A 139,811-nucleotide genomic window follows, 5' to 3' on the forward strand; every position below is an offset into this window, starting at 1 on the left:
CTATCCTTATGGTTCTGAAAAGAGGCAGACAAGAATATCTCTTGGGTCATATGAAAGGTGGTTACCACTTTGTGTAAAAGTGCTGAATATAATCTTAGTATGACACAGTCTCCTAGGATTTTTAGATATGGATCTCTGATGGACAATGCCTTTATCTCTCCTATCCGTTTTGCAATAGTTATGGAACCAGAAAAGATGTTTTTAAAAGGAGAGAGATTATAAAGGGCGGTACCTCTCCCTCGCATCAGTTGGTTTACAGAGCAAGAGAGGACCTCCAGGTTATCACAACAAATATCATCATTATCATGCTTATAAGGAACACCCTGTGTTTACACATAAATATCAAACAAGTGTGCTCACCCACACGTAAAGGGAAGGAATACAAGGGTGCTGTCATGAGCTCTGAGAAATCCCGTTACCGGTAAGTAACTACGTCTTTCTCCTTCCCCCATGACAGCTCCACATAGAGAATTTCAGAGAATTATATGTTAAGGAGGGACCACGGCCTCCAGTACCATTGTCTCAAAGGTGAGATCAGAGCAAGAGGCTAGATCCAGCCGATAATGTTTGTAAAAGGTAGAGGGAGATGACCATGTCGCTGCCTTACATATGTGTTCTATGGAAACATCAGATTTTCCCGCCCAGGAGGTCGCCGCTGCTCTTGTTGAGTGAGCTCTTAATCGCTCTGGGACGGCCTTCCCACTCGATGAGTATGCCAGAGAGATGGCCTCCCTTATCCATCTTGCCAGTGTGCCTTTTGAGGCTTTTAGCCCCTTTTGAGGTCCCAGAAAACACACAAAAAAGAGACCTAGCATTCCTACACCCTTGAATGGCTGCCAGGTACTGGACCAGACACATCATGTCTAATGTTGAGAGATATTTTCCCCCCTTGTTTTTGGGATTAGAGCAAAAAGATGGAAGGATAACTTCCTGGGGTCTGTGGAACAGTGACGCCACTTGGGCACATTGTCAAGCCAGACCCAGCCTATGACCCTATTCTCTAGAATTTGCTTAAAGGGAGGGCCTGCAGACAGGGCCTGGATATCGCTAACCTTGCGGGCTGATGTTAATGCCACTAAAAGTGCTGTTTTGAGAGATAAAACCTTTAGAGATGTGCAGTCTAAGGGCTCAAATGGAGGGTTAGTTAAGGCTAAAATAACCAAATTTAAGTCCCAGGGTAGCAATTTTTGACTAGCGATGGGCCTACATCTAGCAGAAGCCTTAATAAACCTAGACACCCAGCTATTTCCTGCCAAATCACGATTGTACAGTGCCCCCAATGCCACAACCCGGACCTTCAGGGTGCTAGGAGCCAAGCCTCACTCTAACCCCTTTTGCAGAAGTTCCAAGATGGCTGCAATAGGAACTCTTTCCTTTAAGCTGGACCTTGAAGTGGAAAGAAACGTTTTCCAGGTTTACCCATAAGCTTTGGTAGTGAGAGGTTTCCTGCTCTGGAGTAGTGTAGAAATTTGATTCGGGTGGGGGGACCTCATCCCTCAGGAGTGCCATCTCAAATTCCAGGCTGTCAAGTGTAAATTTGTTACCTGAAGATGACATACCAGTCACAGGGAGAGAAGATCTGGGACCTCCAGGAGCACCCAGGGGTCGGTGATAGACATCATCCTCAGCCAGGGAAACCAAGTCCTCTTTGACCAGAAGGGGGCGATCAGGATTACTTTCGCCCTGTCTTCCCTGATCTTTTTTAGACTGTGATCCCATGGAATCATGAAGGCATCTAGAGCAAAAGGGTTCCCCCCCCCCCCACCGTGGTCTATTGAGAAAAACCTGTCTACCTTCTTGTTCTGACTGTTGGCAAAAAGATCTATGACAGGAAGGCCCCACATTTCTACAATTTGGTTGAATATAGACTGCTTCAGTACCCATTCGCCCTGTTTTAACTGGGTCTGGCTCAGGAAATCTGCCTTGTGATTTTCTACTCCCTTTCTGTGGAATGCTGACAGAGACATAAGATATATTTCTGCTATCCGGAAAAAGTGGCCTGCTACCTCCATCAAAGGACGGGAACGAGTTCCTCCCTGGTGGGTCAAATAGGCCACTACCACCAGGTTGTCTGAAAACACTCTCACATGATGACCCTGAAGAGAATCTAAAAATTCTATCATGGCAAATTTTACTGCTAATAGCTCCTTCATGTTTGAGGACACTAACTTTAGCTCCTCTGTCCAAACCCCCTGAGATATTATGTCTTTCAGATGTGCCCCCACCCACCTGGGGCTTTCATCTGTGGTCAGTACCTGAGCAATCCTGCTCACTAATGGAATACCTCTGGTTAGTTTGTTTACCTTCATCCACCAGCCCAGGGAAAGAAAAGCTTTTGGAGACAGATTTAGCGGACCTTCTAAATGCCCTCCTAGAGAAATTTCTGCTCCTAATATGTCCCACTGCAGATGCCTGGTGTGAATTTGGGACCACTGAACTGCCGGAATGCTGGAGGTCATGGAGCCTAGAAGGGACATAGCCTTCCTCGGAGCCATGGAGGGGTGATCTACCGTTCGTGACATCTGACCCATAATTTTTTGTATTTTCTCCTCTGGCAAGTTTTTTTGAGTCTATCGTGAGCCCCAGAAAGTCCTGCACCTTTTTTGGCTCGGTTTAAATAATCAGAATGTCTTGCTCCCTCAGGTGTGCCATTGCTTCCGCAATCAATTTTGTGAACACCCAAGGAGCAACAGTTAGACCAAATGGGAGGGCTGTGTATTGATAGTTTCTGATTTTCCCCTGTACTGAGACCGCTACTCTGAGGAATTTCTGATAGTATGCGTCTATCAAGTCCAGAACGGTCATAAAAACAATCCGGAAACAGAATTTTTACAGTTGTTTTTATTGTCTCCATCTTGAAGGTCTTTAATAAACCTGTTCAGTTTCTTCAAATTTATGATCGTCCTGAAGGATCTATTCGGTTTCTTTACCAGAATCAAATGGGAAGTAAAATCCTTCTTCTCTTCCCTGGAGGGGAACCTCCTGGAGGACAGCCATGTCTACCAGGCCTAAAACCTCTTGTTCTAGGACTAGTTGCTCCTCGATTGAGGACCACAGGGGAGTCACTATGAAGTTTGGCTTTGGAACTGACAGGAGCTGTAATTTTAGGCCCTATTTTATTAGGCCCAGTATCCAGGCACTGCAGGAGATCTTTTCCCAGGCCAGGAGAAAGAGGGATACTCTTCCCCCCACCTGGGAAAAACCTTCATTGGGAAGGCATTCTATTGTCATGGGAGGGACCACTGAACGTAAACCCTCTGCTTTTCTTTTTCCTATCTTCCCACTTACCCTGGTCTCCGGGGGGTCTTCTATGGATACATTTTTTACTCCAAAACGACATTCTACATGAGGGGATAGAGAGGATGGGGAATCGTTTTTTATTATTACCCGCCTTATCGAGTATCATATCATCTAATGTTGGTCCAAACAAAAATTCACGCTCAATCTAGATTTGTTTGAAGGTCTCCCGGCCAACATTGAAGCCAGAGAGCTCGACGGGCCCCGTTTGAGAAAGTTGCAGATCTGGCTGCTAACCGGAGTCGGTGGATGCATCGGACAAAAAAGCAGCAGCCCCTTGCATTAAGGGGATGGTATCTAACACTTTTTCTCTGGATACACTATTCCGGAGCAGAGTTTCTAACTGGTCTAACTATAGCATTAGTGATCAGGCCACGCAGGTTGCTGCTACAGCAGGTTTCAGACCCCCACCAGAGGCTTCCCAGGACCCTTTCAGGAAGGTGTCAGTTTTTTTTATCTAGGGGATCTTTCAATAACGTCATGTCCTCGAAGGGAAGGGTAAATTTTTTTGAAGCTTTGGCAATAGCCACATCTAGCTTCGGGGCTTTCTCCCAAAATGAACACACTGGATCATCAAAGGGGTATTTCCTCTTTGAGAAAGAAAGATTCTCTCTCTCTGGTCTCTTCCATTCTTTCTTAATTAGAGATGGAACTTTCTCATTAAGAGGGAATGACCTATGTTTTTCTGTTCCAGCCCGCCAAACATATCTTGAACTGTTTTCTCTGGACGATGGTCTATCATCACCATAGCCTAGTTAAGGCCATTAGATCTACTATCTGTTTCTTCTACTGGGAAACAATTTAGTCCTCCCCTATCTGCTCAAGATGATGAAGAAGATGAGGATGAATCAGATGAATCCGTATCCCTTTGCTCTCCCTCTTCCGAACTACTAGACCCGGATTCAGAGGATAAATTCTTGGATTTCTTCTGTTTTTTAACCCTATTCTAAAGGTATTCTCTACCTCCGTCTTAATTATAGACCTTAGTTCAGAGGCGAATTTTGGGGTTTCCTCACAAACGGTTTGCTTTATGCATGAATTGCAGAGTTATTTCACACACAAAGCGAGCAGCTCTTCATTGCAGAGTGTACAACTCCTGTGTTTGGTCTTGCTTACGCATTTTACTCCCTGAACAAATGAGAAGAAAGGGGGGCCCTAATTAAAAAAGTGAACTTTCACAAAGATCACTTACCAATCTGACGCAACCTGGGGTACCGGTTTAGAAGGAGGGACCATATCAGATGATGGTTTCCCTCTGGAAGCCAAAAATTCGTCCACCACACTGGAGCTTTTGCTGTGCTGGGTAGATCTGCCAGAACGCCCACAATGAAGGGAAGAATCCTCATGCAGCCGTGTGCCCCGCTGCCTCCACTACTGCGGAATATGATGCTCCTGTGACAGCTCCTCCATGGTTTCCTCCATAGCTACAGGGGACCGCTAGAAACTGCTCAGTGCGCTTCCCTGTGCTTCTTTTAAAGGAGAAGCAGCCTCCAGCATCCCCCCCAGTGCTTTTCCCGGCTTCTGTAGCGGAAATCACTTCCGGTAATTTGAACCCTTCAGGCCGCGTCATCAGGAAGTGCCTCCGGCGCATGCCCACGCATATACAGAGTGGGATGCCTGAAAGCACCACACAAACAGTGTGGTGCGGCAGCTGCGCTCCTTTGCACACCCATGATGGTCTTCTGGACCCAGCGATGGCACTTGAGAACACTGCGCCAGCCGAGGTAGGGGAACCCCGCTGCCTGAATCGGACCCACCTGGAATTATCTTGGTGTGTTCTTTCTTCAGGTACACCCAAAACTGAAGGTTCCCTAAACTAACTGATGGGAGGGAGAGGTACCGCCCTTTTAATCTGTAGGTTTCCTGTTCTTGAAGGGCGGATCTCCTCTCTCCGTGGTGCTGTCATGGGGGAAGGAAAAAAGGGAATAAAACAGACCCATATACCTCAGATGACAAAACTTCCTCCTGAAAAACATTGAAAAGTTCATTGTCTACAGCCAAACCCTCAGATTTAATCGTATCTATTCCAACCCATCAGACAGGGATGACCACTTAGATCATCTTAAAAATACATTTTTAAACCAAGGCTTCCACCCCACCACCATTGACGATCAGATCATCACAGTCACAAGGATCCCTATAAGTCAAATACTTCAATATGGATAAAAAAAAAAAAGAGGAAAATAATTGTGTACCAAGCCAGGTATGTCACTCGAAGCAAAGATCACCAAGCTACGACTTGCCTACTTTGGACACACGAAGAAAAGGACATTATGGTCAGAAGAATAGAAGGAACAAGGCGAAGAGGAAGACCAGCAACCTGATGGCTTGGTCCCATCGAGATAACGGTAGAGAAGATTCTGGTGGACCAACTAGACTTGCACAGGATCGTCCTTCCATCAAGTCACCATCACTCTATCAGCCAAAGGCTGTTAAATAATAATACATCTTGAACATCTGGTGGTGATCTACAGCCCACCATATCCTATACAAAGATGACCGGCTAATAATAATTTTCAAGACAATCTCCAAAATTAAGAAATACCGTGATCAGAAGCTCAATACCCTCTTATACACCAAGAGGAACTTATCCTTGCAATGTGAAGAGCTGCAAAATCTGCATTCACGTAAAGACCACCGACTGGATACAGATCCCACCGCAATGCAGGACTATAAGATTCCCGGGACATTCACATGTTCCTCTTCCAATGTGGTGTACTTAATTTTGTGCACTATATGTCCTATTGGGGTTTCTATGTTGGAGAAACAGGACAGAAACTGAGAGCAAGGACAGGCATATTAAAAGGCAACTTCAAACCACAAAAACAGCGAAGGGTCTGGGTCTTTGATCCACTCCACACAGGACTATATCAGTCACAAGGATTTATGACTTCCAACAAAATTTGAGAAATCTGCTCCAGAGACAGTGAGGGCATCAGGTCTCCTCTGATCTTACATGAATATTGGAACAATAAAACTTTCCCACCACTTAATATCGCCAATGAAGGATTCATACTCAGAGCTCATTTTATTTTTCTTTTACATGTCCTTTTTATTCTGCAGTTTCTGCTCTTCTTGTGTGGATATTTGGGTTTCTTCAGATACTTTCTTATACCATGAAATCAATATTAGGAATTCACTATAATAGCCATCCCCATGTCAAGAGTTCATTTTGTATTGCATATAAAATCGAAATATCTGAATCCATACGTATGCAAAGTGAACACCACAATGTTCCTCATAAAATCAAAGTTTATTATATATACAAAACAATACATACAAAGCTTTGATAAAACCAAAAGGTGCCTCACACTATGATGGACGCATAGATAGACCTATGCCTGCTGTATGCACATTATACTCGTTTAGTTTATATTATAAACACTATACTGATAACCTTGTGGAGTATTCCCGATCATACAAAGATGACGTACATTTAGCGTGTTAATATCAATGGAATAAATAAGTGAACTCATAAGTTTTGGGTTCAGCTCATTTTTTGTATTTTAGAAAATGTATCCATGTTATGATCATTGGTGTGTGGATATCACCTGATGAATCGGGGGAGAAACGTGTGTCGGGGGTGGAGGGACACTTGACCTGCCACATATGTTTACTCCTAAATAGGACTTATACATATGTGGTAGGTCACGTGTCCCCCCACCCCAACGCACGTTTCACCTCCGCTTCCTTAGGGAACGTGTTGGTGAGGGGGACATCAGTTTGTTAAAAACATAGTGGTGACCAATGGGGGTGAATAGATCAGTCACATGATATAGGTAGAACATGCTTAGCATTGTACCAGGTGTTTGCGGCGCATGGAGCCCTAAAACCGGACTACTATGGAAACGCATGCTGATGGAATTATGCTAAAGTAACGTGACAGTTAGGTGATCAATAAAATACCATATATAAATACACCATTTTTACGATTAGACAAAAGTAAAATATATGATGTGAAGGTACCCAATAAGGGATTGTAAATGTAAAGAGGTGATGAAAAGCCATTTGCAGTATAAAAATACAAAATAATAAAATATAGCATATGAGATAGAAAAAAGGTGAAGAAATAAGGCGTGGGAACGAAGCGTGCAAGGAATAAAGGTAAGGAAGATAAAAGCCTCAATGTGTCATTAAAACACCCATAATAGGGTATTAATTTCAAAAGGGATAAAATATGATAGCAATTAAGTAAACTACTAAGTGAAATGTGTCAGAAAAACAAAATACTGACTGGGACAAAAAAGTAGGAATTAATCCTACCGGTAATTGAGTTTCCAGGAGTCCATCATGACAGCACCATCAGGAGGTAGTCCTTCATATACTTGATAGGGACAGGAACACACAAGAGGTTTAAAGGCCCTCCTCTATGAACCACCACTGATTTTTGAAGTACCGCACCAGGATGGATGCAACTCTATTTTATTTAGAATCTTTCTACATACGTTATCTTCACATAGCAGACAGGAAATTTAGGGGAGGGAATGTAATGGGTGCTGTTATGATGGACTCTTACTCTAATTACTGGTAGGACTGATTCCTACTTCTAGGACGTCCTTCCTGGCAGCACCATCAGGAGAATACTGTAACATCCCTGGCGGCGTGCTTGCATAGTGCATCACCTCTCACTATGCAAGACCGCAATCTTACCTGTCAGTCCAGCCTACTAACCTTGCTCCAGTTCATGCTGTGTGCATGTCTCTTGACTGACTGCTTAGGGCGGCGGCCCGGTTACTTCCTGATTCTTATAGCTGCTGTGGGCGCACCCCTAATGCGTCTCCAGCCTATTGCTGTGAGTCACTGGCTATTTAAACCCCCTCCACCCAGTAGGAGGTGCCTGAGCAACACCTTCACTCAGTTTGTCTTTGCAACTGTATTGCCAGGTCCTGTTATCTCTGACTTCTAGTCTGTTTCCGCCACTCTGAGGGCTGCATTCCCAGACCTGTTATCTCTGACTTCTAGTCTGTTTCCGCTACTCTGGGGGCTGTATTCCAAGGCCTGTTACCTGTGACTTCTAGTCTGTTTCTGCCACTCTGGGGCTGTATTCGCAGGCTCGTTCTTGTATCTCATTGCAGTAGCAGTTCCTGTCTGAACTGTATCCTAGTCTGTTATCTGTTTTTCTCTATGTCTGTACATAGACATAGAGCGTAAAGTGGGGGTACTGTAACATCCCTGGCGGCGTGCTTGCATAGTGCACCAACTCCCACTATGCAAGACCGCAATCTTACCTGTCAGTCCAGCCTACTAACCTTGCTCCAGTTCATGCTGTGTGCATGTCTCTTGACTGTCTGCATACCAGCCGTGCTTGTCAGTGCCCACCTGTCTGCATACCAGCCGTACTTGCCAGTACCCACCTGTCTGCATACCAGCCGTACTTGCCAATACCCACCTGCCTGTATGCCAGTCTAACCTGCCTGTTCCTGCATTCCCTGGTGTGGGTCAACAACTGTGACCGGGGTCTGACCTGGAGTCGCACCTGGTCCCTCTGCTCGGTTCCTCCTTGGTCCACTGAGTCGACTAAGCCGCCGTGCGACCTTGGTCGGATCGGGTTGATACTTAGTTACGCCCCTCCAGGCACTCCTCGGTTCATGGTACAGTGGGATCACTAATCAAGCTCATGCCAGTCAGTCCGGGTGCGAGCGTAACAAATACATTCAGGGTGGGACTATTGCTTGGAGGATTTTCCTTGCAAAGGTCATCTTTTGACCTAACAAAATGGCCAATTTATAATGTCTGCAAAAGGTATTAAGACTTGTCCACGTTGCTGCTCTACAGATTTGGTCCACCGAGGCCCTTGCTCGTTCTGCCCATGATGTAGATACTGCTCTGGTTGAATGGGCCCTGATGTCCGAGGGAGCTCTTCCTTCTGAATAGGTCTGACTGATTACCGACTTAATCCATCTTACTAAGGTCGCTTTTGACGTTTTCTTCCCCGCAAACTGAATGAACAGATTGAAATCTATCCGCCAACTTTTTGTGGCCTCTAGGTATTGGAAGACTGCTGTTCTTACATCTAATGAATGGAATGTGAGTTCCAGACTATCCTTATGGTTCTGAAAAGAGGCAGACAAGAATATCTCTTGGGTCATATGAAAGGTGGTTACCACTTTGTGTAAAAGTGCTGAATATAATCTTAGTATGATACAGTCTCCTAGGATTTTTAGATATGGATCTCTGATGGACAATGCCTTTATCTCTCCTATCCGTTTTGCAATAGTTATGGAACCAGAAAAGATGTTTTTAAAAGGAGAGAGATTATAAAGGGCGGTACCTCTCCCTCGCATCAGTTGGTTTACAGAGCAAGAGAGGACCTCCAGGTTATCACAACAAATATCATCATTATCATGCTTATAAGGAACACCCTGTGTTTACACATAAATATCAAACAAGTGTGCTCACCCACACGTAAAGGGAAGGAATACAAGGGTGCTGTCATGAGCTCTGAGAAATCCCGTTACCGGTAAGTAACTACGTCTTTCTCCTTCCCCCATGACAGCTCCACATAGAGAATTTCAGAGAATTATATGTTAAGGAGGGACCACGGCCTCCAGTACCATTGTCTCAAAGGTGAGATCAGAGCAAGAGGCTAGATCCAGCCGATAATGTTTGTAAAAGGTAGAGGGAGATGACCATGTCGCTGCCTTACATATGTGTTCTATGGAAACATCAGATTTTCCCGCCCAGGAGGTCGCCGCTGCTCTTGTTGAGTGAGCTCTTAATCGCTCTGGGACGGCCTTCCCACTCGATGAGTATGCCAGAGAGATGGCCTCCCTTATCCATCTTGCCAGTGTGCCTTTTGAGGCTTTTAGCCCCTTTTGAGGTCCCAGAAAACACACAAAAAAGAGACCTAGCATTCCTACACCCTTGAATGGCTGCCAGGTACTGGACCAGACACATCACGTCTAATGTTGAGAGATATTTTCCCCCCTTGTTTTTGGGATTAGAGCAAAAAGATGGAAGGATAACTTCCTGGGGTCGGTGGAACAGTGACGCCACTTGGGCACATTGTCAAGCCAGACCCAGCCTATGACCCTATTCTCTAGAATTTGTTTAAAGGGAGGGCCTGCAGACAGGGCCTGGATATCGCTAACCTTGCGGGCTGATGTTAATGCCACTAAAAGTGCTGTTTTGAGAGATAAAACCTTTAGAGATGTGCAGTCTAAGGGCTCAAATGGAGGGTTAGTTAAGGCTAAAATAACCAAATTTAAGTCCCAGGGTGGCAATTTTTGACTAGCGATGGGCCTACATCTAGCAGAAGCCTTAATAAACCTAGACACCCAGCTATTTCCTGCCAAATCACGATTGTACAGTGCCCCCAATGCCACAACCCGGACCTTCAGGGTGCTAGGAGCCAAGCCTCACTCTAACCCCTTTTGCAGAAGTTCCAAGATGGCTGCAATAGGAACTCTTTCCTTTAAGCTGGACCTTGAAGTGGAAAGAAACGTTTTCCAGGTTTACCCATAAGCTTTGGTAGTGAGAGGTTTCCTGCTCTGGAGTAGTGTAGAAATTTGATTCGGGTGGGGGGACCTCATCCCTCAGGAGTGCCATCTCAAATTCCAGGCTGTCAAGTGTAAATTTGTTACCTGAAGATGACATACCAGTCACAGGGAGAGAAGATCTGGGACCTCCAGGAGCACCCAGGGGTCGGTGATAGACATCATCCTCAGCCAGGGAAACCAAGTCCTCTTTGACCAGAAGGGGGCGATCAGGATTACTTTCGCCCTGTCTTCCCTGATCTTTTTTAGACTGTGATCCCATGGAATCATGAAGGCATCTAGAGCAAAAGGGTCCCCCCCCCCCCACCGTGGTCTATTGAGAAAAACCTGTCTACCTTCTTGTTCTGACTGTTGGCAAAAAGATCTATGACAGGAAGGCCCCACATTTCTACAATTTGGTTGAATATAGACTGCTTCAGTACCCATTCGCCCTGTTTTAACTGGGTCTGGCTCAGGAAATCTGCCTTGTGATTTTCTACTCCCTTTCTGTGGAATGCTGACAGAGACATAAGATATATTTCTGCTATCCGGAAAAAGTGGCCTGCTACCTCCATCAAAGGACGGGAACGAGTTCCTCCCTGGTGGGTCAAATAGGCCACTACCACCAGGTTGTCTGAAAACACTCTCACATGATGACCCTGAAGAGAATCTAAAAATTCTATCATGGCAAATTTTACTGCTAATAGCTCCTTCATGTTTGAGGACACTAACTTTAGCTCCTCTGTCCAAACCCCCTGAGATATTATGTCTTTCAGATGTGCCCCCACCCACCTGGGGCTTTCATCTGTGGTCAGTACCTGAGCAATCCTGCTCACTAATGGAATACCTCTGGTTAGTTTGTTTACCTTCATCCACCAGCCCAGGGAAAGAAAAGCTTTTGGAGACAGATTTAGCGGACCTTCTAAATGCCCTCCTAGAGAAATTTCTGCTCCTAATATGTCCCACTGCAGATGCCTGGTGTGAATTTGGGACCACTGAACTGCCGGAATGCTGGAGGTCATGGAGCCTAGAAGGGACATAGCCTTCCTCGGAGCCATGGAGGGGTGATCTACCGTTCGTGACATCTGACCCATAATTTTTTGTATTTTCTCCTCTGGCAAGTTTTTTTGAGTCTATCGTGAGCCCCAGAAAGTCCTGCACCTTTTTTGGCTCGGTTTAAATAATCAGAATGTCTTGCTCCCTCAGGTGTGCCATTGCTTCCGCAATCAATTTTGTGAACACCCAAGGAGCAACAGTTAGACCAAATGGGAGGGCTGTGTATTGATAGTTTCTGATTTTCCCCTGTATTGAGACCGCTACTCTGAGGAATTTCTGATAGTATGCGTCTATCAAGTCCAGAACGGTCATAAAAACAATCCGGAAACAGAATTTTTACAGTTGTTTTTATTGTCTCCATCTTGAAGGTCTTTAATAAACCTGTTCAGTTTCTTCAAATTTATGATCGTCCTGAAGGATCTATTCGGTTTCTTTACCAGAATCAAATGGGAAGTAAAATCCTTCTTCTCTTCCCTGGAGGGGAACCTCCTGGAGGACAGCCATGTCTACCAGGCCTAAAACCTCTTGTTCTAGGACTAGTTGCTCCTCGATTGAGGACCACAGGGGAGTCACTATGAAGTTTGGCTTTGGAACTGACAGGAGCTGTAATTTTAGGCCCTATTTTATTAGGCCCAGTATCCAGGCACTGCAGGAGATCTTTTCCCAGGCCAGGAGAAAGAGGGATACTCTTCCCCCCACCTGGGAAAAACCTTCATTGGGAAGGCATTCTATTGTCATGGGAGGGACCACTGAACGTAAACCCTCTGCTTTTCTTTTTCCTATCTTCCCACTTACCCTGGTCTCCGGGGGGTCTTCTATGGATACATTTTTTACTCCAAAACGACATTCTACATGAGGGGATAGAGAGGATGGGGAATCGTTTTTTATTATTACCCGCCTTATCGAGTATCATATCATCTAATGTTGGTCCAAACAAAAATTCACGCTCAATCTAGATTTGTTTGAAGGTCTCCCGGCCAACATTGAAGCCAGAGAGCTCGACGGGCCCCGTTTGAGAAAGTTGCAGATCTGGCTGCTAACCGGAGTCGGTGGATGCATCGGACAAAAAAGCAGCAGCCCCTTGCATTAAGGGGATGGTATCTAACACTTTTTCTCTGGATACACTATTCCGGAGCAGAGTTTCTAACTGGTCTAACTATAGCATTAGTGATCAGGCCACGCAGGTTGCTGCTACAGCAGGTTTCAGACCCCCACCAGAGGCTTCCCAGGACCCTTTCAGGAAGGTGTCAGTTTTTTTTATCTAGGGGATCTTTCAATAACGTCATGTCCTCGAAGGGAAGGGTAAATTTTTTTGAAGCTTTGGCAATAGCCACATCTAGCTTCGGGGCTTTCTCCCAAAATGAACACACTGGATCATCAAAGGGGTATTTCCTCTTTGAGAAAGAAAGATTCTCTCTCTCTGGTCTCTTCCATTCTTTCTTAATTAGAGATGGAACTTTCTCATTAAGAGGGAATGACCTATGTTTTTCTGTTCCAGCCCGCCAAACATATCTTGAACTGTTTTCTCTGGACGATGGTCTATCATCACCATAGCCTAGTTAAGGCCATTAGATCTACTATCTGTTTCTTCTACTGGGAAACAATTTAGTCCTCCCCTATCTGCTCAAGATGATGAAGAAGATGAGGATGAATCAGATGAATCCGTATCCCTTTGCTCTCCCTCTTCCGAACTACTAGACCCGGATTCAGAGGATAAATTCTTGGATTTCTTCTGTTTTTTAACCCTATTCTAAAGGTATTCTCTACCTCCGTCTTAATTATAGACCTTAGTTCAGAGGCGAATTTTGGGGTTTCCTCACAAACGGTTTGCTTTATGCATGAATTGCAGAGTTATTTCACACACAAAGCGAGCAGCTCTTCATTGCAGAGTGTACAACTCCTGTGTTTGGTCTTGCTTACGCATTTTACTCCCTGAACAAATGAGAAGAAAGGGGGGCCCTAATTAAAAAAGTGAACTTTCACAAAGATCACTTACCAATCTGACGCAACCTGGGGTACCGGTTTAGAAGGAGGGACCATATCAGATGATGGTTTCCCTCTGGAAGCCAAAAATTCGTCCACCACACTGGAGCTTTTGCTGTGCTGGGTAGATCTGCCAGAACGCCCACAATGAAGGGAAGAATCCTCATGCAGCCGTGTGCCCCGCTGCCTCCACTACTGCGGAATATGATGCTCCTGTGACAGCTCCTCCATGGTTTCCTCCATAGCTACAGGGGACCGCTAGAAACTGCTCAGTGCGCTTCCCTGTGCTTCTTTTAAAGGAGAAGCAGCCTCCAGCATCCCCCCCAGTGCTTTTCCCGGCGTCTGTAGCAGAAATCACTTCCGGTAATTTGAACCCTTCAGGCCGCGTCATCAGGAAGTGCCTCCGGCGCATGCCCACGCATATACAGAGTGGGATGCCTGAAAGCACCACACAAACAGTGTGGTGCGGCAGCTGCGCTCCTTTGCACACCCATGATGGTCTTCTGGACCCAGCGATGGCACTTGAGAACACTGCGCCAGCCGAGGTAGGGGAACCCCGCTGCCTGAATCGGACCCACCTGGAATTATCTTGGTGTGTTCTTTCTTCAGGTACACCCAAAACTGAAGGTTCCCTAAACTAACTGATGGGAGGGAGAGGTACCGCCCTTTTAATCTGTAGGTTTCCTGTTCTTGAAGGGCGGATCTCCTCTCTCCGTGGTGCTGTCATGGGGGAAGGAAAAAAGGGAATAAAACAGACCCATATACCTCAGATGACAAAACTTCCTCCTGAAAAACATTGAAAAGTTCATTGTCTACAGCCAAACCCTCAGATTTAATCGTATCTATTCGAACCCATCAGACAGGGATGACCACTTAGATCATCTTAAAAATACATTTTTAAACCAAGGCTTCCACCCCACCACCATTGACGATCAGATCATCACAGTCACAAGGATCCCTATAAGTCAAATACTTCAATATGGATAAAAAAAAAAAGAGGAAAATAATTGTGTACCAAGCCAGGTATGTCACTCGAAGCAAAGATCACCAAGCTACGACTTGCCTACTTTGGACACACGAAGAAAAGGACATTATGGTCAGAAGAATAGAAGGAACAAGGCGAAGAGGAAGACCAGCAACCTGATGGCTTGGTCCCATCGAGATAACGGTAGAGAAGATTCTGGTGGACCAACTAGACTTGCACAGGATCGTCCTTCCATCAAGTCACCATCACTCTATCAGCCAAAGGCTGTTAAATAATAATACATCTTGAACATCTGGTGGTGATCTACAGCCCACCATATCCTATACAAAGATGACCGGCTAATAATAATTTTCAAGACAATCTCCAAAATTAAGAAATACCGTGATCAGAAGCTCAATACCCTCTTATACACCAAGAGGAACTTATCCTTGCAATGTGAAGAGCTGCAAAATCTGCATTCACGTAAAGACCACCGACTGGATACAGATCCCACCGCAATGCAGGACTATAAGATTCCCGGGACATTCACATGTTCCTCTTCCAATGTGGTGTACTTAATTTTGTGCACTATATGTCCTATTGGGGTTTCTATGTTGGAGAAACAGGACAGAAACTGAGAGCAAGGACAGGCATATTAAAAGGCAACTTCAAACCACAAAAACAGCGAAGGGTCTGGGTCTTTGATCCACTCCACACAGGACTATATCAGTCACAAGGATTTATGACTTCCAACAAAATTTGAGAAATCTGCTCCAGAGACAGTGAGGGCATCAGATCTCCTCTGATCTTACATGAATATTGGAACAATAAAACTTTCCCACCACTTAATATCGCCAATGAAGGATTCATACTCAGAGCTCATTTTATTTTTCTTTTACATGTCCTTTTTATTCTGCAGTTTCTGCTCTTCTTGTGTGGATATTTGGGTTTCTTCAGATACTTTCTTATACCATGAAATCAATATTAGGAATTCACTATAATAGCCATCCCCATGTCAAGAGTTCATTTTGTATTGCATATAAAATCGAAATATCTGAATCCATACGTATGCAAAGTGAACACCACAATGTTCCTCATAAAATCAAAGTTTATTATATATACAAAACAATACATACAAAGCTTTGATAAAACCAAAAGGTGCCTCACACTATGATGGACGCATAGATAGACCTATGCCTGCTGTATGCACATTATACTCGTTTAGTTTATATTATAAACACTATACTGATAACCTTGTGGAGTATTCCCGATCATACAAAGATGACGTACATTTAGCGTGTTAATATCAATGGAATAAATAAGTGAACTCATAAGTTTTGGGTTCAGCTCATTTTTTGTATTTTAGAAAATGTATCCATGTTATGATCATTGGTGTGTGGATATCACCTGATGAATCGGGGGAGAAACGTGTGTCGGGGGTGGAGGGACACTTGACCTGCCACATATGTTTACTCCTAAATAGGACTTATACATATGTGGTAGGTCACGTGTCCCCCCACCCCAACGCACGTTTCACCTCCGCTTCCTTAGGGAACGTGTTGGTGAGGGGGACATCAGTTTGTTAAAAACATAGTGGTGACCAATGGGGGTGAATAGATCAGTCACATGATATAGGTAGAACATGCTTAGCATTGTACCAGGTGTTTGCGGCGCATGGAGCCCTAAAACCGGACTACTATGGAAACGCATGCTGATGGAATTATGCTAAAGTAACGTGACAGTTAGGTGATCAATAAAATACCATATATAAATACACCATTTTTACGATTAGACAAAAGTAAAATATATGATGTGAAGGTACCCAATAAGGGATTGTAAATGTAAAGAGGTGATGAAAAGCCATTTGCAGTATAAAAATACAAAATAATAAAATATAGCATATGAGATAGAAAAAAGATGAAGAAATAAGGCGTGGGAACGAAGCGTGCAAGGAATAAAGGTAAGGAAGATAAAAGCCTCAATGTGTCATTAAAACACCCATAATAGGGTATTAATTTCAAAAGGGATAAAATATGATAGCAATTAAGTAAACTACTAAGTGAAATGTGTCAGAAAAACAAAATACTGACTGGGACAAAAAAGTAGGAATTAATCCTACCGGTAATTGAGTTTCCAGGAGTCCATCATGACAGCACCATCAGGAGGTAGTCCTTCATATACTTGATAGGGACAGGAACACACAAGAGGTTTAAAGGCCCTCCTCTATGAACCACCACTGATTTTTGAAGTACCGCACCAGGATGGATGCAACTCTATTTTATTTAGAATCTTTCTACATACGTTATCTTCACATAGCAGACAGGAAATTTAGGGGAGGGAATGTAATGGGTGCTGTTATGATGGACTCTTACTCTAATTACTGGTAGGACTGATTCCTACTTCTAGGACGTCCTTCCTGGCAGCACCATCAGGAGAATACTGTAACATCCCTGGCGGCGTGCTTGCATAGTGCATCACCTCTCACTATGCAAGACCGCAATCTTACCTGTCAGTCCAGCCTACTAACCTTGCTCCAGTTCATGCTGTGTGCATGTCTCTTGACTGACTGCTTAGGGCGGCGGCCCGGTTACTTCCTGATTCTTATAGCTGCTGTGGGCGCACCCCTAATGCGTCTCCAGCCTATTGCTGTGAGTCACTGGCTATTTAAACCCCCTCCACCCAGTAGGAGGTGCCTGAGCAACACCTTCACTCAGTTTGTCTTTGCAACTGTATTGCCAGGTCCTGTTATCTCTGACTTCTAGTCTGTTTCCGCCACTCTGAGGGCTGCATTCCCAGACCTGTTATCTCTGACTTCTAGTCTGTTTCCGCTACTCTGGGGGCTGTATTCCAAGGCCTGTTACCTGTGACTTCTAGTCTGTTTCTGCCACTCTGGGGCTGTATTCGCAGGCTCGTTCTTGTATCTCATTGCAGTAGCAGTTCCTGTCTGAACTGTATCCTAGTCTGTTATCTGTTTTTCTCTATGTCTGTACATAGACATAGAGCGTAAAGTGGGGGTACTGTAACATCCCTGGCGGCGTGCTTGCATAGTGCACCAACTCCCACTATGCAAGACCGCAATCTTACCTGTCAGTCCAGCCTACTAACCTTGCTCCAGTTCATGCTGTGTGAATGTCTCTTGACTGTCTGCATACCAGCCGTGCTTGTCAGTGCCCACCTGTCTGCATACCAGCCGTACTTGCCAGTACCCACCTGTCTGCATACCAGCCGTACTTGCCAATACCCACCTGCCTGTATGCCAGTCTAACCTGCCTGTTCCTGCATTCCCTGGTGTGGGTCAACAACTGTGACCGGGGACTGACCTGGAGTCGCACCTGGTCCCTCTGCTCGGTTTCTCCTTGGTCCACTGAGTCGACTAAGCCGCCGTGCGACCTTGGTCGGATCGGGTTGATACTTAGTTACGCCCCTCCAGGCACTCCTCGGTTCATGGTACAGTGGGATCACTAATCAAGCTCATGCCAGTCAGTCCGGGTGCGAGCGTAACAAATACATTCAGGGTGGGAATATTGCTTGGAGGATTTTCCTTGCAAAGGTCATCTTTTGACCTAACAAAATGGCCAATTTATAATGTCTGCAAAAGGTATTAAGACTTGTCCACGTTGCTGCTCTACAGATTTGGTCCACCGAGGCCCTTGCTCGTTCTGCCCATGATGTAGATACTGCTCTGGTTGAATGGGCCCTGATGTCCGAGGGAGCTCTTCCTTCTGAATAGGTCTGACTGATTACCGACTTAATCCATCTTACTAAGGTCGCTTTTGACGTTTTCTTCCCCGCAAACTGAATGAACAGATTGAAATCTATCCGCCAACTTTTTGTGGCCTCTAGGTATTGGAAGACTGCTGTTCTTACATCTAATGAATGGAATGTGAGTTCCAGACTATCCTTATGGTTCTGAAAAGAGGCAGACAAGAATATCTCTTGGGTCATATGAAAGGTGGTTACCACTTTGTGTAAAAGTGCTGAATATAATCTTAGTATGATACAGTCTCCTAGGATTTTTAGATATGGATCTCTGATGGACAATGCCTTTATCTCTCCTATCCGTTTTGCAATAGTTATGGAACCAGAAAAGATGTTTTTAAAAGGAGAGAGATTATAAAGGGCGGTACCTCTCCCTCGCATCAGTTGGTTTACAGAGCAAGAGAGGACCTCCAGGTTATCACAACAAATATCATCATTATCATGCTTATAAGGAACACCCTGTGTTTACACATAAATATCAAACAAGTGTGCTCACCCACACGTAAAGGGAAGGAATACAAGGGTGCTGTCATGAGCTCTGAGAAATCCCGTTACCGGTAAGTAACTACGTCTTTCTCCTTCCCCCATGACAGCTCCACATAGAGAATTTCAGAGAATTATATGTTAAGGAGGGACCACGGCCTCCAGTACCATTGTCTCAAAGGTGAGATCAGAGCAAGAGGCTAGATCCAGCCGATAATGTTTGTAAAAGGTAGAGGGAGATGACCATGTCGCTGCCTTACATATGTGTTCTATGGAAACATCAGATTTTCCCGCCCAGGAGGTCGCCGCTGCTCTTGTTGAGTGAGCTCTTAATCGCTCTGGGACGGCCTTCCCACTCGATGAGTATGCCAGAGAGATGGCCTCCCTTATCCATCTTGCCAGTGTGCCTTTTGAGGCTTTTAGCCCCTTTTGAGGTCCCAGAAAACACACAAAAAAGAGACCTAGCATTCCTACACCCTTGAATGGCTGCCAGGTACTGGACCAGACACATCACGTCTAATGTTGAGAGATATTTTCCCCCCTTGTTTTTGGGATTAGAGCAAAAAGATGGAAGGATAACTTCCTGGGGTCTGTGGAACAGTGACGCCACTTGGGCACATTGTCAAGCCAGACCCAGCCTATGACCCTATTCTCTAGAATTTGCTTAAAGGGAGGGCCTGCAGACAGGGCCTGGATATCGCTAACCTTGCGGGCTGATGTTAATGCCACTAAAAGTGCTGTTTTGAGAGATAAAACCTTTAGAGATGTGCAGTCTAAGGGCTCAAATGGAGGGTTAGTTAAGGCTAAAATAACCAAATTTAAGTCCCAGGGTGGCAATTTTTGACTAGCGATGGGCCTACATCTAGCAGAAGCCTTAATAAACCTAGACACCCAGCTATTTCCTGCCAAATCACGATTGTACAGTGCCCCCAATGCCACAACCCGGACCTTCAGGGTGCTAGGAGCCAAGCCTCACTCTAACCCCTTTTGCAGAAGTTCCAAGATGGCTGCAATAGGAACTCTTTCCTTTAAGCTGGACCTTGAAGTGGAAAGAAACGTTTTCCAGGTTTACCCATAAGCTTTGGTAGTGAGAGGTTTCCTGCTCTGGAGTAGTGTAGAAATTTGATTCGGGTGGGGGGACCTCATCCCTCAGGAGTGCCATCTCAAATTCCAGGCTGTCAAGTGTAAATTTGTTACCTGAAGATGACATACCAGTCACAGGGAGAGAAGATCTGGGACCTCCAGGAGCACCTAGGGGTCGGTGATAGACATCATCCTCAGCCAGGGAAACCAAGTCCTCTTTGACCAGAAGGGGGCGATCAGGATTACTTTCGCCCTGTCTTCCCTGATCTTTTTTAGACTGTGATCCCATGGAATCATGAAGGCATCTAGAGCAAAAGGGTTCCCCCCCCCCCCACCGTGGTCTATTGAGAAAAACCTGTCTACCTTCTTGTTCTGACTGTTGGCAAAAAGATCTATGACAGGAAGGCCCCACATTTCTACAATTTGGTTGAATATAGACTGCTTCAGTACCCATTCGCCCTGTTTTAACTGGGTCTGGCTCAGGAAATCTGCCTTGTGATTTTCTACTCCCTTTCTGTGGAATGCTGACAGAGACATAAGATATATTTCTGCTATCCGGAAAAAGTGGCCTGCTACCTCCATCAAAGGACGGGAACGAGTTCCTCCCTGGTGGGTCAAATAGGCCACTACCACCAGGTTGTCTGAAAACACTCTCACATGATGACCCTGAAGAGAATCTAAAAATTCTATCATGGCAAATTTTACTGCTAATAGCTCCTTCATGTTTGAGGACACTAACTTTAGCTCCTCTGTCCAAACCCCCTGAGATATTATGTCTTTCAGATGTGCCCCCACCCACCTGGGGCTTTCATCTGTGGTCAGTACCTGAGCAATCCTGCTCACTAATGGAATACCTCTGGTTAGTTTGTTTACCTTCATCCACCAGCCCAGGGAAAGAAAAGCTTTTGGAGACAGATTTAGCGGACCTTCTAAATGCCCTCCTAGAGAAATTTCTGCTCCTAATATGTCCCACTGCAGATGCCTGGTGTGAATTTGGGACCACTGAACTGCCGGAATGCTGGAGGTCATGGAGCCTAGAAGGGACATAGCCTTCCTCGGAGCCATGGAGGGGTGATCTACCGTTCGTGACATCTGACCCATAATTTTTTGTATTTTCTCCTCTGGCAAGTTTTTTTGAGTCTATCGTGAGCCCCAGAAAGTCCTGCACCTTTTTTGGCTCGGTTTAAATAATCAGAATGTCTTGCTCCCTCAGGTGTGCCATTGCTTCCGCAATCAATTTTGTGAACACCCAAGGAGCAACAGTTAGACCAAATGGGAGGGCTGTGTATTGATAGTTTCTGATTTTCCCCTGTATTGAGACCGCTACTCTGAGGAATTTCTGATAGTATGCGTCTATCAAGTCCAGAACGGTCATAAAAACAATCCGGAAACAGAATTTTTACAGTTGTTTTTATTGTCTCCATCTTGAAGGTCTTTAATAAACCTGTTCAGTTTCTTCAAATTTATGATCGTCCTGAAGGATCTATTCGGTTTCTTTACCAGAATCAAATGGGAAGTAAAATCCTTCTTCTCTTCCCTGGAGGGGAACCTCCTGGAGGACAGCCATGTCTACCAGGCCTAAAACCTCTTGTTCTAGGACTAGTTGCTCCTCGATTGAGGACCACAGGGGAGTCACTATGAAGTTTGGCTTTGGAACTGACAGGAGCTGTAATTTTAGGCCCTATTTTATTAGGCCCAGTATCCAGGCACTGCAGGAGATCTTTTCCCAGGCCAGGAGAAAGAGGGATACTCTTCCCCCCACCTGGGAAAAACCTTCATTGGGAAGGCATTCTATTGTCATGGGAGGGACCACTGAACGTAAACCCTCTGCTTTTCTTTTTCCTATCTTCCCACTTACCCTGGTCTCCGGGGGGTCTTCTATGGATACATTTTTTACTCCAAAACGACATTCTACATGAGGGGATAGAGAGGATGGGGAATCGTTTTTTATTATTACCCGCCTTATCGAGTATCATATCATCTAATGTTGGTCCAAACAAAAATTCACGCTCAATCTAGATTTGTTTGAAGGTCTCCCGGCCAACATTGAAGCCAGAGAGCTCGACGGGCCCCGTTTGAGAAAGTTGCAGATCTGGCTGCTAACCGGAGTCGGTGGATGCATCGGACAAAAAAGCAGCAGCCCCTTGCATTAAGGGGATGGTATCTAACACTTTTTCTCTGGATACACTATTCCGGAGCAGAGTTTCTAACTGGTCTAACTATAGCATTAGTGATCAGGCCACGCAGGTTGCTGCTACAGCAGGTTTCAGACCCCCACCAGAGGCTTCCCAGGACCCTTTCAGGAAGGTGTCAGTTTTTTTTATCTAGGGGATCTTTCAATAACGTCATGTCCTCGAAGGGAAGGGTAAATTTTTTTGAAGCTTTGGCAATAGCCACATCTAGCTTCGGGGCTTTCTCCCAAAATGAACACACTGGATCATCAAAGGGGTATTTCCTCTTTGAGAAAGAAAGATTCTCTCTCTCTGGTCTCTTCCATTCTTTCTTAATTAGAGATGGAACTTTCTCATTAAGAGGGAATGACCTATGTTTTTCTGTTCCAGCCCGCCAAACATATCTTGAACTGTTTTCTCTGGACGATGGTCTATCATCACCATAGCCTAGTTAAGGCCATTAGATCTACTATCTGTTTCTTCTACTGGGAAACAATTTAGTCCTCCCCTATCTGCTCAAGATGATGAAGAAGATGAGGATGAATCAGATGAATCCGTATCCCTTTGCTCTCCCTCTTCCGAACTACTAGACCCGGATTCAGAGGATAAATTCTTGGATTTCTTCTGTTTTTTAACCCTATTCTAAAGGTATTCTCTACCTCCGTCTTAATTATAGACCTTAGTTCAGAGGCGAATTTTGGGGTTTCCTCACAAACGGTTTGCTTTATGCATGAATTGCAGAGTTATTTCACACACAAAGCGAGCAGCTCTTCATTGCAGAGTGTACAACTCCTGTGTTTGGTCTTGCTTACGCATTTTACTCCCTGAACAAATGAGAAGAAAGGGGGGCCCTAATTAAAAAAGTGAACTTTCACAAAGATCACTTACCAATCTGACGCAACCTGGGGTACCGGTTTAGAAGGAGGGACCATATCAGATGATGGTTTCCCTCTGGAAGCCAAAAATTCGTCCACCACACTGGAGCTTTTGCTGTGCTGGGTAGATCTGCCAGAACGCCCACAATGAAGGGAAGAATCCTCATGCAGCCGTGTGCCCCGCTGCCTCCACTACTGCGGAATATGATGCTCCTGTGACAGCTCCTCCATGGTTTCCTCCATAGCTACAGGGGACCGCTAGAAACTGCTCAGTGCGCTTCCCTGTGCTTCTTTTAAAGGAGAAGCAGCCTCCAGCATCCCCCCCAGTGCTTTTCCCGGCTTCTGTAGCGGAAATCACTTCCGGTAATTTGAACCCTTCAGGCCGCGTCATCAGGAAGTGCCTCCGGCGCATGCCCACGCATATACAGAGTGGGATGCCTGAAAGCACCACACAAACAGTGTGGTGCGGCAGCTGCGCTCCTTTGCACACCCATGATGGTCTTCTGGACCCAGCGATGGCACTTGAGAACACTGCGCCAGCCGAGGTAGGGGAACCCCGCTGCCTGAATCGGACCCACCTGGAATTATCTTGGTGTGTTCTTTCTTCAGGTACACCCAAAACTGAAGGTTCCCTAAACTAACTGATGGGAGGGAGAGGTACCGCCCTTTTAATCTGTAGGTTTCCTGTTCTTGAAGGGCGGATCTCCTCTCTCCGTGGTGCTGTCATGGGGGAAGGAAAAAAGGGAATAAAACAGACCCATATACCTCAGATGACAAAACTTCCTCCTGAAAAACATTGAAAAGTTCATTGTCTACAGCCAAACCCTCAGATTTAATCGTATCTATTCCAACCCATCAGACAGGGATGACCACTTAGATCATCTTAAAAATACATTTTTAAACCAAGGCTTCCACCCCACCACCATTGACGATCAGATCATCACAGTCACAAGGATCCCTATAAGTCAAATACTTCAATATGGATAAAAAAAAAAAAGAGGAAAATAATTGTGTACCAAGCCAGGTATGTCACTCGAAGCAAAGATCACCAAGCTACGACTTGCCTACTTTGGACACACGAAGAAAAGGACATTATGGTCAGAAGAATAGAAGGAACAAGGCGAAGAGGAAGACCAGCAACCTGATGGCTTGGTCCCATCGAGATAACGGTAGAGAAGATTCTGGTGGACCAACTAGACTTGCACAGGATCGTCCTTCCATCAAGTCACCATCACTCTATCAGCCAAAGGCTGTTAAATAATAATACATCTTGAACATCTGGTGGTGATCTACAGCCCACCATATCCTATACAAAGATGACCGGCTAATAATAATTTTCAAGACAATCTCCAAAATTAAGAAATACCGTGATCAGAAGCTCAATACCCTCTTATACACCAAGAGGAACTTATCCTTGCAATGTGAAGAGCTGCAAAATCTGCATTCACGTAAAGACCACCGACTGGATACAGATCCCACCGCAATGCAGGACTATAAGATTCCCGGGACATTCACATGTTCCTCTTCCAATGTGGTGTACTTAATTTTGTGCACTATATGTCCTATTGGGGTTTCTATGTTGGAGAAACAGGACAGAAACTGAGAGCAAGGACAGGCATATTAAAAGGCAACTTCAAACCACAAAAACAGCGAAGGGTCTGGGTCTTTGATCCACTCCACACAGGACTATATCAGTCACAAGGATTTATGACTTCCAACAAAATTTGAGAAATCTGCTCCAGAGACAGTGAGGGCATCAGATCTCCTCTGATCTTACATGAATATTGGAACAATAAAACTTTCCCACCACTTAATATCGCCAATGAAGGATTCATACTCAGAGCTCATTTTATTTTTCTTTTACATGTCCTTTTTATTCTGCAGTTTCTGCTCTTCTTGTGTGGATATTTGGGTTTCTTCAGATACTTTCTTATACCATGAAATCAATATTAGGAATTCACTATAATAGCCATCCCCATGTCAAGAGTTCATTTTGTATTGCATATAAAATCGAAATATCTGAATCCATACGTATGCAAAGTGAACACCACAATGTTCCTCATAAAATCAAAGTTTATTATATATACAAAACAATACATACAAAGCTTTGATAAAACCAAAAGGTGCCTCACACTATGATGGACGCATAGATAGACCTATGCCTGCTGTATGCACATTATACTCGTTTAGTTTATATTATAAACACTATACTGATAACCTTGTGGAGTATTCCCGATCATACAAAGATGACGTACATTTAGCGTGTTAATATCAATGGAATAAATAAGTGAACTCATAAGTTTTGGGTTCAGCTCATTTTTTGTATTTTAGAAAATGTATCCATGTTATGATCATTGGTGTGTGGATATCACCTGATGAATCGGGGGAGAAACGTGTGTCGGGGGTGGAGGGACACTTGACCTGCCACATATGTTTACTCCTAAATAGGACTTATACATATGTGGTAGGTCACGTGTCCCCCCACCCCAACGCACGTTTCACCTCCGCTTCCTTAGGGAACGTGTTGGTGAGGGGGACATCAGTTTGTTAAAAACATAGTGGTGACCAATGGGGGTGAATAGATCAGTCACATGATATAGGTAGAACATGCTTAGCATTGTACCAGGTGTTTGCGGCGCATGGAGCCCTAAAACCGGACTACTATGGAAACGCATGCTGATGGAATTATGCTAAAGTAACGTGACAGTTAGGTGATCAATAAAATACCATATATAAATACACCATTTTTACGATTAGACAAAAGTAAAATATATGATGTGAAGGTACCCAATAAGGGATTGTAAATGTAAAGAGGTGATGAAAAGCCATTTGCAGTATAAAAATACAAAATAATAAAATATAGCATATGAGATAGAAAAAAGATGAAGAAATAAGGCGTGGGAACGAAGCGTGCAAGGAATAAAGGTAAGGAAGATAAAAGCCTCAATGTGTCATTAAAACACCCATAATAGGGTATTAATTTCAAAAGGGATAAAATATGATAGCAATTAAGTAAACTACTAAGTGAAATGTGTCAGAAAAACAAAATACTGACTGGGACAAAAAAGTAGGAATTAATCCTACCGGTAATTGAGTTTCCAGGAGTCCATCATGACAGCACCATCAGGAGGTAGTCCTTCATATACTTGATAGGGACAGGAACACACAAGAGGTTTAAAGGCCCTCCTCTATGAACCACCACTGATTTTTGAAGTACCGCACCAGGATGGATGCAACTCTATTTTATTTAGAATCTTTCTACATACGTTATCTTCACATAGCAGACAGGAAATTTAGGGGAGGGAATGTAATGGGTGCTGTTATGATGGACTCTTACTCTAATTACTGGTAGGACTGATTCCTACTTCTAGGACGTCCTTCCTGGCAGCACCATCAGGAGAATACTGTAACATCCCTGGCGGCGTGCTTGCATAGTGCATCACCTCTCACTATGCAAGACCGCAATCTTACCTGTCAGTCCAGCCTACTAACCTTGCTCCAGTTCATGCTGTGTGCATGTCTCTTGACTGACTGCTTAGGGCGGCGGCCCGGTTACTTCCTGATTCTTATAGCTGCTGTGGGCGCACCCCTAATGCGTCTCCAGCCTATTGCTGTGAGTCACTGGCTATTTAAACCCCCTCCACCCAGTAGGAGGTGCCTGAGCAACACCTTCACTCAGTTTGTCTTTGCAACTGTATTGCCAGGTCCTGTTATCTCTGACTTCTAGTCTGTTTCCGCCACTCTGAGGGCTGCATTCCCAGACCTGTTATCTCTGACTTCTAGTCTGTTTCCGCTACTCTGGGGGCTGTATTCCAAGGCCTGTTACCTGTGACTTCTAGTCTGTTTCTGCCACTCTGGGGCTGTATTCGCAGGCTCGTTCTTGTATCTCATTGCAGTAGCAGTTCCTGTCTGAACTGTATCCTAGTCTGTTATCTGTTTTTCTCTATGTCTGTACATAGACATAGAGCGTAAAGTGGGGGTACTGTAACATCCCTGGCGGCGTGCTTGCATAGTGCACCAACTCCCACTATGCAAGACCGCAATCTTACCTGTCAGTCCAGCCTACTAACCTTGCTCCAGTTCATGCTGTGTGCATGTCTCTTGACTGTCTGCATACCAGCCGTGCTTGTCAGTGCCCACCTGTCTGCATACCAGCCGTACTTGCCAGTACCCACCTGTCTGCATACCAGCCGTACTTGCCAATACCCACCTGCCTGTATGCCAGTCTAACCTGCCTGTTCCTGCATTCCCTGGTGTGGGTCAACAACTGTGACCGGGGACTGACCTGGAGTCGCACCTGGTCCCTCTGCTCGGTTTCTCCTTGGTCCACTGAGTCGACTAAGCCGCCGTGCGACCTTGGTCGGATCGGGTTGATACTTAGTTACGCCCCTCCAGGCACTCCTCGGTTCATGGTACAGTGGGATCACTAATCAAGCTCATGCCAGTCAGTCCGGGTGCGAGCGTAACAAATACATTCAGGGTGGGAATATTGCTTGGAGGATTTTCCTTGCAAAGGTCATCTTTTGACCTAACAAAATGGCCAATTTATAATGTCTGCAAAAGGTATTAAGACTTGTCCACGTTGCTGCTCTACAGATTTGGTCCACCGAGGCCCTTGCTCGTTCTGCCCATGATGTAGATACTGCTCTGGTTGAATGGGCCCTGATGTCCGAGGGAGCTCTTCCTTCTGAATAGGTCTGACTGATTACCGACTTAATCCATCTTACTAAGGTCGCTTTTGACGTTTTCTTCCCCGCAAACTGAATGAACAGATTGAAATCTATCCGCCAACTTTTTGTGGCCTCTAGGTATTGGAAGACTGCTGTTCTTACATCTAATGAATGGAATGTGAGTTCCAGACTATCCTTATGGTTCTGAAAAGAGGCAGACAAGAATATCTCTTGGGTCATATGAAAGGTGGTTACCACTTTGTGTAAAAGTGCTGAATATAATCTTAGTATGATACAGTCTCCTAGGATTTTTAGATATGGATCTCTGATGGACAATGCCTTTATCTCTCCTATCCGTTTTGCAATAGTTATGGAACCAGAAAAGATGTTTTTAAAAGGAGAGAGATTATAAAGGGCGGTACCTCTCCCTCGCATCAGTTGGTTTACAGAGCAAGAGAGGACCTCCAGGTTATCACAACAAATATCATCATTATCATGCTTATAAGGAACACCCTGTGTTTACACATAAATATCAAACAAGTGTGCTCACCCACACGTAAAGGGAAGGAATACAAGGGTGCTGTCATGAGCTCTGAGAAATCCCGTTACCGGTAAGTAACTACGTCTTTCTCCTTCCCCCATGACAGCTCCACATAGAGAATTTCAGAGAATTATATGTTAAGGAGGGACCACGGCCTCCAGTACCATTGTCTCAAAGGTGAGATCAGAGCAAGAGGCTAGATCCAGCCGATAATGTTTGTAAAAGGTAGAGGGAGATGACCATGTCGCTGCCTTACATATGTGTTCTATGGAAACATCAGATTTTCCCGCCCAGGAGGTCGCCGCTGCTCTTGTTGAGTGAGCTCTTAATCGCTCTGGGACGGCCTTCCCACTCGATGAGTATGCCAGAGAGATGGCCTCCCTTATCCATCTTGCCAGTGTGCCTTTTGAGGCTTTTAGCCCCTTTTGAGGTCCCAGAAAACACACAAAAAAGAGACCTAGCATTCCTACACCCTTGAATGGCTGCCAGGTACTGGACCAGACACATCACGTCTAATGTTGAGAGATATTTTCCCCCCTTGTTTTTGGGATTAGAGCAAAAAGATGGAAGGATAACTTCCTGGGGTCTGTGGAACAGTGACGCCACTTGGGCACATTGTCAAGCCAGACCCAGCCTATGACCCTATTCTCTAGAATTTGCTTAAAGGGAGGGCCTGCAGACAGGGCCTGGATATCGCTAACCTTGCGGGCTGATGTTAATGCCACTAAAAGTGCTGTTTTGAGAGATAAAACCTTTAGAGATGTGCAGTCTAAGGGCTCAAATGGAGGGTTAGTTAAGGCTAAAATAACCAAATTTAAGTCCCAGGGTGGCAATTTTTGACTAGCGATGGGCCTACATCTAGCAGAAGCCTTAATAAACCTAGACACCCAGCTATTTCCTGCCAAATCACGATTGTACAGTGCCCCCAATGCCACAACCCGGACCTTCAGGGTGCTAGGAGCCAAGCCTCACTCTAACCCCTTTTGCAGAAGTTCCAAGATGGCTGCAATAGGAACTCTTTCCTTTAAGCTGGACCTTGAAGTGGAAAGAAACGTTTTCCAGGTTTACCCATAAGCTTTGGTAGTGAGAGGTTTCCTGCTCTGGAGTAGTGTAGAAATTTGATTCGGGTGGGGGGACCTCATCCCTCAGGAGTGCCATCTCAAATTCCAGGCTGTCAAGTGTAAATTTGTTACCTGAAGATGACATACCAGTCACAGGGAGAGAAGATCTGGGACCTCCAGGAGCACCCAGGGGTCGGTGATAGACATCATCCTCAGCCAGGGAAACCAAGTCCTCTTTGACCAGAAGGGGGCGATCAGGATTACTTTCGCCCTGTCTTCCCTGATCTTTTTTAGACTGTGATCCCATGGAATCATGAAGGCATCTAGAGCAAAAGGGTTCCCCCCCCCCCCACCGTGGTCTATTGAGAAAAACCTGTCTACCTTCTTGTTCTGACTGTTGGCAAAAAGATCTATGACAGGAAGGCCCCACATTTCTACAATTTGGTTGAATATAGACTGCTTCAGTACCCATTCGCCCTGTTTTAACTGGGTCTGGCTCAGGAAATCTGCCTTGTGATTTTCTACTCCCTTTCTGTGGAATGCTGACAGAGACATAAGATATATTTCTGCTATCCGGAAAAAGTGGCCTGCTACCTCCATCAAAGGACGGGAACGAGTTCCTCCCTGGTGGGTCAAATAGGCCACTACCACCAGGTTGTCTGAAAACACTCTCACATGATGACCCTGAAGAGAATCTAAAAATTCTATCATGGCAAATTTTACTGCTAATAGCTCCTTCATGTTTGAGGACACTAACTTTAGCTCCTCTGTCCAAACCCCCTGAGATATTATGTCTTTCAGATGTGCCCCCACCCACCTGGGGCTTTCATCTGTGGTCAGTACCTGAGCAATCCTGCTCACTAATGGAATACCTCTGGTTAGTTTGTTTACCTTCATCCACCAGCCCAGGGAAAGAAAAGCTTTTGGAGACAGATTTAGCGGACCTTCTAAATGCCCTCCTAGAGAAATTTCTGCTCCTAATATGTCCCACTGCAGATGCCTGGTGTGAATTTGGGACCACTGAACTGCCGGAATGCTGGAGGTCATGGAGCCTAGAAGGGACATAGCCTTCCTCGGAGCCATGGAGGGTGATCTACCGTTCGTGACATCTGACCCATAATTTTTTGTATTTTCTCCTCTGGCAAGTTTTTTTGAGTCTATCGTGAGCCCCAGAAAGTCCTGCACCTTTTTTGGCTCGGTTTAAATAATCAGAATGTCTTGCTCCCTCAGGTGTGCCATTGCTTCCGCAATCAATTTTGTGAACACCCAAGGAGCAACAGTTAGACCAAATGGGAGGGCTGTGTATTGATAGTTTCTGATTTTCCCCTGTATTGAGACCGCTACTCTGAGGAATTTCTGATAGTATGCGTCTATCAAGTCCAGAACGGTCATAAAAACAATCCGGAAACAGAATTTTTACAGTTGTTTTTATTGTCTCCATCTTGAAGGTCTTTAATAAACCTGTTCAGTTTCTTCAAATTTATGATCGTCCTGAAGGATCTATTCGGTTTCTTTACCAGAATCAAATGGGAAGTAAAATCCTTCTTCTCTTCCCTGGAGGGGAACCTCCTGGAGGACAGCCATGTCTACCAGGCCTAAAACCTCTTGTTCTAGGACTAGTTGCTCCTCGATTGAGGACCACAGGGGAGTCACTATGAAGTTTGGCTTTGGAACTGACAGGAGCTGTAATTTTAGGCCCTATTTTATTAGGCCCAGTATCCAGGCACTGCAGGAGATCTTTTCCCAGGCCAGGAGAAAGAGGGATACTCTTCCCCCCACCTGGGAAAAACCTTCATTGGGAAGGCATTCTATTGTCATGGGAGGGACCACTGAACGTAAACCCTCTGCTTTTCTTTTTCCTATCTTCCCACTTACCCTGGTCTCCGGGGGGTCTTCTATGGATACATTTTTTACTCCAAAACGACATTCTACATGAGGGGATAGAGAGGATGGGGAATCGTTTTTTATTATTACCCGCCTTATCGAGTATCATATCATCTAATGTTGGTCCAAACAAAAATTCACGCTCAATCTAGATTTGTTTGAAGGTCTCCCGGCCAACATTGAAGCCAGAGAGCTCGACGGGCCCCGTTTGAGAAAGTTGCAGATCTGGCTGCTAACCGGAGTCGGTGGATGCATCGGACAAAAAAGCAGCAGCCCCTTGCATTAAGGGGATGGTATCTAACACTTTTTCTCTGGATACACTATTCCGGAGCAGAGTTTCTAACTGGTCTAACTATAGCATTAGTGATCAGGCCACGCAGGTTGCTGCTACAGCAGGTTTCAGACCCCCACCAGAGGCTTCCCAGGACCCTTTCAGGAAGGTGTCAGTTTTTTTTATCTAGGGGATCTTTCAATAACGTCATGTCCTCGAAGGGAAGGGTAAATTTTTTTGAAGCTTTGGCAATAGCCACATCTAGCTTCGGGGCTTTCTCCCAAAATGAACACACTGGATCATCAAAGGGGTATTTCCTCTTTGAGAAAGAAAGATTCTCTCTCTCTGGTCTCTTCCATTCTTTCTTAATTAGAGATGGAACTTTCTCATTAAGAGGGAATGACCTATGTTTTTCTGTTCCAGCCCGCCAAACATATCTTGAACTGTTTTCTCTGGACGATGGTCTATCATCACCATAGCCTAGTTAAGGCCATTAGATCTACTATCTGTTTCTTCTACTGGGAAACAATTTAGTCCTCCCCTATCTGCTCAAGATGATGAAGAAGATGAGGATGAATCAGATGAATCCGTATCCCTTTGCTCTCCCTCTTCCGAACTACTAGACCTGGATTCAGAGGATAAATTCTTGGATTTCTTCTGTTTTTTAACCCTATTCTAAAGGTATTCTCTACCTCCGTCTTAATTATAGACCTTAGTTCAGAGGCGAATTTTGGGGTTTCCTCACAAACGGTTTGCTTTATGCATGAATTGCAGAGTTATTTCACACACAAAGCGAGCAGCTCTTCATTGCAGAGTGTACAACTCCTGTGTTTGGTCTTGCTTACGCATTTTACTCCCTGAACAAATGAGAAGAAAGGGGGGCCCTAATTAAAAAAGTGAACTTTCACAAAGATCACTTACCAATCTGACGCAACCTGGGGTACCGGTTTAGAAGGAGGGACCATATCAGATGATGGTTTCCCTCTGGAAGCCAAAAATTCGTCCACCACACTGGAGCTTTTGCTGTGCTGGGTAGATCTGCCAGAACGCCCACAATGAAGGGAAGAATCCTCATGCAGCCGTGTGCCCCGCTGCCTCCACTACTGCGGAATATGATGCTCCTGTGACAGCTCCTCCATGGTTTCCTCCATAGCTACAGGGGACCGCTAGAAACTGCTCAGTGCGCTTCCCTGTGCTTCTTTTAAAGGAGAAGCAGCCTCCAGCATCCCCCCCAGTGCTTTTCCCGGCTTCTGTAGCGGAAATCACTTCCGGTAATTTGAACCCTTCAGGCCGCGTCATCAGGAAGTGCCTCCGGCGCATGCCCACGCATATACAGAGTGGGATGCCTGAAAGCACCACACAAACAGTGTGGTGCGGCAGCTGCGCTCCTTTGCACACCCATGATGGTCTTCTGGACCCAGCGATGGCACTTGAGAACACTGCGCCAGCCGAGGTAGGGGAACCCCGCTGCCTGAATCGGACCCACCTGGAATTATCTTGGTGTGTTCTTTCTTCAGGTACACCCAAAACTGAAGGTTCCCTAAACTAACTGATGGGAGGGAGAGGTACCGCCCTTTTAATCTGTAGGTTTCCTGTTCTTGAAGGGCGGATCTCCTCTCTCCGTGGTGCTGTCATGGGGGAAGGAAAAAAGGGAATAAAACAGACCCATATACCTCAGATGACAAAACTTCCTCCTGAAAAACATTGAAAAGTTCATTGTCTACAGCCAAACCCTCAGATTTAATCGTATCTATTCCAACCCATCAGACAGGGATGACCACTTAGATCATCTTAAAAATACATTTTTAAACCAAGGCTTCCACCCCACCACCATTGACGATCAGATCATCACAGTCACAAGGATCCCTATAAGTCAAATACTTCAATATGGATAAAAAAAAAAAAGAGGAAAATAATTGTGTACCAAGCCAGGTATGTCACTCGAAGCAAAGATCACCAAGCTACGACTTGCCTACTTTGGACACACGAAGAAAAGGACATTATGGTCAGAAGAATAGAAGGAACAAGGCGAAGAGGAAGACCAGCAACCTGATGGCTTGGTCCCATCGAGATAACGGTAGAGAAGATTCTGGTGGACCAACTAGACTTGCACAGGATCGTCCTTCCATCAAGTCACCATCACTCTATCAGCCAAAGGCTGTTAAATAATAATACATCTTGAACATCTGGTGGTGATCTACAGCCCACCATATCCTATACAAAGATGACCGGCTAATAATAATTTTCAAGACAATCTCCAAAATTAAGAAATACCGTGATCAGAAGCTCAATACCCTCTTATACACCAAGAGGAACTTATCCTTGCAATGTGAAGAGCTGCAAAATCTGCATTCACGTAAAGACCACCGACTGGATACAGATCCCACCGCAATGCAGGACTATAAGATTCCCGGGACATTCACATGTTCCTCTTCCAATGTGGTGTACTTAATTTTGTGCACTATATGTCCTATTGGGGTTTCTATGTTGGAGAAACAGGACAGAAACTGAGAGCAAGGACAGGCATATTAAAAGGCAACTTCAAACCACAAAAACAGCGAAGGGTCTGGGTCTTTGATCCACTCCACACAGGACTATATCAGTCACAAGGATTTATGACTTCCAACAAAATTTGAGAAATCTGCTCCAGAGACAGTGAGGGCATCAGGTCTCCTCTGATCTTACATGAATATTGGAACAATAAAACTTTCCCACCACTTAATATCGCCAATGAAGGATTCATACTCAGAGCTCATTTTATTTTTCTTTTACATGTCCTTTTTATTCTGCAGTTTCTGCTCTTCTTGTGTGGATATTTGGGTTTCTTCAGATACTTTCTTATACCATGAAATCAATATTAGGAATTCACTATAATAGCCATCCCCATGTCAAGAGTTCATTTTGTATTGCATATAAAATCGAAATATCTGAATCCATACGTATGCAAAGTGAACACCACAATGTTCCTCATAAAATCAAAGTTTATTATATATACAAAACAATACATACAAAGCTTTGATAAAACCAAAAGGTGCCTCACACTATGATGGACGCATAGATAGACCTATGCCTGCTGTATGCACATTATACTCGTTTAGTTTATATTATAAACACTATACTGATAACCTTGTGGAGTATTCCCGATCATACAAAGATGACGTACATTTAGCGTGTTAATATCAATGGAATAAATAAGTGAACTCATAAGTTTTGGGTTCAGCTCATTTTTTGTATTTTAGAAAATGTATCCATGTTATGATCATTGGTGTGTGGATATCACTTGATGAATCGGGGGAGAAACGTGTGCCGGGGGTGGAGGGACACTTGACCTGCCACATATGTTTACTCCTAAATAGGACTTATACATATGTGGTAGGTCACGTGTCCCCCCACCCCAACGCACGTTTCACCTCCGCTTCCTTAGGGAACGTGTTGGTGAGGGGGACATCAGTTTGTTAAAAACATAGTGGTGACCAATGGGGGTGAATAGATCAGTCACATGATATAGGTAGAACATGCTTAGCATTGTACCAGGTGTTTGCGGCGCATGGAGCCCTAAAACCGGACTACTATGGAAACGCATGCTGATGGAATTATGCTAAAGTAACGTGACAGTTAGGTGATCAATAAAATACCATATATAAATACACCATTTTTACGATTAGACAAAAGTAAAATATATGATGTGAAGGTACCCAATAAGGGATTGTAAATGTAAAGAGGTGATGAAAAGCCATTTGCAGTATAAAAATACAAAATAATAAAATATAGCATATGAGATAGAAAAAAGGTGAAGAAATAAGGCGTGGGAACGAAGCGTGCAAGGAATAAAGGTAAGGAAGATAAAAGCCTCAATGTGTCATTAAAACACCCATAATAGGGTATTAATTTCAAAAGGGATAAAATATGATAGCAATTAAGTAAGCTACTAAGTGAAATGTGTCAGAAAAACAAAATACTGACTGGGACAAAAAAGTAGGAATTAATCCTACCGGTAATTGAGTTTCCAGGAGTCCATCATGACAGCACCATCAGGAGGTAGTCCTTCATATACTTGATAGGGACAGGAACACACAAGAGGTTTAAAGGCCCTCCTCTATGAACCACCACTGATTTTTGAAGTACCGCACCAGGATGGATGCAACTCTATTTTATTTAGAATCTTTCTACATACGTTATCTTCACATAGCAGACAGGAAATTTAGGGGAGGGAATGTAATGGGTGCTGTTATGATGGACTCTTACTCTAATTACTGGTAGGACTGATTCCTACTTCTAGGACGTCCTTCCTGGCAGCACCATCAGGAGAATACTGTAACATCCCTGGCGGCGTGCTTGCATAGTGCATCACCTCTCACTATGCAAGACCGCAATCTTACCTGTCAGTCCAGCCTACTAACCTTGCTCCAGTTCATGCTGTGTGCATGTCTCTTGACTGACTGCTTAGGGCGGCGGCCCGGTTACTTCCTGATTCTTATAGCTGCTGTGGGCACACCCCTAATGCGTCTCCAGCCTATTGCTGTGAGTCACTGGCTATTTAAACCCCCTCCACCCAGTAGGAGGTGCCTGAGCAACACCTTCACTCAGTTTGTCTTTGCAACTGTATTGCCAGGTCCTGTTATCTCTGACTTCTAGTCTGTTTCCGCCACTCTGAGGGCTGCATTCCCAGACCTGTTATCTCTGACTTCTAGTCTGTTTCCGCTACTCTGGGGGCTGTATTCCAAGGCCTGTTACCTGTGACTTCTAGTCTGTTTCTGCCACTCTGGGGCTGTATTCGCAGGCTCGTTCTTGTATCTCATTGCAGTAGCAGTTCCTGTCTGAACTGTATCCTAGTCTGTTATCTGTTTTTCTCTATGTCTGTACATAGACATAGAGCGTAAAGTGGGGGTACTGTAACATCCCTGGCGGCGTGCTTGCATAGTGCACCAACTCCCACTATGCAAGACCGCAATCTTACCTGTCAGTCCAGCCTACTAACCTTGCTCCAGTTCATGCTGTGTGCATGTCTCTTGACTGTCTGCATACCAGCCGTGCTTGTCAGTGCCCACCTGTCTGCATACCAGCCGTACTTGCCAGTACCCACCTGTCTGCATACCAGCCGTACTTGCCAATACCCACCTGCCTGTATGCCAGTCTAACCTGCCTGTTCCTGCATTCCCTGGTGTGGGTCAACAACTGTGACCGGGGTCTGACCTGGAGTCGCACCTGGTCCCTCTGCTCGGTTTCTCCTTGGTCCACTGAGTCGACTAAGCCGCCGTGCGACCTTGGTCGGATCGGGTTGATACTTAGTTACGCCCCTCCAGGCACTCCTCGGTTCATGGTACAGTGGGATCACTAATCAAGCTCATGCCAGTCAGTCCGGGCGCGAGCGTAACAAATACATTCAGGGTGGGACTATTGCTTGGAGGATTTTCCTTGCAAAGGTCATCTTTTGACCTAACAAAATGGCCAATTTATAATGTCTGCAAAAGGTATTAAGACTTGTCCACGTTGCTGCTCTACAGATTTGGTCCACCGAGGCCCTTGCTCGTTCTGCCCATGATGTAGATACTGCTCTGGTTGAATGGGCCCTGATGTCCGAGGGAGCTCTTCCTTCTGAATAGGTCTGACTGATTACCGACTTAATCCATCTTACTAAGGTCGCTTTTGACGTTTTCTTCCCCGCAAACTGAATGAACAGATTGAAATCTATCCGCCAACTTTTTGTGGCCTCTAGGTATTGGAAGACTGCTGTTCTTACATCTAATGAATGGAATGTGAGTTCCAGACTATCCTTATGGTTCTGAAAAGAGGCAGACAAGAATATCTCTTGGGTCATATGAAAGGTGGTTACCACTTTGTGTAAAAGTGCTGAATATAATCTTAGTATGATACAGTCTCCTAGGATTTTTAGATATGGATCTCTGATGGACAATGCCTTTATCTCTCCTATCCGTTTTGCAATAGTTATGGAACCAGAAAAGATGTTTTTAAAAGGAGAGAGATTATAAAGGGCGGTACCTCTCCCTCGCATCAGTTGGTTTACAGAGCAAGAGAGGACCTCCAGGTTATCACAACAAATATCATCATTATCATGCTTATAAGGAACACCCTGTGTTTACACATAAATATCAAACAAGTGTGCTCACCCACACGTAAAGGGAAGGAATACAAGGGTGCTGTCATGAGCTCTGAGAAATCCCGTTACCGGTAAGTAACTACGTCTTTCTCCTTCCCCCATGACAGCTCCACATAGAGAATTTCAGAGAATTATATGTTAAGGAGGGACCACGGCCTCCAGTACCATTGTCTCAAAGGTGAGATCAGAGCAAGAGGCTAGATCCAGCCGATAATGTTTGTAAAAGGTAGAGGGAGATGACCATGTCGCTGCCTTACATATGTGTTCTATGGAAACATCAGATTTTCCCGCCCAGGAGGTCGCCGCTGCTCTTGTTGAGTGAGCTCTTAATCGCTCTGGGACGGCCTTCCCACTCGATGAGTATGCCAGAGAGATGGCCTCCCTTATCCATCTTGCCAGTGTGCCTTTTGAGGCTTTTAGCCCCTTTTGAGGTCCCAGAAAACACACAAAAAAGAGACCTAGCATTCCTACACCCTTGAATGGCTGCCAGGTACTGGACCAGACACATCACGTCTAATGTTGAGAGATATTTTCCCCCCTTGTTTTTGGGATTAGAGCAAAAAGATGGAAGGATAACTTCCTGGGGTCTGTGGAACAGTGACGCCACTTGGGCACATTGTCAAGCCAGACCCAGCCTATGACCCTATTCTCTAGAATTTGCTTAAAGGGAGGGCCTGCAGACAGGGCCTGGATATCGCTAACCTTGCGGGCTGATGTTAATGCCACTAAAAGTGCTGTTTTGAGAGATAAAACCTTTAGAGATGTGCAGTCTAAGGGCTCAAATGGAGGGTTAGTTAAGGCTAAAATAACCAAATTTAAGTCCCAGGGTGGCAATTTTTGACTAGCGATGGGCCTACATCTAGCAGAAGCCTTAATAAACCTAGACACCCAGCTATTTCCTGCCAAATCACGATTGTACAGTGCCCCCAATGCCACAACCCGGACCTTCAGGGTGCTAGGAGCCAAGCCTCACTCTAACCCCTTTTGCAGAAGTTCCAAGATGGCTGCAATAGGAACTCTTTCCTTTAAGCTGGACCTTGAAGTGGAAAGAAACGTTTTCCAGGTTTACCCATAAGCTTTGGTAGTGAGAGGTTTCCTGCTCTGGAGTAGTGTAGAAATTTGATTCGGGTGGGGGGACCTCATCCCTCAGGAGTGCCATCTCAAATTCCAGGCTGTCAAGTGTAAATTTGTTACCTGAAGATGACATACCAGTCACAGGGAGAGAAGATCTGGGACCTCCAGGAGCACCCAGGGGTCGGTGATAGACATCATCCTCAGCCAGGGAAACCAAGTCCTCTTTGACCAGAAGGGGGCGATCAGGATTACTTTCGCCCTGTCTTCCCTGATCTTTTTTAGACTGTGATCCCATGGAATCATGAAGGCATCTAGAGCAAAAGGGTTCCCCCCCCCCCCACCGTGGTCTATTGAGAAAAACCTGTCTACCTTCTTGTTCTGACTGTTGGCAAAAAGATCTATGACAGGAAGGCCCCACATTTCTACAATTTGGTTGAATATAGACTGCTTCAGTACCCATTCGCCCTGTTTTAACTGGGTCTGGCTCAGGAAATCTGCCTTGTGATTTTCTACTCCCTTTCTGTGGAATGCTGACAGAGACATAAGATATATTTCTGCTATCCGGAAAAAGTGGCCTGCTACCTCCATCAAAGGACGGGAACGAGTTCCTCCCTGGTGGGTCAAATAGGCCACTACCACCAGGTTGTCTGAAAACACTCTCACATGATGACCCTGAAGAGAATCTAAAAATTCTATCATGGCAAATTTTACTGCTAATAGCTCCTTCATGTTTGAGGACACTAACTTTAGCTCCTCTGTCCAAACCCCCTGAGATATTATGTCTTTCAGATGTGCCCCCACCCACCTGGGGCTTTCATCTGTGGTCAGTACCTGAGCAATCCTGCTCACTAATGGAATACCTCTGGTTAGTTTGTTTACCTTCATCCACCAGCCCAGGGAAAGAAAAGCTTTTGGAGACAGATTTAGCGGACCTTCTAAATGCCCTCCTAGAGAAATTTCTGCTCCTAATATGTCCCACTGCAGATGCCTGGTGTGAATTTGGGACCACTGAACTGCCGGAATGCTGGAGGTCATGGAGCCTAGAAGGGACATAGCCTTCCTCGGAGCCATGGAGGGGTGATCTACCGTTCGTGACATCTGACCCATAATTTTTTGTATTTTCTCCTCTGGCAAGTTTTTTTGAGTCTATCGTGAGCCCCAGAAAGTCCTGCACCTTTTTTGGCTCGGTTTAAATAATCAGAATGTCTTGCTCCCTCAGGTGTGCCATTGCTTCCGCAATCAATTTTGTGAACACCCAAGGAGCAACAGTTAGACCAAATGGGAGGGCTGTGTATTGATAGTTTCTGATTTTCCCCTGTACTGAGACCGCTACTCTGAGGAATTTCTGATAGTATGCGTCTATCAAGTCCAGAACGGTCATAAAAACAATCCGGAAACAGAATTTTTACAGTTGTTTTTATTGTCTCCATCTTGAAGGTCTTTAATAAACCTGTTCAGTTTCTTCAAATTTATGATCGTCCTGAAGGATCTATTCGGTTTCTTTACCAGAATCAAATGGGAAGTAAAATCCTTCTTCTCCTCCCTGGAGGGGAACCTCCTGGAGGACAGCCATGTCTACCAGGCCTAAAACCTCTTGTTCTAGGACTAGTTGCTCCTCGATTGAGGACCACAGGGGAGTCACTATGAAGTTTGGCTTTGGAACTGACAGGAGCTGTAATTTTAGGCCCTATTTTATTAGGCCCAGTATCCAGGCACTGCAGGAGATCTTTTCCCAGGCCAGGAGAAAGAGGGATACTCTTCCCCCCACCTGGGAAAAACCTTCATTGGGAAGGCATTCTATTGTCATGGGAGGGACCACTGAACGTAAACCCTCTGCTTTTCTTTTTCCTATCTTCCCACTTACCCTGGTCTCCGGGGGGTCTTCTATGGATACATTTTTTACTCCAAAACGACATTCTACATGAGGGGATAGAGAGGATGGGGAATCGTTTTTTATTATTACCCGCCTTATCGAGTATCATATCATCTAATGTTGGTCCAAACAAAAATTCACGCTCAATCTAGATTTGTTTGAAGGTCTCCCGGCCAACATTGAAGCCAGAGAGCTCGACGGGCCCCGTTTGAGAAAGTTGCAGATCTGGCTGCTAACCGGAGTCGGTGGATGCATCGGACAAAAAAGCAGCAGCCCCTTGCATTAAGGGGATGGTATCTAACACTTTTTCTCTGGATACACTATTCCGGAGCAGAGTTTCTAACTGGTCTAACTATAGCATTAGTGATCAGGCCACGCAGGTTGCTGCTACAGCAGGTTTCAGACCCCCACCAGAGGCTTCCCAGGACCCTTTCAGGAAGGTGTCAGTTTTTTTTATCTAGGGGATCTTTCAATACCGCCATGTCCTCGAAGGGAAGGGTAAATTTTTTTGAAGCTTTGGCAATAGCCACATCTAGCTTCGGGGCTTTCTCCCAGAATGAACACACTGGATCATCAAAGGGGTATTTCCTCTTTGAGAAAGAAAGATTCTCTCTCTCTGGTCTCTTCCATTCTTTCTTAATTAGAGATGGAACTTTCTCATTAAGAGGGAATGACCTATGTTTTTCTGTTCCAGCCCGCCAAACATATCTTGAACTGTTTTCTCTGGACGATGGTCTATCATCACCATAGCCTAGTTAAGGCCATTAGATCTACTATCTGTTTCTTCTACTGGGAAACAATTTAGTCCTCCCCTATCTGCTCAAGATGATGAAGAAGATGAGGATGAATCAGATGAATCCGTATCCCTTTGCTCTCCCTCTTCCGAACTACTAGACCCGGATTCAGAGGATAAATTCTTGGATTTCTTCTGTTTTTTAACCCTATTCTAAAGGTATTCTCTACCTCCGTCTTAATTATAGACCTTAGTTCAGAGGCGAATTTTGGGGTTTCCTCACAAACGGTTTGCTTTATGCATGAATTGCAGAGTTATTTCACACACAAAGCGAGCAGCTCTTCATTGCAGAGTGTACAACTCCTGTGTTTGGTCTTGCTTACGCATTTTACTCCCTGAACAAATGAGAAGAAAGGGGGGCCCTAATTAAAAAAGTGAACTTTCACAAAGATCACTTACCAATCTGACGCAACCTGGGGTACCGGTTTAGAAGGAGGGACCATATCAGATGATGGTTTCCCTCTGGAAGCCAAAAATTCATCCACCACACTGGAGCTTTTGCTGTGCTGGGTAGATCTGCCAGAACGCCCACAATGAAGGGAAGAATCCTCATGCAGCCGTGTGCCCCGCTGCCTCCACTACTGCGGAATATGATGCTCCTGTGACAGCTCCTCCATGGTTTCCTCCATAGCTACAGGGGACCGCTAGAAACTGCTCAGTGCGCTTCCCTGTGCTTCTTTTAAAGGAGAAGCAGCCTCCAGCATCCCCCCCAGTGCTTTTCCCGGCTTCTGTAGCGGAAATCACTTCCGGTAATTTGAACCCTTCAGGCCGCGTCATCAGGAAGTGCCTCCGGCGCATGCCCACGCATATACAGAGTGGGATGCCTGAAAGCACCACACAAACAGTGTGGTGCGGCAGCTGCGCTCCTTTGCACACCCATGATGGCCTTCTGGACCCAGCGATGGCACTTGAGAACACTGCGCCAGCCGAGGTAGGGGAACCCCGCTGCCTGAATCGGACCCACCTGGAGTTATCTTGGTGTGTTCTTTCTTCAGGTACACCCAAAACTGAAGGTTCCCTAAACTAACTGATGGGAGGGAGAGGTACCGCCCTTTTAATCTGTAGGTTTCCTGTTCTTGAAGGGCGGATCTCCTCTCTCCGTGGTGCTGTCATGGGGGAAGGAAAAAAGGGAATAAAACAGACCCATATACCTCAGATGACAAAACTTCCTCCTGAAAAACATTGAAAAGTTCATTGTCTACAGCCAAACCCTCAGATTTAATCGTATCTATTCCAACCCATCAGACAGGGATGACCACTTAGATCATCTTAAAAATACATTTTTAAACCAAGGCTTCCACCCCACCACCATTGACGATCAGATCATCACAGTCACAAGGATCCCTATAAGTCAAATACTTCAATATGGATAAAAAAAAAAAAGAGGAAAATAATTGTGTACCAAGCCAGGTATGTCACTCGAAGCAAAGATCACCAAGCTACGACTTGCCTACTTTGGACACACGAAGAAAAGGACATTATGGTCAGAAGAATAGAAGGAACAAGGCGAAGAGGAAGACCAGCAACCTGGTGGCTTGGTCCCATCGAGATAACGGTAGAGAAGATTCTGGTGGACCAACTAGACTTGCACAGGATCGTCCTTCCATCAAGTCACCATCACTCTATCAGCCAAAGGCTGTTAAATAATAATACATCTTGAACATCTGGTGGTGATCTACAGCCCACCATATCCTATACAAAGATGACCGGCTAATAATAATTTTCAAGACAATCTCCAAAATTAAGAAATACCGTGATCAGAAGCTCAATACCCTCTTATACACCAAGAGGAACTTATCCTTGCAATGTGAAGAGCTGCAAAATCTGCATTCACGTAAAGACCACCGACTGGATACAGATCCCACCGCAATGCAGGACTATAAGATTCCCGGGACATTCACATGTTCCTCTTCCAATGTGGTGTACTTAATTTTGTGCACTATATGTCCTATTGGGGTTTCTATGTTGGAGGTGCCTGAGCAACACCTTCACTCAGTTTGTCTTTGCAACTGTATTGCCAGGTCCTGTTATCTCTGACTTCTAGTCTGTTTCCGCCACTCTGAGGGCTGCATTCCCAGACCTGTTATCTCTGACTTCTAGTCTGTTTCCGCTACTCTGGGGGCTGTATTCCAAGGCCTGTTACCTGTGACTTCTAGTCTGTTTCTGCCACTCTGGGGCTGTATTCGCAGGCTCGTTCTTGTATCTCATTGCAGTAGCAGTTCCTGTCTGAACTGTATCCTAGTCTGTTATCTGTTTTTCTCTATGTCTGTACATAGACATAGAGCGTAAAGTGGGGGTACTGTAACATCCCTGGCGGCGTGCTTGCATAGTGCACCAACTCCCACTATGCAAGACCGCAATCTTACCTGTCAGTCCAGCCTACTAACCTTGCTCCAGTTCATGCTGTGTGCATGTCTCTTGACTGTCTGCATACCAGCCGTGCTTGTCAGTGCCCACCTGTCTGCATACCAGCCGTACTTGCCAGTACCCACCTGTCTGCATACCAGCCGTACTTGCCAATACCCACCTGCCTGTATGCCAGTCTAACCTGCCTGTTCCTGCATTCCCTGGTGTGGGTCAACAACTGTGACCGGGGTCTGACCTGGAGTCGCACCTGGTCCCTCTGCTCGGTTCCTCCTTGGTCCACTGAGTCGACTAAGCCGCCGTGCGACCTTGGTCGGATCGGGTTGATACTTAGTTACGCCCCTCCAGGCACTCCTCGGTTCATGGTACAGTGGGATCACTAATCAAGCTCATGCCAGTCAGTCCGGGCGCGAGCGTAACAAATACATTCAGGGTGGGACTATTGCTTGGAGGATTTTCCTTGCAAAGGTCATCTTTTGACCTAACAAAATGGCCAATTTATAATGTCTGCAAAAGGTATTAAGACTTGTCCACGTTGCTGCTCTACAGATTTGGTCCACCGAGGCCCTTGCTCGTTCTGCCCATGATGTAGATACTGCTCTGGTTGAATGGGCCCTGATGTCCGAGGGAGCTCTTCCTTCTGAATAGGTCTGACTGATTACCGACTTAATCCATCTTACTAAGGTCGCTTTTGACGTTTTCTTCCCCGCAAACTGAATGAACAGATTGAAATCTATCCGCCAACTTTTTGTGGCCTCTAGGTATTGGAAGACTGCTGTTCTTACATCTAATGAATGGAATGTGAGTTCCAGACTATCCTTATGGTTCTGAAAAGAGGCAGACAAGAATATCTCTTGGGTCATATGAAAGGTGGTTACCACTTTGTGTAAAAGTGCTGAATATAATCTTAGTATGATACAGTCTCCTAGGATTTTTAGATATGGATCTCTGATGGACAATGCCTTTATCTCTCCTATCCGTTTTGCAATAGTTATGGAACCAGAAAAGATGTTTTTAAAAGGAGAGAGATTATAAAGGGCGGTACCTCTCCCTCGCATCAGTTGGTTTACAGAGCAAGAGAGGACCTCCAGGTTATCACAACAAATATCATCATTATCATGCTTATAAGGAACACCCTGTGTTTACACATAAATATCAAACAAGTGTGCTCACCCACACGTAAAGGGAAGGAATACAAGGGTGCTGTCATGAGCTCTGAGAAATCCCGTTACCGGTAAGTAACTACGTCTTTCTCCTTCCCCCATGACAGCTCCACATAGAGAATTTCAGAGAATTATATGTTAAGGAGGGACCACGGCCTCCAGTACCATTGTCTCAAAGGTGAGATCAGAGCAAGAGGCTAGATCCAGCCGATAATGTTTGTAAAAGGTAGAGGGAGATGACCATGTCGCTGCCTTACATATGTGTTCTATGGAAACATCAGATTTTCCCGCCCAGGAGGTCGCCGCTGCTCTTGTTGAGTGAGCTCTTAATCGCTCTGGGACGGCCTTCCCACTCGATGAGTATGCCAGAGAGATGGCCTCCCTTATCCATCTTGCCAGTGTGCCTTTTGAGGCTTTTAGCCCCTTTTGAGGTCCCAGAAAACACACAAAAAAGAGACCTAGCATTCCTACACCCTTGAATGGCTGCCAGGTACTGGACCAGACACATCACGTCTAATGTTGAGAGATATTTTCCCCCCTTGTTTTTGGGATTAGAGCAAAAAGATGGAAGGATAACTTCCTGGGGTCTGTGGAACAGTGACGCCACTTGGGCACATTGTCAAGCCAGACCCAGCCTATGACCCTATTCTCTAGAATTTGCTTAAAGGGAGGGCCTGCAGACAGGGCCTGGATATCGCTAACCTTGCGGGCTGATGTTAATGCCACTAAAAGTGCTGTTTTGAGAGATAAAACCTTTAGAGATGTGCAGTCTAAGGGCTCAAATGGAGGGTTAGTTAAGGCTAAAATAACCAAATTTAAGTCCCAGGGTGGCAATTTTTGACTAGCGATGGGCCTACATCTAGCAGAAGCCTTAATAAACCTAGACACCCAGCTATTTCCTGCCAAATCACGATTGTACAGTGCCCCCAATGCCACAACCCGGACCTTCAGGGTGCTAGGAGCCAAGCCTCACTCTAACCCCTTTTGCAGAAGTTCCAAGATGGCTGCAATAGGAACTCTTTCCTTTAAGCTGGACCTTGAAGTGGAAAGAAACGTTTTCCAGGTTTACCCATAAGCTTTGGTAGTGAGAGGTTTCCTGCTCTGGAGTAGTGTAGAAATTTGATTCGGGTGGGGGGACCTCATCCCTCAGGAGTGCCATCTCAAATTCCAGGCTGTCAAGTGTAAATTTGTTACCTGAAGATGACATACCAGTCACAGGGAGAGAAGATCTGGGACCTCCAGGAGCACCCAGGGGTCGGTGATAGACATCATCCTCAGCCAGGGAAACCAAGTCCTCTTTGACCAGAAGGGGGCGATCAGGATTACTTTCGCCCTGTCTTCCCTGATCTTTTTTAGACTGTGATCCCATGGAATCATGAAGGCATCTAGAGCAAAAGGGTTCCCCCCCCCCCCCACCGTGGTCTATTGAGAAAAACCTGTCTACCTTCTTGTTCTGACTGTTGGCAAAAAGATCTATGACAGGAAGGCCCCACATTTCTACAATTTGGTTGAATATAGACTGCTTCAGTACCCATTCGCCCTGTTTTAACTGGGTCTGGCTCAGGAAATCTGCCTTGTGATTTTCTACTCCCTTTCTGTGGAATGCTGACAGAGACATAAGATATATTTCTGCTATCCGGAAAAAGTGGCCTGCTACCTCCATCAAAGGACGGGAACGAGTTCCTCCCTGGTGGGTCAAATAGGCCACTACCACCAGGTTGTCTGAAAACACTCTCACATGATGACCCTGAAGAGAATCTAAAAATTCTATCATGGCAAATTTTACTGCTAATAGCTCCTTCATGTTTGAGGACACTAACTTTAGCTCCTCTGTCCAAACCCCCTGAGATATTATGTCTTTCAGATGTGCCCCCACCCACCTGGGGCTTTCATCTGTGGTCAGTACCTGAGCAATCCTGCTCACTAATGGAATACCTCTGGTTAGTTTGTTTACCTTCATCCACCAGCCCAGGGAAAGAAAAGCTTTTGGAGACAGATTTAGCGGACCTTCTAAATGCCCTCCTAGAGAAATTTCTGCTCCTAATATGTCCCACTGCAGATGCCTGGTGTGAATTTGGGACCACTGAACTGCCGGAATGCTGGAGGTCATGGAGCCTAGAAGGGACATAGCCTTCCTCGGAGCCATGGAGGGGTGATCTACCGTTCGTGACATCTGACCCATAATTTTTTGTATTTTCTCCTCTGGCAAGTTTTTTTGAGTCTATCGTGAGCCCCAGAAAGTCCTGCACCTTTTTTGGCTCGGTTTAAATAATCAGAATGTCTTGCTCCCTCAGGTGTGCCATTGCTTCCGCAATCAATTTTGTGAACACCCAAGGAGCAACAGTTAGACCAAATGGGAGGGCTGTGTATTGATAGTTTCTGATTTTCCCCTGTACTGAGACCGCTACTCTGAGGAATTTCTGATAGTATGCGTCTATCAAGTCCAGAACGGTCATAAAAACAATCCGGAAACAGAATTTTTACAGTTGTTTTTATTGTCTCCATCTTGAAGGTCTTTAATAAACCTGTTCAGTTTCTTCAAATTTATGATCGTCCTGAAGGATCTATTCGGTTTCTTTACCAGAATCAAATGGGAAGTAAAATCCTTCTTCTCTTCCCTGGAGGGGAACCTCCTGGAGGACAGCCATGTCTACCAGGCCTAAAACCTCTTGTTCTAGGACTAGTTGCTACTCGATTGAGGACCACAGGGGAGTCACTATGAAGTTTGGCTTTGGAACTGACAGGAGCTGTAATTTTAGGCCCTATTTTATTAGGCCCAGTATCCAGGCACTGCAGGAGATCTTTTCCCAGGCCAGGAGAAAGAGGGATACTCTTCCCCCCACCTGGGAAAAACCTTCATTGGGAAGGCATTCTATTGTCATGGGAGGGACCACTGAACGTAAACCCTCTGCTTTTCTTTTTCCTATCTTCCCACTTACCCTGGTCTCCGGGGGGTCTTCTATGGATACATTTTTTACTCCAAAACGACATTCTACATGAGGGGATAGAGAGGATGGGGAATCGTTTTTTATTATTACCCGCCTTATCGAGTATCATATCATCTAATGTTGGTCCAAACAAAAATTCACGCTCAATCTAGATTTGTTTGAAGGTCTCCCGGCCAACATTGAAGCCAGAGAGCTCGACGGGCCCCGTTTGAGAAAGTTGCAGATCTGGCTGCTAACCGGAGTCGGTGGATGCATCGGACAAAAAAGCAGCAGCCCCTTGCATTAAGGGGATGGTATCTAACACTTTTTCTCTGGATACACTATTCCGGAGCAGAGTTTCTAACTGGTCTAACTATAGCATTAGTGATCAGGCCACGCAGGTTGCTGCTACAGCAGGTTTCAGACCCCCACCAGAGGCTTCCCAGGACCCTTTCAGGAAGGTGTCAGTTTTTTTTATCTAGGGGATCTTTCAATAACGTCATGTCCTCGAAGGGAAGGGTAAATTTTTTTGAAGCTTTGGCAATAGCCACATCTAGCTTCGGGGCTTTCTCCCAAAATGAACACACTGGATCATCAAAGGGGTATTTCCTCTTTGAGAAAGAAAGATTCTCTCTCTCTGGTCTCTTCCATTCTTTCTTAATTAGAGATGGAACTTTCTCATTAAGAGGGAATGACCTATGTTTTTCTGTTCCAGCCCGCCAAACATATCTTGAACTGTTTTCTCTGGACGATGGTCTATCATCACCATAGCCTAGTTAAGGCCATTAGATCTACTATCTGTTTCTTCTACTGGGAAACAATTTAGTCCTCCCCTATCTGCTCAAGATGATGAAGAAGATGAGGATGAATCAGATGAATCCGTATCCCTTTGCTCTCCCTCTTCCGAACTACTAGACCCGGATTCAGAGGATAAATTCTTGGATTTCTTCTGTTTTTTAACCCTATTCTAAAGGTATTCTCTACCTCCGTCTTAATTATAGACCTTAGTTCAGAGGCGAATTTTGGGGTTTCCTCACAAACGGTTTGCTTTATGCATGAATTGCAGAGTTATTTCACACACAAAGCGAGCAGCTCTTCATTGCAGAGTGTACAACTCCTGTGTTTGGTCTTGCTTACGCATTTTACTCCCTGAACAAATGAGAAGAAAGGGGGGCCCTAATTAAAAAAGTGAACTTTCACAAAGATCACTTACCAATCTGACGCAACCTGGGGTACCGGTTTAGAAGGAGGGACCATATCAGATGATGGTTTCCCTCTGGAAGCCAAAAATTCGTCCACCACACTGGAGCTTTTGCTGTGCTGGGTAGATCTGCCAGAACGCCCACAATGAAGGGAAGAATCCTCATGCAGCCGTGTGCCCCGCTGCCTCCACTACTGCGGAATATGATGCTCCTGTGACAGCTCCTCCATGGTTTCCTCCATAGCTACAGGGGACCGCTAGAAACTGCTCAGTGCGCTTCCCTGTGCTTCTTTTAAAGGAGAAGCAGCCTCCAGCATCCCCCCCAGTGCTTTTCCCGGCTTCTGTAGCGGAAATCACTTCCGGTAATTTGAACCCTTCAGGCCGCGTCATCAGGAAGTGCCTCCGGCGCATGCCCACGCATATACAGAGTGGGATGCCTGAAAGCACCACACAAACAGTGTGGTGCGGCAGCTGCGCTCCTTTGCACACCCATGATGGTCTTCTGGACCCAGCGATGGCACTTGAGAACACTGCGCCAGCCGAGGTAGGGGAACCCCGCTGCCTGAATCGGACCCACCTGGAATTATCTTGGTGTGTTCTTTCTTCAGGTACACCCAAAACTGAAGGTTCCCTAAACTAACTGATGGGAGGGAGAGGTACCGCCCTTTTAATCTGTAGGTTTCCTGTTCTTGAAGGGCGGATCTCCTCTCTCCGTGGTGCTGTCATGGGGGAAGGAAAAAAGGGAATAAAACAGACCCATATACCTCAGATGACAAAACTTCCTCCTGAAAAACATTGAAAAGTTCATTGTCTACAGCCAAACCCTCAGATTTAATCGTATCTATTCCAACCCATCAGACAGGGATGACCACTTAGATCATCTTAAAAATACATTTTTAAACCAAGGCTTCCACCCCACCACCATTGACGATCAGATCATCACAGTCACAAGGATCCCTATAAGTCAAATACTTCAATATGGATAAAAAAAAAAAAGAGGAAAATAATTGTGTACCAAGCCAGGTATGTCACTCGAAGCAAAGATCACCAAGCTACGACTTGCCTACTTTGGACACACGAAGAAAAGGACATTATGGTCAGAAGAATAGAAGGAACAAGGCGAAGAGGAAGACCAGCAACCTGATGGCTTGGTCCCATCGAGATAACGGTAGAGAAGATTCTGGTGGACCAACTAGACTTGCACAGGATCGTCCTTCCATCAAGTCACCATCACTCTATCAGCCAAAGGCTGTTAAATAATAATACATCTTGAACATCTGGTGGTGATCTACAGCCCACCATATCCTATACAAAGATGACCGGCTAATAATAATTTTCAAGACAATCTCCAAAATTAAGAAATACCGTGATCAGAAGCTCAATACCCTCTTATACACCAAGAGGAACTTATCCTTGCAATGTGAAGAGCTGCAAAATCTGCATTCACGTAAAGACCACCGACTGGATACAGATCCCACCGCAATGCAGGACTATAAGATTCCCGGGACATTCACATGTTCCTCTTCCAATGTGGTGTACTTAATTTTGTGCACTATATGTCCTATTGGGGTTTCTATGTTGGAGAAACAGGACAGAAACTGAGAGCAAGGACAGGCATATTAAAAGGCAACTTCAAACCACAAAAACAGCGAAGGGTCTGGGTCTTTGATCCACTCCACACAGGACTATATCAGTCACAAGGATTTATGACTTCCAACAAAATTTGAGAAATCTGCTCCAGAGACAGTGAGGGCATCAGGTCTCCTCTGATCTTACATGAATATTGGAACAATAAAACTTTCCCACCACTTAATATCGCCAATGAAGGATTCATACTCAGAGCTCATTTTATTTTTCTTTTACATGTCCTTTTTATTCTGCAGTTTCTGCTCTTCTTGTGTGGATATTTGGGTTTCTTCAGATACTTTCTTATACCATGAAATCAATATTAGGAATTCACTATAATAGCCATCCCCATGTCAAGAGTTCATTTTGTATTGCATATAAAATCGAAATATCTGAATCCATACGTATGCAAAGTGAACACCACAATGTTCCTCATAAAATCAAAGTTTATTATATATACAAAACAATACATACAAAGCTTTGATAAAACCAAAAGGTGCCTCACACTATGAGGGACGCATAGATAGACCTATGCCTGCTGTATGCACATTATACTCGTTTAGTTTATATTATAAACACTATACTGATAACCTTGTGGAGTATTCCCGATCATACAAAGATGACGTACATTTAGCGTGTTAATATCAATGGAATAAATAAGTGAACTCATAAGTTTTGGGTTCAGCTCATTTTTTGTATTTTAGAAAATGTATCCATGTTATGATCATTGGTGTGTGGATATCACCTGATGAATCGGGGGAGAAACGTGTGTCGGGGGTGGAGGGACACTTGACCTGCCACATATGTTTACTCCTAAATAGGACTTATACATATGTGGTAGGTCACGTGTCCCCCCACCCCAACGCACGTTTCACCTCCGCTTCCTTAGGGAACGTGTTGGTGAGGGGGACATCAGTTTGTTAAAAACATAGTGGTGACCAATGGGGGTGAATAGATCAGTCACATGATATAGGTAGAACATGCTTAGCATTGTACCAGGTGTTTGCGGCGCATGGAGCCCTAAAACCGGACTACTATGGAAACGCATGCTGATGGAATTATGCTAAAGTAACGTGACAGTTAGGTGATCAATAAAATACCATATATAAATACACCATTTTTACGATTAGACAAAAGTAAAATATATGATGTGAAGGTACCCAATAAGGGATTGTAAATGTAAAGAGGTGATGAAAAGCCATTTGCAGTATAAAAATACAAAATAATAAAATATAGCATATGAGATAGAAAAAAGGTGAAGAAATAAGGCGTGGGAACGAAGCGTGCAAGGAATAAAGGTAAGGAAGATAAAAGCCTCAATGTGTCATTAAAACACCCATAATAGGGTATTAATTTCAAAAGGGATAAAATATGATAGCAATTAAGTAAACTACTAAGTGAAATGTGTCAGAAAAACAAAATACTGACTGGGACAAAAAAGTAGGAATTAATCCTACCGGTAATTGAGTTTCCAGGAGTCCATCATGACAGCACCATCAGGAGGTAGTCCTTCATATACTTGATAGGGACAGGAACACACAAGAGGTTTAAAGGCCCTCCTCTATGAACCACCACTGATTTTTGAAGTACCGCACCAGGATGGATGCAACTCTATTTTATTTAGAATCTTTCTACATACGTTATCTTCACATAGCAGACAGGAAATTTAGGGGAGGGAATGTAATGGGTGCTGTTATGATGGACTCTTACTCTAATTACTGGTAGGACTGATTCCTACTTCTAGGACGTCCTTCCTGGCAGCACCATCAGGAGAATACTGTAACATCCCTGGCGGCGTGCTTGCATAGTGCATCACCTCTCACTATGCAAGACCGCAATCTTACCTGTCAGTCCAGCCTACTAACCTTGCTCCAGTTCATGCTGTGTGCATGTCTCTTGACTGACTGCTTAGGGCGGCGGCCCGGTTACTTCCTGATTCTTATAGCTGCTGTGGGCACACCCCTAATGCGTCTCCAGCCTATTGCTGTGAGTCACTGGCTATTTAAACCCCCTCCACCCAGTAGGAGGTGCCTGAGCAACACCTTCACTCAGTTTGTCTTTGCAACTGTATTGCCAGGTCCTGTTATCTCTGACTTCTAGTCTGTTTCCGCCACTCTGAGGGCTGCATTCCCAGACCTGTTATCTCTGACTTCTAGTCTGTTTCCGCTACTCTGGGGGCTGTATTCCAAGGCCTGTTACCTGTGACTTCTAGTCTGTTTCTGCCACTCTGGGGCTGTATTCGCAGGCTCGTTCTTGTATCTCATTGCAGTAGCAGTTCCTGTCTGAACTGTATCCTAGTCTGTTATCTGTTTTTCTCTATGTCTGTACATAGACATAGAGCGTAAAGTGGGGGTACTGTAACATCCCTGGCGGCGTGCTTGCATAGTGCACCAACTCCCACTATGCAAGACCGCAATCTTACCTGTCAGTCCAGCCTACTAACCTTGCTCCAGTTCATGCTGTGTGCATGTCTCTTGACTGTCTGCATACCAGCCGTGCTTGTCAGTGCCCACCTGTCTGCATACCAGCCGTACTTGCCAGTACCCACCTGTCTGCATACCAGCCGTACTTGCCAATACCCACCTGCCTGTATGCCAGTCTAACCTGCCTGTTCCTGCATTCCCTGGTGTGGGTCAACAACTGTGACCGGGGTCTGACCTGGAGTCGCACCTGGTCCCTCTGCTCGGTTTCTCCTTGGTCCACTGAGTCGACTAAGCCGCCGTGCGACCTTGGTCGGATCGGGTTGATACTTAGTTACGCCCCTCCAGGCACTCCTCGGTTCATGGTACAGTGGGATCACTAATCAAGCTCATGCCAGTCAGTCCGGGCGCGAGCGTAACAAATACATTCAGGGTGGGACTATTGCTTGGAGGATTTTCCTTGCAAAGGTCATCTTTTGACCTAACAAAATGGCCAATTTATAATGTCTGCAAAAGGTATTAAGACTTGTCCACGTTGCTGCTCTACAGATTTGGTCCACCGAGGCCCTTGCTCGTTCTGCCCATGATGTAGATACTGCTCTGGTTGAATGGGCCCTGATGTCCGAGGGAGCTCTTCCTTCTGAATAGGTCTGACTGATTACCGACTTAATCCATCTTACTAAGGTCGCTTTTGACGTTTTCTTCCCCGCAAACTGAATGAACAGATTGAAATCTATCCGCCAACTTTTTGTGGCCTCTAGGTATTGGAAGACTGCTGTTCTTACATCTAATGAATGGAATGTGAGTTCCAGACTATCCTTATGGTTCTGAAAAGAGGCAGACAAGAATATCTCTTGGGTCATATGAAAGGTGGTTACCACTTTGTGTAAAAGTGCTGAATATAATCTTAGTATGACACAGTCTCCTAGGATTTTTAGATATGGATCTCTGATGGACAATGCCTTTATCTCTCCTATCCGTTTTGCAATAGTTATGGAACCAGAAAAGATGTTTTTAAAAGGAGAGAGATTATAAAGGGCGGTACCTCTCCCTCGCATCAGTTGGTTTACAGAGCAAGAGAGGACCTCCAGGTTATCACAACAAATATCATCATTATCATGCTTATAAGGAACACCCTGTGTTTACACATAAATATCAAACAAGTGTGCTCACCCACACGTAAAGGGAAGGAATACAAGGGTGCTGTCATGAGCTCTGAGAAATCCCGTTACCGGTAAGTAACTACGTCTTTCTCCTTCCCCCATGACAGCTCCACATAGAGAATTTCAGAGAATTATATGTTAAGGAGGGACCACGGCCTCCAGTACCATTGTCTCAAAGGTGAGATCAGAGCAAGAGGCTAGATCCAGCCGATAATGTTTGTAAAAGGTAGAGGGAGATGACCATGTCGCTGCCTTACATATGTGTTCTATGGAAACATCAGATTTTCCCGCCCAGGAGGTCGCCGCTGCTCTTGTTGAGTGAGCTCTTAATCGCTCTGGGACGGCCTTCCCACTCGATGAGTATGCCAGAGAGATGGCCTCCCTTATCCATCTTGCCAGTGTGCCTTTTGAGGCTTTTAGCCCCTTTTGAGGTCCCAGAAAACACACAAAAAAGAGACCTAGCATTCCTACACCCTTGAATGGCTGCCAGGTACTGGACCAGACACATCACGTCTAATGTTGAGAGATATTTTCCCCCCTTGTTTTTGGGATTAGAGCAAAAAGATGGAAGGATAACTTCCTGGGGTCTGTGGAACAGTGACGCCACTTGGGCACATTGTCAAGCCAGACCCAGCCTATGACCCTATTCTCTAGAATTTGCTTAAAGGGAGGGCCTGCAGACAGGGCCTGGATATCGCTAACCTTGCGGGCTGATGTTAATGCCACTAAAAGTGCTGTTTTGAGAGATAAAACCTTTAGAGATGTGCAGTCTAAGGGCTCAAATGGAGGGTTAGTTAAGGCTAAAATAACCAAATTTAAGTCCCAGGGTAGCAATTTTTGACTAGCGATGGGCCTACATCTAGCAGAAGCCTTAATAAACCTAGACACCCAGCTATTTCCTGCCAAATCACGATTGTACAGTGCCCCCAATGCCACAACCCGGACCTTCAGGGTGCTAGGAGCCAAGCCTCACTCTAACCCCTTTTGCAGAAGTTCCAAGATGGCTGCAATAGGAACTCTTTCCTTTAAGCTGGACCTTGAAGTGGAAAGAAACGTTTTCCAGGTTTACCCATAAGCTTTGGTAGTGAGAGGTTTCCTGCTCTGGAGTAGTGTAGAAATTTGATTCGGGTGGGGGGACCTCATCCCTCAGGAGTGCCATCTCAAATTCCAGGCTGTCAAGTGTAAATTTGTTACCTGAAGATGACATACCAGTCACAGGGAGAGAAGATCTGGGACCTCCAGGAGCACCCAGGGGTCGGTGATAGACATCATCCTCAGCCAGGGAAACCAAGTCCTCTTTGACCAGAAGGGGGCGATCAGGATTACTTTCGCCCTGTCTTCCCTGATCTTTTTTAGACTGTGATCCCATGGAATCATGAAGGCATCTAGAGCAAAAGGGTTCCCCCCCCCCCCACCGTGGTCTATTGAGAAAAACCTGTCTACCTTCTTGTTCTGACTGTTGGCAAAAAGATCTATGACAGGAAGGCCCCACATTTCTACAATTTGGTTGAATATAGACTGCTTCAGTACCCATTCGCCCTGTTTTAACTGGGTCTGGCTCAGGAAATCTGCCTTGTGATTTTCTACTCCCTTTCTGTGGAATGCTGACAGAGACATAAGATATATTTCTGCTATCCGGAAAAAGTGGCCTGCTACCTCCATCAAAGGACGGGAACGAGTTCCTCCCTGGTGGGTCAAATAGGCCACTACCACCAGGTTGTCTGAAAACACTCTCACATGATGACCCTGAAGAGAATCTAAAAATTCTATCATGGCAAATTTTACTGCTAATAGCTCCTTCATGTTTGAGGACACTAACTTTAGCTCCTCTGTCCAAACCCCCTGAGATATTATGTCTTTCAGATGTGCCCCCACCCACCTGGGGCTTTCATCTGTGGTCAGTACCTGAGCAATCCTGCTCACTAATGGAATACCTCTGGTTAGTTTGTTTACCTTCATCCACCAGCCCAGGGAAAGAAAAGCTTTTGGAGACAGATTTAGCGGACCTTCTAAATGCCCTCCTAGAGAAATTTCTGCTCCTAATATGTCCCACTGCAGATGCCTGGTGTGAATTTGGGACCACTGAACTGCCGGAATGCTGGAGGTCATGGAGCCTAGAAGGGACATAGCCTTCCTCGGAGCCATGGAGGGGTGATCTACCGTTCGTGACATCTGACCCATAATTTTTTGTATTTTCTCCTCTGGCAAGTTTTTTTGAGTCTATCGTGAGCCCCAGAAAGTCCTGCACCTTTTTTGGCTCGGTTTAAATAATCAGAATGTCTTGCTCCCTCAGGTGTGCCATTGCTTCCGCAATCAATTTTGTGAACACCCAAGGAGCAACAGTTAGACCAAATGGGAGGGCTGTGTATTGATAGTTTCTGATTTTCCCCTGTACTGAGACCGCTACTCTGAGGAATTTCTGATAGTATGCGTCTATCAAGTCCAGAACGGTCATAAAAACAATCCGGAAACAGAATTTTTACAGTTGTTTTTATTGTCTCCATCTTGAAGGTCTTTAATAAACCTGTTCAGTTTCTTCAAATTTATGATCGTCCTGAAGGATCTATTCGGTTTCTTTACCAGAATCAAATGGGAAGTAAAATCCTTCTTCTCTTCCCTGGAGGGGAACCTCCTGGAGGACAGCCATGTCTACCAGGCCTAAAACCTCTTGTTCTAGGACTAGTTGCTCCTCGATTGAGGACCACAGGGGAGTCACTATGAAGTTTGGCTTTGGAACTGACAGGAGCTGTAATTTTAGGCCCTATTTTATTAGGCCCAGTATCCAGGCACTGCAGGAGATCTTTTCCCAGGCCAGGAGAAAGAGGGATACTCTTCCCCCCACCTGGGAAAAACCTTCATTGGGAAGGCATTCTATTGTCATGGGAGGGACCACTGAACGTAAACCCTCTGCTTTTCTTTTTCCTATCTTCCCACTTACCCTGGTCTCCGGGGGGTCTTCTATGGATACATTTTTTACTCCAAAACGACATTCTACATGAGGGGATAGAGAGGATGGGGAATCGTTTTTTATTATTACCCGCCTTATCGAGTATCATATCATCTAATGTTGGTCCAAACAAAAATTCACGCTCAATCTAGATTTGTTTGAAGGTCTCCCGGCCAACATTGAAGCCAGAGAGCTCGACGGGCCCCGTTTGAGAAAGTTGCAGATCTGGCTGCTAACCGGAGTCGGTGGATGCATCGGACAAAAAAGCAGCAGCCCCTTGCATTAAGGGGATGGTATCTAACACTTTTTCTCTGGATACACTATTCCGGAGCAGAGTTTCTAACTGGTCTAACTATAGCATTAGTGATCAGGCCACGCAGGTTGCTGCTACAGCAGGTTTCAGACCCCCACCAGAGGCTTCCCAGGACCCTTTCAGGAAGGTGTCAGTTTTTTTTATCTAGGGGATCTTTCAATAACGTCATGTCCTCGAAGGGAAGGGTAAATTTTTTTGAAGCTTTGGCAATAGCCACATCTAGCTTCGGGGCTTTCTCCCAAAATGAACACACTGGATCATCAAAGGGGTATTTCCTCTTTGAGAAAGAAAGATTCTCTCTCTCTGGTCTCTTCCATTCTTTCTTAATTAGAGATGGAACTTTCTCATTAAGAGGGAATGACCTATGTTTTTCTGTTCCAGCCCGCCAAACATATCTTGAACTGTTTTCTCTGGACGATGGTCTATCATCACCATAGCCTAGTTAAGGCCATTAGATCTACTATCTGTTTCTTCTACTGGGAAACAATTTAGTCCTCCCCTATCTGCTCAAGATGATGAAGAAGATGAGGATGAATCAGATGAATCCGTATCCCTTTGCTCTCCCTCTTCCGAACTACTAGACCCGGATTCAGAGGATAAATTCTTGGATTTCTTCTGTTTTTTAACCCTATTCTAAAGGTATTCTCTACCTCCGTCTTAATTATAGACCTTAGTTCAGAGGCGAATTTTGGGGTTTCCTCACAAACGGTTTGCTTTATGCATGAATTGCAGAGTTATTTCACACACAAAGCGAGCAGCTCTTCATTGCAGAGTGTACAACTCCTGTGTTTGGTCTTGCTTACGCATTTTACTCCCTGAACAAATGAGAAGAAAGGGGGGCCCTAATTAAAAAAGTGAACTTTCACAAAGATCACTTACCAATCTGACGCAACCTGGGGTACCGGTTTAGAAGGAGGGACCATATCAGATGATGGTTTCCCTCTGGAAGCCAAAAATTCGTCCACCACACTGGAGCTTTTGCTGTGCTGGGTAGATCTGCCAGAACGCCCACAATGAAGGGAAGAATCCTCATGCAGCCGTGTGCCCCGCTGCCTCCACTACTGCGGAATATGATGCTCCTGTGACAGCTCCTCCATGGTTTCCTCCATAGCTACAGGGGACCGCTAGAAACTGCTCAGTGCGCTTCCCTGTGCTTCTTTTAAAGGAGAAGCAGCCTCCAGCATCCCCCCCAGTGCTTTTCCCGGCTTCTGTAGCAGAAATCACTTCCGGTAATTTGAACCCTTCAGGCCGCGTCATCAGGAAGTGCCTCCGGCGCATGCCCACGCATATACAGAGTGGGATGCCTGAAAGCACCACACAAACAGTGTGGTGCGGCAGCTGCGCTCCTTTGCACACCCATGATGGTCTTCTGGACCCAGCGATGGCACTTGAGAACACTGCGCCAGCCGAGGTAGGGGAACCCCGCTGCCTGAATCGGACCCACCTGGAATTATCTTGGTGTGTTCTTTCTTCAGGTACACCCAAAACTGAAGGTTCCCTAAACTAACTGATGGGAGGGAGAGGTACCGCCCTTTTAATCTGTAGGTTTCCTGTTCTTGAAGGGCGGATCTCCTCTCTCCGTGGTGCTGTCATGGGGGAAGGAAAAAAGGGAATAAAACAGACCCATATACCTCAGATGACAAAACTTCCTCCTGAAAAACATTGAAAAGTTCATTGTCTACAGCCAAACCCTCAGATTTAATCGTATCTATTCGAACCCATCAGACAGGGATGACCACTTAGATCATCTTAAAAATACATTTTTAAACCAAGACTTCCACCCCACCACCATTGACGATCAGATCATCACAGTCACAAGGATCCCTATAAGTCAAATACTTCAATATGGATAAAAAAAAAAAGAGGAAAATAATTGTGTACCAAGCCAGGTATGTCACTCGAAGCAAAGATCACCAAGCTACGACTTGCCTACTTTGGACACACGAAGAAAAGGACATTATGGTCAGAAGAATAGAAGGAACAAGGCGAAGAGGAAGACCAGCAACCTGATGGCTTGGTCCCATCGAGATAACGGTAGAGAAGATTCTGGTGGACCAACTAGACTTGCACAGGATCGTCCTTCCATCAAGTCACCATCACTCTATCAGCTAAAGGCTGTTAAATAATAATACATCTTGAACATCTGGTGGTGATCTACAGCCCACCATATCCTATACAAAGATGACCGGCTAATAATAATTTTCAAGACAATCTCCAAAATTAAGAAATACCGTGATCAGAAGCTCAATACCCTCTTATACACCAAGAGGAACTTATCCTTGCAATGTGAAGAGCTGCAAAATCTGCATTCACGTAAAGACCACCGACTGGATACAGATCCCACCGCAATGCAGGACTATAAGATTCCCGGGACATTCACATGTTCCTCTTCCAATGTGGTGTACTTAATTTTGTGCACTATATGTCCTATTGGGGTTTCTATGTTGGAGAAACAGGACAGAAACTGAGAGCAAGGACAGGCATATTAAAAGGCAACTTCAAACCACAAAAACAGCGAAGGGTCTGGGTCTTTGATCCACTCCACACAGGACTATATCAGTCACAAGGATTTATGACTTCCAACAAAATTTGAGAAATCTGCTCCAGAGACAGTGAGGGCATCAGGTCTCCTCTGATCTTACATGAATATTGGAACAATAAAACTTTCCCACCACTTAATATCGCCAATGAAGGATTCATACTCAGAGCTCATTTTATTTTTCTTTTACATGTCCTTTTTATTCTGCAGTTTCTGCTCTTCTTGTGTGGATATTTGGGTTTCTTCAGATACTTTCTTATACCATGAAATCAATATTAGGAATTCACTATAATAGCCATCCCCATGTCAAGAGTTCATTTTGTATTGCATATAAAATCGAAATATCTGAATCCATACGTATGCAAAGTGAACACCACAATGTTCCTCATAAAATCAAAGTTTATTATATATACAAAACAATACATACAAAGCTTTGATAAAACCAAAAGGTGCCTCACACTATGAGGGACGCATAGATAGACCTATGCCTGCTGTATGCACATTATACTCGTTTAGTTTATATTATAAACACTATACTGATAACCTTGTGGAGTATTCCCGATCATACAAAGATGACGTACATTTAGCGTGTTAATATCAATGGAATAAATAAGTGAACTCATAAGTTTTGGGTTCAGCTCATTTTTTGTATTTTAGAAAATGTATCCATGTTATGATCATTGGTGTGTGGATATCACCTGATGAATCGGGGGAGAAACGTGTGTCGGGGGTGGAGGGACACTTGACCTGCCACATATGTTTACTCCTAAATAGGACTTATACATATGTGGTAGGTCACGTGTCCCCCCACCCCAACGCACGTTTCACCTCCGCTTCCTTAGGGAACGTGTTGGTGAGGGGGACATCAGTTTGTTAAAAACATAGTGGTGACCAATGGGGGTGAATAGATCAGTCACATGATATAGGTAGAACATGCTTAGCATTGTACCAGGTGTTTGCGGCGCATGGAGCCCTAAAACCGGACTACTATGGAAACGCATGCTGATGGAATTATGCTAAAGTAACGTGACAGTTAGGTGATCAATAAAATACCATATATAAATACACCATTTTTACGATTAGACAAAAGTAAAATATATGATGTGAAGGTACCCAATAAGGGATTGTAAATGTAAAGAGGTGATGAAAAGCCATTTGCAGTATAAAAATACAAAATAATAAAATATAGCATATGAGATAGAAAAAAGGTGAAGAAATAAGGCGTGGGAACGAAGCGTGCAAGGAATAAAGGTAAGGAAGATAAAAGCCTCAATGTGTCATTAAAACACCCATAATAGGGTATTAATTTCAAAAGGGATAAAATATGATAGCAATTAAGTAAACTACTAAGTGAAATGTGTCAGAAAAACAAAATACTGACTGGGACAAAAAAGTAGGAATTAATCCTACCGGTAATTGAGTTTCCAGGAGTCCATCATGACAGCACCATCAGGAGGTAGTCCTTCATATACTTGATAGGGACAGGAACACACAAGAGGTTTAAAGGCCCTCCTCTATGAACCACCACTGATTTTTGAAGTACCGCACCAGGATGGATGCAACTCTATTTTATTTAGAATCTTTCTACATACGTTATCTTCACATAGCAGACAGGAAATTTAGGGGAGGGAATGTAATGGGTGCTGTTATGATGGACTCTTACTCTAATTACTGGTAGGACTGATTCCTACTTCTAGGACGTCCTTCCTGGCAGCACCATCAGGAGAATACTGTAACATCCCTGGCGGCGTGCTTGCATAGTGCATCACCTCTCACTATGCAAGACCGCAATCTTACCTGTCAGTCCAGCCTACTAACCTTGCTCCAGTTCATGCTGTGTGCATGTCTCTTGACTGACTGCTTAGGGCGGCGGCCCGGTTACTTCCTGATTCTTATAGCTGCTGTGGGCACACCCCTAATGCGTCTCCAGCCTATTGCTGTGAGTCACTGGCTATTTAAACCCCCTCCACCCAGTAGGAGGTGCCTGAGCAACACCTTCACTCAGTTTGTCTTTGCAACTGTATTGCCAGGTCCTGTTATCTCTGACTTCTAGTCTGTTTCCGCCACTCTGAGGGCTGCATTCCCAGACCTGTTATCTCTGACTTCTAGTCTGTTTCCGCTACTCTGGGGGCTGTATTCCAAGGCCTGTTACCTGTGACTTCTAGTCTGTTTCTGCCACTCTGGGGCTGTATTCGCAGGCTCGTTCTTGTATCTCATTGCAGTAGCAGTTCCTGTCTGAACTGTATCCTAGTCTGTTATCTGTTTTTCTCTATGTCTGTACATAGACATAGAGCGTAAAGTGGGGGTACTGTAACATCCCTGGCGGCGTGCTTGCATAGTGCACCAACTCCCACTATGCAAGACCGCAATCTTACCTGTCAGTCCAGCCTACTAACCTTGCTCCAGTTCATGCTGTGTGCATGTCTCTTGACTGTCTGCATACCAGCCGTGCTTGTCAGTGCCCACCTGTCTGCATACCAGCCGTACTTGCCAGTACCCACCTGTCTGCATACCAGCCGTACTTGCCAATACCCACCTGCCTGTATGCCAGTCTAACCTGCCTGTTCCTGCATTCCCTGGTGTGGGTCAACAACTGTGACCGGGGTCTGACCTGGAGTCGCACCTGGTCCCTCTGCTCGGTTTCTCCTTGGTCCACTGAGTCGACTAAGCCGCCGTGCGACCTTGGTCGGATCGGGTTGATACTTAGTTACGCCCCTCCAGGCACTCCTCGGTTCATGGTACAGTGGGATCACTAATCAAGCTCATGCCAGTCAGTCCGGGCGCGAGCGTAACAAATACATTCAGGGTGGGACTATTGCTTGGAGGATTTTCCTTGCAAAGGTCATCTTTTGACCTAACAAAATGGCCAATTTATAATGTCTGCAAAAGGTATTAAGACTTGTCCACGTTGCTGCTCTACAGATTTGGTCCACCGAGGCCCTTGCTCGTTCTGCCCATGATGTAGATACTGCTCTGGTTGAATGGGCCCTGATGTCCGAGGGAGCTCTTCCTTCTGAATAGGTCTGACTGATTACCGACTTAATCCATCTTACTAAGGTCGCTTTTGACGTTTTCTTCCCCGCAAACTGAATGAACAGATTGAAATCTATCCGCCAACTTTTTGTGGCCTCTAGGTATTGGAAGACTGCTGTTCTTACATCTAATGAATGGAATGTGAGTTCCAGACTATCCTTATGGTTCTGAAAAGAGGCAGACAAGAATATCTCTTGGGTCATATGAAAGGTGGTTACCACTTTGTGTAAAAGTGCTGAATATAATCTTAGTATGATACAGTCTCCTAGGATTTTTAGATATGGATCTCTGATGGACAATGCCTTTATCTCTCCTATCCGTTTTGCAATAGTTATGGAACCAGAAAAGATGTTTTTAAAAGGAGAGAGATTATAAAGGGCGGTACCTCTCCCTCGCATCAGTTGGTTTACAGAGCAAGAGAGGACCTCCAGGTTATCACAACAAATATCATCATTATCATGCTTATAAGGAACACCCTGTGTTTACACATAAATATCAAACAAGTGTGCTCACCCACACGTAAAGGGAAGGAATACAAGGGTGCTGTCATGAGCTCTGAGAAATCCCGTTACCGGTAAGTAACTACGTCTTTCTCCTTCCCCCATGACAGCTCCACATAGAGAATTTCAGAGAATTATATGTTAAGGAGGGACCACGGCCTCCAGTACCATTGTCTCAAAGGTGAGATCAGAGCAAGAGGCTAGATCCAGCCGATAATGTTTGTAAAAGGTAGAGGGAGATGACCATGTCGCTGCCTTACATATGTGTTCTATGGAAACATCAGATTTTCCTGCCCAGGAGGTCGCCGCTGCTCTTGTTGAGTGAGCTCTTAATCGCTCTGGGACGGCCTTCCCACTCGATGAGTATGCCAGAGAGATGGCCTCCCTTATCCATCTTGCCAGTGTGCCTTTTGAGGCTTTTAGCCCCTTTTGAGGTCCCAGAAAACACACAAAAAAGAGACCTAGCATTCCTACACCCTTGAATGGCTGCCAGGTACTGGACCAGACACATCACGTCTAATGTTGAGAGATATTTTCCCCCCTTGTTTTTGGGATTAGAGCAAAAAGATGGAAGGATAACTTCCTGGGGTCTGTGGAACAGTGACGCCACTTGGGCACATTGTCAAGCCAGACCCAGCCTATGACCCTATTCTCTAGAATTTGCTTAAAGGGAGGACCTGCTGACAGGGCCTGGATATCGCTAACCTTGCGGGCTGATGTTAATGCCACTAAAAGTGCTGTTTTGAGAGATAAAACCTTTAGAGATGTGCAGTCTAAGGGCTCAAATGGAGGGTTAGTTAAGGCTAAAATAACCAAATTTAAGTCCCAGGGTAGCAATTTTTGACTAGCGATGGGCCTACATCTAGCAGAAGCCTTAATAAACCTAGACACCCAGCTATTTCCTGCCAAATCACGATTGTACAGTGCCCCCAATGCCACAACCCGGACCTTCAGGGTGCTAGGAGCCAAGCCTCACTCTAACCCCTTTTGCAGAAGTTCCAAGATGGCTGCAATAGGAACTCTTTCCTTTAAGCTGGACCTTGAAGTGGAAAGAAACGTTTTCCAGGTTTACCCATAAGCTTTGGTAGTGAGAGGTTTCCTGCTCTGGAGTACTGTAGAAATTTGATTCGGGTGGGGGGACCTCATCCCTCAGGAGTGCCATCTCAAATTCCAGGCTGTCAAGTGTAAATTTGTTACCTGAAGATGACATACCAGTCACAGGGAGAGAAGATCTGGGACCTCCAGGAGCACCCAGGGGTCGGTGATAGACATCATCCTCAGCCAGGGAAACCAAGTCCTCTTTGACCAGAAGGGGGCGATCAGGATTACTTTCGCCCTGTCTTCCCTGATCTTTTTTAGACTGTGATCCCATGGAATCATGAAGGCATCTAGAGCAAAAGGGTTCCCCCCCCCCCCCCACCGTGGTCTATTGAGAAAAACCTGTCTACCTTCTTGTTCTGACTGTTGGCAAAAAGATCTATGACAGGAAGGCCCCACATTTCTACAATTTGGTTGAATATAGACTGCTTCAGTACCCATTCGCCCTGTTTTAACTGGGTCTGGCTCAGGAAATCTGCCTTGTGATTTTCTACTCCCTTTCTGTGGAATGCTGACAGAGACATAAGATATATTTCTGCTATCCGGAAAAAGTAGCCTGCTACCTCCATCAAAGGACGGGAACGAGTTCCTCCCTGGTGGGTCAAATAGGCCACTACCACCAGGTTGTCTGAAAACACTCTCACATGATGACCCTGAAGAGAATCTAAAAATTCTATCATGGCAAATTTTACTGCTAATAGCTCCTTCATGTTTGAGGACACTAACTTTAGCTCCTCTGTCCAAACCCCCTGAGATATTATGTCTTTCAGATGTGCCCCCACCCACCTGGGGCTTTCATCTGTGGTCAGTACCTGAGCAATCCTGCTCACTAATGGAATACCTCTGGTTAGTTTGTTTACCTTCATCCACCAGCCCAGGGAAAGAAAAGCTTTTGGAGACAGATTTAGCGGACCTTCTAAATGCCCTCCTAGAGAAATTTCTGCTCCTAATATGTCCCACTGCAGATGCCTGGTGTGAATTTGGGACCACTGAACTGCCGGAATGCTGGAGGTCATGGAGCCTAGAAGGGACATAGCCTTCCTCGGAGCCATGGAGGGGTGATCTACCGTTCGTGACATCTGACCCATAATTTTTTGTATTTTCTCCTCTGGCAAGTTTTTTTGAGTCTATCGTGAGCCCCAGAAAGTCCTGCACCTTTTTTGGCTCGGTTTAAATAATCAGAATGTCTTGCTCCCTCAGGTGTGCCATTGCTTCCGCAATCAATTTTGTGAACACCCAAGGAGCAACAGTTAGACCAAATGGGAGGGCTGTGTATTGATAGTTTCTGATTTTCCCCTGTACTGAGACCGCTACTCTGAGGAATTTCTGATAGTATGCGCCTATCAAGTCCAGAACGGTCATAAAAACAATCCGGAAACAGAATTTTTACAGTTGTTTTTATTGTCTCCATCTTGAAGGTCTTTAATAAACCTGTTCAGTTTCTTCAAATTTATGATCGTCCTGAAGGATCTATTCGGTTTCTTTACCAGAATCAAATGGGAAGTAAAATCCTTCTTCTCTTCCCTGGAGGGGAACCTCCTGGAGGACAGCCATGTCTACCAGGCCTAAAACCTCTTGTTCTAGGACTAGTTGCTCCTCGATTGAGGACCACAGGGGAGTCACTATGAAGTTTGGCTTTGGAACTGACAGGAACTGTAATTTTAGGCCCTATTTTATTAGGCCCAGTATCCAGGCACGGCAGGAGATCTTTTCCCAGGCCAGGAGAAAGAGGGATACTCTTCCCCCCCACCTGGGAAAAACCTTCATTGGGAAGGCATTCTATTGTCATGGGAGGGACCACTGAACGTAAACCCTCTGCTTTTCTTTTTCCTATCTTCCCACTTACCCTGGTCTCCGGGGGGTCTTCTATGGATACATTTTTTACTCCAAAACGACATTCTACATGAGGGGATAGAGAGGATGGGGAATCGTTTTTTATTATTACCCGCCTTATCGAGTATCATATCATCTAATGTTGGTCCAAACAAAAATTCACGCTCAATCTAGATTTGTTTGAAGGTCTCCCGGCCAACATTGAAGCCAGAGAGCTCGACGGGCCCCGTTTGAGAAAGTTGCAGATCTGGCTGCTAACCGGAGTCGGTGGATGCATCGGACAAAAAAGCAGCAGCCCCTTGCATTAAGGGGATGGTATCTAACACTTTTTCTCTGGATACACTATTCCGGAGCAGAGTTTCTAACTGGTCTAACTATAGCATTAGTGATCAGGCCACGCAGGTTGCTGCTACAGCAGGTTTCAGACCCCCACCAGAGGCTTCCCAGGACCCTTTCAGGAAGGTGTCAGTTTTTTTTATCTAGGGGATCTTTCAATACCGCCATGTCCTCGAAGGGAAGGGTAAATTTTTTTGAAGCTTTGGCAATAGCCACATCTAGCTTCGGGGCTTTCTCCCAGAATGAACACACTGGATCATCAAAGGGGTATTTCCTCTTTGAGAAAGAAAGATTCTCTCTCTCTGGTCTCTTCCATTCTTTCTTAATTAGAGATGGAACTTTTTCATTAAGAGGGAATGACCTATGTTTTTCTGTTCCAGCCCGCCAAACATATCTTGAACTGTTTTCTCTGGACGATGGTCTATCATCACCATAGCCTAGTTAAGGCCATTAGATCTACTATCTGTTTCTTCTACTGGGAAACAATTTAGTCCTCCCCTATCTGCTCAAGATGATGAAGAAGATGAGGATGAATCAGATGAATCCGTATCCCTTTGCTCTCCCTCTTCCGAACTACTAGACCCGGATTCAGAGGATAAATTCTTGGATTTCTTCTGTTTTTTAACCCTATTCTAAAGGTATTCTCTACCTCCGTCTTCATTATAGACCTTAGTTCAGAGGCGAATTTTGGGGTTTCCTCACAAACGGTTTGCTTTATGCATGAATTGCAGAGTTATTTCACACACAAAGCGAGCAGCTCTTCATTGCAGAGTGTACAACTCCTGTGTTTGGTCTTGCTTACGCATTTTACTCCCTGAACAAATGAGAAGAAAGGGGGGCCCTAATTAAAAAAGTGAACTTTCACAGAGATCACTTACCAATCTGACGCAACCTGGGGTACCGGTTTAGAAGGAGGGACCATATCAGATGATGGTTTCCCTCTGGAAGCCAAAAATTCGTCCACCACACTGGAGCTTTTGCTGTGCTGGGTAGATCTGCCAGAACGCCCACAATGAAGGGAAGAATCCTCATGCAGCCGTGTGCCCCGCTGCCTCCACTACTGCGGAATATGATGCTCCTGTGTCAGCTCCTCCATGGTTTCCTCCATAGCTACAGGGGACCGCTAGAAACTGCTCAGTGCGCTTCCCTGTGCTTCTTTTAAAGGAGAAGCAGCCTCCAGCATCCCCCCCAGTGCTTTTCCCGGCTTCTGTAGCGGAAATCACTTCCGGTAATTTGAACCCTTCAGGCCGCGACATCAGGAAGTGCCTCGGGCGCATGCCCACGCATATACAGAGTGGGATGCCTGAAAGCACCACACAAACAGTGTGGTGCGGCAGCTGCGCTCCTTTGCACACCCATGATGGCCTTCTGGACCCAGCGATGGCACTTGAGAACACTGCGCCAGCCGAGGTAGGGGAACCCCGCTGCCTGAATCGGACCCACCTGGAATTATCTTGGTGTGTTCTTTCTTCAGGTACACCCAAAACTGAAGGTTCCCTAAACTAACTGATGGGAGGGAGAGGTACCGCTCTTTTAATCTGTAGGTTTCCTGTTCTTGAAGGGCGGATCTCCTCTCTCCGTGGTGCTGTCATGGGGGAAGGAAAAAAGGGAATAAAACAGACCCATATAGCTCAGATGACAAAACTTCCTCCTGAAAAACATTGAAAAGTTCATTGTCTACAGCCAAACCCTCAGATTTAATCGTATCTATTCCAACCCATCAGACAGGGATGACCACTTAGATCATCTTTAGGCATATTAAAAGGCAACTTCAAACCACAAAAACAGCGAAGGGTCTGGGTCTTTGATCCACTCCACACAGGACTATATCAGTCACAAGGATTTATGACTTCCAACAAAATTTGAGAAATCTGCTCCAGAGACAGTGAGGGCATCAGGTCTCCTCTGATCTTACATGAATATTGGAACAATAAAACTTTCCCACCACTTAATATCGCCAATGAAGGATTCATACTCAGAGCTCATTTTATTTTTCTTTTACATGTCCTTTTTATTCTGCAGTTTCTGCTCTTCTTGTGTGGATATTTGGGTTTCTTCAGATACTTTCTTATACCATGAAATCAATATTAGGAATTCACTATAATAGCCATCCCCATGTCAAGAGTTCATTTTGTATTGCATATAAAATCGAAATATCTGAATCCATACGTATGCAAAGTGAACACCACAATGTTCCTCATAAAATCAAAGTTTATTATATATACAAAACAATACATACAAAGCTTTGATAAAACCAAAAGGTGCCTCACACTATGAGGGACGCATAGATAGACCTATGCCTGCTGTATGCACATTATACTCGTTTAGTTTATATTATAAACACTATACTGATAACCTTGTGGAGTATTCCCGATCATACAAAGATGACGTACATTTAGCGTGTTAATATCAATGGAATAAATAAGTGAACTCATAAGTTTTGGGTTCAGCTCATTTTTTGTATTTTAGAAAATGTATCCATGTTATGATCATTGGTGTGTGGATATCACCTGATGAATCGGGGGAGAAACGTGTGTCGGGGGTGGAGGGACACTTGACCTGCCACATATGTTTACTCCTAAATAGGACTTATACATATGTGGTAGGTCACGTGTCCCCCCACCCCAACGCACGTTTCACCTCCGCTTCCTTAGGGAACGTGTTGGTGAGGGGGACATCAGTTTGTTAAAAACATAGTGGTGACCAATGGGGGTGAATAGATCAGTCACATGATATAGGTAGAACATGCTTAGCATTGTACCAGGTGTTTGCGGCGCATGGAGCCCTAAAACCGGACTACTATGGAAACGCATGCTGATGGAATTATGCTAAAGTAACGTGACAGTTAGGTGATCAATAAAATACCATATATAAATACACCATTTTTACGATTAGACAAAAGTAAAATATATGATGTGAAGGTACCCAACAAGGGATTGTAAATGTAAAGAGGTGATGAAAAGCCATTTGCAGTATAAAAATACAAAATAATAAAATATAGCATATGAGATAGAAAAAAGGTGAAGAAATAAGGCGTGGGAACGAAGCGTGCGAGGAATAAAGGTAAGGAAGATAAAAGCCTCAATGTGTCATTAAAACACCCATAATAGGGTATTAATTTCAAAAGGGATAAAATATGATAGCAATTAAGTAAACTACTAAGTGAAATGTGTCAGAAAAACAAAATACTGACTGGGACAAAAAAGTAGGAATTAATCCTACCGGTAATTGAGTTTCCAGGAGTCCATCATGACAGCACCATCAGGAGGTAGTCCTTCATATACTTGATAGGGACAGGAACACACAAGAGGTTTAAAGGCCCTCCTCTATGAACCACCACTGATTTTTGAAGTACCGCACCAGGATGGATGCAACTCTGTTTTATTTAGAATCTTTCTACATACGTTATCTTCACATAGCAGACAGGAAATTTAGGGGAGGGAATGTAATGGGTGCTGTTATGATGGACTCTTACTCTAATTACTGGTAGGACTGATTCCTACTTCTAGGACGTCCTTCCTGGCATCACCATCAGGAGAATACTGTAACATCCCTGGCGGCGTGCTTGCATAGTGCATCACCTCTCACTATGCAAGACCGCAATCTTACCTGTCAGTCCAGCCTACTAACCTTGCTCCAGTTCATGCTGTGTGCATGTCTCTTGGCTGACTGCTTAGGGCGGCGGCCCGGTTACTTCCTGATTCTTATAGCTGCTGTGGGCGCACCCCTAATGCGTCTCCAGCCTATTGCTGTGAGTCACTGGCTATTTAAACCCCCTCCACCCAGTAGGAGGTGCCTGAGCAACACCTTCACTCAGTTTGTCTTTGCAACTGTATTGCCAGGTCCTGTTATCTCTGACTTCTAGTCTGTTTCCGCCACTCTGAGGGCTGCATTCCCAGACCTGTTATCTCTGACTTCTAGTCTGTTTCCGCTACTCTGGGGGCTGTATTCCAAGGCCTGTTACCTGTGACTTCTAGTCTGTTTCTGCCACTCTGGGGCTGTATTCGCAGGCTCGTTCTTGTATCTCATTGCAGTAGCAGTTCCTGTCTGAACTGTATCCTAGTCTGTTATCTGTTTTTCTCTATGTCTGTACATAGACATAGAGCGTAAAGTGGGGGTACTGTAACATCCCTGGCGGCGTGCTTGCATAGTGCACCAACTCCCACTATGCAAGACCGCAATCTTACCTGTCAGTCCAGCCTACTAACCTTGCTCCAGTTCATGCTGTGTGCATGTCTCTTGACTGTCTGCATACCAGCCGTGCTTGTCAGTGCCCACCTGTCTGCATACCAGCCGTACTTGCCAGTACCCACCTGTCTGCATACCAGCCGTACTTGCCAATACCCACCTGCCTGTATGCCAGTCTAACCTGCCTGTTCCTGCATTCCCTGGTGTGGGTCAACAACTGTGACCGGGGTCTGACCTGGAGTCGCACCTGGTCCCTCTGCTCGGTTCCTCCTTGGTCCACTGAGTCGACTAAGCCGCCGTGCGACCTTGGTCGGATCGGGTTGATACTTAGTTACGCCCCTCCAGGCACTCCTCGGTTCATGGTACAGTGGGATCACTAATCAAGCTCATGCCAGTCAGTCCGGGTGCGAGCGTAACAAATACATTCAGGGTGGGACTATTGCTTGGAGGATTTTCCTTGCAAAGGTCATCTTTTGACCTAACAAAATGGCCAATTTATAATGTCTGCAAAAGGTATTAAGACTTGTCCACGTTGCTGCTCTACAGATTTGGTCCACCGAGGCCCTTGCTCGTTCTGCCCATGATGTAGATACTGCTCTGGTTGAATGGGCCCTGATGTCCGAGGGAGCTCTTCCTTCTGAATAGGTCTGACTGATTACCGACTTAATCCATCTTACTAAGGTCGCTTTTGACGTTTTCTTCCCCGCAAACTGAATGAACAGATTGAAATCTATCCGCCAACTTTTTGTGGCCTCTAGGTATTGGAAGACTGCTGTTCTTACATCTAATGAATGGAATGTGAGTTCCAGACTATCCTTATGGTTCTGAAAAGAGGCAGACAAGAATATCTCTTGGGTCATATGAAAGGTGGTTACCACTTTGTGTAAAAGTGCTGAATATAATCTTAGTATGATACAGTCTCCTAGGATTTTTAGATATGGATCTCTGATGGACAATGCCTTTATCTCTCCTATCCGTTTTGCAATAGTTATGGAACCAGAAAAGATGTTTTTAAAAGGAGAGAGATTATAAAGGGCGGTACCTCTCCCTCGCATCAGTTGGTTTACAGAGCAAGAGAGGACCTCCAGGTTATCACAACAAATATCATCATTATCATGCTTATAAGGAACACCCTGTGTTTACACATAAATATCAAACAAGTGTGCTCACCCACACGTAAAGGGAAGGAATACAAGGGTGCTGTCATGAGCTCTGAGAAATCCCGTTACCGGTAAGTAACTACGTCTTTCTCCTTCCCCCATGACAGCTCCACATAGAGAATTTCAGAGAATTATATGTTAAGGAGGGACCACGGCCTCCAGTACCATTGTCTCAAAGGTGAGATCAGAGCAAGAGGCTAGATCCAGCCGATAATGTTTGTAAAAGGTAGAGGGAGATGACCATGTCGCTGCCTTACATATGTGTTCTATGGAAACATCAGATTTTCCCGCCCAGGAGGTCGCCGCTGCTCTTGTTGAGTGAGCTCTTAATCGCTCTGGGACGGCCTTCCCACTCGATGAGTATGCCAGAGAGATGGCCTCCCTTATCCATCTTGCCAGTGTGCCTTTTGAGGCTTTTAGCCCCTTTTGAGGTCCCAGAAAACACACAAAAAAGAGACCTAGCATTCCTACACCCTTGAATGGCTGCCAGGTACTGGACCAGACACATCACGTCTAATGTTGAGAGATATTTTCCCCCCTTGTTTTTGGGATTAGAGCAAAAAGATGGAAGGATAACTTCCTGGGGTCTGTGGAACAGTGACGCCACTTGGGCACATTGTCAAGCCAGACCCAGCCTATGACCCTATTCTCTAGAATTTGCTTAAAGGGAGGGCCTGCAGACAGGGCCTGGATATCGCTAACCTTGCGGGCTGATGTTAATGCCACTAAAAGTGCTGTTTTGAGAGATAAAACCTTTAGAGATGTGCAGTCTAAGGGCTCAAATGGAGGGTTAGTTAAGGCTAAAATAACCAAATTTAAGTCCCAGGGTGGCAATTTTTGACTAGCGATGGGCCTACATCTAGCAGAAGCCTTAATAAACCTAGACACCCAGCTATTTCCTGCCAAATCACGATTGTACAGTGCCCCCAATGCCACAACCCGGACCTTCAGGGTGCTAGGAGCCAAGCCTCACTCTAACCCCTTTTTCAGAAGTTCCAAGATGGCTGCAATAGGAACTCTTTCCTTTAAGCTGGACCTTGAAGTGGAAAGAAACGTTTTCCAGGTTTACCCATAAGCTTTGGTAGTGAGAGGTTTCCTGCTCTGGAGTGGTGTAGAAATTTGATTCGGGTGGGGGGACCTCATCCCTCAGGAGTGCCATCTCAAATTCCAGGCTGTCAAGTGTAAATTTGTTACCTGAAGATGACATACCAGTCACAGGGAGAGAAGATCTGGGACCTCCAGGAGCACCCAGGGGTCGGTGATAGACATCATCCTCAGCCAGGGAAACCAAGTCCTCTTTGACCAGAAGGGGGCGATCAGGATTACTTTCGCCCTGTCTTCCCTGATCTTTTTTAGACTGTGATCCCATGGAATCATGAAGGCATCTAGAGCAAAAGGGTTCCCCCCCCCCCCACCGTGGTCTATTGAGAAAAACCTGTCTACCTTCTTGTTCTGACTGTTGGCAAAAAGATCTATGACAGGAAGGCCCCACATTTCTACAATTTGGTTGAATATAGACTGCTTCAGTACCCATTCGCCCTGTTTTAACTGGGTCTGGCTCAGGAAATCTGCCTTGTGATTTTCTACTCCCTTTCTGTGGAATGCTGACAGAGACATAAGATATATTTCTGCTATCCGGAAAAAGTGGCCTGCTACCTCCATCAAAGGACGGGAACGAGTTCCTCCCTGGTGGGTCAAATAGGCCACTACCACCAGGTTGTCTGAAAACACTCTCACATGATGACCCTGAAGAGAATCTAAAAATTCTATCATGGCAAATTTTACTGCTAATAGCTCCTTCATGTTTGAGGACACTAACTTTAGCTCCTCTGTCCAAACCCCCTGAGATATTATGTCTTTCAGATGTGCCCCCACCCACCTGGGGCTTTCATCTGTGGTCAGTACCTGAGCAATCCTGCTCACTAATGGAATACCTCTGGTTAGTTTGTTTACCTTCATCCACCAGCCCAGGGAAAGAAAAGCTTTTGGAGACAGATTTAGCGGACCTTCTAAATGCCCTCCTAGAGAAATTTCTGCTCCTAATATGTCCCACTGCAGATGCCTGGTGTGAATTTGGGACCACTGAACTGCCGGAATGCTGGAGGTCATGGAGCCTAGAAGGGACATAGCCTTCCTCGGAGCCATGGAGGGGTGATCTACCGTTCGTGACATCTGACCCATAATTTTTTGTATTTTCTCCTCTGGCAAGTTTTTTTGAGTCTATCGTGAGCCCCAGAAAGTCCTGCACCTTTTTTGGCTCGGTTTAAATAATCAGAATGTCTTGCTCCCTCAGGTGTGCCATTGCTTCCGCAATCAATTTTGTGAACACCCAAGGAGCAACAGTTAGACCAAATGGGAGGGCTGTGTATTGATAGTTTCTGATTTTCCCCTGTACTGAGACCGCTACTCTGAGGAATTTCTGATAGTATGCGTCTATCAAGTCCAGAACGGTCATAAAAACAATCCGGAAACAGAATTTTTACAGTTGTTTTTATTGTCTCCATCTTGAAGGTCTTTAATAAACCTGTTCAGTTTCTTCAAATTTATGATCGTCCTGAAGGATCTATTCGGTTTCTTTACCAGAATCAAATGGGAAGTAAAATCCTTCTTCTCTTCCCTGGAGGGGAACCTCCTGGAGGACAGCCATGTCTACCAGGCCTAAAACCTCTTGTTCTAGGACTAGTTGCTCCTCGATTGAGGACCACAGGGGAGTCACTATGAAGTTTGGCTTTGGAACTGACAGGAGCTGTAATTTTAGGCCCTATTTTATTAGGCCCAGTATCCAGGCACTGCAGGAGATCTTTTCCCAGGCCAGGAGAAAGAGGGATACTCTTCCCCCCACCTGGGAAAAACCTTCATTGGGAAGGCATTCTATTGTCATGGGAGGGACCACTGAACGTAAACCCTCTGCTTTTCTTTTTCCTATCTTCCCACTTACCCTGGTCTCCGGGGGGTCTTCTATGGATACATTTTTTACTCCAAAACGACATTCTACATGAGGGGATAGAGAGGATGGGGAATCGTTTTTTATTATTACCCGCCTTATCGAGTATCATATCATCTAATGTTGGTCCAAACAAAAATTCACGCTCAATCTAGATTTGTTTGAAGGTCTCCCGGCCAACATTGAAGCCAGAGAGCTCGACGGGCCCCGTTTGAGAAAGTTGCAGATCTGGCTGCTAACCGGAGTCGGTGGATGCATCGGACAAAAAAGCAGCAGCCCCTTGCATTAAGGGGATGGTATCTAACACTTTTTCTCTGGATACACTATTCCGGAGCAGAGTTTCTAACTGGTCTAACTATAGCATTAGTGATCAGGCCACGCAGGTTGCTGCTACAGCAGGTTTCAGACCCCCACCAGAGGCTTCCCAGGACCCTTTCAGGAAGGTGTCAGTTTTTTTTATCTAGGGGATCTTTCAATAACGTCATGTCCTCGAAGGGAAGGGTAAATTTTTTTGAAGCTTTGGCAATAGCCACATCTAGCTTCGGGGCTTTCTCCCAAAATGAACACACTGGATCATCAAAGGGGTATTTCCTCTTTGAGAAAGAAAGATTCTCTCTCTCTGGTCTCTTCCATTCTTTCTTAATTAGAGATGGAACTTTCTCATTAAGAGGGAATGACCTATGTTTTTCTGTTCCAGCCCGCCAAACATATCTTGAACTGTTTTCTCTGGACGATGGTCTATCATCACCATAGCCTAGTTAAGGCCATTAGATCTACTATCTGTTTCTTCTACTGGGAAACAATTTAGTCCTCCCCTATCTGCTCAAGATGATGAAGAAGATGAGGATGAATCAGATGAATCCGTATCCCTTTGCTCTCCCTCTTCCGAACTACTAGACCCGGATTCAGAGGATAAATTCTTGGATTTCTTCTGTTTTTTAACCCTATTCTAAAGGTATTCTCTACCTCCGTCTTAATTATAGACCTTAGTTCAGAGGCGAATTTTGGGGTTTCCTCACAAACGGTTTGCTTTATGCATGAATTGCAGAGTTATTTCACACACAAAGCGAGCAGCTCTTCATTGCAGAGTGTACAACTCCTGTGTTTGGTCTTGCTTACGCATTTTACTCCCTGAACAAATGAGAAGAAAGGGGGGCCCTAATTAAAAAAGTGAACTTTCACAAAGATCACTTACCAATCTGACGCAACCTGGGGTACCGGTTTAGAAGGAGGGACCATATCAGATGATGGTTTCCCTCTGGAAGCCAAAAATTCGTCCACCACACTGGAGCTTTTGCTGTGCTGGGTAGATCTGCCAGAACGCCCACAATGAAGGGAAGAATCCTCATGCAGCCGTGTGCCCCGCTGCCTCCACTACTGCGGAATATGATGCTCCTGTGACAGCTCCTCCATGGTTTCCTCCATAGCTACAGGGGACCGCTAGAAACTGCTCAGTGCGCTTCCCTGTGCTTCTTTTAAAGGAGAAGCAGCCTCCAGCATCCCCCCCAGTGCTTTTCCCGGCTTCTGTAGCAGAAATCACTTCCGGTAATTTGAACCCTTCAGGCCGCGTCATCAGGAAGTGCCTCCGGCGCATGCCCACGCATATACAGAGTGGGATGCCTGAAAGCACCACACAAACAGTGTGGTGCGGCAGCTGCGCTCCTTTGCACACCCATGATGGTCTTCTGGACCCAGCGATGGCACTTGAGAACACTGCGCCAGCCGAGGTAGGGGAACCCCGCTGCCTGAATCGGACCCACCTGGAATTATCTTGGTGTGTTCTTTCTTCAGGTACACCCAAAACTGAAGGTTCCCTAAACTAACTGATGGGAGGGAGAGGTACCGCCCTTTTAATCTGTAGGTTTCCTGTTCTTGAAGGGCGGATCTCCTCTCTCCGTGGTGCTGTCATGGGGGAAGGAAAAAAGGGAATAAAACAGACCCATATACCTCAGATGACAAAACTTCCTCCTGAAAAACATTGAAAAGTTCATTGTCTACAGCCAAACCCTCAGATTTAATCGTATCTATTCGAACCCATCAGACAGGGATGACCACTTAGATCATCTTAAAAATACATTTTTAAACCAAGGCTTCCACCCCACCACCATTGACGATCAGATCATCACAGTCACAAGGATCCCTATAAGTCAAATACTTCAATATGGATAAAAAAAAAAAGAGGAAAATAATTGTGTACCAAGCCAGGTATGTCACTCGAAGCAAAGATCACCAAGCTACGACTTGCCTACTTTGGACACACGAAGAAAAGGACATTATGGTCAGAAGAATAGAAGGAACAAGGCGAAGAGGAAGACCAGCAACCTGATGGCTTGGTCCCATCGAGATAACGGTAGAGAAGATTCTGGTGGACCAACTAGACTTGCACAGGATCGTCCTTCCATCAAGTCACCATCACTCTATCAGCTAAAGGCTGTTAAATAATAATACATCTTGAACATCTGGTGGTGATCTACAGCCCACCATATCCTATACAAAGATGACCGGCTAATAATAATTTTCAAGACAATCTCCAAAATTAAGAAATACCGTGATCAGAAGCTCAATACCCTCTTATACACCAAGAGGAACTTATCCTTGCAATGTGAAGAGCTGCAAAATCTGCATTCACGTAAAGACCACCGACTGGATACAGATCCCACCGCAATGCAGGACTATAAGATTCCCGGGACATTCACATGTTCCTCTTCCAATGTGGTGTACTTAATTTTGTGCACTATATGTCCTATTGGGGTTTCTATGTTGGAGAAACAGGACAGAAACTGAGAGCAAGGACAGGCATATTAAAAGGCAACTTCAAACCACAAAAACAGCGAAGGGTCTGGGTCTTTGATCCACTCCACACAGGACTATATCAGTCACAAGGATTTATGACTTCCAACAAAATTTGAGAAATCTGCTCCAGAGACAGTGAGGGCATCAGGTCTCCTCTGATCTTACATGAATATTGGAACAATAAAACTTTCCCACCACTTAATATCGCCAATGAAGGATTCATACTCAGAGCTCATTTTATTTTTCTTTTACATGTCCTTTTTATTCTGCAGTTTCTGCTCTTCTTGTGTGGATATTTGGGTTTCTTCAGATACTTTCTTATACCATGAAATCAATATTAGGAATTCACTATAATAGCCATCCCCATGTCAAGAGTTCATTTTGTATTGCATATAAAATCGAAATATCTGAATCCATACGTATGCAAAGTGAACACCACAATGTTCCTCATAAAATCAAAGTTTATTATATATACAAAACAATACATACAAAGCTTTGATAAAACCAAAAGGTGCCTCACACTATGAGGGACGCATAGATAGACCTATGCCTGCTGTATGCACATTATACTCGTTTAGTTTATATTATAAACACTATACTGATAACCTTGTGGAGTATTCCCGATCATACAAAGATGACGTACATTTAGCGTGTTAATATCAATGGAATAAATAAGTGAACTCATAAGTTTTGGGTTCAGCTCATTTTTTGTATTTTAGAAAATGTATCCATGTTATGATCATTGGTGTGTGGATATCACCTGATGAATCGGGGGAGAAACGTGTGTCGGGGGTGGAGGGACACTTGACCTGCCACATATGTTTACTCCTAAATAGGACTTATACATATGTGGTAGGTCACGTGTCCCCCCACCCCAACGCACGTTTCACCTCCGCTTCCTTAGGGAACGTGTTGGTGAGGGGGACATCAGTTTGTTAAAAACATAGTGGTGACCAATGGGGGTGAATAGATCAGTCACATGATATAGGTAGAACATGCTTAGCATTGTACCAGGTGTTTGCGGCGCATGGAGCCCTAAAACCGGACTACTATGGAAACGCATGCTGATGGAATTATGCTAAAGTAACGTGACAGTTAGGTGATCAATAAAATACCATATATAAATACACCATTTTTACGATTAGACAAAAGTAAAATATATGATGTGAAGGTACCCAATAAGGGATTGTAAATGTAAAGAGGTGATGAAAAGCCATTTGCAGTATAAAAATACAAAATAATAAAATATAGCATATGAGATAGAAAAAAGGTGAAGAAATAAGGCGTGGGAACGAAGCGTGCAAGGAATAAAGGTAAGGAAGATAAAAGCCTCAATGTGTCATTAAAACACCCATAATAGGGTATTAATTTCAAAAGGGATAAAATATGATAGCAATTAAGTAAACTACTAAGTGAAATGTGTCAGAAAAACAAAATACTGACTGGGACAAAAAAGTAGGAATTAATCCTACCGGTAATTGAGTTTCCAGGAGTCCATCATGACAGCACCATCAGGAGGTAGTCCTTCATATACTTGATAGGGACAGGAACACACAAGAGGTTTAAAGGCCCTCCTCTATGAACCACCACTGATTTTTGAAGTACCGCACCAGGATGGATGCAACTCTATTTTATTTAGAATCTTTCTACATACGTTATCTTCACATAGCAGACAGGAAATTTAGGGGAGGGAATGTAATGGGTGCTGTTATGATGGACTCTTACTCTAATTACTGGTAGGACTGATTCCTACTTCTAGGACGTCCTTCCTGGCAGCACCATCAGGAGAATACTGTAACATCCCTGGCGGCGTGCTTGCATAGTGCATCACCTCTCACTATGCAAGACCGCAATCTTACCTGTCAGTCCAGCCTACTAACCTTGCTCCAGTTCATGCTGTGTGCATGTCTCTTGACTGACTGCTTAGGGCGGCGGCCCGGTTACTTCCTGATTCTTATAGCTGCTGTGGGCACACCCCTAATGCGTCTCCAGCCTATTGCTGTGAGTCACTGGCTATTTAAACCCCCTCCACCCAGTAGGAGGTGCCTGAGCAACACCTTCACTCAGTTTGTCTTTGCAACTGTATTGCCAGGTCCTGTTATCTCTGACTTCTAGTCTGTTTCCGCCACTCTGAGGGCTGCATTCCCAGACCTGTTATCTCTGACTTCTAGTCTGTTTCCGCTACTCTGGGGGCTGTATTCCAAGGCCTGTTACCTGTGACTTCTAGTCTGTTTCTGCCACTCTGGGGCTGTATTCGCAGGCTCGTTCTTGTATCTCATTGCAGTAGCAGTTCCTGTCTGAACTGTATCCTAGTCTGTTATCTGTTTTTCTCTATGTCTGTACATAGACATAGAGCGTAAAGTGGGGGTACTGTAACATCCCTGGCGGCGTGCTTGCATAGTGCACCAACTCCCACTATGCAAGACCGCAATCTTACCTGTCAGTCCAGCCTACTAACCTTGCTCCAGTTCATGCTGTGTGCATGTCTCTTGACTGTCTGCATACCAGCCGTGCTTGTCAGTGCCCACCTGTCTGCATACCAGCCGTACTTGCCAGTACCCACCTGTCTGCATACCAGCCGTACTTGCCAATACCCACCTGCCTGTATGCCAGTCTAACCTGCCTGTTCCTGCATTCCCTGGTGTGGGTCAACAACTGTGACCGGGGTCTGACCTGGAGTCGCACCTGGTCCCTCTGCTCGGTTTCTCCTTGGTCCACTGAGTCGACTAAGCCGCCGTGCGACCTTGGTCGGATCGGGTTGATACTTAGTTACGCCCCTCCAGGCACTCCTCGGTTCATGGTACAGTGGGATCACTAATCAAGCTCATGCCAGTCAGTCCGGGTGCGAGCGTAACAAATACATTCAGGGTGGGACTATTGCTTGGAGGATTTTCCTTGCAAAGGTCATCTTTTGACCTAACAAAATGGCCAATTTATAATGTCTGCAAAAGGTATTAAGACTTGTCCACGTTGCTGCTCTACAGATTTGGTCCACCGAGGCCCTTGCTCGTTCTGCCCATGATGTAGATACTGCTCTGGTTGAATGGGCCCTGATGTCCGAGGGAGCTCTTCCTTCTGAATAGGTCTGACTGATTACCGACTTAATCCATCTTACTAAGGTCGCTTTTGACGTTTTCTTCCCCGCAAACTGAATGAACAGATTGAAATCTATCCGCCAACTTTTTGTGGCCTCTAGGTATTGGAAGACTGCTGTTCTTACATCTAATGAATGGAATGTGAGTTCCAGACTATCCTTATGGTTCTGAAAAGAGGCAGACAAGAATATCTCTTGGGTCATATGAAAGGTGTTTACCACTTTGTGTAAAAGTGCTGAATATAATCTTAGTATGATACAGTCTCCTAGGATTTTTAGATATGGATCTCTGATGGACAATGCCTTTATCTCTCCTATCCGTTTTGCAATAGTTATGGAACCAGAAAAGATGTTTTTAAAAGGAGAGAGATTATAAAGGGCGGTACCTCTCCCTCGCATCAGTTGGTTTACAGAGCAAGAGAGGACCTCCAGGTTATCACAACAAATATCATCATTATCATGCTTATAAGGAACACCCTGTGTTTACACATAAATATCAAACAAGTGTGCTCACCCACACGTAAAGGGAAGGAATACAAGGGTGCTGTCATGAGCTCTGAGAAATCCCGTTACCGGTAAGTAACTACGTCTTTCTCCTTCCCCCATGACAGCTCCACATAGAGAATTTCAGAGAATTATATGTTAAGGAGGGACCACGGCCTCCAGTACCATTGTCTCAAAGGTGAGATCAGAGCAAGAGGCTAGATCCAGCCGATAATGTTTGTAAAAGGTAGAGGGAGATGACCATGTCGCTGCCTTACATATGTGTTCTATGGAAACATCAGATTTTCCCGCCCAGGAGGTCGCCGCTGCTCTTGTTGAGTGAGCTCTTAATCGCTCTGGGACGGCCTTCCCACTCGATGAGTATGCCAGAGAGATGGCCTCCCTTATCCATCTTGCCAGTGTGCCTTTTGAGGCTTTTAGCCCCTTTTGAGGTCCCAGAAAACACACAAAAAAGAGACCTAGCATTCCTACACCCTTGAATGGCTGCCAGGTACTGGACCAGACACATCACGTCTAATGTTGAGAGATATTTTCCCCCCTTGTTTTTGGGATTAGAGCAAAAAGATGGAAGGATAACTTCCTGGGGTCTGTGGAACAGTGACGCCACTTGGGCACATTGTCAAGCCAGACCCAGCCTATGACCCTATTCTCTAGAATTTGCTTAAAGGGAGGGCCTGCAGACAGGGCCTGGATATCGCTAACCTTGCGGGCTGATGTTAATGCCACTAAAAGTGCTGTTTTGAGAGATAAAACCTTTAGAGATGTGCAGTCTAAGGGCTCAAATGGAGGGTTAGTTAAGGCTAAAATAACCAAATTTAAGTCCCAGGGTGGCAATTTTTGACTAGCGATGGGCCTACATCTAGCAGAAGCCTTAATAAACCTAGACACCCAGCTATTTCCTGCCAAATCACGATTGTACAGTGCCCCCAATGCCACAACCCGGACCTTCAGGGTGCTAGGAGCCAAGCCTCACTCTAACCCCTTTTGCAGAAGTTCCAAGATGGCTGCAATAGGAACTCTTTCCTTTAAGCTGGACCTTGAAGTGGAAAGAAACGTTTTCCAGGTTTACCCATAAGCTTTGGTAGTGAGAGGTTTCCTGCTCTGGAGTAGTGTAGAAATTTGATTCGGGTGGGGGGACCTCATCCCTCAGGAGTGCCATCTCAAATTCCAGGCTGTCAAGTGTAAATTTGTTACCTGAAGATGACATACCAGTCACAGGGAGAGAAGATCTGGGACCTCCAGGAGCACCCAGGGGTCGGTGATATACATCATCCTCAGCCAGGGAAACCAAGTCCTCTTTGACCAGAAGGGGGCGATCAGGATTACTTTCGCCCTGTCTTCCCTGATCTTTTTTAGACTGTGATCCCATGGAATCATGAAGGCATCTAGAGCAAAAGGGTTCCCCCCCCCCCCACCGTGGTCTATTGAGAAAAACCTGTCTACCTTCTTGTTCTGACTGTTGGCAAAAAGATCTATGACAGGAAGGCCCCACATTTCTACAATTTGGTTGAATATAGACTGCTTCAGTACCCATTCGCCCTGTTTTAACTGGGTCTGGCTCAGGAAATCTGCCTTGTGATTTTCTACTCCCTTTCTGTGGAATGCTGACAGAGACATAAGATATATTTCTGCTATCCGGAAAAAGTGGCCTGCTACCTCCATCAAAGGACGGGAACGAGTTCCTCCCTGGTGGGTCAAATAGGCCACTACCACCAGGTTGTCTGAAAACACTCTCACATGATGACCCTGAAGAGAATCTAAAAATTCTATCATGGCAAATTTTACTGCTAATAGCTCCTTCATGTTTGAGGACACTAACTTTAGCTCCTCTGTCCAAACCCCCTGAGATATTATGTCTTTCAGATGTGCCCCCACCCACCTGGGGCTTTCATCTGTGGTCAGTACCTGAGCAATCCTGCTCACTAATGGAATACCTCTGGTTAGTTTGTTTACCTTCATCCACCAGCCCAGGGAAAGAAAAGCTTTTGGAGACAGATTTAGCGGACCTTCTAAATGCCCTCCTAGAGAAATTTCTGCTCCTAATATGTCCCACTGCAGATGCCTGGTGTGAATTTGGGACCACTGAACTGCCGGAATGCTGGAGGTCATGGAGCCTAGAAGGGACATAGCCTTCCTCGGAGCCATGGAGGGGTGATCTACCGTTCGTGACATCTGACCCATAATTTTTTGTATTTTCTCCTCTGGCAAGTTTTTTTGAGTCTATCGTGAGCCCCAGAAAGTCCTTCACCTTTTTTGGCTCGGTTTAAATAATCAGAATGTCTTGCTCCCTCAGGTGTGCCATTGCTTCCGCAATCAATTTTGTGAACACCCAAGGAGCAACAGTTAGACCAAATGGGAGGGCTGTGTATTGATAGTTTCTGATTTTCCCCTGTACTGAGACCGCTACTCTGAGGAATTTCTGATAGTATGCGTCTATCAAGTCCAGAACGGTCATAAAAACAATCCGGAAACAGAATTTTTACAGTTGTTTTTATTGTCTCCATCTTGAAGGTCTTTAATAAACCTGTTCAGTTTCTTCAAATTTATGATCGTCCTGAAGGATCTATTCGGTTTCTTTACCAGAATCAAATGGGAAGTAAAATCCTTCTTCTCTTCCCTGGAGGGGAACCTCCTGGAGGACAGCCATGTCTACCAGGCCTAAAACCTCTTGTTCTAGGACTAGTTGCTCCTCGATTGAGGACCACAGGGGAGTCACTATGAAGTTTGGCTTTGGAACTGACAGGAACTGTAATTTTAGGCCCTATTTTATTAGGCCCAGTATCCAGGCACTGCAGGAGATCTTTTCCCAGGCCAGGAGAAAGAGGGATACTCTTCCCCCCACCTGGGAAAAACCTTCATTGGGAAGGCATTCTATTGTCATGGGAGGGACCACTGACCGTAAACCCTCTGCTTTTCTTTTTCCTATCTTCCCACTTACCCTGGTCTCCGGGGGGTCTTCTATGGATACATTTTTTACTCCAAAACGACATTTTACATGAGGGGATAGAGAGGATGGGGAATCGTTTTTTATTATTACCCGCCTTATCGAGTATCATATCATCTAATGTTGGTCCAAACAAAAATTCACGCTCAATCTAGATTTGTTTGAAGGTCTCCCGGCCAACATTGAAGCCAGAGAGCTCGACGGGCCCCGTTTGAGAAAGTTGCAGATCTGGCTGCTAACCGGAGTCGGTGGATGCATCGGACAAAAAAGCAGCAGCCCCTTGCATTAAGGGGATGGTATCTAACACTTTTTCTCTGGATACACTATTCCGGAGCCGAGTTTCTAACTGGTCTAACTATAGCATTAGTGATCAGGCCACGCAGGTTGCTGCTACAGCAGGTTTCAGACCCCTACCAGAGGCTTCCCAGGACCCTTTCAGGAAGGTGTCAGTTTTTTTTATCTAGGGGATCTTTCAATAACGTCATGTCCTCGAAGGGAAGGGTAAATTTTTTTGAAGCTTTGGCAATAGCCACATCTAGCTTCGGGGCTTTCTCCCAGAATGAACACACTGGATCATCAAAGGGGTATTTCCTCTTTGAGAAAGAAAGATTCTCTCTCTCTGGTCTCTTCCATTCTTTCTTAATTAGAGATGGAACTTTCTCATTAAGAGGGAATGACCTATGTTTTTCTGTTCCAGCCCGCCAAACATATCTTGAACTGTTTTCTCTGGACGATGGTCTATCATCACCATAGCCTAGTTAAGGCCATTAGATCTACTATCTGTTTCTTCTACTGGGAAACAATTTAGTCCTCCCCTATCTGCTCAAGATGATGAAGAAGATGAGGATGAATCAGATGAATCCGTATCCCTTTGCTCTCCCTCTTCCGAACTACTAGACCCGTATTCAGAGGATAAATTCTTGGATTTCTTCTGTTTTTTAACCCTATTCTAAAGGTATTCTCTACCTCCGTCTTAATTATAGACCTTAGTTCAGAGGCGAATTTTGGGGTTTCCTCACAAACGGTTTGCTTTATGCATGAATTGCAGAGTTATTTCACACACAAAGCGAGCAGCTCTTCATTGCAGAGTGTACAACTCCTGTGTTTGGTCTTGCTTACGCATTTTACTCCCTGAACAAATGAGAAGAAAGGGGGGCCCTAATTAAAAAAGTGAACTTTCACAAAGATCACTTACCAATCTGACGCAACCTGGGGTACCGGTTTAGAAGGAGGGACCATATCAGATGATGGTTTCCCTCTGGAAGCCAAAAATTCGTCCACCACACTGGAGCTTTTGCTGTGCTGGGTAGATCTGCCAGAACGCCCACAATGAAGGGAAGAATCCTCATGCAGCCGTGTGCCCCGCTGCCTCCACTACTGCGGAATATGATGCTCCTGTGACAGCTCCTCCATGGTTTCCTCCATAGCTACAGGGGACCGCTAGAAACTGCTCAGTGCGCTTCCCTGTGCTTCTTTTAAAGGAGAAGCAGCCTCCAGCATCCCCCCCAGTGCTTTTCCCGGCTTCTGTAGCGGAAATCACTTCCGGTAATTTGAACCCTTCAGGCCGCGTCATCAGGAAGTGCCTCCGGCGCATGCCCACGCATATACAGAGTGGGATGCCTGAAAGCACCACACAAACAGTGTGGTGCGGCAGCTGCGCTCCTTTGCACACCCATGATGGCCTTCTGGACCCAGCGATGGCACTTGAGAACACTGCGCCAGCCGAGGTAGGGGAACCCCGCTGCCTGAATCGGACCCACCTGGAATTATCTTGGTGTGTTCTTTCTTCAGGTACACCCAAAACTGAAGGTTCCCTAAACTAACTGATGGGAGGGAGAGGTACCGCCCTTTTAATCTGTAGGTTTCCTGTTCTTGAAGGGCGGATCTCCTCTCTCCATGGTGCTGTCATGGGGGAAGGAAAAAAGGGAATAAAACACAGCTAGTTTTTGGAGTGGCTATCCCCTGACCACGTTTTAAGCCATATAGCCCGTCTGATGGTATTAGAGAGTGCCCCATTACTTATTGCGAATCAGATTGATTCTGTTGAGGCATCAGCCATAAAACTTGTTGCCATTTTAAGGGAATGGATTCCACAATATCATCTCTGGATGTCTTCTTCCTATGGTGGCCTTCTAACTCATTCACCCGCAGGTTCATGGATCTTGCTACTGAGGTAGCAGCTATATTAGTTATAATAATTGCTGCCGAAGTCTCCCATGTTCTCTTGAGTAGCCCATCTGCCTTCCTGTTCATGGTGTTCATAGGATCCCTCAGACTTGATAAATCCTAGAAATGAATAGATGTCTTTTTCGCTACCCTGGCTATGGGAATGTCAATCTTAAGAACTTCTTCCCATAATTTCAGCTCTTCTGGTTCAAACTGAAGACAAGATCTGAAACTTCTTAGTATAAACCAGTCTCTCCTCTACGATTTCCCATTCCTCTAACATCTAAGCTTTTATGTGTTTATTAACAAGGGAATACTCTATTCCTTCGGGACCTTAAACCGCCCAAATATCTCATCCTGTATTGAGGATGATTGATGGGTCTCCTTCCCTGTCATCGTATTCCTCACTGCCTGGAGGAGTGCATCAGTATCTTTTCTTTTCTGGTAAAATTGGAGTTAAACTTTCACCTTTTCCCTGTTCAGGGTCAGCGTAATATGATAATTTGTCCTCCCCTAAACTAGGCCCCATATCCCATCGCTGTTTTTTCTGCCAAGGTGCAGACTGGGAGGATTGAGGATAAACTAGCTCAGTTACAGAATTTTGAACCTCTTCTCTAATCATGGCCCTCATAATGGTCATGAAGGAGGAGTGCCACCACCTTAGCAATGCACTCCGGCCATAATTGTTTTCCATATGGGTCAGGAAGTTTCATGCTGCATGTGGCACATTTTTTTGCCTTTCTTCTTAGAAACTGAAGGGACCATAAATCTTTTAGAAAGATCCTTATCCTAAAGGGATAAAAGGTTGCAGATAATATAGTGTAGATGCCATATGGAAGACCAGTAAGTGTAATTTAACCTTCAATATCACTCACTTGTCCCAGGGATTCAGTACAGGTATCAGAACTGCCAGTGTTTTGTCGTTACCATTGTTGGCTGCCTCATGGCTCTGATAACTTAGCTCTCCCCAAGGTAAATAAATAGTACCATCTCACCTATCTTCCATCCGTATCGTCAGCCACTCCGGGCACTAGAGGCTTACGCGTCATTCCCTTGTACCCGTAAATTGTCACTGCATGCTGTCATCTTTGGCTGTGAATCTCCTGCCACGCAACCATGGATGGATGTAAGTGAGCCAAAAGCTCCCCTGACGGGGAAGCAGCTAACCCAGGAGTGCCCGCTCAACTGGAAGGCTGAGGGACGCTGGAACACACGCCGGGCGCTAGAGGCTTATGAGTCTCTCCCCTGTAACTGGAAATGCTCACTGTATGCCGTCATCTTCGGCTGTGAATCTTCTGCCGCGCGACCAGGGATGGATGTAAGTGAGTCGAAAGCCCCCCTGACGGGGAAGTGGCTAACCCAGGAGCGCCGGCTCTACTGGAAGGATGAGGGAACTCTTGATCAGCGAGGTTTTGGCCTCCGGACCATGATGCAGGAGGAAGGAGAGGGACAGATTCCCTCCCACCTCTCCTTGGGTCCGGCCATCAGGAGCTCTTGCTCAGTTGACACGTATCTTCTGCGCCAACAGCGCTCCTCCTATGCATCTGTCTCTGAGGGAGGGGCCCCTTAACCTCATGTGTTCCTGTCCCTATCAAGGATATGAAGGACTACCTCCGGATGGAGCTGTCAGGAGGGAAATTCTAGAAAGTAGGAATGTGTAGGAAGGCTGTATATTGAATGTGAATGGATAAATGCATAAAAACTACATCAATATACAAATAATTAAAAATGTGAGTATATAAACACAAGAGTGAATTATCCCCTTATTAACAGTTCGAGAAAGTCTCAATGCTGATCATAAATGATCTTGATGGGCTGTTGATGTAACTGACCTTCCTTTCAGTGGTGCACACAGTGATTCCATAAATACATGGTCCAAAGCTCTTAGTCATGTCCCTATATATTCTAAAGTACAAAAGTTAGAATAAAATATATAAAAACATCCCATCGGCCCAAGATACCTCTACATTACAGAAATGAGACAAACCCAAAACTTATGAGTTCACATATTTATTCCTTTGAAATTAAACACTGACATCCTCCTTCCTCACATGCCCCATGAGGAAAAGAGTGGGCGAAACGCGCGTCGGGGTGGAGGGACACTTGACCTGCCATATATGTTTACTCCTAAGTAGGACTTATACACAGATAATTATGCCATGGTTATCATCATTATCATCTCACACACTAAATGCACGTCATCTTTGTATGATAGGAAATACTTCACAAGGTTATCAGCATAGTGTTTATAACATAAACTAAACGTGTATTATGTGCATATAGCAGGCATAGGTCTATCTGTGCGTCCCTCAAAGTGTGAGAAACCTTTTGGTTTTAACAAAGCTTTGTATATATAATAAACTTTGATTTTATGAGGAATATTGTGGTATTCACTTTGCACGTCTGGCCAATACATATGGGTTCAGACATTTAGATGACACTTTCTTATACCATGCCTGAAGAAGAGACCCAAGTAGTCTTGAAAGCTTGCTAGTTTATTTTGCCATTAAAAGGTTTCATAACTATAAGAGTATTAAAGGAAGTGACACTACTAGTGAGCCATTTAGGATCCATAGTGTATCAACGGTCCACGGACCATCACCAATCCCGGGTTACAAGAGTCCGTTACTACAGTGGGGGAAAAATGTATTTAGGCTGCGTGCCCACGAAGCATTTTCCAAGCGTTTATGCTGCGGAATTTACGCAACGTAAACGCTTAGGAAACGCTTGGTAATCCGCCCCCCATGGTCCCCAATGACAAGCCACAATGTCAATGCCCATGCTGCGCTCAAAAATACACAGCATGTCCATTAATTTTGCGGACACGCAGTGTAATAGCCGCCATTAACTAGCAATGGACCACGTGACATCCGCATCACTACATCTGCACAAGCGGATATCACACGGTTCAATGTGCGGATGGTACCCAGGTCTGGAGGAGAGGAGACTCTTATCCAGACCCAGGTACCATAGAACCTGTTAAAAAAAAGAATTTAAAATAAAAATTATACTCCCCTTCCGATGTCGTCCCGGTGTTATCTCCCCTTCGTCTGGTCTGCTGTATGGGTCGCGGTATTGTGAAGGACCTGGCATGACGTCATTGAGTCATGTGACCTGTCACATGACTCAGTAATGTCACCGCAGGTCCTTCACACCACCGCGAGCAATGGAAGAGACCGGACGTGGCGGAGAAAACACCGGGACGACATCGGAAGGGGAGTATAATTTTTTTTTTTTTTTTAAAACTAACTTGGTCACACTACTATAAATCCAAGCCGGTTGCATGGATTTATATAGTGTGAACAAGTGGTCAAGCACTTTTCCAAGTGATGCTAAAATCGCTTGATAACCCGCATGCAGAAATGCATGTGAAGAAAGCTTCACAAACGCTTCTACCTGGCGGGAAAAACGCATGTAAAATCAGCATGTACAATCCGCATGTAAAATCCACATGCGTTTTTCCTGCCAGGGAGAAGTGTAAAAAATATGCTTCATTTCTGCATCGTGGGCACATAGCCTTAGTCAGCCACCAATTGTGCAAGTTCTTCCACTTATAAAGATGAGAGAGGCCTGTAATTGACATCATAGGTCGACCTCAACTATGAGAGACAAAAGGAGAAAACAAATCCTGAAAATCACATTGTCTGATTTGGAAAGAAATTTTTTTCAAATTTTGGTGGAAAATAAGTATTTGGTCAATTACAAACAAGCAAGATTTCTGGCTCTCACAGACCTGTAACTTCTTCTTTAAGATGCTCCTCTGTCCTCCACTCATTACCTGTAGTACTGACACCTGGTTGAACTTGTTATCAGTATATAAGACACCTGTCTGCAACCTCAAACAGTCACACTCCAAACTCCACTATGGTGAAGACCAAAGAGCTGTCGAAGGACACCGGAAACAAAATTGTAGCCCTGCACCAGGCTGGGAAGACTGAACCTGCAATAGGCAAGCAGCTTGGTGTGAAGAAATCAACTGTGGGAGCAATAATTAGAAAATGGAAGACATACAAGACCACTGATAATCTCCATCGATCTGGGGCTCCACACAAGATCTCACCCCGTGGGGTCAAAATGATCTCAAGAACGGTGAGCAGAAATTCCAGAACCACACGGGGGGACCTAGCGAATGACCTGCAGAGAGCTGGGACCAACGTTACACAGGCTACCATCAGTAACACACTACACCGCCAGGGACTCAGATCCTGCATTGCCAGACGTGTCCTCCTGCTTAAGCCATTACATGTCTGGGCCCGTCTGAAGTTTGCTGGAGAGCATTTGGATGATCCAGAAGAGTACTGGGAGATTGTCATATGGTCAGATGAAACCAAAGTAGAACTGTTTGGCAGAAACACAACTGACGAAAAAGAATGCTGAGTTGCATCCAAAGAACACCAGACCTACTGTGAAGCATGGGGGTGGCAACATCATGCTTTGGGGCTGTTTCTCTGCCAAGGGACCAGGACGACTGATCCGTGTACATGAAAAAATGAATGGGGCCATGTATCGTGAGATTTTAAGGGCAAACCTCCTTCCATCAGCAAGGGCATTGAAGATGAAATGTGGCTGGGTCTTTTAGGAGTGGCCTAGCCAGTCTCCAGATCTAAACCCTATAGAAAACCTTTGGAGGGAGTTGAAAGTCCGTGTTTCCCAGCGACAGCCCAAAATATCACTGCTCTAGAGGAGATCTGCATGGAGGAATGGGCCGACATACCAGCAACAGTGTGTGCCAACCTTGTGAAGACTTACAGAAAACATTTGACCTCTGTCATTGCCAACAAAGGATATATCACAAAGTATTGAGATGAGCTTTTGTAATTGACCAAATACTTATTTTCAACCAAAATTTGAAAAAAAAATTCTTTCCAAATCAGACAATGTGATTTTCAGGATTTGTTTTCTCATTTTGTCTCTCATAGTTGAGGTCTAGCTATGATGTCAATTACAGGCTGACCTCATCTTTATAAGTGGGAGAACTTGCACAATTGGTGGCTGACCAAATACTTTTTTTCCTACTGTATTATGGGGGTGAGGATAAGCGGAGACCTCTCTTTGGTTGAATTCTGCTCATGTCCTCTCCATCATGTTGGAATAAACTGTATCCAGGGAAGTAGTCGGGATCGTTGCTGTCGTTGTCTGTGGGACCAGAACATACCCAAAACCAACTATTAGATGTCTGACTTTGAGAGAGCTCAGAGTCGGCCACTTGAGGAGGCAAATCTTCCAGAGTTGTGTCTCGTGGATACTTGTTAATAATATTCAGAGGTAGTCTGGTGAGGCGGACTCTTGGCCAGGATTGCCTCCAGACTCATTGCACATGGACCTGTGTTCATTATCCGATACTGGAGAATGGTTCATCACCTGTTCTACCTCTGTATCCTGCATGTCAGTAAATACCCCATGTCCCATCACATCATGACTAGCACATTGATCAGGACGGCGCTTCTGGTCAAGGTCTAGGCTTTGAGATTGCCAAGGATCGGGAGGAGAAAGATTTCCACTATCGTTGACTTTAGAGTTTTGACTGCAGTCAAAGCCAAAAACCGCAAAACATGGTGGCGGAGGTTCATCGTTATCGGGGGAACTATTGATGAAATCTAGCGTCCTTCTACTGACAGGTTCCCGCTCCCAGCCTTGTGACGTACTCAATCTGATGCCCTCATGCCCACCATAACCTCGTTTACGCCTTGTGTATTTCTGGCTCTCAGCTTGATCGCTGCTCAAGTTTTCTTTCGATCGATCGGCGGATCTTGCAGCATTAGTAGCGGGATTTGTCCTATTTCTTGTTTCCTTTGTAGCTAAAAAATCTAAAACAAATGAAGAAAAAAAAAGACAAAAAAACGTGTATATGGACAAGGGAGATAACGCACAATGATTCTGCTGAAGCCCCTTTACAAGTGTCGAGAGCATGTGGACTCAGATATTTTATTTAGTAGTCATAGAGGTGGAGACCCCTCTATAGGACTAAATATTGTTTAGGACCCCCAACTATCACTTATGTAGCTATACATCCATGCTGATAGCCTGGGTCTTGCACTTGTTAATGGGGGCATCATTGTGGAAAAGCCGTTTTGCCGACACTACCCTGGGTTCCCTCCCCGGTCTCTGTTCACCCATCGCTGACCAGTAAGCAAAGGACAGCTGGGGACCAAGGTCATATCAGTACAACTCCTTTTCTTCCCTTTTAAGATGTTTGTAAAAAATACATTGGCTTTGGACAACCCCTTTAATTTATAGCCAAGTGACGGCTAATCAACAAGTAATACTTATCGTGAAAGAGGATGGGAGTTGGAGTTCAACTTTGCGTTTAAAGAAACATCCACATGGGGTCATGTTACAATTTCAACTTTTATTACATATATAAGAACAGATAAAAGTATAAAAACAGATTCTTTAAAAAGAACAGATCACGGAAATCTAATAACGAGAGAAGAAGACTACACCTCCCAGAGGTAATAAGACGAGGCGGCCACGGAGACGTCCTCAGAAGCCGAACCTTAACTTACTTAGTCCTGAACTGGGACGGATGGGGGTGCTGGAGCGATGGTCCTTGACTATCACAGGCTGCTTTGTGGTTTCTTGGACCTGTGTCAGGAGAAATAGCATAATGGCTGTCAGTAACGCTCGGTTTGGAGGAGCGTGCATGTGTTTTCTTGGAGAGAAGGCAATAAGTCCCTGCCAAAAAACAATGCAGAAAAGTGCAAACGAATGGAGTCGCATTGCAACGTGTCAGGTACCACGTTGCAAACAAGTCCAACTGGTTCTGGGTTTTTGATTGTCGCGGTACCCTAGTGGGTCGCAATATGACCCCATTTCACCTGCTGCATAAAACTAATCTTTGTGTGGCCCGAGCATTAATCCGAGCCCGTCTTTACCTGGTGGTTGAGGACCGTCTGGAGCCTGTGCAAAAATTCCCACAGAAGCTTCTCGAGGGCGGCCATAAATGCGTCCCCATATTCTAGTGGCAGCGTGTTCTATGGAGCAAGAACAAGGTGATGAATTGCGTTAACAGCGGGGCACATCTCGACGCCTGTATGCCGCATCTCACCTCTACATAATGCTCACGAAATTTTTCATCCCGGATCATGCGAAGAACCAATTTCCGAAAATGTATCTTACACTGTCGGACCTTACATACATTACGTTGGGCCTGAAGATGCAAAAAAAAAAAAAAACGAAGATAAAATTATAATTTTGCAGCAAGCTCCAATATAAGATCTCTAGGTCAAGACGGAGATTTTGCTTGGTCATCAGCTGGGGTGTTCCAGACCTGGGGACTCTGGGGTTCCCCCCCCCAAGTTCCAGACCTGGGGACTCTGGGGTTCCCCCCCCCAAGTTCCAGACCTGGGGACTCTGGGGTTCCCCCCCCCAAGTTCCAGACCTGGGGACTCTGGGGTTCCCCCCCCCCAAGTTCCAGACCTGGGGACTCTGGGGTCCCCCCCCCCAAGTTCCAGACCTGGGGACTCTGGGGTCCCCCCCCCCAAGTTCCAGACCTGGGGACTCTGGGGTCCCCCCCCCCAAGTTCCAGACCTGGGGACTCTGGGGTCCCCCCCCCCAAGTTCCAGACCTGGGGACTCTGGGGTCCCCCCCCCCCCAAGTTCCAGACCTGGGGACTCTGGGGTCCCCCCCCCCCCCCCCAAGTTCCAGACCTGGGGACTCTGGGGTTCCCCCCCCCCCCCCCCCAAGTTCCAGACCTGGGGACTCTGGGGTTCCCCCCCCCCCCCCCCCAAGTTCCAGACCTGGGGACTCTGGGGTTCCCCCCCCCCCCCCCCCAAGTTCCAGACCTGGGGACTCTGGGGTTCCCCCCCCCCCCCCAAGTTCCAGACCTGGGGACTCTGGGGTTCCCCCCCCCCCCCCCCCAAGTTCCAGACCTGGGGACTCTGGGGTTCCCCCCCCCCCCCCCAAGTTCCAGACCTGGGGACTCTGGGGTTCCCCCCCCCCCCAAGTTCCAGACCTGGGGACTCTGGGGTTCCCCCCCCCCCCCCCCCAAGTTCCAGACCTGGGGACTCTGGGGTTCCCCCCCCCCCCCCCCCCAAGTTCCAGACCTGGGGACTCTGGGGTTCCCCCCCCCCCCCCCCCCAAGTTCCAGACCTGGGGACTCTGGGGTTCCCCCCCCCCCCAAGTTCCAGACCTGGGGACTCTGGGGTTCCCCCCCCCCCCCAAGTTCCAGACCTGGGGACTCTGGGGTTCCCCCCCCCCCCAAGTTCCAGACCTGGGGACTCTGGGGTTCCCCCCCCCCCCCCCAAGTTCCAGACCTGGGGACTCTGGGGTTCCCCCCCCCCCCCCAAGTTCCAGACCTGGGGACTCTGGGGTTCCCCCCCCCCCCCAAGTTCCAGACCTGGGGACTCTGGGGTTCCCCCCCCCCCCCCAAGTTCCAGACCTGGGGACTCTGGGGTTCCCCCCCCCCCCCCCAAGTTCCAGACCTGGGGACTCTGGGGTTCCCCCCCCCCCCAAGTTCCAGACCTGGGGACTCTGGGGTTCCCCCCCCCCCCCCAAGTTCCAGACCTGGGGACTCTGGGGTTCCCCCCCCCCCCCAAGTTCCAGACCTGGGGACTCTGGGGTTCCCCCCCCCCCAAGTTCCAGACCTGGGGACTCTGGGGTTCCCCCCCCCAAGTTCCAGACCTGGGGACTCTGGGGTTCCCCCCCCCCCAAGTTCCAGACCTGGGGACTCTGGGTCCCCCCCCCCCCCCCCCCCAAGTTCCAGACCTGGGGACTCTGGGGTTCCCCCCCCCCCCCCCAAGTTCCAGACCTGGGGACTCTGGGGTTCCCCCCCCCCCCCAAGTTCCAGACCTGGGGACTCTGGGGTTCCCCCCCCCAAGTTCCAGACCTGGGGACTCTGGGGTTCCCCCCCCCAAGTAGCCACATAAGATGACAGTATTTTACATGGTAGGAGGGGGTGAGAGTTTGGGCACCTATGACCATAGGTGATTAGGGATCTAAACTCTCCTTTATAGGAGGAGCAAGCTCATGGACTCCAATGAATCTCAGTCATTCATGGGAGACTCTGATGGTTAGGGAAGACTAAGATCGGGCAGTTAGATGTCAATATGCTCAATCCTTTTTTTTCAGGGAAGGTAAGAAGCTGCCAGAGGTGTGTAAGGGCAGAAAAGTGTGGAAACCATCTGACGTCTTATCTGGATTTTCAGTTTCTGGTGTCTTTGGATGTGCAATAGGATCATTTTTGGCTGGGTTCTGCAGAGATAAAACCCAAACTTAATGCAAAAAAATAAGAGGTATTTTTACAATATTGTGACGTGATCTTTAGAAAAACATCCACAGGTCACGTCTCCCGAGCACAGAATGTGCTGACTCACGGAGAAGCTGTTTACCACCCGGTGTTGATGCACGGACTGGGGAAATAAGGGAGGTGTGTGTTTTTAGGGGGAGGCAGCAGCAGTTGCTGAAGCAGGGGTCCGATTCTAAACTTACAGATCAGTCTGGTTCCTATCAGGGCAAACTAAACATAAAAATGCCACACCGGGGACATCTAGTGGTATCACTTATTAATGCAGTCATGTCAAGGAGCTGCTGGATGGGGCAGGATCAGGAGCCGGATCAGGAGCCGGCGTACGGGGCAGGATCAGGAGCCGGCGTACGGGGCAGGATCAGGAGCCGGCGTACGGGGCAGGATCAGGAGCCGGCGTACGGGGCAGGATCAGGAGCCGGCGTACGGGGCAGGATCAGGAGCTGGCGTACGGGGCAGGATCAGGAGCTGAGCCCGATCCACAAAGGGCAGACAAACTTTCACCAGAACGAACAGATAATTGTAGGAGGGTCTTCATAAGGGGCGATAATACTTACCGCTTCCGAATCATCGGGGAAAACAGGAGGAAAGTGAGAGTTCAGCGCCGTGAGGACGTCCAGCAGGGGCTTCTTTTCTTCCATCATGTGGAGAACGATCTGAGGAACGGAATAAAACAATAAATAAATATCTGGGATATCATTATATTTACTCCACCGCCGGCCACTGGAGCAGCACAAGCCGCCGGCCGCTCACCTTCCCTCTCAGGCCGGTGCTGAGCTTCGCGTGGTGCCTGTAGCAGAGAAGATCGGGGACTTGTTCGTGAGTTAATTCCAAAAATTCTAGAATTCTTCCAAAGTTCTGGACGTCCCTCTTCTTCATCACCAGCCATGTAGCCTTGATCAGCACAGAAACGGACGATCCCGAGTCCACAGAGGGGCCTGCAAAATAAGAAACAACCGTGCACACATCAATCAAGGCTGAAGACAGAAATCAGTCCACGGAGATCAACCCAGAAGAGGATTCAGAGAGGCCGATGAGAACTGCCCCATATTAGGGGGAAAAGGCCTTCCCGGCTCCACATACGGCAGCCAGGCGAGCTCCCTGGATCAGCGTCACAGAATCTACCTGCAATATTATGGTGTCAAGAAAGGCGTGCAGGTTTCCTTGTACTTTTGCAGTGAATCGACCATTACAACATAATGTGGCAAAGTTCTATAATCTCACTGCTCCGACAGTAAAGAATCCATAACCTCACTGCTCCGACAGTAAAGAATCCATAACCTCACTGCTCCAACAGTAAAGAATCCATAACCTCACTGCTCCGACAGTAAAGAATCCATAACCTCACTGCTCCGACAGTAAAGAATCCATAACCTCACTGCTCCGACAGTAAAGAATCCATAACCTCACTGCTCCGACAGTAAAGAATCCATAACCTCACTGCTCCGACAGTAAAGAATCCATAACCTCACTGCTCCGACAGTAAAGAATCCATAACCTCACTGCTCCGACAGTAAAGAATCCATAACCTCACTGCTCCGACCGTAAAGAATCCATAACCTCACTGCTCCGACAGTAAAGAATCCATAACCTCACTGCTCCGACAGTAAAGAATCCATAACCTCACTGCTCCGACAGTAAAGAATCCATAACCTCACTGCTCCGACAGTAAAGAATCCATAACCTCACTGCTCCGACAGTAAAGAATCCATAACCTCACTGCTCCGACAGTAAAGAATCCATAACCTCACTGCTCAGACAGTAAAGAATCCATAACCTCACTGCTCAGACAGTAAAGAATCCATAACCTCACTGCTCAGACAGTAAAGAATCCATAACCTCAATGCTCGCACAGTAAAGAATCCATAACCTCACTGCTCATACAGCAAGGAATCCATTGACCTGCCGCTCTTACAGTAAGGAATATATAATCTCACCGCTTGTACAGTAAAGAATCCATAACATCACCGCTCTTACATTAAAGAGATTGTCTGGTCCAAAATTATAAGTCTGCAGTCACTCTGTAACTGCAGAGTTATGAATCCCCCCTCAGTGCACGCACCGTGCGGATACCCCAGAGGGTATGTATGTGTTATACATGGTCCCGGCCAGGGCCCGTCTAGTGGGCGAGGCATCGCTCCATACAAGTACGGGGTCACTCCCCGTCTAGTGACGCGAGTGACCAGTGGGTGTGGCCGACTAGAGGGTGCGGCCTCACTCCATACAAATGTATGGAGGCGAGGCCACGCCCACTGGCCGGGAGTATGTATAAGCCATATATACCCTTTAGTCCCGGGTCAGAAACCGGCGAATCCCCGGTGTGCAGTCACACAGAGTGACTCCAGACTTGCAGATTTGGACCGGACAAACCCTTTAATGAAATCACAATCTCACTGCAATTAATTTAGGCATGAAGTGGACAAAAGTCCAGGAACGTTTAGTTTCCACTTTTGAATGTAAAGTAATAGCAGCACTTGTCCACTAGATGGTGCATGAGGTATGGTAACTGCAGACTACAGATAAGATCCAACTGGTCAAAGAGCAAAAAAATAAGTAATAATTATATATTTTTTTTTACATATTTTCCTCCATTTATTCCAACGGCCATAACTTTTATTTTTCCATGCACACAGTCATATGACAACTTGCTTTTTTTTTTTTTTTTTTGCAGGGTGAGCCGTGATTTTGAATGACAATCTTTTCGCCATACAATGTACTTAAAAAAAAAACTGGAAAAAAAATGTGGTTAAATAGGTGAACAAAATGCAAATGCAATGTTGCCGTTGTTAGTAATTTTTTTTTTTTTTTTTTTTTAATGGTGTGGTGTGGTAATGCCGCACGTTTCTTCAGTTCAGTAGAATTACAGTGAATCCAAATAAAAAAAAATACATTTTTTACTTTAATTTATTGATTTTTATTTTATTTTTAACCAGGGAAAATGGAGCAAATCCAATTTATATAAATTTTTGTTTTCATTTCATTTATTTATTTTTAACCGGGGAAAATGTAATTCATATTTATTTTTGTTCAAATTTTATTTATTATTTTTATTTTATTTTCAACTGGGTAAAAGTGATGTAAATCCAATTTTTAACCGTAGAAAAGTGGGGTAAATACAAATTTATTTTTTCAATTATTGATTTTTATTTTTAACCGGGGAAAAGTCAGGTAAATCCGGTTTATATGTACACTTTTTTTTTAATATTCTACTTTATTTTTACATTTGATTGTTCTCTACTCAGCAATGGCTCCTGGTCATCTCCAGCTCCAGCTCTCAGGCCACTCCCCTCCTGCTCCCAGGCTGTTCCAGCTCCCGGGCTGCTCCCAGCCGCTCCCCTCCTGCTCCCAGGCCACTCCAGCTCCCGGGCTGCTCCCCTCCTGCTCCAGCTCTGGCCGCTCCCCTCCTGCTCCAGCTCTGGCCGCTCCCCTCCTGCTCCCCTCCCGCTCCAGCTCTGGCCGCTCCCCTCCTGCTCCCCTCCCGCTCCAGCTCTGGCCGCTCCCCTCCTGCTCCCCTCCCGCTCTGGCCGCTCCCCTCCTGCTCCCAGGCCGCTCCAGCTCTGGCCGCTCCCCTCCTGCTCCCAGGCCGCTCCAGCTCCTGCTCCCAGGCCGCTCCAGCTCCTGCTCCCAGGCCGCTCCAGCTCCTGCTCCCAGGCCGCTCCAGCTCCTGCTCCCAGGCCGCTCCAGCTCCCGGGCCGCTCCAGCTCCTGCTCCCAGGCCACTCCAGCTCCCGGGCCGCTCCCCTCCTGCTCCCAGGCCGCTCCAGCTCCTGCTCCCAGGCCGCTCCAGCTCCCGGGCCGCTCCCCTCCTGCTCCCAGGCCGCTCCAGCTCCCGCTCCAGCTCTGGCCGCTCCCCTCCTGCTCCCCTCCAGCTCTGGCCGCTCCCCTCCTGCTCCCAGGCCGCTCCCCTCCTGCTCCCAGGCCGCTCCAGCTCCTGCTCCCAGGCCGCTCCAGCTCCTGCTCCCAGGCCGCTCCAGCTCCTGCTCCCAGGCCGCTCCAGCTCCTGCTCCCAGGCCGCTCCAGCTCCTGCTCCCAGGCCGCTCCAGCTCCTGCTCCCAGGCCGCTCCAGCTCCTGCTCCCAGGCCGCTCCAGCTCCTGCTCCCAGGCCGCTCCAGCTCCTGCTCCCAGGCCGCTCCAGCTCCTGCTCCCAGGCCGCTCCAGCTCCTGCTCCCAGGCCGCTCCAGCTCCTGCTCCCAGGCCGCTCCAGCTCCTGCTCCCAGGCCGCTCCAGCTCCTGCTCCCAGGCCGCTCCAGCTCCTGCTCCCAGGCCGCTCCAGCTCCCGGGCCGCTCCCCTCCTGCTCCCAGGCCGCTCCAGCTCCCGGGCTGCTCCGGCTCCCAGGCCGCTCCATGTGCCCAAAATGTCAGGAATGGGTTTATTTCCACTAAATAAAGTGTGTTTTGTTTTTTTTTTACATTTTAAAACTCCTTTTCATCTTTTTTGTCCCCACATGACGGGGCTGATGGCGCATATCACACCCTGCATGACTAAGAGGGCAGATCTGGCCGCCCCCCATCCTCCCCGCTGTTATTGGGGGCAGGGCACGAGGCTTGCAGGGTCGCCGCTCCCCTCTATCTACCAGGACAGAGTCGCCATTGACCGCAGCATCTAAGGGGGTTTTAATTGCCGGGATCAGATTAATCTCCGATCCTGGCTGTCCCGTAGGGTGGAACGTCATTTTGCAGGAGCACAATAATATACATTAAGGATTTATGCATCTAAATGTAAGACAAGCAAATATTCATGACACCGTTTTGCGCACACAGCCCCTGTGCAAACCATTGTGTCTCCATTTCTACAAAACACAAACTAAGCCCCCTATAGTGTCTGTAGACCCTCCTACATGTTCTGTTCACATATAAACCGTCAGAGCAGCCCCCACGTCACCGGCTAATACTCACCAGATCTTTCTGAACTTCTCCCGGTCATCTCCACGGCCTCCAGTACATGTCCAAACTCATCTCCACAAACCCACCAATCACAAAGCTGCATACACCCCTCCAGCCAATCACAGCACAACCAGTTACATCCGACCAATCATTACACGGCGTACATTCCCTTGACCAATCACTTTTCACCCGCCTTTATCAATCCGTCCAATCAAGTGAAGGCGCGTCTCCCTGTGCGTTCCAGAAGTCTGCGGCGCGCATTCTTTTGCGTTCCAGGTGTCGGGGGCGCGCACGCCGGAGTGTCTCAGGTGTGTTTCAGCGTCGGGGGCGCGCTTTCGGCTCCGAGTTTCGGTTCCTGCTGTTACGGAGAACATAAAGCAGAGATTTGGGTGAGTAAAGCACTAAATACCGGAGTATTACCATAGATAGAGGCAGGTGAATGTAACAAGTGCTGTCCGGGGTCAGGTGCAGGCACATAATAGGGGGGAATGATGATTTCGTGACTAAAATAATCCTGAGCTAATAAAAGCAACATTTTTTTTCGAAAATATATGATAATTAGTAAAAATTGGAAATGAACTTGGGCTGACTTAAAAAGTTTCTGGTTGCTACGGTTACGTAAAAAAACATGGTGACGGCTAAGACTGAGTTCACACATTGCGTCCAAAACTGCGCCAATCAGCACGTTTATACCATGAATAGAAGCCAAAAGCCGTTTACTGGTTTGTAGCCTGACAAAAGTCACATTTAGGGTCTTCTTCATTATTTAAAGGGGTTGTCCACTACGGACGGACCACGGGTGCAGCAGTGTGAGCTAGTAAAGTCCGGACTGATCTCCCGGACCGGCGCTGAAAAGCAGCGTGCGATTTATAGAGACCTCGTGCACACTGTGCTGTTCTTAAACGCTGAAGAAATTGACTTTCAGTGCGTTCTCTAATTCTGAACCATGTCAATTCCACTCATGGTTAATGAGCTCTTTTTATATTTTATTTTTTTTTTGCAATTTTTTTTTTATAGACTTGAACAATATGCAGAAAATCCACCTATAAAAAAAAAACGCTTTTTTTTTTTTGTGCGTTTCCACATGTGACTTTATCAATAAAGTTTTATCACAATTAGGTAACGGGAAGTTTTCAAAACAAAGTAGTTTAATTTAAAACGTGACGTAAAAAAAAAAAAAAAAAAAAAAAAATTCAATAAAAAACTGCAATGAAAAACAAACAAACAAGTAACCTAATTTATGCTCAAAACTCACCACATACTCATCATTAAAAACACTCACCAAATACTCATCATTAAAAAAAATAATAAATAAAAAGTGTTTTTTATTTTAGCTGACATTCATGATGGTGTTTTTCTTTTTCTGACATTTTATCAAATTTTTTTTTTCTGGCACTTTTTCAAGTCTTGCAGATAAGATTATCAGAGAAAAAGCAGAAAAATGCTAAATCCTGGACAAACGACAATAAAAAAAAAAACCCACACAAAACCCCCAGTGTTTAATATTTTATTTTAGACTTTAAACATCCGGCTTCTGAGCTTGTTACATGTAAAAAAAATAATAATAATCAAAATAGAAATGTTACATTGTATAGTTTTATTAGTATTTATGTACAATGATACATTGTGTATTATTGCTTATGTTTAATGATACATTGTTGCACTGTGTGTTATGTGCAATGTTACATTGTGTTTTATTACTTATGGGCAATGATACATTGTTGCACTGTGTATTATGTGTAATGATACATTGTCATATTGTGTATTATTACTTATGTGCAATGATACATTGCTGCACCGTGTATTATTACTTCTATACAATGATACATTGTCAAGAGACTTAGTGACTGCTAGGAGGTGTCTCTTTGGGGACAAGGGAGGACTGAAGTTTTGTTCCCAAGAATCAAGGCGGTCCTTGCACCAGCAGAATAGAAGGTGCCCGCATTGATCTGTACTTGACAAGTTCGGGGGGCTGCATGGAACATCTTAAAGGACTCCCTAATGATTGTTTGATGGGAAATCCATTTTGTGGTTCCCTGTAAAGAATTACGATACTAAATTTTTGGAGGAGGCGCAAGGTTCCTCTTCACTAGTCCTACCCCTCCTGCGCCTTTTAGGAGCGGCTTGGGGAAAACATCATGTAGCATACCATAGCGTTCTACTGAGACTAGACAGGCCCCCCCACCCATCAGAATTAGCTGCACATAGCCTGGAGGGGCTCTGCAAACTGTAGCCGCCTTTTTTGGATACCTTGATGGTGTGTTTTTGTGACCTGCTTTTATTTCTAATCTGTGCACCTGATATAGAAAAACAGAACAATGCAGAGATTCCTGTTCGTTTTGATTTAGTTTTGACTAAATGCTGTAGTTTTGATAAAAGCACAGTTTTATCAGCAGGAGATTATCAGTAGAGGACTAGTAAACCCCTCTGCCACGCCCCCACCACTGATTGGCCGCTTTTCTTGCATAGGCAGAAATCTGCCAATCAGAGGTTTGGGCGGGGTTATACAGAGCTCAGCATTCAGAGCTAACTGCCTGATCTGCAGCAGATAAGACAGTGCTTTGTTTTTTCTTCAAAACTACAGTAAGCAGCCCAGTAAGTGATATATCACCGGAATCAGGGTCTCTACCCCTACATCATGCTGTTCTCAGATGGTCAAAAAACTGGTGATAGATTCCCTTTAAAAGAGAGGGTCTGCTGTCCTTTAATAGAGTGTGCAGCTCTGACCCATCGGTTGTGTTTGGTATTGCAGCTCAGTCCCGTTAACTTTAATGGGGTGTCCAGGAGAAATAAATTGATGACCTATCGTTTTTAAGGAGATCCTTGATGCTCATTCTTTCTTGGTTATAAATGTCTGTGTCTTAGGTCTGAGAATGGTGGATAGTGGCCCCTATCCGAGCGATGGGGAGAGCCGAGCACCAAGGAAGCCCAGATACGAGCAGCGCAGCAGTCGTCCCAATACACGTGACCCCCATTCCGATACTCAGAGCGGATACACCGGAGAGAGGAATCCCAGCAGGAGCCACCACGAGCGCAGCCAGAACCGGCCGAGAGAAAAGGACCAGCATCACGGGGACAGGAGGCAAAACAGGCACCGGGAAGACAGGAGTCAGGGCCACCATCAAGAACGGGAGAGATACCATGGGGACCAGGAGAGGAGTAGAGACAAGCGCTACGATGACGGAGGACACAGCAGATATGAGGCGGATAGGAGCCGGAGTCGCTATGAGGAGAGAGACGGGTATTACAGGGAGAACAGCCCCAGCGGATACGAGGAAAGGTACGATCGCCACAAAGAGAGGAGCCGCAGCAGATTGGACGAGCGGGAAAGACATCAACAAAGCTACGTGCAAAGTGTAGACCGACATGGACTGTCAGTGAGCAAAAAAGAGCCAGAACATTACTACCCACCTGAGAGGTGAGTGCAAAAGCCAAAATGCCTGTACATAAGAGCAGTATTATAGTAGTTATATTCTTGTACATAAGAGCAGTATTATAGTAGTTATATTCTTGTACATAGGGAGCAGTATTACAGTAGTTATATTCTTGTACATAGGAGCAGTATTATAGTAGTTATATTCTTGTACATAAGAGCAGTATTATAGTAGTTATATTCTTGTACATAAGAGCAGTATTATAGTAGTTATATTCTTGTACATAAGAGCAGTATTATAGTAGTTATATTCTTGTACATAAGAGCAGTATTATAGTAGTTATATTCTTGTACATAAGAGCAGTATTATAGTAGTTATATTCTTGTACATAAGAGCAGTATTATAGTAGTTATATTCTTGTACATAGGAGCAGTATTATAGTAGTTATATTCTTGTACATAGGGAGCAGTATTATAGTAGTTATATTCATGTACATAGGGGGCAGTATTATAGTAGTTATATTCTTGTACATAGGGGCAGTATTATAGTAGTTATATTCTTGTACATAGGAGCAATATTATAGTAGTTATTTTCTTGTACATAGGGGGCAGTATTATAGTAGTTATATTCTTGTTCATAGGAGCAGTATTATAGTAGTTATATTCTTGCACATAGGGGGCAGTATTATAGTAGTTATATTTTTGTACATAGGAGCAGTATTATAGTAGTTATATTCTTGTACATAGAGAGCAGTACTATAGTAGTTATATTCTTGTACATAGGGGGCAGTATTATAATAGTTATATTCTTGTACATAGGAGCAGTATTATAGTAGTTATATTCTTGTACATAGGGGGCAGTATTATAGTAGTTATATTCTTGTACATAGGAGCAGTATTACAGTAGTTATATTCTTGTACATAGGAGCAGTATTATAGTAGTTATATTCTTGTACATAGGAGCAGTATTACAGTAGTTATATTCTTGTACATAGGGGGCAGTATTATAGTAGTTATATTCTTGTACATAGGAGCAGTATTATAGTAGTTATATTCTTGTACATAAGAGCAGTATTATAGTAGTTATATTCTTGTACATAAGAGCAGTATTATAGTAGTTATATTCTTGTACATAGGGGCAGTATTATAGTAGTTATATTCTTGTACATAGGAGCAGTATTATAGTAGTTATATTCTTGTACATAGGAGCAGTATTACAGTAGTTATATTCTTGTACATAGGGGGCAGTATTATAGTAGTTATATTCTTGTACATAGGAGCAGTATTATAGTAGTTATATTCTTGTACATAAGAGCAGTATTATAGTAGTTATATTCTTGTACATAGGAGCAGTATTATAGTAGTTATATTCTTGTACATAGGAGCAGTATTACAGTAGTTATATTCTTGTACATAGGGGGCAGTATTATAGTAGTTATATTCTTGTACATAGGAGCAGTATTATAGTAGTTATATTCTTGTACATAAGAGCAGTATTATAGTAGTTATATTCTTGTACATAGGAGCAGTATTATAGTAGTTATATTCTTGTACATAGGAACAGTATTATAGCAGTTATATTCTTGTACATATGGGCAGTATTACAGTAGTTATATTCTTGTACATAGGAGCAGTATTATAGTAGTTATATTCTTGTACATAGGAGCAGTATTACAGTAGTTATATTCTTGTACATATGGGCAGTATTACAGTAGTTATATTCTTGTACATAGGAGCAGTATTATAGTAGTTATATTCTTGTACATATGGGCAGTATTACAGTAGTTATATTCTTGTACATAGGAGCAGTATTATAGTAGTTATATTTTTGTTCATAGGAGCAGTATTATAGTAGTTATATTCTTGTACATAGGAGCAGTATTACAGTAGTTATATTCTTGTACATAGGGGGCAGTATTATAGTAGTTATATTCTTGTACATAGGAGCAGTATTATAGTAGTTATATTCTTGTACATAGGAGCAGTATTATAGTAGTTATATTATTGTACATAGGAGCAGTATTATAGTAGTTATATTCTTGTACATAGGAGCAGTATTACAGTAGTTATATTCTTGTACATATGGGCAGTATTACAGTAGTTATATTCTTGTACATAGGAGCAGTATTACAGTAGTTATATTCTTGTACATATGGGCAATATTACAGTAGTTATATTCTTGTACATAGGAGCAGTATTATAGTAGTTATATTCTTGTACATAGGAGCAGTATTATAGTAGTTATATTCTTGTACATAGGAGCAGTATTACAGTAGTTATATTCTTGTACATATGGGCAGTATTACAGTAGTTATATTCTTGTACATAGGAGCAGTATTACAGTAGTTATATTCTTGTACATAGGAGCAGTATTACAGTAGTTATATTCTTGTACATAGGAGCAGTATTATAGTAGTTAAATTCTTGTACATATGGGCAGTATTACAGTAGTTATATTCTTGTACATAGGGGGCAGTATTATAGTAGTTATATTCTTGTACATAGGGGGCAGTATTATAGTAGTTATATTCTTGTACATAGGAGCAGTATTATAGTAGTTATATTCTTGTACATAGGAGCAGTATTATAGTAGTTATATTCCTGTACATAGGGGCAGTATTATAGTAGTTATATTCTTGTACATAGGGGTAGTATTATAGTAGTTATATTCTTGTACATAGGGAGCAGTATTATAGTAGTTATATTCTTGTACATAGGGACAGTATTATAGTAGTTATATTCTTGTACATAGGGACTGTATTATAGTAGTTATATTCTTGTACATAGGAGCAGTATTATAGTAGTTATATTCTTGTACATAGGGAGCAGTATTATAGTAGTTATATTCTTGTACATAGGAGCAGTATTATAGTAGTTATATTCCTGTACATAGGGGCAGTATTATAGTAGTTATATTCTTGTACATAGGGGTAGTATTATAGTAGTTATATTCTTGTACATAGGGACAGTATTATAGTAGTTATATTCTTGTACATAGGGACAGTATTATAGTAGTTATATTCTTGTACATAGGGACAGTATTATAGTAGTTATATTCTTGTACATAGGGAGCAGTATTATAGTAGTTATATTCTTGTACATAGGGACAGTATTATAGTAGTTATATTCTTGTACATAGGAGCAGTATTATAGTAGTTATATTCTTGTACATAGGGGGCAGTATTATAGTAGTTATATTCTTGTACATAGGGGCAGTATTATAGTAGTTATATTCTTGTACATAGGAGCAGTATTCTAGTAGTTATATTCTTGTACATAAGGGGCAGTATTATAGTAGTTATATTCTTGTACATAAGGGGCAGTATTATAGTAGTTATATTCTTGTACATAAGAGGCAGTATTATAGTAGTTATATTCTTGTACATAGGGGGCAGTATTATAGTAGTTATATTCTTGTACATAGGGGGCAGTATTATAGTAGTTATATTCTTGTACATAGGGGGCAGTATTATAGTAGTTATATTCTTTTACATAGGAGCAGTATTATAGTAGTTATATTCTTGTACATAAGGGGCAGTATTATAGTAGTTATATTCTTGTACATAGGGGGCAGTATTATAGTAGTTATATTCTTGTAAATAGGGGGTAGTATTATAGTAGTTATATTCTTGTACATAGGGGGCAGTATTATAGTAGTTATATTCTTGTACATAGGGGGCAGTATTATAGTAGTTATATTCTTGTACATATGGGCAGTATTCTAGTAGTTATATTCTTGTACATATGGGCAGTATTATAGTAGTTATATTCTTGTACATAGGGGCAGTATTATAGTAGTTATATTCTTGTACATAGGGGGCAGTATTATAGTAGTTATATTCTTGTACATAGGGGGCAGTATTATAGTAGTTATATTCTTATACATAGGGGCAGTATTATAGTAGTTATATTCTTGTACATAGGGGCAGTATTATAGTAGTTATATTCTTGTACATAGGGGCAGTATTATAGTAGTTATATTCTTGTACATAGGAGCAGTATTATAGTAGTTATATTCTTGTACATAAGAGCAGTATTATAGTAGTTATATTCTTGTACATAGGAGCAGTATTATAGTAGTTATATTCTTGTACATAGGAGCAGTATTACAGTAGTTATATTCTTGTACATAGGGGGCAGTATTATAGTAGTTATATTCTTGTACATAGGAGCAGTATTATAGTAGTTATATTCTTGTACATAGGGGGCAGTATTATAGTAGTTATAACACTGCTCCTATGTACAAGAATATAACTACTATAATACTGCCCCCTATGTACAAGAATATAACTACTATAATACTGCTCCTATGTACAAGAATATAACTACTATAATACTGCTCCTATGTACAAGAATATAACTGCTATAATACTGCTCCTATGTACAAGAATATAACTGCTATAATACTGCCCCTATGTACAAGAATATAGTTACTATAATACTGCCCCCTATGTACAAGAATATAACTACTATAATACTGCTCCTATGTACAAGAATATAACTACTATAATACTGCCCCTATGTACAAGAATATAACTACTATAATACTGCCCCTATGTACAAGAATATAACTACTATAATACTGCCCCTATGTATAAGAATATAACTACTATAATACTGCCCCCTATGTACAAGAATATAACTACTATAATACTGCCCCCTATGTACAAGAATATAACTACTATAATACTGCCCCCTATGTACAAGAATATAACTACTATAATACTGCCCATATGTACAAGAATATAACTACTAGAATACTGCCCATATGTACAAGAATATAACTACTATAATATTCCCCCCTATTTACAAGAATATAACTACTATAATACTGCCCCTATTTACAAGAATATAACTACTATAATACTGTCCCTATGTACAAGAATATAACTACTATAATACTGCCCCCTATGTACAAGAATATAACTACTATAATACTGCCCCCTATGTACAAGAATATAACTACTATAATACTACCCCCTATTTACAAGAATATAACTACTATAATACTGCCCCCTATGTACAAGAATATAACTACTATAATACTGCCCCTTATGTACAAGAATATAACTACTATAATACTGCTCCTATGTACAAGAATATAACTACTATAATACTGCCCCCTATGTACAAGAATATAACTACTATAATACTGCCCCCTATGTACAAGAATATAACTACTATAATACTGCCCCCTATGTACAAGAATATAACTACTATAATACTTCCTCTTATGTACAAGAATATAACTACTATAATACTGCTCCTATGTACAAGCATATAACTACTATAATACTGCTCCTATGTACAAGAATATAACTACTATAACACTGCTCCTGTGTACAAGAATATAGTAGTTATATTCTTGTACATAGGAGCAGTATTATAGTAGTTATATGCTTGTACATAGGAGCAGTATTATAGTAGTTATATTCTTGTACATAGGGGCAGTATTATAGTAGTTATATTCTTGTACATAGGGGCAGTATTATAGTAGTTATATTCTTGTACATAGGGGGCAGTATTGTATATTTTTTATTTCTGTACATAGGGGGGCAGTATAATAACTACTATTGCACTTCCCTATGTGTATTATTTTTCCTGTGGCTTTTGTATTATATGTGCCTCACATTTATTCATTCGTCCATCTTTACGATTTCTTCTCTCGTCCTTCTTGCGTATCAGTAAAGCTGACCCTTAGTACATTTTGCCCCCTAGGTCTTTTTCTCCGCATAGTGCCGAGCGGCACGACCTGGAATATTACGAAGCTGAAAGAGAAGGAGGCATCTTGGATTGTCATAAGTGCAGGTACCTGTGCACCGGACGAGGTGAGTTACCTGTAGGGTCACATCACACACCACCGGCAGCAGTCTATACAATGAATTTAACCCTTTTCTTCCTTGAATTATATTTTTATAATATTAAATAGTAATAAATGGCTGAGTAGTTACTGTACTTATACTATTGCCCAGCAGGTCTGATAGTCATCTTGTATTATATCTCATACTCTGGTCACATCCAAAGCTGCTGCTCTCTGCAGAAATCATGTCCCTCCATACACAGAATCTGGTATATACCATCCCGGAAACCAAAACAGGAGCGAACTCTGTCCTCCTAAAGCGGCTTATCCTGTTCTTCACGGCTTATCCTGTTCTTCACGCTGAGATGAATGTTTTTTTGCAATAAGAGTCTGTAGAAAAAAGGGCAGGGCAGAGTAAGAAAAGGGTCATCAGGGGCGTCCGCCCCGCGGCTCACCGCTCTCTTTCTTCTCCATTGTTCTTCTAATGAAATCAGAGGAAATTTCCAGCAGAGACGACCCAAGTCCATTCTTATTTGTGCAGAACTGAGCGTCCTGATCTCAAATACTGCAATGCACGGATTCCTCCATCTAATGATGTATGATTACACACTGACGTCCGTCACCCCCTAACGTTTACGCCCCTTGTCTGTTCTGTGCACTTATATGACAAAGTGACATTAAAAAATAAGAGCAATAGCTGTCGCATCTCTAGATTAAAACGTGCATTTAATATCTGCCAAATCTGCGGAAGAAAAGCACAAAAAAAAATTCTAAAAAGAGTGAACGACTCGCTGTTCGCATGTCCGTTTTTTTTTTGCTTCTTTTAATTGTTCCAAAAGCTGTAAAGTGGCTAAAAGAAGCGTCCCTATCGTTCTTCTATTGCAAGCCGCTCAGTAATTTATATATACAGTGGGGAAAATAAGTATTTGATACACTGCCAATATTGCAAGTTTTCCCACCTACAAAGAATGGAGAGGTCTGTAATTTTTTATCGTAGGTCACTTCACCTGTGAGAGACAGAATCTAAAAATAAATCCAGAAAATCACATTGTATGATTTTTACATACCATACATACTCCAGTATAAGCCGAGGCACCTAATTTTACCATAAAAAAATGGAAAAATTATTGACTTGAGTATAAGCCTAGGGTGCGAAATGCAGCAGCTCCTGGTAAAATTATCCATCGTGGTACTCATTTCTCCCTCATCCCCAAGCCTGGTATTTATGGCCCCCCTCATCCCCCAATCCTGGTATGTGTGGCCCCCCTCATCCCCCAATCCTGGTATGTGTGGCCCCCCCCTCATCCCCCAATCCTGGTATGTGTGGCCCCCCCTCATCCCCCAATCCTGGTATGTGTGGCCCCCCCTCATCCCCCAATCCTGGTATGTGTGGCCCCCCTCATCCCCCAATCCTGGTATGTGTGGCCCCCCTCATCCCCGAATCCTGGTATGTGTGGCCCCCCCTCATCCCCCAATCCTGGTATGTGTGGCCCCCCTCATCCCCCAATCCTGGTATGTGTGGCCCCCCCTCATCCCCCAATCCTGGTATGTGTGGCCCCCCCTCATCCCCCAATCCTGGTATGTGTGGCCTCCTCATCCCCCAGTCCTGGTATGTGTGGCCTCCTCATGCCCAATCCTGGTATGTATGGCCCCATCACTGCGAACATAAAAAAAAATAAACACTTATACTTACCTTCCTTCCTCACCTCTGCTCCAGCGCTGCTGTGTCCTGTCTGTCAGGCAGCTCATGTCGGCATCTGAGCAGTGCATGGCGTCACAGCCATGCGCTCTCAGACGCTGATGTGAGCTGCCTGCATATTCACTCCTCTCCATGCCGGGACTATGGGCGTGGAGAAGAGTGAATATGCATTCTCTTTAGTAGCGGGCACTGTCAGCAGGAGCTGTGGCTCAGTGCTCCTCTTTCCCCGTAACTAAAGAGAATGACTATTCTTCTCCACGCCCATGGGAATGGAGAAGAGTGAATATTCATTTCTCTTTAGAAGCGGGCACATGTGGTAGCTGCAGCAGCCGGCTACTACGTGTGCCCCGCTCCTCCGCCCCAACCTCCCCCACCACTATCCACCACTGGAATTTCTATATACTCGAGTATATACCTGAGTATAAGCTGAGGGGGGCTTTTTCTGCACAAAAAATGTGCTGAAAAACTCGGCTTATACTTGAGTATATATGGTAATTAATTTGCATTTTATTACATGAAATAAGTATTTGATACAATAGAAAAACAGAACTTAATATTTGGCACAGAAACCTTTTTTTTTGCAATTAGAGGTCAGACATTTCCTGTAGTTCTTGACCAGGTATGCACACACTACAGCAGGGATTTTGGCCCCCTCCTCCATACAGATCTTCTCCAGATCTTTCAGGGTTCGGGGCTGTCACTGGGCAATATTGAGTTTCAGCTCCCTCCAAAGATTTTCTATTGGGTTCAGGTCTGGAGGCTGGCTAGGCCACTCCAGGACCTTGAAATACTTCTTACGAAGCCACTCCTTAGTTGCCCTGGCTGTGTGTTTCTGGTCATTGTCATGCTGGAAGACCCAGCCATGACCCATCTTCAATGCTCTTACTGAGGGAAGGAGGTTGTTGGCGAAAATCTCGCTATATGACCCCATCCATCCTCCCTTCAATATGGTGCAGTCATCATGTCTTATTTGCAGAAAAGCACCCCAAAGTATGATGTTTTCCCCACCATGCTTCACGGTTGGGACGGTGTTCTTGACGTTGTACTCATCCTTCTTCTTCCAAACACGGCGAGTGGAGCTGATACCAAAAATTTCTCTTTTGGTCTCATCTGACCACATGACCTTCTCCCATGCCTCCTCTGGATCATCCAGATGGTCATTGAGGAACTTCAAATGGGCCTGAACATGTGCTGGCATGAGCAGGGGGACCTTGCGTGCCCTGCAGGATTTCAATCTATGACGGCATACTGTGTTGCTAATGGTAATGTACGAGACTGTGATCCCAGCTCTCTTCAGGTCATTGACCATGTCCTTCCATGTAGTTCTGGACTGATTCCTGACCTTTCTCAGAATTATCCTTAACCCACAAGGCGAGATCTTGCATGAACCCCCAGACCAAGGAAGATTGACAGTCATATTTTGTTTCTTCCATTTTCTAATAATTGTGCCAAGAGTTGTCGCCTTCTTGTTGCCTATTGTCCTGTAGCCCATCTCAGCCTTGTGCAGGTCTACAATTTTGTCCCTGGTGTCCTTAGACAGCTCTTTGGTCTTGGCCATGGTGGAGAGGTTGGAGTGTGATTGATTGTGTGGACATGTGTCTTTTATACAGGTATCGAGTTTAAACAGGTGCAATTAATACAGGTAATGAGTGCAGAGTAGGAGGGCTTCTTAAAGAAAAACTAACAGGTCTGTGAGAGCCAGAATTCTTGCTGGTTGGTCGGTGATCAAATACTTATTTCATGCAATTTAATTATTTAAAAATCATACAATGTGATTTTCTGGTTTTTATTTTTAGATTCTGTCTCTCACAGGTGAAGTGACCTACGATAAAAATTACAGATCTCTCCATTCTTTGTAGGTGGGAAAACTTCCAAAATCAGCAGTGTATCAAATACTTATTTTCCCCACTGTATATGGTGCAAAAAAAAAAAATACTCTAGCGGCAAAGAGATGCTAAAGAAGATGCTTCAGGGAAAACACCGCTGTCTGCATTAGGGAGGAATTCCTTAACATCGGCATTTCCTTCCAGTCTTGATTCAGGACGCACCAAAATCCTTAGGAGGCGGGAGCCACTGAATTAATTTGGCGCTTCTTTCCACAAGGCAGAAGTGTAGTTTAGTCATGGACTGGATTCCATTTCTGTCTTAATTTGCGCCATTTTTGTTGCATAAATTAGAATAAATTTGTCAGGCATCCCTCTGCAAAGCTCAACTCCCCCCCAAAAAAAAAGACACAGCTGGCGTTATAAAAACTTTACACATGTCAATCATCTTTGCTCCAGATTTCTGGCGCACACTGACAAATCAGCCCCATAATATATGGTAGTTTTTTTTTGCCACGGTGGGGCACTTCACGTTTGGGGCATACATGGGACATTTCCCCGTGTATTCGCCGATTCGCGCCTTACACCAATAGGTTTGCTGATGAAGCCATTCTTGAGAATTATAATCTATGACGACTGTGATAAACGAGGCCCCATATATGTAACTACTACTCCCAGCATGCAGATGTCTGCTGGAGTCAACCTGTTTCTGTCCTCTCCTTTCTCGCTGTGATCAGAGTCCGCAGACTTCTTTTTTTTTTTTTTTATAATTCATTGATTGTTGCTATTTCCAGGACTTTGCACCCTGAGTCGCTCCCGGATTATTGCGTTTCCTCTGGTATTTTTATTTGCACGTTAACGCTCATAATTGAGTCTTGTAAATTGTGAAATGGGAGGCAAATATCACCCCAAGCCAAGATAAGACGGGATCTTCTGCATTTCTATCGGTGATTTCCAACCTCTGATTTACCTGCAGGTGCAAAACTACATGGCCGGGTATGGTGGGAAGTGTAAGTTTGCAACAGGTGGAGAGCCACATGGTGGTCAGTTTCTCATTGCAGGGGATCTGAACTCTGGGACCCCCACCATTCACAAAAACCGGGGTCCATTTGCTCCATTTATTCTACATGGGTTTGTGTCTACCTTCAGAAGTCCTGTAGACAGGGCTGCCCCCTTGTTCTTGTGATCGTCAGTGCTTGGGGACCCCCCCCCCCAGCAATTTACTACTTAACAACTATCATGGATAACCTCTTTAATCATTCATGTTCTCTAGTTTTGTTGTCCTTCCCCCACAATCAGAAATTCAACAATAAAAAATAAGTCTTCTTCTGGGTAAAGATTGCCAATAATTTGGCAGCAATCACAGCTTCCACAATGGTTGTCACCCTGCTTTCCTATGGTGGCAAAGTACAAATCTGGACATGAAATATGACTTAAAGGGAACCTGTCACTTGCTGAAAAGAAATTGAGTTAAATGCCTTGTAAAAATCCCTGAGCTCCTCTGATTTTGTCGCTGTTTTCCTTTTTCCGCTGCATCGCTCCATTGCAGAGATATTGACATTTATTGCTTTTGGAGTGCGGGATTGTAAATTTCTGCTTGCAGTCCAACTGGACGTTTCTTCAGTCTTCTCTGGGGCGTGTGCTTTTACCCCTTCTTCCCAGAGGCTGCCAGTCACAGCTCAGCATATCAGACTGCTGCTGAGCTGTGATTGGCAGCGTCTAGAAGGGAGGAGTGATAGCACACGCCCACAGAGAAGACTCTAAAGAAAAGCCCAAGCAGAGATTTCACATACTGCGCTCCAGAAGACACAAATGTGAATATCTCTGCAACGGAGTGACACAGCAGAAAAGGAAAAAGAGCGTCAGAATCAGGGGAGCTCAGGGATTTTTTTTTTTTACAAAGTATTAAACTAAATTTTTTGAGCAAGTGACAGGATCCCTTTAAAGGGAATGTTCATTTTTTTTCAGTTGTACAAGTCATTTTTCTCCTATCAAGTTTCTTCCTGCCTCCTATTCTCATGGATAACTCTCAGACCAATTGTACAAGCTGCAGCACCAGCAACATTGGGGAGAGGTATTAAAACTAGTGCAAAAAAAAGTGAAGTTGCTATCTATATTAACCAATCAGATGCCACCTTTTATTTTTAAGAGGAACTCCGATAAGTGAAAGCATCCCACATCTATCCATGTAAATAAACTGCATAATAAAGCACCTCGAGGATGAAGGAGGCAACTTACGAATCAAATGAGAGTAAATACCCTTGAAAGTGAACCCGCCACATGCGCACATAGACCATATAAGAGTTTACTTAAAGGAGTGTTCCCAAAATGTCAAACTATCGCCTATCCATGTGACAAGTGTCCGATCACAGGGGGCTTCCATCACAATTAGGAGAACGGGGGTCCAGCTTGGTTTGAATCGGTGGTTGCGCATGTGCAGCGAAACTGAAGAAGATCGCCCCAGCTGTGGGGTCGTCGGCAATCAGACACTTATTTCCTGTCTTCTAGGTAGGTGATAAGTTGTAATTCCTGGAACAACCCTTAACAATGACCTATGACCAGGTCAAAAGTGTTCAGTTTTTTTCTCTTCTTTTATTCCTGCTTCTCTCCTGAGTAATCCATTTCAGTTTTTAAAAAAATCCGCCATACGGATCCAGAGATACGGGCACTTTTTATTCAATGTGTGGCTCACAGGATCCTCAGGGGCGTGTCTTTAGGCTGTTTTGCATAATTACCCAGTCAGCACCGCCCCCTTGGTAAAGAACCTAAAAATTAGCACTGAATAAAAAGACCCATATCTCTGGAACCGTATGGTGGATTTAAAAGTAACGAAAAGTGTAATATTCAGGGGAACAGCGGGAATAAAATAAGAGCAACAACTGGTCATTGTAGATCCTTATTAATTAATGTCGCTGGTATCCAGTAAAATGAATGTTGCCCTAGTCTGTAGGTGACAAATGGCACGTCCACCAGCTGATAATCTAAAGGGGATCCCCCATAAAACCCCTCTTCCCTGGCTGCAATTTTTTTTTTTCAATTACAAACTGTTCTTTAATCTCCCTCCCTGAGTTTGTGCTGCCGCTCTCAGTGTCTGATATTGTCTGCAGCGCCAAGATCTCTGCAGCCAATCACTAAGCTCAGCTGATCTGCCCAAGTTAGCATGAGCGTCTTGGCTCACAGATTGGCTGCAGCGCTGTCGACGTCAGCTCTGGATGTTTTATAAAGTTGTCTAATGGTGGTGGAAGCCATTTAAAGAGATTCTCCACAATCTACAAAAAAAAATCTGGCAAATGTTGCAGAAAAAGATGGCGGCGGCGATGGTTTACGTCCCGCTAAGTCTCCGTTTTTTTTGGACGCTTAGGACCTGAGTAATCAGACTGGTTTGTAGGGACGTTCCCTGACCACCTTGACTCGGTCTGCAGTATTAATCAGATTTTTGTGCAGCCCCGTCCTGGTGGAGAAGCTCGGTCACCTGTTGTCTTCTGATCCGTGTTAACGCTCTAACGTCTCCATCTTTTCAGCTTGCTGTCAGCTTGTGGAAGTTCTGCTGAACATGCTGATCCTGATCTGCTGCTCCGTGTCCTACAACTCCACAGGGGGCTTCACTGGCATCACTAACATGGGAGGAATTTATTATTACCAGTTTGGGGGGGCTTACAGCGGTTTTAGCGGTGCAGATGGACAGAGGGCTCAGGAGCTAGACGTCCAGTTTTACAATCTGAAGCTTCCCACTGTCACCGCTTCCATGGCCTTCGGGGGCGCCCTCATGACTTTCAGTTGCCTTATGGTCCTTCTTGGTGTGCTCCGGGTTCCGTGGCGCTGGCCTGTGTGCCTGTTGATGGAGTGCGTGCTAGATGTCGCCATTGCGGTGGGCTACATGCCCGCTCTTTATTTCTATTTCAAGCGCCTGCAGGACGCTTACAATACTCAGGTGTGCAAGGACCGAGAGGCGCTGTACAGCAGCAAAGGCTACCAAGGCTTCACCTGCGCCTTACATGGGGCTGACATCGCCGCCGCCCTCTTTGCTTGCATGGCCATCATTGCCTTCTTCATGAGCGCCGTTCTCGCCGTTAAGGGTTTCCGAACCGTTCGCCTACAGAAAAAGAAGCCGGTTAACACCAGTGAATTCTAGTCCGTGTCCCTCTTACCCCTCCCCACCCGTCTTGTACATACATGTAACATGGTTTATACTGTATTGTAGAGCTTTGTTGTTGTTTTTTAAGAATTTGTATAAAATAAAAAGCTTTATCAAAACATTAAAATGATTATTAATCAAAAGTGCGAAAAATGACGATTTAAAGGAGTTGTCATCGGGTCCTTCACAACGATTGTAGGGTTTCCATTAATTATAATTCCACCCACTTTCCCCCATTGCAAATTTGGTTTATTAGCAAAATTTGTAAACTTTACGCCTTTTTGCAATAAACCAATCAAACAAGAACAATGTAAATATCTCAACACAACTAATATGAACAAGTGGTTTCTCCAAATTCAGACAAAAATGCAATATTTGCTGACTACTGCAGTCCCAGGATTATTCACACCTTCATGACAAAGTTCTAGTACTTAGTAAGCCACTCTGGCTGTTATGACCGGCCGCCCTTCTGGCTGTTATGACCGGCCGCCCTTCTGGCTGTTATGACCGGCCGCCCTTCTGGCTGTTATGACTTGCCGCCCCTCTGGCTGTTATGACTTGCCGCCCCTCTGGCTGTTATGACTTGCCGCCCCTCTGGCTGTTATGACTTGCCGCCCCTCTGGCTGTTATGACTTGCCGCCCCTCTGGCTGTTATGACTTGCCGCCCCTCTGGCTGTTATGACCTGCCGCCCCTCTGGCTGTTATGACCTGCTGCAAATGTAAAGCAAACAGGATCCCCAAACAGCTCTGGTTTATTTATATTGTTTTCAGTGTATTGAAGGTGACTTTTCTTGTGTTTTTGACAACACCTGATTTGCATATGTCTGATCTTATGAGGGGCTCGCTACAAGGGGTTGTGTATTTCTGAGACTGCAGAATTTGGAGAAACTTCTCGTTCTGTTCGTTGTATTGAGTTTTTTTTCTACATTTTTCTTGTTTTATTGGTTAATTGCAAACAGCAGAAAGTTTGTTGATTTCATTAATTGGAAATCTGAGTGGCCACCCATGTGGAAACTGTAATTGCCCCCATATTATTTTGTCTGATCTTACGACTGTAGGATTTTAACATTTACTACAGGTTTTACTTACTTTTTTTTTTGTTTACTAGAAAATGTTCATCTTAATTTTATTTTTTTAAGTGCATCTAAAGTTAAAAAATGAAGCAACTTTGCTCATAGTATTTGTTAAAAATCTTCCAAGTTGTGACCGCAGCTCCTGTGCTGACGTATGTGTCTCTGTGGTAGCAGACTACACTCACACCCTATAGAGTCTGAGCCACCTCTGCTTGATAACCTACCAAATGTACATTCTTAAAAAGTAGTGGACTTTGGTCACACTGGTCTGCATAGGAGCTGTAGCCACAAAATATTATTTTTTATTTTACTTTGGATGCATTGAAGGCATAAATAAATAACAATAAAAAAAAAAAAAAGTCTGCAAAGATGAGTCTTATCAATGAGGATTTGTATTACTAAATTGCAGTCTTGGAAGGAACCTCAGGGGTTACAGAGATTGGTTAAGGTGTATTAAGTCATGATTATTGCACAGAACTGTACTGACATCTATCAATCATAGTGATGATTATTGCAAAGAACCATTCTGACATCTATCAATCATAGTGATGATTATTGCATAGATCCATAGTGACGTCTGTCAATCATAGTGATGATTATTGCACAGAACCGTATTGACGTCTATCAATCATAGTGATCATTATTGTACAGATCCATACTGACATCTATCAATCATAGTGATTATTTCACAGAACCGTATTGACGTCTATCAATCATAGTGATCATTATTGTACAGATCCATACTGACATCTATCAATCATAGTGATTATTTCACAGAACCGTATTGACGTCTATCAATCATAGTGATGATTATTGTACAGATCCATACTGACATCTATCAATCATAGTGATTATTTCACAGAACCGTATTGACGTCTATCAGTCATAGTGATGATTATTGTACAGATCCATACTGACATCTATCAATCATAGTGATTATTGCACAGAACCGTATTGACGTCTATCAATCATAGTGATGATTATTGTACAGATCCATACTGACATTTATCAGTCATAGTGATTATTGCACAGAACCGTATTGACGTCTATCAATCCTAGTGATGATTATTGTACAGATCCATACTGACATCTATCAATCATAGTGATTATTTCACAGAACCGTATTGACGTCTATCAATCATAGTGATCATTATTGTACAGATCCATACTGACATCTATCAATCATAGTGATTATTTCACAGAACCGTATTGACGTCTATCAATCATAGTGATCATTATTGTACAGATCCATACTGACATCTATCAATCATAGTGATTATTTCACAGAACCGTATTGACGTCTATCAATCATAGTGATCATTATTGTACAGATCCATACTGACATCTATCAATCATAGTGATTATTGCACAGAACCGTATTGACGTCTATCAATCATAGTGATGATTATTGTACAGATCCATACTGACATTTATCAGTCATAGTGATTATTGCACAGAACCGTATTGACGTCTATCAATCATAGTGATGATTATTGTACAGATCCATACTGACATCTATCAATCATAGTGATTATTTCACAGAACCGTATTGACGTCTATCAATCATAGTGATCATTATTGTACAGATCCATACTGACATCTATCAATCAAAGTGATTATTGCACAGAACTATAGTGATGATATTCACAGAACCGTACTCGTGTCTCCCAATCATAGAGCTGATTACTGCACATAACTGTACTAACGTCTACCAATCATAGTGATGATTATTGCACAGAATCGTACTGACGTCTATCAATCACAATCGTTCACCTTCCAAGCTCTTGGCCTTTTCACTGATCATGGTGTTTCTTGGTGTAAGATGTGGAAAGCGGGTTCTCAGCCTCTTCTCTTTCTTACCTAGGTGTTCTGCAGATGTTGGAGGTGATCCTCAACGTTCTGGTTCTGATTTGTATAGTCGCCTCCCATTTCTCCCTCTCTGGGTTCAGTGCTGGCATGGCAAGTGGCGGCTTCGGAGGTGGTTATTACCCCTTCGAGGGTCAGGAGCTGCAGGAGGTGCGTCAGTTGGACCAGGAATTCACGCTACTGCGGGCCCCTTTGATATACGGAGGCCTGACAGTATGTTTGTTAACGGGGACCTTGACACTTGCCATCTTGGCTCATGGATCCAGGCATCTTCTGGATCTATCTCAGAAATGGCTCCTGATTGAGGCCGTTTTCAGTACGGTGGCGTCGCTGGGTTACGGAGCTGCAGTTGGGGTCTTCCTTCATTTTGCTCTCCAAATAAATTCCACCGACGTGTGCAAGAAGAGAGAGAGGTTGTACGCCAGAAACGGACTCACGTGGATGAACTGTAATCTGGCCGGGACCGACGGGGGAGCCGCAACCTTTGCCATCATATTGCTTCTATTATACGCCGCCAGCGTTGTGCTCGCTGCCCGGGCATACAAGGAGAAGAAGGCTCTGCAGCAGTGATCCCTGAGAAGGCCACAACCTTCATATCACCAGATGTAGCTGAATTGTACATTCCTAGTATACAAAGTATATGCAATGTCTTATCTGCTGCTTCAAGGGCAATTCTAGTAATTTAAAGGGAATCTGTCAGCAGGATTTTAGCCCCCACACTATTTATATCCGCTTGTAGCTCTTTCAAAGATGAGTCCAGAAATACCTTTACATGGTCAGTCCGTTCCCCAGAAATCAGGGTTTGAATTGATATGCAAATGAGTTTGAAGAGCTATGGTAGATCTGAAGCCTCTGTCACTGCGGCTCTGCGCCGCCTCCTCCTGCTTGACTGACAGCCTCTATGGTGTGTGACTTCGGGCAGAGGAGCCGTCATTCAGGCTGGAAAAGGCAGTTCTGAGCTGGAGTGACAGAGGCTTCAGATCTACCATAGCTCTTTAGCCTCATTTGCATATCCACTCAAACGCAGATTTCATGTAAAGGTATTGCTGGACTCGTCATTGAAAGAGCCACACGTGCATATAAATAGTTTTGGGGGGGGGGGGGTGAAATCCTGCTGACAGATTCCCTTTAAGGGTGAAGACTTATTAAAAATGTTCGGATCCTGAATATCACTCCCATCATTTCACGGGACGGAGAGCACATTTCTAAATCTTCCACAGGGAGGAGTTTTCTCTTGTGCTCATAGTCGCCCCCTGCTGAATAATGCACTTTAGATGAGTCAGGAAAGTGACGCTCCATGTACATTTGTCTTTTTTTTTTTTTTTTTTTAGACAAGTTGAGTATCTTTTTACTAAACCGGCGCTTAAAGGGAACCTGTCATCCGATTCATGCTGCTGACAACCAGACACTGGCTGCGATATTGCATGTTTTACTCTGTAGCTGCGTTTCTTGGTTGCTTAGACGGAGGCTGACCCTGGCGGCTTCTCATTGACAGGTCTCTCAAATGAGATGTCTAGGGGAGCGGGGTGGAACCGTACTGACGTCTATCAATGATAGTGATGATTATTGCACAGAACCATACTGTTGTCTATCAATCATGATGATGATTATTGCACAGAACTATATAGTTGTCTATTATTATTTATCATTATAGCGCCATTTATTCCATGGCGCTTTACATGTGAAAAAGGGGTATACATAGCAAAAACAATTACAGTAATCTTGAACACAATGTGACAGCGGCTGGTACAGGAGGAGCGAGGACCCTGCCCGCGAGGGCTCACAGTCTACAAGGGATGGGTGAGGATACAGTAGGTGAGGGGAGAGCTGGTCGTGCAGAGGTGGTTACTGCAGGTTGTAGGCTTGTCGGAAGAGGTGGGTCTTCAGGCTCCTTTTGAAGGTTTCCACGGTAGATGAGAGTCTGATGTGTTCAGGTAGAGTGTTCCAGAGTAGGGGGGAAGCTCGGGAGAAATCTTGTATGCGATTGTGGGAGGAGGAGGAGATAAGAGGGGTCTATCAATCATAGTGATGATTATTGCACAGAACTAGTCATCCGAGACACGTAGTCACTGGTTGACTTTTCAAAGTGTGTTTTTGCTGAAAGCGCTTGATAGTAAAACTTGCATGTCTGCATTAACGCAGACTAAGATGGGGTTCGGCTGCATGAACCGAATGACAGGTTCACTTTTAAATATACCATATTTTTCGGACTATAAGACACACTTAGGTTTTAGAGGAGGAAAGTAGAAAAAAAATTAAGCAAAAAATGTAGTCATGATGCCTTGTTAAGGGGGAGGGGGTCTGCTGCTGACACTGTTATAGGGGGAATGTCGCCCAATTTTGTTAAAATCCCCCATCCTGGTATATATGGCACCTCCTTCCTGTTATACGTGGCTCTCATCCCCATCCTGATATGCATGGCACCCCAATCCCCCATCCTGGTATGCATGGCACCCCTCACCCATCTTCCTGGTCTGTATGGCACCCCCTCACACCCATCCTGGTCTGTATGGCACCTTCATTCCTCATCCTGGTATGTATGGCCCCCCCCTCATTCTTGTATGTATGCTCCCCCCTCCTCATCCCTCTTGCTGGTATGTATGGCCCCCCACATCCCTATTCCTGGTATGTATGGCCCCTCTCATTCCTCTTGCTGGTATGTATGGCTCCCCTCCTCCTGGGATGCTTGGCACCCCCTGTTCCCCGTCACGCTGCACAGAAAAGAAAAAAATATACTCACCTCCTCCCCACCATCAGTGTGTCCTGCTCTACCTCCTCAGGGTTCTCACTGTGTGAGCCATGCATGGCATAACTGTCATGCGCCCTCACACAGAGAGATGCTGTGCCGGAATAGTCACTGCTCCCACGCAGGGACTGCGTGTGTGGGGAGCAGTGACCATTCATTCTCCCTAATAGCGCGCACACTGTACTCGCAGCGCCGTTCCTGCTGCGTTCGGCGGTCAACGTTCCCACTATTGAAGTCCATGAATATTCACTAAGCCCATGGGAGTCGTAAAGATTCATGGGCTTTAATAGCGGGCACACTGACAGCCGACCGCAGCAGGAGCCACACAGCGGGTACAGTGTGGGCGCTATTGGGGAGAATGGTCACTGCTCCCCACGCACGCAGTCCCGGCGTGGGGAGCAGGGACTATTCCGGCACAGAGCGAGACACAGCAATGGAGGAGAGAGGAGGTGAGTATAATTGTTTTTTTTTCTGTGCAGCGCGACGGGGATCAGGGGGTGCCAAGCATACCAGGATGAGAGGGGCATACATACCAGGAAGAGGGATGAGGGGGGCCATACATACAGGGATGAAGGGTACCATACTTACCAGGAGCCGCGCTGCAGGCACAATGTGCCGGCTATTAAGGAAAATGAATATTCACTGCTCCCCACGCTCATTTTCTTTAGCAGCGGGCACAGTGTGGGCTGCTACCTCCTTTACCCCACTCACCCCCCACCACCCACAGTCAAACATATGCTCTAACTATAAGACGCATCCCCCACTTTCCTCCAAAATTTTGGAGGAAAAAAGTACGTCTTATAGTCCGAAAAATACGGTAATACTTAAATACCCTGAATTAGTGCTGCATGCCATTCACTGTAAAGAAGGTGGGGCAGGAAATGCGCTGTGCAGGAAAAAACATAAATAAGCACAGCTTCTGGGCTAAAAATCATTATTGCAATCGGGTTTCATTAAAATTTTGCACCCTTTGCCTTCTGTATCCTCCGTGCAGCACAGTCGATCGCTGGCTGTAGAATGAGTTAACTAAGAATCTGTCAGCGAGCTCATTCTGATGGGGAGTTTGTACTTATGTCTTTTTTTGTTTGTTTCTTTGCTGATTTATGATCATATGAAAGCAGAGTTAGAAAAAAAGGCACATGAGGGATTCTCAATTAACTCATTCTGCAGCAAAATGGTGCAAATTTTTTTTTTTTTAGAATAGAATTAACAGCAGATAATTTCGAGGACAGATCATATATTTGACATTTCAAAAGGAAACCTATTTGGGGGGGGATAATTTTTTGTTTTTTATTATTATTTTCTACACCAGCAAAGCCTAAAATCAAGAAATGTTAAAATAAAAACTTGTACATTATATATATATATATATATACACACACACACACAATATTATTGCTTTTGCCCAAAATAAAAATGTACAAATAATGTCTTCAGAAGCTGTCATTTCTTTGGCTTCCCTACCCCCCCCAGAAGGGGGCGGGCTGTGTCCATAAAATAACCCCCCCACCAGTGCAAGACCAGACGCGTTTCGCAATCTTATTTCCAGATCAACATGTTCAAGCAGGGATCGAGATGCGTATAAAGCTGGGTTTGTAGTCCATTGCTTCGGTCATGTTTGTAAGGCCTATCCCATGATATCGTAAAATAAAAAAGTGACGCCCTTATGCTTTAGTCCTTCACTTCTCCTAAAACATCTTCTGACGCATGGATGAGGGATCTGTCTCAGTCCGACCACTCTAAAATTTATTCCACACGACCGAAGATTATTTTAAGCATATTTTTGCTCAATGAGCTCCTCATGGGTGGGGCCAAAATACTCTGCGGGGGCGGGGCAAAATTAGTCACCTCCCACTTTAATTCTGATGGTAAATGGTGGAAATGAAAACTGAATGGGGGGGGGGGGGATTCTCACTGTATTTCCTCCCACACAATGCGGCCCATCTTCCCATTGGACTGATTTAAATGCTACTGTGTTTAATTTCCCACCGTAGGGCCCATGATTGGCTGCAGCAGTCAGGAGACTAGGTGGTCGAGGAATGGGAATTTTTGCTGGAGTAATTGGGGAAGAATAGAAAAGTATATATTTTATTATGTTTTTTTTTTATCCCCCTATGGAGTAATATGGACTTGAATGTGCAGTTTTGGAAACCTCGCCCCGTTTTTTTTGTATATAACCCTCGTGGCATTTGATATTTTCCCAATATTATTAACGTAGGGCCACCGAGATGTCCAGAATGGGGGTCCCCACCATAACACTGACCAACGTCACCATCAATGACATCGTAGGTGCAGACGGACTTCATGGCGTCTACATCCGCGATATCTAAGCGCCAAATCAGACCGGGCTAAGCCAAACTGGAATTTCATAGTGGCCCCGAGACAAAAAAAACCTGAAAAACAAAACTAAAACCCAAAAAGTAAAAAAACAAAACCCCAGTCCGTGCATTTTCTTGCGGCATTGATATTAAACCAAGCAATGACAGTAGGACTAGTGACGACTCCATTCATATCCGGGACGGCCCGGAGCTCGCAAAGCATGGTGGAAAATGAGCTGTAATCCGGGCCTAGATATGGATCATTCACAACCAAAGCTGGGACTTAGGACGCGAGGAGGACGGCGATGCAGTCTGCAGCGTCACACAGCGGGGATTTATAAAGCATTTAGTGCAAATCGGACAAGTTTCTAGCAATATCGGACGTGGTCCGGGCCACGGGATGTCTCGAAAGTTTTTTCTTGTTGCATCAGGCGCAGTCTCTGCCCCTGCCAGGTACCATAACCCAAATTCAAAGTGCATATATATATAAAAAAAAACACAACACAATTGGCTCATGTCCACCGGTCGAGATGATATTGGATCATAATAAAAAAAAAAAAATTACATGTATAACGGAAGTTCATACGTCTTATCAATCCAATGGGAATGTACGAATCCTCGGCCTAAAGGACCGATCTCACCAGGGTTGTTCGTGCCGACCAGGATGCAAATCCGTGGAAAAAAAAAAAAAAAAAAAGTGCTGATCAAGAATGGCTCAGAAGCGACCACGATTGAAACATTCCCAAAAAACGTCCTTATTAATGACTGCAAAAAAAAAAAAAAAAATCAGTAATTATGCAAAATAAGCTACTCGATACCAGGGTGGTACTGGCTTCTGGCTATGCCCATGTACCCACAGGAGTCTCGAGATAATGATATCGGTTGGACCATGCTCCCGACAGGACAGATTTGTCACAATTAGAGGTATGGAGAAAAATTACCCTTTATCAAATCCTCCGTAGAGGACAAAAGGTTAAGTGGCAACTTAAGAAGTCTGTCCACTCCTCTCTAGCGAGGGGGATCGGTCACGTCCGAGTACCTATGGTAAAAAATATAAATTATTTGGAATAAATTCACATTTGTTCATTGGCTCAAGAATCGGGACTTTAAAAAAAAGTATCATTAATAAATAATAGTAAAAAAAAAAATTAAACATTTGGCATTGAATGGGTATGCTGCGATTGGCAAATCCATCGGGATATTAGGAGTGAGAAGTGTAAAAATGTGCAATTTTAGGACCATGGGGGTCACAAAGCAGTGTCAAACTCTTCCAGGGCATTGGCTCGATCCTCGGCTCCAGATTCCAAGTCATTTAATTGTTGGCGAACCTCGTTTTCCAGGTGCGGAGGAACGACAAAGTGATCCTCTGGTTCCAGCTGTGAAGGTGCGGAGAAGTAGCCAGTTTTTTTCTTAGGAGCCTCGGAGGCGACCTCGATGAGGTTAAGGATTTCTTCTAACGGCACGACGGAGCCATTGGAGTGTTTCTTACGGTAGAGGCAAGACGTGGAGGAGGAGGAAGGAAGATCGTCCCTGTCGTGGCTCGACGTCGGGTTGTGGTTGATGGAGTTTTGCTGTAGGATGTGCATGGAAATTCCACCGCAGTCCTCGTCCAGTCCCTGAAACGCAGAAGGTTCTGGGGAGTGCTGCCGGCTGCAGTGAATGTCCACCTCTACCTCCACCCGGCTACCCGGATGAAGCCCCTCAGCCTGCAGGTCGTCGTCGCTGTCCAGACCGTTCTCCGACTGGTTGCTGGAGAAAGTGGCACACGATGGCTGCCGCTGAAAAGTGCTGGCAGAGGGAACCGGATGGAGACTACACCGCCGCTCCGGCCTGAAGATGATACCTCCATCCATTCCGGCCACGGCGTGTTCATCCGAGGCCGTGGAGCCCACCTCGCTGCTCACCTCCGACACGGACATCTCGCTGCTGAACTCCGAGGCAATGCCGCTACTGGAAGACGGAGTCACCGAGTCTGGAGATTCCTTTGGGGCCCCTCCGGACGGACTGGGTAAAGTGAGAGTGTGCATTTCACAAGTACAGGTGTCCTCTCCGATATTAAGACACACCACCAGAGCGACCACATTATCCGGGCAGCCATAGCTTTGTGCCAAAGTGCACAGCCTCTTGGCAGCCGAAAGGGGATCTGGCAAATGCCGAATGGTCTGTACAGCTTCGGCGACCGGCACGTGCTCCCACAACGCTTTGTTTCCTAGAATCAGAAGCTCGTCCTGCACCGTGAGGGGTAACTTGGTGATGTGAGGTTCTGGAAGCACCCATGGGTGCAGATACGTGCAGCCGAGCATTCGTGTACAGCAGGTTACACCGTTCACTTTATTGTCCTGCAAGAGAAAAAAAAAAATAAATAAATGTAGAAATCACTACAGACCCCACTGTGGACGGTACAAAGAAGGAAGATGGATGGGGAACCTACTTCTGTGATAATCGCCTTCTGCTCCTTAATCCTCAGAAGATCTTCCCGGCAGTGCTCGATGCTGAACATGCGAGACAAAACCAGCGGCTGCCCATTCCGACACAGCACGGCCTGGCACGTGCCCACGTTGGCCACCGTCAGGGAGAAGTTGTTGCTGTGCTCTGGTGCAGTGTGTCCGATGTAACACAAGAGGGCGGAAGAGCCGAGTTTCTGACCTGCAGTCCCCAACTTCCTAAGGGGGAGAAGAAAAGGGAAGCGCGGTCATCAAAGGCTTAATCTATCCCTACATCTCTATATCCCTAACTTTATTCCATAAGGAAGTATAAAGCATAGAGGACAAAAGGAAGGAATACCAATGCAATGATTCAGAAGGCACAGACCTGTGGGACACCAGGAACGTGTGGCACATGAACGTCCGATCGCAGTTCGATTGCTGCACTTCTTCCAAAAGCACGTCTCCCATGGTGCACTGCAGCAGACGCGGCACCTCCTCGTTTTTGTCTCCATCAAACATGCCATACAGGGCCTCCACCCCCTCTGCAAAATCACTGACAGCCAATGACGAGACACAGAGCCTGAAAGAGAGATGCCGGCGTTATTGCTGCTGTGCGGGCAGTGCCCACCAAACATGGCGGGGGACAATACTCACTTGTTCCTCTGCCCAGACATCTCCGCAAGGCCATGATTCCAGGGAATGGATGAGACAGACATTTCGGCATTAGGCAGCGGCTTGGTGTCGATTTTCAGGATTGGGATGTGACTGCAGGAAGATGGAAGAAGAAACTGCTTTAACATTTTTGCACAAACTTCCCAAAAAACTCAAAGTTCTCTATCTGTGGGATAAGGGATAACTTGCACTGGAACCCATAGCAATCCCAAAAAAACGCAGCTCTGCAACCCTGTCCTGAATGGAGCACAGGATGCATGCTCGGCAGCCCTAAAGACCATTAATGGAGTACAGGTGTGCATGCTCGGCTGCCCTAAAGACCATTAATGGAGTACAGGTGTGCATGCTCAGCAGCCCTAAAGATCATGAATGTAGCATGGGTGTGCATGCTCGGCAGCCCTAAAGATCATGAATGGAGCATGGATGTGCATGCTCGGCAGCCCTAAAGATCATGAATGGAGCGCAGGTGTGCATGCTCCTCGGCCCTAAAGACCATGAATGGAGTACAGGTGTACATGCTCCTCAGCCCTAAAGACGATGAATGGAATACAGGAGTGCATGCTCAGCAGCCCTAAAGGCCATGAATGGAGCGTGGGTGTGCATGCTCGGCAGCCCTAAAGACCATGAATGGAGCACAGATGTGCATGCTCGGCAGATCTAAAGACCATTAATGGAGCGCAGGTGTGCATGCTCGGCAGCCCTAAAGACCATGCATGGAGCGCAGGTGTGCATGCTCGGCAGCCCTAAAGACCATGAATGGAGCGCGGGTGTGCATGCTCGGCAGCCCTAAAGACCATGAATGGAGCGCGGGTGTGCATGCTCGGCGGCCCTAAAGACCATGAATGGAGCGCGGGTGTGCATGCTCGGCAGCCCTAAAGACCATGTATGGAGCGCGGGTGTGCATGCTCAGCAGATCTAAAGACCATTAATGGAGCACAGATGTGCATGCTCGGCAGATCTAAAGACCATTAATGGAGCGCAGGTGTGCATGCTCGGCAGCCCTAAAGACCATGAATGGAGCGCGGGTGTGCATGCTCGGCAGCCCTAAAGACCATGAATGGAGCGCGGGTGTGCATGCTCGGCAGCCCTAAAGACCATGAATGGAGTGCAGGTGTACATGCTCGGCAGCCCTACAGACCACGAAAGGAGCGGAGACCGAGCATGTGCATCTCCACTCTTCAGGACGGGGCTGCAATGCCATATTTTCATGGTCCAGAGCCCCGTTCTCGGGATTGCTGCGGGTCCCAGTAAGTTATCCCCTATACCATGGACAAGGGGTGACTTGAGTTTTTTGGGAGCCCTTTAAGTTTCTTCTGATCCGTCTCTTAACTATTCTGGTGCTCTGGAGATTGGATTTGCCATGTTTGAGATTCGCTTTTGGGGAAAAAAAAAAAAAAAAAAAGACTTTCGTCTATCATGTCCATAATTCAATATGGGGTGTCTATCGTGAGGGACAACGGTGGAGAAAGGGAGACTTGTACAATACCTGAAGATGTCGTGGAGCTGATGGTCCAGCACCAGGTCACCGTTCCCTTTCAGGTCCAGCTCTTGCAGCGCGGGCGGCAGGGTATCGGGCGCAGGGATTTCCATCAGACTGTTACAGCTCAAGTCAACCAGCTGCAGGAACAAAGAGCAGCAACATCTCATGCCAGAGGCCGAGTCAGTGACAATGAGATGACACCATGTACACAAGTCTACAGCTGCAGCACAGCCTGCAGAGGTAAGAGAGGGGGGAGAGGAGAGATAATAGGGGGTCAGAGCTAGAAGCGGAGAGTCAGGAAGGTCTGATTGTGTAGGATACAGGTGGGGGTGAGACCTGGATATGCGGCAGATGGAAAATCTCGGGAAACACGCTGATGCAGTTGGAGTGAACGATGAGGGTGTGCAGATGTTTGAGGTTGGACACCGTGCTGGGGACGGACTTAAGCCGGTTTCCGCTTAGGTTCAGCTCCTCCAAATTCTCCAGTTTATTCAGTTTACTGCAAGACAAAAGTCCAGGCTGTTAAAAGACGTATCTCCTAGTATATGGCAGCCATAAAATGTCCTTCGTCTCTCACCTGGCCGGGAACGTTTCCAGTTGGTTATACGCCATGTGCAGGATCCTGAGGTTCACGTGTACAGTCAAGAAGGGGACGTACTGATCCGTCAGCAGGTTGTTGGTTAAGTAGAGGACTTGCAGCCTTGTCCCGGTCTCCTCTCCGCTACACATCGACGGCAGGGACTCCAGGGCATTTGCAGATGCGTTAAGAAACCTGAGACTAAAGAAATACAAAAAAAAGAATCGTAGAACATGTAAGGGTCAGAAAAACCATGGATGCTCTCTTCCGAAAAAAGTGCCAACTTAAAGGGGTTTTCAAAAAAAGTTAGACCGCTCACTTTACAGCTACAGCGAAGAGGAAGTCAGGAAGGTGTCTCAGTAAGTTGTGCTGGACGTCCAGACTTTCCAGAGGGATGCAGTCAGCAGGACACGGCAGGGTCTTCAACTGATTGTGTCCAAGGAGCAGCTTCCTCAGCTTGGGACACCCCATTACCCTGTAGGAGAGGAATGTATTTAGTAAGTGGAGCCCCAGTCGTAATCTACTGTAGGATCCGTTTCCCCCCCATATACCTCAACGGCAGCTCTGCCACTAGGTTCCAGCTGAGATCGAGAGCTTCCAATTTCTTGGCTTCACAAACCCAATCCGGCACGGAGGTTAAGCAGTTCCTTAAAATAAGCAGATCATTTGCATTCAGAAAATTGTAAGGAGCAAGGAGGTAAAGACAAAGGTCTCCCATGGGGTCCGTGCTGGAGACAGAATGGCCACACTCTTACCTGGACAAGTCTAAAGAGACCAGCTGGGAAGGAGCCAGGTATACATTCACAGAGGTCAGCCCTACAAAAAAAGGACAATGTAAAACAGGCGGAGTACGGCACACACAAGCGCTGACCACGGCGGTAGCAACGTACGGTTCGAAGCGGCATAAACTGTCCTCAGGGAGAATCCGCAGAGGGTCAGCTCCTTCAGCTGGTTGCGTTCGCAGTGCAATTGCTCCAGGTTCCCCAAGCAGCGGAGGTCCAGGGATGTCAGCAGGTTCTCCCGGACATCGAACTGAGCAACGTGGTCTATTCCTTCCAAGGTGCCGGCGACTTGTGTGAGATGGTTCATCCTACGGAGGAGGACGGATTTTTACTCGATGATACAGATTCCTAAACACCACCCCAACCGCTCCAGAAGCCTACCTCAAGTCTAAAGACTTCACGTGCGCCATGCTGCCTAATGTCTGCAGACTTAACGTCTCCACGCGGTTCCCGGCCATGCACAATCTGTCCACCGAACAGAGCTTCTCAAACACAGTGGGTATACTGCTCAGATCATTGAAGGACAGGCCCAGGCTGGAGAGCTGCTGCAGGCAGCCCAGCTCCTCCGGTAATGACGTCAGGCCGTTTCCATCAAGGTTTAGAGTCTGCAAGCTGCAAATAAAAAGGGAGAGAACACGGGAAAATGCACGGTCAATATCTGCACCTGTCAACCAGCTAAGTGCTGCAACTCCGTAGTGTCCTACAGAGGAGCGAGAGCAGCTGAAGAGCTCTCGTGTCTTCGGGATCTTGCCGTAGCGGTCTACGATGGCAGCACTTGTCTACAACTGACCTGAGCATCTGCCCGATCTGGGGTGGTAACTGCGTCAGCCCATTACACGACATGTTCAGCTCCGTGAGTGTGGGGATCTCACATAACTGGAGGGGGAAGTCTCCCAGCTTGTTTTGTGAAAGGTTCAGAACTTTCAGCTGTGAAAACCTTGAGAAAAAAAAAAGGACAGATAATCATCTCCATGACTCGGCTATTCCTGGAAGGGTCATCTATTAAGGAGACCTGGACCGACCTTTGCAGACTGGTCACTCCGGCCGCGCTGTGCAGCTGTAGGAAGTTGTGGCGGAGATTCAGGTTAGTGATATCCTGACAGTAGAACAGGTGCTCGGGGATCTCCTCCAGGCTTTGACACGAGAGATCAACAGTGCTCAGTCTCTGAGAGACGACCTACAGATAGCAGTAAGGTAGCAATCAAGACCAGACCTACAGCACCCAAGGGTACTACCATGTCCTCATACTGTGCTGATACTTACCAGAGCTGCACTCACTATTCTGCTAGTGCAGTCACTGTGTACATACATTACATTACTGATCCTGAGTTACATCCTGTATTATACTCCAGAGCTGCACTCACTATTCTGCTGGTGCAGTCACTGTACATAGATTACTTATGCTGAATAGTGAGTGCAGCTCTGGAGTATAATACAGAATGTAACTCAGGATCTGTAATGTAATGTATTACAGTGACTGCACCAGCAGAATAGTGAGTGCGGCTCTGGAGTATAATACAGGATGTAACTCAGGATCAGTACAGGATAAGTAATGTAATATATGTACACAGTGACTGCACAAGCAGAATAGTGAGTGCAGCTCTGGAGTATAATACAGGATGTAACTCAGGATCAGTAATGTAATGTATGTACACAGTGACTGCACCAGCAGAATAGTGAGTGCAGCACTGGAGTATAATACAGGATGTAACTCAGGATCAGTACAGGACAAGTAATGTAATGTATGTACACAGTGACAGCACCAGCAGAATAGTGAGTGCAGCTCTGGAGTATAATACAGGATGTAACTCAGGATCAGTACAGGATAAGTAATGTAATGTATGTACACAGTGACAGCACCAGCAGAATAGGGAGTGCAGCTCTGGAGTATAATACAGGATGTAACTCAGGATCAGTACAGGATCAGTAATGTAATGTATGTACACAGTGACTGCACCAGCAGAATAGTGAGTGCAGCTCTGGAGTATAATACAGGATGTAACTCAGGATCAGTAATGTATGTACACAGTGACTGCACCAGCAGAATAGTGAGTGCAGCTCTGGGGTATAATACAGGATGTAACTCAGGATCAGTACAGGATCAGTAATGTAATGTATGTACACAGTAACTGCACCAGCAGAATAGTGAGTGTAGCTCTGGAGTATAATACAGGATATTACTCAGGATCAGTGCAGTCACTGGTGTATCCGCTCACCTTGGTTGCCTGACGGAGCCATCTCTGATATTCTGCTGCAGAATCGAAGCTGACATGGTAGGTCGGCGCTTGAGCCTCGGCAGAACAGAAGGCCAGGCAGTGCGGCCTCCGCTTCACCTCCTCTATCTAAAGATGAAAGAAAGAAAGATTATGTTAATGGTGGAGAATGGATCTGGTCACTTCTGGAAGACTAGAAGGTGTGATTGTCAGGGTGGCACATTCCCTTTCCCTGGAGCCGTAACTCCACTGTTGCGGCCTATTTAGTGTGGGAGATACTCGGACTTCTGCTGTGCTGGAGGCAGAGGGAGCTGCACTCTCATTCTTTGGAGAGAGAAGGAATTTTCTTAACATAATGACTACCTCCATTCCTCGCTTACCGTATATACTCAAGTATAAGCCGACTGAGTATAAGCCGAGGTACCTAATTTTACCACAAGAAAAAAGGGAAAATTTATTGACTCGAGTATAAAGCCTAGGGTGGGAAATGCAGCAGCTACTGGTAAACTTCCCCATCCTGGTACACATTGCTCCCTCATCCCCAATCCTGATATGCATGATCCCCTCATATCCAATCCTGATATGCATGACCCCCTCATATCCAATCCTGATATGCATGGCCCCCTCATCCCCCAATCCTGATATGCATGGCCCCCTCATCCCCCAATCCTGATATGCATGACCCCCTCATATCCAATCCTGATATGCATGACCCCCTCATATCCAATGCTTTTATGCATGGCCCCCTCATCCCCCAATCCTGATATGAATGTAACCCATTATCCCCCAATCCTCATGTCGGCATCTGAGCAGCGCACGGCGTCACAGCCATGCGCTGTCAGACGCTGATGTGAGCTGCCGGCATATTCACTCCTCTCCATGCCATGCCTGCTACTAAAGACAATGCATATGGAGAGGGAATATTCATCTCCCTTTAGCAGCGGGCACACGCAGGAGGCGGCTGCTGCAGCTCCACGTGTGCCCGCTCCGCTGCAGCCCACCCCCACTATCCACCAATGGAATTTCTATATACCCGAGTATAAGCCGAGGAGGGCTTTTTCAGCACAAAAAAATGTGCTGAAAACCTCTGCTTATACTCGAGTATATACGGTACATTATTACTCTGCTCCTGAGAATCCCAATTTTTCCTTAGTTTTGCACAGCACAGATTGTCATATAAGGGACTGACCAGAGGACGCCATCTATAAAACCGCTGGTAAAATAAGATTCAGGATAAAGGTAAAACCCGACAGCGCGTGCAACCCTCAATCCCAGGTTTACGGCTCCCGCACGGCTGTGTGCAGAGGTCAACGCACTATAAAATGTGTCATAAGCTTGGAAATAACAGCACGACGGTCCATGCGCCTCACCTTGCCACCCACGAGGGGCAGAATGTGCATCTTTCCCGTCTGACAATCCTTCACGGACGATACGATTAGGGAGGTACCGCACAGGACCACCATCCTCTCCGCCCACTTGTGCAGCTGGGTTTTGCCCTTGCGCACGTTATAGACCCCCGACAGCAGAATCCGATCCAGCTGCTCCACAGAACTCGGCTTCTCTGAAAGATACAAAAATCTCAGGACCCAGAGCAGTGATCAAATGATCGCAGGATCAAGTCTCCTAGGGGATTAATAACAATTACTAAAATAATAATAATAAAAAAAAAATTAATAAAAATATATACAAAATTGAAAATGTAAAGAAAAAATATATAATATAAAAATTATCACCCACCCCAAATTCTCAGTTAAAGAAAGAAAAACCACGTTCATTATCGTTGTCCATTAGGCAATCATGGATCTATCGTACTACAGTTAAGTCCGTATAAATTTGGACAGAGACAACATTTTTCTAATTTTGGTTCTAGACATTACCACAATGAATTTTAAACAAAACAATTCAGATGCAGTTGAAGTTCAGACTTTCAGCTTTCATTTGAGGGTATCCACATTAAAATTGGATGAAGGGTTTAAGAGTTTCAGCTCCTTAACATGTGCCACCCTGTTTTTAAAGGGACCAAAAGTAATTGGACAATTGACTCCAAGGCTATTTCATGGACAGGTGTGGGCAATCCCTTCGTTATGTCATTCTCAAGTAAGCAGATAAAAGGCCTGGAGTTGATTTGAGGTGTGGTGCTTGCATCTGGAAGGTTTTGCTGTGAAGTAAACATGCGGTCAGATCGCCTTACATCACACTCCTGTCCCTGGGTGATCTGGAAGCAAAGCTTCTCTCACCATTAAGTGCACAGTAAGGCTGGGTGCCCACGATGCGTTTTTGCCTTGGAAACGCTTGGTAAACCTTCCCCCATGGTCTCTAATGCAATTAAGCACATTCAATGCCCATGTTGCGGATTTTTCCGCAGCGTTCATGCTGCGCTCAAAAATACGCAGCATGTCCATTAATTTTGCGGACACGCAGCGTAATCGCCGCCATTGACTTGCATTAGAACGCGCCAATTCCGCAAGACTGCATCTGTACTTGCGTAATTGGCGCGTTCTAATGTGCGGATGGTACCCGGGTGTGGAGGAGAGGAGAGTCTCATCCAGACCTGGGTACCATAGAATTTAAAATAAAAAATAAAGTTTATACTCACCTTCCGATGTCTTCCCGGTGTTTTGTCCACGCCGTCCGGTCTCTTACAATGCTCGCGCTGTTGTGAAGGACCTGCCATGACGTCACTGAGTCATGTGACCCATCACATGACTCAATGACGTCACCGCAGGTCCTTCACAACAGCGTGAGCATTGTAAGAGACCGGACGCAGCAGAGATGACACCGGGAAGACACCGGAAGGTGAGTATAATCTTTTTTTTTTTTTATTTTTTACCATTCTTATTCTTTTTTTTTAACTGGTTGCATGGATTTATATTATGTGACCAACTTGTCAAGCTCTTTTCCAAGTGATGCTCAAAATCGCTTGGAAAACTGCTTGAAAAAACGCATGTAAAAACGCTTCTCTCTGGCACAAAAAACGCATGTAAATCTGCATGCGTTTTTTTCTGCCAGAGAGAGGCAAAAACGCTCTGCATCAAATCTGCTACGTGGGCACATAGCCTAACCCTCCAGCAATGACATGCTGACAATCCAGCTGGTCTGCAATGCAGAAGAAAGTAACAAAAAAGCCAAAAATACAAAACAACTAAAGCTGCAAAAAAAAAACAAACTCTTCAAAAAAAAAAAAAAGTTCTTTAAACTTTCACCAACTTTATAAAAAAAAAAAAAAAAAAAAAAGGTAACCTAAACCTGAAGGTCCACATTGTTTCTCCTGTCATCTGCCACCGTTTATGGAGGCAGTAAAGCGCAGTGCTGTAAATGGTTTTTGACCAAAGGATTTGCAGCTTGTGCAACCACAGCATCAGCAGTAATGAGAGACAAGTATGGGTCAGTAACCCTTTTATACCAACACTGTTTTGAGTCATAAGGACAAAAAAAAAATGTATATCTATCTATCAATATATATAATATTTTTTTTGACACTTTCAGACACGGTCTTAAATCTAGGGCTGTTTTATGTGCCCCGATCCTATAAACCTGACCGTTTACCGTTATAAAATCGGATCATGCAGCTGAGATCGGAGTGGGCCGCCTCCTCCTGGATCCTGGTGGTGTCCCGAAATCCCAGATCGGACAAGTACTTGTATATAATGTGCAGGGGGCGCTCTTGAGGATCTAATCGCCTAAAAAATAAAATAAAAAAATATATATAAATAAATACATACGCATAAGGTCACATGATGTGCCGTAGTGCGGGGTCCTTGGGTAACAGAATCCCAGGGGCCCCTCTTTGCGTTTGATTTTTCCTTTAGTTCCAAGAACAATTACTTTGGTTTTATTTTCCAATCCTGCCAAGACCCCAAGTGATTAGATAATCTTGTGTTCAGCTTTCCTGCAGTGCCCCCGCAGGAAAAATGAAGGATTGCACTGTGTCCACTGTAATGCATGACAGGATGGGTCCTCCAGAGGGGGGGAGTCAGCGGGATACAGGCTGCAGTTTATAGCAGCCAGTCCTGCACCTATGGACATAGCCCCCCACCCTCCTCACCTGACCAGGTCTCCATTCAGCTGCATGTACAGGCCGTCCGTCCCTTCCCCGAGGAGGATCTCTGAGGCGGCGGTGTCCACAGTGCAGAGCACCACGTGGAGGTCGCAGATGGAGGACGTCTGGTCCGTTTCATAGACGTAGATGCAGCCCCGGCCGGGGTCTTCTCTCAGCCACTCTTTTTCCCGGGATCCCAGGCAGCACTTCTGACTCAGGCAGTTCTTACTCCCGCTGCGCTTCATGTTTCTCTGGAAAAAAAAAAAAAAAAATCAAACAAACAATCAAAAAATAATAAAAAAAAAAAAGAAAAAAAAAAAAAGATCCTCATCCAACGGAGCAGATTTTATTCCAACAGAACACAGGACTCGGATCAGGAGGTGGAAGTTACACAGTTTTCTATTTCATGTGTCGGTGCCAGGAGTTTATACTGGGGTCATTTCTTTTTCAAATAAAATGGAAAAATGTCCAAAATTCACCGGATCTGTTCTATGTTCTGCGGGGAAGAAAGTGCGGCAACAAGAGATTCCAGATCGTCGCATTCATGTTTTCTTTACATTTTACACGGCGGAGCATCATTTTCTGGAATTGGGGTTCCACAGAGGAGAGGAGACCCCCTATATAGGAAATATACACTATATACAGAGGTATATAGAGGAGAGCACCCTATATAGGAAATATACACTATATACAGAGGTATATAGAGGAGACCCCCCTATATAGGAAATATACACTATATACAAAGGTATATAGAGGAGACCCCCCTATATAGGAAATATACACTATCCACAGGTATATTGAGGAGACTCCCCCTTATATAGGAAATATACAGAGGTGTATAGAGGAGACCTCCCTATATAGGAAATATACACTATACAAAGTTAGAGATCCCCGTATACAGGACATATGTACTATGCATAGAGGTATACAGAGGAAGAGACCCCGTATATAGGACATACACACTGTACACAGAGGTATATAGAGGAGGAGACCCAGTATATAGGAAATATACACTGTACACAGAGGTATATAGAGAAGAGCGACGTATACAGGACATATACACAGAGGTATATAGAGGATGAGACCACCATACACAGGACACATACACAGAGGTATAAAGTGGAGGAAAGCCAGTATACAGGATATATACACTACACACAGCAGATACAGCACAGGCCCCTGTATACATAGCGGAGAGCCCAATATACAGCACCACACACTGTACATACAGCACAGGCCCATTTATATATAGAGGATACCCCCGTATACAGCACCACCCAATATATATATATAGAGCACAGGCCCCTGTATATATAGAGGAGACCCCCATATACAGCACCACACACTGTATATACAGCACAGGTCCCTTTATATATAGAGGAGACCTCCATATACAGCACCACACACTGTACATACAGCACAGGCCCCTGTATATATAGAGACCCCCATATACAGCACCACACACTATATACAGCACAGGCCCCTGTATATATAGAGGAGACCTCCATACACAGCACCACACACTGTATATACAGCACAAGCCCCTGTATATATAGAGGAGACCTCCATATACAGCACCACACACTATATACAGCACAGGCCCCTGTATATATAGAGGAGACCTCCATACACAGCACCACACACTGTATATACAGCACAGGCCCCTGTATATATAGAGGAGACCCCCATATATAGCACCACACACTGTATATACAGCACAGGCCCCTGTATATAGAGAGGAGACCTCCATAAACAGCACCAGACACTGTATATACAGCACAGGCCCCTGTATATATAGAGGAGACCCCTGTATACAGCACCACACACTGTATATACAGCACAGGCCCCTGTATATATAGAGGAGACCCCCATATACAGCACCACCCACTGTATATACAGCACATGCCCCTGTATATATAGAGGAGACCCCCATATACAGCACCGCACACTGTATATACAGCACAGGCCCCTGTAT

General features: G+C 45.1%; 3 protein-coding genes across 5 annotated transcripts in view; 1 reads left to right on the forward strand and 2 right to left on the reverse strand.

Moving 5' to 3' along the window:
- The first annotated feature begins 81,564 nt into the window (after positions 1-81,564).
- MARVELD3 (MARVEL domain containing 3) lies at positions 81,565-121,391 on the forward strand. 3 transcript variants are annotated; one of them, XM_073659803.1, is made up of 4 exons: positions 81,565-81,648; positions 103,680-104,232; positions 109,906-110,015; positions 117,031-117,656. In XM_073659803.1, the coding sequence occupies exons 2-4, from the start codon at positions 103,688-103,690 to the stop codon at positions 117,639-117,641; spliced, it is 1,266 nt and encodes a 421-aa protein (XP_073515904.1). In that variant the 5' UTR covers positions 81,565-81,648; positions 103,680-103,687; the 3' UTR covers positions 117,642-117,656. The 3 variants fall into 3 exon arrangements, with proteins under 3 accessions (XP_073515904.1, XP_073515905.1, XP_073515903.1); XM_073659804.1 differs by lacking the exons at positions 81,565-81,648; positions 117,031-117,656 and adding exons at positions 101,063-101,203; positions 120,582-121,391; XM_073659802.1 differs by lacking the exon at positions 81,565-81,648 and adding an exon at positions 101,063-101,203.
- TINF2 (TERF1 interacting nuclear factor 2) lies at positions 91,947-100,940 on the reverse strand. Its single transcript, XM_073659629.1, has 7 exons — positions 100,827-100,940; positions 96,685-96,869; positions 96,489-96,587; positions 93,736-93,837; positions 93,563-93,661; positions 93,194-93,272; positions 91,947-92,494 (listed from the first exon to the last, which is right to left on the reverse strand). Exons 1-7 carry the CDS (start codon positions 100,915-100,917, stop codon positions 91,947-91,949), a joined length of 1,203 nt encoding a protein of 400 aa, XP_073515730.1. The 5' UTR covers positions 100,918-100,940.
- Positions 121,392-124,582: 3,191 nt separating the features above from the next.
- Positions 124,583-139,811, reverse strand: part of PHLPP2 (PH domain and leucine rich repeat protein phosphatase 2) — a 19,153-nt gene continuing 3,924 nt past the window's right edge. The window contains exons 2-19 of the mRNA XM_073659801.1: positions 137,843-138,087; positions 137,344-137,477; positions 135,168-135,358; positions 133,801-133,926; positions 132,607-132,761; positions 132,375-132,521; positions 131,966-132,196; positions 131,693-131,892; positions 131,558-131,618; positions 131,354-131,449; positions 131,122-131,277; positions 130,803-131,003; positions 130,562-130,724; positions 130,232-130,362; positions 128,728-128,838; positions 128,459-128,653; positions 128,079-128,310; positions 124,583-127,986 (exon numbers count right to left, since the gene is read on the reverse strand). Coding sequence (XP_073515902.1) covers positions 126,895-127,986; positions 128,079-128,310; positions 128,459-128,653; positions 128,728-128,838; positions 130,232-130,362; positions 130,562-130,724; positions 130,803-131,003; positions 131,122-131,277; positions 131,354-131,449; positions 131,558-131,618; positions 131,693-131,892; positions 131,966-132,196; positions 132,375-132,521; positions 132,607-132,761; positions 133,801-133,926; positions 135,168-135,358; positions 137,344-137,477; positions 137,843-138,087 — 3,867 coding nt within the window. The 3' untranslated portion in view covers positions 124,583-126,894. The remainder of the gene's footprint in view (positions 127,987-128,078; positions 128,311-128,458; positions 128,654-128,727; positions 128,839-130,231; positions 130,363-130,561; positions 130,725-130,802; positions 131,004-131,121; positions 131,278-131,353; positions 131,450-131,557; positions 131,619-131,692; positions 131,893-131,965; positions 132,197-132,374; positions 132,522-132,606; positions 132,762-133,800; positions 133,927-135,167; positions 135,359-137,343; positions 137,478-137,842; positions 138,088-139,811) is intronic.

Source organism: Phyllobates terribilis, unplaced genomic scaffold (genome assembly GCF_046119375.1).
Source record: "Phyllobates terribilis strain yellow unplaced genomic scaffold, ASM4611937v1 Scaffold_14__1_contigs__length_39327217, whole genome shotgun sequence".
NCBI classification, from domain to species: Eukaryota; Metazoa; Chordata; class Amphibia; order Anura; family Dendrobatidae; genus Phyllobates; species Phyllobates terribilis.

Excerpts from the sequence above, each read along its gene's own strand:
- TINF2 (XM_073659629.1), bottom strand. The coding sequence starts at position 100,917 with ATGCAGCTTTGTGATTGGTGGGTTTGTGGAGATGAGTTTGGACATGTA. Across the intron at positions 93,838-96,488 it reads TCCCCGATGATTCGGAAGCG|GCCCAACGTAATGTATGTAA; the intron begins GTAAGTATTATC and ends TTGCATCTTCAG. Across the intron at positions 92,495-93,193 it reads CCGTCCCAGTTCAGGACTAA|ATTTTTTAGCTACAAAGGAA; the intron begins GTAAGTTAAGGT and ends CATTTGTTTTAG.
- MARVELD3 (XM_073659803.1), top strand. The coding sequence starts at position 103,688 with ATGGTGGATAGTGGCCCCTATCCGAGCGATGGGGAGAGCCGAGCACCA. Across the intron at positions 104,233-109,905 it reads CATTACTACCCACCTGAGAG|GTCTTTTTCTCCGCATAGTG; the intron begins GTGAGTGCAAAA and ends TTTGCCCCCTAG. Across the intron at positions 110,016-117,030 it reads GTACCTGTGCACCGGACGAG|CTTGCTGTCAGCTTGTGGAA; the intron begins GTGAGTTACCTG and ends CCATCTTTTCAG.